We start from the raw sequence: 144,179 nt of genomic DNA, 5'->3' as shown, positions 1-144,179 counted from the left end.
TTCGGATCATACAGATTGTTCTCAGAAAGGAATTCAGAGACTTGGTTAAAGACCATGCATTCAAGTATTTTTGATAGAAAGTAAGATTCTGTAGTATTCAACCTGGGCTGGGTTGAGTGTAGGTTTTTTGAGCAGCGGGGTGATCCAAGCTTGCTTAAATGTGGTGGGGAACACACCCGTTGTAAGTGAGGAGTTGATGATATGTGTGTCTGCGGGGTTAAGTGCAGGAGAAATGATTTGTAGGAGGTTGGATGGTATTGGGTCGGACAGGTAGTAGGATGGGAGTCCAGCAGAAGCTTGGAGACATCCTCCCCGGTCAGGAGGGAGAATGAGGTGAGTGAGGCACTGTTAGCTGGCAGCAGCAGATAGAGTTGGTCAGGCTCACAGAACTGGTTGCTGATGGCAAAAGCCTTATCAGTAAAGTACGAGGCGAACATATCAGGAGTGAGCAGAGTGGGGGTCGGAGGCAGATTGAGGAGTGAGTTAAAAGCAAAAAACATTTTTCGAGCATCAGTGGCGCCACAGATCTTGTTCTGATAGTAAGTGGTCTTAGCTGTTTTTAAGCTGAAGGAGAATGACGCTAGGAGATGCTGGTAGTAACTGAGGTCAGTGGACTCCGCTTTTATGTCATTTTCTCTGTGCTGCTCTGAGCCCCGCCCTTTGCTCTCTGCTGACCTCAGTGAGCCATGGACGGGGGGGGGGGGGGGATTATGGGCAGATTTGGATGCTAGAGGGCAGGGATTAAGAGAGGAGGCTAGTGAGGAACAGAGTGTGTCTGTCTGTAGCCTCATTGACTGGGAGTGAAGAGAATTCATTATGAGAAGGCATGGAAGAGAGAGCTGGGTCGGTGTAAGGGACTGAACATTTCAGTGGAAGGAGACCCTTTGTGGAGGAACGTGAGGATGTTCCAGTAAGGGGGCTGTACATTGAATAAAGAAGTGGTCTGACAGATGTAGGGGGGGTGACCGTCAGATTTGCTGTGGAGCAGTTCTAAGTCAAGATCAGATCACGAGTATTGCCTGCTTTGTGTGTGGGAGCAGTGGGGACCTGACTGAGGTCAAAGGATGACAGAAGAGACAGGAAGTCAGTCACTCTGGTTTTTTCAGTAAGGATATCATGTTTCCTATGACAATCAGTGGTGTGTCATCGTCAGGAATGGCTGAGAGTAACATGTCTAGTTCGACTACAAAGTTCCCCAGTTGACACCCTGGTGGGCGGTATATGACAACCACAAATAGCTTAATAGTAGTAGCAGCCATGATTGCATGGTATTCAAAGGAGGAGTTGTTGCTTAGTGGAGAAATCTTAGTGAATTTCAGATGTGATTTTTTTCAATAATGGTGAATGATAGGGATGTCTTTGTTGCACATGGTGGGTGAGGCAGGCAAGGAGAGAGAATAGTAGAAAAGGTAAATTACCAGTCAGTGTCCTTGCTTGGTGGTCTTACACAGGTAGACTCACAGGTCTTTGGTCTTAACACAATGAGGGCTGACACACAAGGGCTGATACTTCCACTGACGCTACAGCACAGCTGTGTGTTTAAATACCAGCAAGTACCACAGCTGAACCTGCCCGTCAGATTTTCACAATAAAGGAAGCAATAAAGGGCGCGACCCGCGTCTGCTGACCCAGCTGTTGAAGTTCAAAGAGTGAAATTATCAAGTGCTCTGCACAAGAAAGCCTGATAATGACCTAAATTCGAATCAAAACTAAAAGCAAGTTTTAAATCAGTTACCAAACTGATCAGTTTGGTAACTAAATTTGGTAACTGATTTGGTAACTAAATCAGTTACCAAATGACTGCAATCTCCTATGTTCAAGATCAGAGCTGGTTCTGCTGGGTTTAGTTCAATCTCTCTTATATGCTGTTAGTGAAAATCCTGTCCACGTCTGAAAGGAAAGCAATAGAGGGCGCGACCCATGTAGGCTGACCCAGCTATTGAAGTTCAGAGAGTTTATTTACAGTTTCACACTACTACAAACAACTTAACCTCATGGAAACACTGTATCTTCAATAAATGGATGTACAAGTGCACGTTGACAAATCACTTTATGCTCCTTCCTCATTGAAGCTACCCATTGCTACTCACTTTATGCTCCTTCCTCATTGAAGCTACCCAGTGCTACTTCAGCCCAGTTAGTGTTTAACTATCTGGTGATGTGTGCCTCGCTACATGCTCAGGTGCCAGAATATACTGACTGCTCAAACGATCAAAATGATTATGTAGAAACAGGAGTATACATCCCAAAATTTCAAATTCATTTAGATAATAGAATTACAGATAAATTATCGGTTTATACAGCTGAGATGATGGCAGTGATTGTTGGTCTTCAGTGGGTGGAAGAAGTGAGGCCAGACAGGGTGGTATTGTGTACTGACTCTGCAGCAGTACTTTTAAGTTTACAGACTATGACGTTAATCAGAGAAGATCTTGTGTTTGACATTTTTCAATGTTTATTTAGAATTCAAAGACTGCGAATAGATGCAGAATTTTGTTGGATACCTGCTCGTGTGGGAGTAAAGAGCAATGAATTTGCAGACAGGATGGCTTAAAGATCACTAAGAATGAGGCATATCACTGACATACCATTTGGAAAAGGGTAAGGTAAAGCACTAACAAAAAATACCAGAACTTTGGCAGAAAAAGTGGGATGAGGATAAGGGCAGAACATACTATAGAATACAAAAGACAGCACAGAGTGTTAATGGGAGATATAGACGAGAGAAGGCAGTTTTATCTAGGTTAGTTTGATCACACTGGTTTAAATAAGACTGTATTTCTATTGGGAAAATTAAATTCACAAGTGCGCACACTGTAATATGACTGAAAATCTGGAACACAAAATAATGCACGGTGACAAATATAATGAAGAAAGGGTAAGGTTGCAACAAAGGGTGAGACAGGCCAGATGAGGATGGCATTTGGAAGAGATATTAGGGTGTGAGAAACACAGAGAGGGGTAATAGATTTCATAATAAATACCGGAATATTTAAGAGAATATAGCTTTTTTTTTTTTAGACTATTGTAAACTAGATCCTGTTCTAATCCAGCCATTGAGGATGCACAAGCCAGTGCATTCTTAGTGCCGGTCCTAAGCACGGATAAATGGGGGGGTTGTATCAGGAAGGACATCCGGTGTAAAACCGTTGCCAAATCAAATATGCGGATCATAAATCAGATTTCCATACCGGATCGGTTGAAGCCCAGGTTACCAGTGACTGCCACCGGTACTGTTGGCCAGCAGAATGCCAATGGAAACTATGCTACTGTTGGGCAAAGGAAAAGGCATGTTCAGAGGCAGCAGGAGAGGAGGAACGGTAAGAGTGTGGCGGTGAGAATCAGAACTTTGAATGTTGTCACTATGACTGGTAAAGGAAGAGAGCTGGCTGATATGATAGAGAGAATGAAGGTAGATATACTGTGTGCAAGAGACCAGTTGGAAGGGGTGGAAGGCCAGGAGCATCGGAGGTGGGTTCCAACTCTTCTACCATTGTGCACATTGGAGGAGAAATGGGGTAGGGATAATTCTGTAGGAAGAGTATTTAAAGATTGTGTTAGAGGTGAAGAGAGTGTCACACAGACTGATGAGTATGAAGCTGGAAATCGAAGGTGTATTGATGAATGTTATCATACCCTGAAAGTTGGGTGTGAGATGGAAGAGAAAGAAGAATTCTGGAGTGAGCTGGATGAAGCGGTGGAGAATGTACCTAAGGAGGGGAAAGTGGTGATTGGAACAGACTTCAATGGGCATGTTGGTGAAGAGAACAAAGGTGTTGAGGAGGTGATGGGCAGGTATGGTGTCAAAGAGAGGAATGTGGAAGGACAGAAGAGGAAGAACACAGGGGGACATATAAGAGTAGAATAAAGTGTACACCAATGGACTATATCTTATGTAGGAGATGTGATCTGACAGGAATTGGAGACTGCAAGGTGATGACAGGGGAGAATGTAGCTAGGTAGCATCGTATGGTGGTCTGTAGGTTGACTTTGGAGACCAAGAAGAGGAAGAGAGTGAAGGCAGAGCCAAGAATCAAATGGTGGAAGTTGTAGAAGGAAAACTATTGTGTGGAGTTCAGGGAGGACTTACGACAGGCACTGGGTGGTAGTGAAGAGTTGCCAGATGGCTGGGCAACCACTGCAGAAATAGTGAGGGAGACAGCTAACAAGGTATTTGGTGTGTCATCTGGAAAGAGGAGGAGACTTGGTGGTTGAATGAGGAAGTACAGCAAAGTATATAGAGAAAGAGGTAGGCAAAGAAGAAGTGGGATAGTCAGAGAGATGAAGAAAGTACAAACCCCAATTCCAATGAAGTTGGGAGGTTGTGTAAAACGTGAATAAAAACAGAATATATTGATGTGCAAATCCTTTTCAACCTATATTCAATTGAATACACTACAAAGACAAGATATTTAATGTTCAAACTGATAAAATTTATTGTTTTTTGCAAATATTCACTCATTTTGAATTTGATGCCTGCAACACGTAAAGGCGTATGGTGGGTTGTATGAGAGGTTAGACACTAAGGAAGGAGAAAAGGACTTGTACCGATTGGCTAGACAGAGGGACCGAGCTGGGAAGGATGTGCAGAGGGTTAAGGTGATCAAAGATAGAGATGGAAATACGCTGACAAGCGAGGAGAGTGTGTTTAGAAGGTGGAAACAGTACTTTGAGGGGCTGATGAATGACGAAAATGAGAGAGAGAGAAGGTTGGATGATGTGAGGATATTGAATCAGGAAGTGCAGTGGATTAGCAAGGAGGAAGTGAGGGCAGCTAGGAAGCAGATGAAGAGTGGAAAGGCGGTTGGTCCAGATGACATATACCTGTGGAGGCATGGAGGTGTTTAGGAGAGATGGCAGTGGAGTTTTTAACCTAGATTGTTTAACATAATCTTGGAAAGTGAGAGGATGCCTGAGTGGAGAGGAAGCATACTGGTACCAATTTTCAAGAACAAGGGTGATGTGCAGAACTGTAGCAACTACAGAGGTATAAAGTTGATCAGCCACAGCATGAAGATATGGGGAAGAGTAGTTGAAGCTAGGTTAAGAGAGGGGACAATTAGTGAGCAGCAGTATGGTTTCATGCTACAAAAGAGCACTAAAGATGTGATGTTTGCTTTGAGAATGTTGATGGAGAAGTATTGAGAAAGTCAGAAGGAGTTACATTGTGTCTTAATAGTTGTGATAATTGTTAGTTGATTAATCTTTGTAATATTCATCAGATTAGTGAATTGTCAGAGATGATTATCACAACCACTACTGTTATTGGAAGCAATTAAACAAACTACTACTACGTCTTTATGCATGCTCAATAATCTAAGTAAAAAAAACAAAGAACGTTGAATCAGTTCATCTGGACACAACATTTATTAACAAAAACGTTTCATCACTCATCTAAGTGACCTTTTCAGTCTAAACTGACTGCAGGTATCCCAACCCTTATAAACAGGCCCTGGTTAAGTGTGGTTATCCTAAAGTCTGTCAAAGCCAGGAGGATGCCAAAACAGTGCACCAGCAAATCACAGAGAGGAGAAGGACAACATCTGCCTAAGCGTAAACCAGTGGTGATTCCATATGTGACGGGAGTGTCGGAAAAGTTGAGACATGCATTTTCCAAACACTGCATCTCAGTTGCTTTCAAACCCCATAACACGCTGTGCCAGAAATTGGTGCACCGCAAGGATCAGGTCCCCTGGCACAAACAGAGCAGTGTACACTGTTAACATCTCAGGCCATGACTCCACAGTCTACACCTATCTACAAGCCAGTGGCCACTCTTTCAAGGATGAGGATGTGCACATCCTTGATGGGGAGGAATGCTGGTTTGAACGGGGAGTCAAAGAGGCCATCTATGTGAATAGGGAATGACCATCCCTGAACCGGGGGGGGGGGGGGCTAAGAGTACATCTGTTGCCATCTTACACTGCTGTGATTGAAAACATTCCCAAATTCTCTGTGAATAGTACACATGGCAATTGAAACTAGTTATTGGTCACGACCTATTTGCATGTGAAACTGATTGTTGGTTTCAGTTGTTATGCAACTCTATTGTTTACAAGGGTGGGGATACCTGCAGTCAGTTTAGTCTGAGGAGGGCACTTAGGTGAGTGATGAAACATTTCTGTCAATAAATGTTGTGTCCAGATGAACTGATTCAACTTTCTTTGAAACTACTACTACTTTCAACTGCTCCCATTAGGGGTCGCCACAGGGGATCACCTGTTTCCATCTCTTTCTGTCCTCTGCATCTTCCTCTCTCACACCAGCCACCTGCATAACCTCCCTCACCGCATCCATAAACCTCCTCTTTGGCCTTTCTCTTTTCCTCTTCTCTGGCAGCTCCATAATCAGCATCCTTCTCCCAATATACCCAGCATCTCTCCTCCACACATGTCCAAGCTATCTCAATCTTGCCTCTCTTGCTTTATCTCCAAACCGTCGAACCTGAGCGGTCCCTCTAATATACTAGTTCCCAATCCTGTCCTCCTTCATCACTCCCAATGAAAATCTTAGCATCTTCCACTCTGCCACCTCCAGCTCTGCCTCCTGTCTTTTCGTCAGTGCCACTGTCTCCAAAGTATACAACATAGCTGGTCTCACAACTATCTTGTAAACGTTCCCTTTAACTCTTGCGGAAAACTTAAACAAAAAAGACTGCAATTTGCCAGTTGTAGTCTTTCATATTTTTTTTTCCTGTATTAGCTAGCTGGCAAATATTTTGGTATCCTACATAGAATGAAAACTTAATAAGAAATCAGAAATAAAAACAAACACACAGATTGAAAACAAACATTAAATTGATTACAACAGCTTGAATTATAAGAATCGATCAATCAACTATGTATGCACTTTAGCAGTAAGGTGAAATGTTTAGAATTTTTATAATGCTCATTGTCTGTAAATGGCTATAATCCAATGTGCCTACCTTAAGACGTCAGCATATTTTGAAAACAGCATGTTGACCTCTCTATTTGCATCTGGTAGCAGAAAGCGAAGGAAAAAGTGGAATAAATTCTCAGAATGCAAATTTAATTAGAATGACATGAAATTCCATTTAAAAAGTATTTAGATGTAATCAGACACAAATGCCACACATAATTGTGTGAGAAGACAGAATTTAACTCATGTCAGCTAGGGATAACATGGCAGTACACAGAGGAAGCATCTGATTTCAAAGTTTATGACTGAAAGGTCAGTTGAATGTCACCCATTTGATCTAGACAGTAGTTAAGAATACCATGGGTTTTTGTCATGAGCTTAGATACTAGTGCATGATTAGAATTATTTCCCAATGAAAATTCAATGAAGAAAAAAAAAAGAAAATTGCCCATGACCAGACCAAGGGCCTGTCTCACAAAACAAGTTTGACATAGTCAAGTTATCTTTGCCTTAGAGATTAAAAAAAAAAAATCCAACACCGACAGTCACGTATCACTGATCTCTCAAAAGTGGTTATCAACCTGCTCTATCAACTCGGGTTTTTTTTGTTTTTTTTTTAACCAGACTGTGTGTCTGTTCATGTAAAAGGAGTGTTGTCATTAACAATACTGGGCAAAATCAGCTATTTCCTAGCAGTGAATTTCTCTTAAAATCACATTCTGAAAACAAAAAGATAACTTGAACATTCTGACACCAAAAAGTAATGCTGTTGATTAGACACAAGAGAGGACTGACACAGGAAAATCAGATAATTTCAAATACATATGTATAAAGGTATATCAGTACACATCATTAAAGATATAGCAATGGCATGCATGGTTGCAACAAGTCACACAAACGATATAGGAAGCTTGCAAAAGAAGGATGTTGCCTTAGTATAAGAATCTTTATCTTTAAAAATCTGCCAGGAAAAGCAAGGGGACTTGCTAAACTTCCTTTCCTTTAATCAGGCCTTTCTCATTATCTGTGCATATATTTTTTCAAAAATGTTCAGTAGAAAACTTACATGGAGTACAATTCAAGTACGGCAGTGTATTTTCATGTGAATGTTATGAAAATCAAGCTAAAAGTAAAATAACTGCTGGTACACAGGATAAATAAAACATTTTATAAAACTTTTTAAAATAAAAAAAACAATTGAACCCAGCCCAATCACAGCCATTTTTGGATTTCCCAGTGAGGGCGTAGACATCACTATACCCCAAGCTAACTCTATAGCATTTGTCTGACTTCAAGCCCGGAGACTTATTCTTTGCAATTGGAAGCCTGATAAGCCCTCATCATTCACAATTTGGATCAAAGAAGTGCTTATTTTTAAATCCATTAGAAAAACTCAGATACAACAGAAGTAAGTCCTGTCAGAAATTTATGGATGTCTGGTCTCCCTTTATAGAATTCACTCTTGCTCTATCTTTTTTAGAAATACCAGAATAGATCTCTGTCTCCCCAGTTGCAGCAACTATCCTTTTATTCTAAGTATTAGCAATAAGAATGGGTGATGCTTTAATAATTCGGGATAATTTAGCTGGAATAAGTGCCTTATCCATGTGTTATTGTCGATGAGCCTGTCCGCCTATACTCAAATACAGTTGCAATCAAAATTATTCAACCCCCAATGCATATTAGGTTTATTGGCAAAATGTACATTTTTTCAGCTGTTTGCAATAAGCAAATTACACAATAACAGTTTAAATAGTTCAATAAAACTAATATTACAAGGGTTTTATCCAAATTCAATACAAAATGTTACTTTTAATGACTACTGCAGTCTCAAAATTATTCAACCCCCTGAATAGAATCCCTCATAAGAGCACACATTTGCAAATCAGGTGTTGTCTCAAGCACACCTGATGCAACCAATCAAGGGCTTCATTAGTTGTATCAAGTGTGCTTGAGATAGAACACACCAAATACCTGGACTGGCTAGGGGTTTGTTGACGGTGACGTTTGATTGCATGTTAGAAATATAGCTAAGTCAAGAGAATTGTCCAAAAAGTTAAGAGAAGAGATCACTGCCTTGCACAAACAAGGAAAAGGATACAAAAAGATGGCAAAGGCACTGACTGTTCCTAGAGATACAGTTGGAAGCATAGTTCGCAAGTTCAAAGTTAAAGGAACAGTGGCTACACTACCTGGACGTGGCAGAAAGAGGAAGCTATCAACGGCTGCCACCAGATTCCTGAGAAGGCAGGTGGTCAAAAACACTTGAGTGACTGCAAAAGACCTGCAGCAAGACTTGGTGGCAGCAGGCACTGAGGTTGCAGTTTGCACAGTAAGGCGCATACTCAACGCTGAAGGGCTCCATGCCTGAACTCCAAAACGTACACCACTACTGACCCAAAAGCACAAGAAAAGCCGGCTCCAATATTCTCAAAACCATATAAATAAGCCAAAGAGGTTTTGGGATTCTGTTCTGCGGAGCAATGAAACAAAACTGGAACTTTTCAGGCCTATGGATCAGTGGTATTTCTGAAGGAGGAAGAATGAAGCATACGCTGATAAGAACACCCTGCCTACAGTGAAGCATGGCAGTGGCTCGGTGATGCTCTGGGGCTGCTTTGCTTCCTCTGGCACTGGAAACCTGCAGCGTGTGGAGGGCAAGATGGAATCAATCAAGTATCAGGAAATCCTAGGAGAAAACATCATGCTGTCTGTGAGGAAGCTGAAGCTTGGGCGTCATTGGACTTTCCAACAGGACAATGATCTCAAGCATACCTCAAAGTCCACCAAGACGTGGTTTCCTGGAAGATTCTAGAGTGGCCGTCACAGTCGCCTGACTTGAACCCCATAGAAAATTTCTGGTGGTATTTGAAAAAGCTGGTTGAAGCACGCAAACACAAGAATATTAGTGAACTGGATGCAATTGCCCATGAGGAATGGGCTAAGATTCCTCAGGAGCACTGCCAGAAGCTGGTGTCTGGCTGTGCATCACATTTGCAGCAGGTCATAACAGCAAAAGGGTGCTCTACTAAGTACTAAAGAGGCTTGTCATGAAGGGGTTGAATAACTTTGAGACTGCAGTAGTCATTAAAAGTGGTATTTTGTGTTGCATTTGGAGAAACAACTTGTAATATTAGTTGTGTCGAGCTATTTAAATTGTTCTTGTTGGATTTGTTTATTGCAAACAGCTGACAGTTTGTAAATTTTGCCAATAAACCTAATCTGCAGTGGGGGTTGAATAATTTTGATTGCAACTGTATGTGTATTGAGATGTGTGGTTATGTACATCTCTTTATTTGTGTATAAGTAAGTACATATACTGTATATATCTCTGTGTCTGTATATGTGTGCATGTTTATGTGCATATATGTACTTAGCGCTAGGTGTCTGACTATTAAGTGGTTCCAACTGTAACACACAAAGCCCCTTTGTTTTCATACATGTTTAGTTGATGATTTTGTTTGTTTCTCTTTTCTTTTTTCTCTGACTTGCTTGTTTTTTTCTGTTGTTTTGATTTGTTTTGTTTTTTTGTGTCCAGGGGAGGGGGGGGGCGTTTTGATTTTTGTGTGTGTATTTTTGAGGAAAAAAAAAACAACCTATAAAGTCAAAAAAAAGAAAAGAGATAAGGACACAAATGTCAAAAATAAATTATAATCTATGAACAAATTGGGGGTACAGAGCAACAATATTCTTTTACAAATGAGAGTATTTAACAAAGACATTCAATGGTTTAATAGCTTTCAAATTGATCAAATTTCTAAATCCTTTCTTAAAACCATGAATGAGGTAGAGTTCTTCATTAATCCCAGATTTAGAATCAGAATAAGTTTTACTAGCCAAAATAAGTCTGTATACTTCGTTACAAAAAAACGTAATGCTCGCATGAAACACATGGACAAAATATGACTATATGAAGAAAACAAAAGATTGGTGGTCACATTATCTTTTTTTCAAAGGTAGATTTAGCCTGTGGCTTAGAGTACCACATCATGCTTACCTGCAACTGCAGCCTCAAGTAAACCTGTCGAATCCAGAGTTCCTGAATTGGTCGAAGTATTTTTTTTCCTTTTTGGTGGAGCTTTGTCTTGAGGTGTATGTTCCATCTATTGCAATAGGAAAAAGAGTGCTGAAAAGAGAGCTACACAAGATCAGACTGACATGACCTGAATTAAGTGTCCAGACTTTTCAAAAACTGCAACCAGTCATTAATGGAAATTGGAAGAAAATTGGTGGCTAATTTAGTTGATTATAATTAAGGGGATTGGGGGGTAATTAGGTGATTGTATTCATTGAGTTTGTGGTAAGATGACAATTGAGTTGGTTAGAGTTTGGCCACAAAGACATTATGTATTGGGAGAACCAACCATGTATATTAAGGAACCTGACTGCTTCTGTGTGTTTTCTTGTATAGATTTTCATATATACTATGTATACAATATTTTGCCGACATATAGGCAGAGGTAAATAAACTGAGAGTCTTACCACGAATCTAACAGAAACAATTTTTTGCTTTTGTTATAAGCATGTAAATTCCAGCTACCTTCACAGTAAAGAGGATTCACAAACAGCAACCTGAAATTTTATGATCATGTCACACTCCAGTGAGTCTCACCTCATGGGGATTTTTTGGTTTTGGGCCTTTGTTCTTGCTGACTCTATTGCTTCCCATTGATGGAACTGCATTTACATCAGTTGGAAAAACATTCATGGTTTGGTTGTTACTGCAAATGTAAAAACACATCTTAGATTAGCAACTTTAATTAAATAGCTAATTATAAAGGTTTTCTTCCCCTCAATTCAAGTACCCAGTGAAAGCCCTTGGATTTAATTTGGTCTATCATTTTTATTTATTCATTTATTTAATTTTGGGTATGCAGTAGTATTTTGGTATATTCTGTCTATGAAAGTGAGTGAGAAATAGTCTGCAAAAATTATTTGATGAGTTTTAGTATACATGAATAAGATTAGCTACCTAAGGTAATAACCTAAAGTAACAAAAAAATAAATCTGAAATTCAGACTGTATTGACATTTAAATCAATGCCATGCTAGTGTAAATACTTCAAGGTTCCAGCAGAGAACTCTGCCATTTGGGCAGGATGTCAAACAACAACAAAACAGCCGGGCCTGTTTTCTTGTTTGTTTGACACCCTCACCCACAAAATATTAAACTTGCACTGCAAACGACACAACATTCAGTGCACACTATATCTGATGAAGGTGTGTGAAAATGACAGATGTCTGCTAATATTTATTTATCTTTCTATTTCCTTAACCATCTATCTACACTACCGTTCAAAAGTTTGGGATCACCCAAACAATTTCGTGTTTTCCATGAAAAGTCACACTTATTCACCACCATATGTTGTGAAATGAATAGAAAATAGAGTCAAGACATTGACAAGGTTAGAAATAATGATTTGTATTTGAAATAAGATTTTTTTTACATCAAACTTTGCTTTCGTCAAAGAATCCTCCATTTGCAGCAATTACAGCATTGCAGACCTTTGGCATTCTAGCTGTTAATTTGTTGAGGTAATCTGGAGAAATTGCACCCCACGCTTCCAGAAGCAGCTCCCACAAGTTGGATTGGTTGGATGGGCACTTCTTTGAGCAGATTGAGTTTCTGGAGCACCACATTTGTGGGGTCAATTAAACGCTCGAAATGGCCAGAAAAAGAGAACTTTCATCTGAAACTCGACAGTCTATTCTTGTTCTTAGAAATGAAGGCTATTCCATGCGAGAAATTGCTAAGAAATTGAAGATTTCCTACACCGGTGTGTACTACTCCCTTCAGAGGACAGCACAAACAGGCTCTAACAGGTACTATTTAATGAAGATGCCAGTTGGGGACCTGTGAGGCGTCTGTTTCTCAAACTAGAGACTCTAATGTACTTATCTTCTTGCTCAGTTGTGCAACGCGGCCTCCCACTTCTTTTTCTACTCTGGTTAGAGCCTGTTTGTGCTGTCCTCTGAAGGGAGTAGTACACACCGGTGTAGGAAATCTTCAATTTCTTAGCAATTTCTCGCATGGAATAGCCTTCATTTCTAAGAACAAGAATAGACTGTCGAGTTTCAGATGAAAGTTCTCTTTTTCTGGCCATTTTGAGCGTTTAATTGACCCCACAAATGTGATGCTCCAGAAACTCAATCTGCTCAAAGAAGTGCCCATCCAACCAATCCAACTTGTGGGAGCTGCTTCTTGAAGCGTGGGGTGCAATTTCTCCAGATTACCTCAACAAATTAACAGCTAGAATGCCAAAGGTCTGCAATGCTGTAATTGCTGCAAATGGAGGATTCTTTGACGAAAGCAAAGTTTGATGTAAAAAAAATCTTATTTCAAATACAAATCATTATTTCTAACCTTGTCAATGTCTTGACTCTATTTTCTATTCATTTCACAACATATGGTGGTGAATAAGTGTGACTTTTCATGGAAAACATAAAATTGTTTGGGTGATCCCAAACTTTTGAACGGTAGTGTATCTATATGAATGTTTTGCTTGGCTCAACTTGATTTTGTTGCACACATCACAGAACAGAGGTCGGGATGCAAGTAGAATTACATAGAACATACATAGACTGTCTAGAAGTTTTAGTTTAATAATTGTCTCAAAATCTTACTTTACAAAACACTACCCCAAAGATCTGAAACCAAACAAGCTCCAATCATAAGAACGCCTCCTCTTAATCACAAAAACTGTTTTATCAATTTGTTGCTTAAAAGATTATACAAATGTGGGTCCGCGGTGGCGTAGCGGTCTAAGCATCGGCTTGGTGTCGATGCAGTTGCCCACTGGGGACTGGGGTTCGCGCCCCGGTCTCGTCAGATCCGACTATGGCCGGACTCGATGAAGCAGCAATCATTGGCAACGCTGTCTTCGGGAGGGGGGCGGAGTCGGCTTGTGTTCGTCATGTGAATGCGTCTCTGTGTGTGTCGGAAAAACAGTGGTTCGGCTTGGATTCGCCTTGTCACGAAAGTGGGGAGGCGCTTTCCTTCGAGACTGCCGGCCGGAGAGATGCAGTTGGCGAACGCATGCAATACGAGGGTGGGTGTTTGAATTAAAAAAAATAGGGATCAATTGGCCACTAAATTGGGAGAAAAAAGGGAAAAATCAGAAATAAATTTATATATATAAAAAAAAAAAAAAGATTATACAAATGTAAGTGTCAAAATTACATTTAACATTTTCATAGTATTCCAATGTAATATATTACAGGTCCAAAATGACCCTGCTTCTCAACCCTCACTTTAAGGAGTAAAGGTTGGGAAGAAAAACCTACTCAAATGTTTCTAGTCTACACTAAATAAAAACAATTTCACTTTATCTTTCTCCATTATTTATTGCCAGTTTTTTTCTGATTATAAATGTTTTGTTTCAAAACAGAAAGAGTTGAGCTGTTCCTCCAAGAGTGAGTGTGACCTGAAGGTCTCCATATACCTCAAATGAACTAGTTTGTATAACATGCCATCAAACCAGGCTGAACAGCAGTCATTCATACCATGCATGGGATGGCTAAGGCTCAAGGTGGGGTGAGGGCCTACTCGTCATACAGAGCAGTGGGATTATAAACCAGAAGTACTCATAGATACAAGAGATCAGTTGGTGGTGGCAATGAACAATCTCTTTGTTTGCCAATGGCATTTCTTTGTTTTCCAAAAAAAGAAGAAGCGGCTGTGTTTACTTTCATACAAACACAGCTGCAGCTGAATATATGCTAACTGCCACCATGGGCCTGTTTCGAAAAGCAGGTTTAACAAACTCTTGAGTTTAAACCTGAACTCTAGGTTGACTAACTCAGCTATCAAACTCAAGAGTTTTCGGTTTCAGAACAGCTGATCTGAGTTGCTTCAATTAACTCTGTATGTTCACGTGTGTGATGACTATAAAAAAAAACAGTCATCAACGAAGCTCTGATACTATGATTAACCATTGCAACTGGCAAGAAAAAAGGTCGTCCTACTTCACTCCACTTGAGTTAGAAATATTAATGAATGCTATGCAGAATATGAGTATATATTTAAGAAAAAAGCAATACAGGAGCAGCAGGAAAAGAACATGAGCTGGTAGGGCAGAAAATTGATGACCGAGTCAATGCGTGAGTATTAATTGAAAAAAGCAAAAGTTTTATCTACAGTGTTCCATTTATTCAACATACATACATACATACATACATACATACATACATACGTGTGTGTGTATACTGATCAGCCAAAACATTAAAACCACCTGCCCAATAATGTGTAGGTCCCCCTCATGCGGCTAAAAAAAGCTCTGACCCATCAAGGGGTGGACTCCACCAAACCTCTGAAGGTGTCCTCTGGTATCTGGCACCAAGAAGTTAGCAGCAGATCTTTTAAATCCTGTAAGTTGCAAGGTGGGGCTGCCATTGATTGGACTTGTTTTTCCAGCGCATCCCACAGATACTCGATCGGCTTGAGATATCAGGAATTTGGAAACTCCTTGTCATGTTCCTCAAACCATTCCTGTACAATTTTTGCAGCGTGGCAGGGCACACTATTCTGCTGAAAGACGCCACTGTCATCAACATCACACTGCCTCTGCCAGCTTGACTTCTTCCCATAGTGCATCTTGGTGCCACTAGATAAATGATGCATAGACACCTGGCCGTCCACATGATGTAAAAGAAAACGTGATTCATCAGACCAGGCCACCTTCCATGGTCCAGTTGATGTTAACATGCCCATTGTAGGCACTTTTGGTGGTGGACAGAGTTCATCATGGGCACTCTGACCAGTCTGCAGCTACGCAGCCCCATACGCAGCAAGCCGCAATGCACTGTGTGTTCTGACAGCTGTCTATCATAGCCAACATTAACATTTTCAGCAATTTGAGTTACAGTAGTTATTCTGTGGGATCATACCAGACGGGCTAGCTTTCGCTCCCCACGCAAATCAGTGAGCCTTGGGATGCCCATGACCCTGTCGCTGGTTCAGCGGCTGTCCTTCCTTGGACCACTTTTGGTAGGTACTGACAACTGCATACTGGGAAAACCCCAAAAGACCTGCCATTTTGGAGATGTCTAGCCATCACAGTTTGGCCGTTGTAAAAGTCACTCAGATCTTTACACTTACTCATTTTTCCTGCTTCCAACACATCAACTTCAAGAACTGATTGTTCATATACACACACACACACACACACACACACACACACACAAACACACACATATATACACTACCGTTCAAAAGTTTGGGATCACCCAAACAATTTTGTGTTTTCCATGAAAAGTCACACTTATTCACCACCATATGTTGTGAAATGAATAGAAAATAGAGTCAAGACATTGACAAGGTTAGAAATAATGATTTGTATTTGAAATAAGATTTTTTTTACATCAAACTTTGCTTTCGTCAAAGAATCCTCCATTTGCAGCAATTACAGCATTGCAGACCTTTGGCATTCTAGCTGTTAATTTGTTGAGGTAATCTGGAGAAATTGCACCCCACGCTTCCAGAAGCAGCTCCCACAAGTTGGATTGGTTGGATGGGCACTTCTTGCGTACCATACGGTCAAGCTGCTCCCACAACAGCTCAATGGGGTTCAGATCTGGTGACTGCGCTGGCCACTCCATTACCGATAGAATACCAGCTGCCTGCTTCTGCTCTAAATAGTTCTTGCACAATTTGGAGGTGTGTTTAGGGTCATTGTCCTGTTGTAGGATGAAATTGGCTCCAATCAAGCGCTGTCCACCGGGTATGGCATGGCGTTGCAAAATGGAGTGATAGCCTTCCTTATTCAGAATCCCTTTTACCCTGTACAAATCTCCCACCTTACCAGCACCAAAGCAACCCCAGACCATCACATTACCTCCACCATGCTTAACAGATGGCGTCAGGCATTCTTCCAGCATCTTTTCATTTGTTCTGCGTCTCACAAACGTTCTCCTTTGTGATCCAAACACCTCAAACTTGGATTCATCCGTCCCCAACACTTTTTTCCAGTCTTCCTCTGTCCAATGTCTGTGTTCTTTTGCCCATCTTAATCTTTTTCTTTTATTGGTCAGTCTCAGATATGGCTTTTTCTTTGCCACTCTGCTCTGAAGCCCAGAATCCCGCAGCCGCCTCTTCACTGTAGATGTTGACACTGGTGTTTTGCGGGTACTATTTAATGAAGATGCCAGTTGGGGACCTGTGAGGCGTCTGTTTCTCAAACTAGAGACTCTAATGTACTTATCTTCTTGCTCAGTTGTGCAACGCGGCCTCCCACTTCTTTTTCTACTCTGGTTAGAGCCTGTTTGTGCTGTCCTCTGAAGGGAGTAGTACACACCGGTGTAGGAAATCTTCAATTTCTTAGCAATTTCTCGCATGGAATAGCCTTCATTTCTAAGAACAAGAATAGACTGTCGAGTTTCAGATGAAAGTTCTCTTTTTCTGGCCATTTTGAGCGTTTAATTGACCCCACAAATGTGATGCTCCAGAAACTCAATCTGCTCAAAGGAAGGTCAGTTTTGTAGCTTCTGTAACGAGCTAAACTGTTTTCAGATGTGTGAACATGATTGCACAAGGGTTTTCTAATCATCAATTAGCCTTCTGAGCCAATGAGCAAACACATTGTACCATTAGAACACTGGAGTGATAGTTGCTTGAAATGGGCCTCTATACACCTATGTAGATATTGCACCAAAAACCAGACATTTGCAGCTAGAATAGTCATTTACCACATTAGCAATGTATAGAGTGTATTTCTTTAAAGTTAAGACTAGTTTAAAGTTATCTTCATTGAAAAGTACAGTGCTTTTCCTTCAAAAATATGGACATTTCAATGTGATCCCAAACTTTTGAACGGTAGTGTATATATATATATATATATATATATATATATATATATATATATATGTAGCAGGGTTTTTTTCCAGAAACCGTCAATGGTGTTGATAAAAGTGCTCAAAAAATGAGGAGCATAATATATATATATATATGTTAGCCAGTTGACAGAGGAATAGAGGTGCAGAAAGGTGTGATGAAAGACAGGCCCTGGTTGAAGAATTACAGCAAACTGTCCCTATGTGAGACCCTGGAAACTGCCAAACAAAGACTCACAGCTCTGGGCACCAGGCAGAAGAGATACACTAGAGAAGCAGAAGCCAAAGAGCAAATGGCCTGTTCCTCAAAGAACCATCCAAAGTGTACTCCCAGCTGCAGCGTAACAAGCGAAAAACATAAGACCCACCCAGAACAGAGACTGAGCTCTACTAGAAGTATATATGGGAAAAGGAGGCATCACACAACACCAATGCACAGTGGCATGAGTTTTGATGTGTTCTTTTTTTCTCCTATTGTTCATAGTAGAGTTTGTATTGTGCAGCACAACTTGCACTGAATTTGAACTATACAGTACAGTGGGAATTGAATTTGAAATGTATAATAACGGAATTTACTTAAGAGTAGGTGAGAAGGGGTAGGAAAAAATAAGTGTTTCCTCCTACTACTTTTCGAACATGTAACAATCTGATGCATACAGAGATTTGTTCACTGAGTTTGGTGTGTGGATTTGTTGTCTTAAGTGACTGGCAATGGCTTATCAGTATGTTATATCCTGCTTGTTTACATGTTCGAAATCATTAATTCAGTGTTATTCGTTGGATTACATTAAACGTGTTATTTTGATATTAAGAAATATTGTGTGTACCAGAAACAACTCAAGATTGCGGGAGAACTAATTGAAAGCCCCCAAATTACCTAGTTTACAACGAAGGGTATTTCAGTTTTGACCACTGTCATTCATTTTCAAATGACCACGCTGTGGAAGTCGACGTTTGTCTGCTGGACTTTTCCAGAGACAGATCTTCACGAACATGGCGGCTAATGCGGTTTTTCTCTGGAGCTGCCGGAGTTTTGGGAGTCGTCAGCTTCGGCTTGGTTCGCCCAGACAAAAGCAGTTAGGATCACCAATGTGGAACTTTGGAGAAAACAGAGAGGGACGACTTCTCTCTTAGTTCACCACCATGTGTGTTTTTTATTTCCTTATACACACAACCCCGCCCAACCACATGCGCTGCGTCACCATGGCCACACCCTGAACCCTTAAAATTAGCACATCAATTTCATACAAACCAACACGGCCGGGATGTTTTAAAAAAAATCTCAGCATTGTTCTTTAAAATCAATAAATAATACCCTAAAGATCTGAAACCTAACAGCAAGTCCTAATAGAAGTTAGTTTGCCGGGGATTTGAGAAGTGGTTGTCCCCAGCGCCAAGACAACCGGTGGCTACAAGCACTTACTCGACGCCACATGTTAACAAACATTAGCATCGAAAGTAGTACTCCTCGTTAGCCAACGTATGCGGATTTTTCCCAGCAGCTGAAGAGCTTCAGTTCACCAAAGCTTTTGTTTGGTAGGCATTTGTTTTTGTTTTTTAAGCATGGCATCATATGAGGCCGCATGGTCTCAGGAGATAAAACAAGGGAACGTGATGCTAACGTTAGCTAACGCCCGCCGCTGAGCAGATCCTTCTCGAAATAATCAGTTATCCTCGCGTTTACAGCCAATTTGTTTAAAAAAAGAACGTATGCGTTAAAGTGATTAATGATACTCTTAAATTAATTAGACGGAAGTGAATCTGTCAGCCAGTTTTGTTACATTTTCACTGTTAGCTTACACGGCTCAAGTGTACTTACCCGGTCTATGTTAGTAACGGTCCAAAAATTAAGGGAGTCTCGTGCACGCGCTCTTCAGCTGTCACTCATGGGCGTATCTTCCAAGACCGTGTCGGGTTCAATTCACTTCAGTTGGTGATTCGACTTGATACTGATTGATTGATTGATTGATTGATTGATTGATTGATTGATTGATTGATTGATTGATAGTCACAGATGCGATTGCAAATCAGACAGGAAAAAATGCACTTCCATCGAATCGAAGTTACAGAAATCAACAAACATCCATTATTGTGTCTGCGTGCAGGTGTTACGACAGACGTCTCGCAGCTCGCATTGCATAATTTTTAACACCGCATGGATATGGATTTTGTAGATGGTTGAATTCAGCATAAATAATGTTTATCTGACCAGAATAAGCATTTGAATCTCTCACAGTCTTAAGAGGTGACATCTCGATCTTCCCCACGGCAGCAGGATGTGCACACTGAGTCGGCCTGTATCAACGACCAGGCTATGTATACCCACTAAGTCTGTATACCAGGGATGGCTTTCGCAATTCATCATCAGTGAAACGTACTATTCCGTTTAGGAGCAAATATAATTCAGTCATAATCATATTTATTGCCAAGTAGTTCAAGAACATACAAGGAATTTGACTTGGTATGCTGGTGCAAGAGGGAGATTTAACACCAGGTTAAGGTAAAAGTTAAAATAAAAAGTAGTAATAAAGATAGGTGCAATAACAGGGCAACACTGGGAATATGGCAAGTACTCTTTATTTACAAAAAGTGGAATGAGAATTTTAGATAAGTTATTTACAGAATGAGAAGTTATTTGCAGAATAAGAGTTGTTTACAGGGTAGTGCAGGCTTTATGCAGTCCATGTACAGAGGGCACAGTAAGGCAGATAGATATACTATATTGCACTCTGTGCATGTGAGTGTGTGTGGTTGCATGTCGTGTCGTGGTGTGGAGAGAGGATCAAAGAGGGTGGGAGTGGGTGAGTACATCTGCAGGTGTCTGTGGGCTTTTTGGAAAGGCCTACTGATGTGGGGAAGAAGCTGTTCTTGTGGTGTGAAGTTCTGGTTTTTATAGATCTTAGCCTCTTGCCAGAGGAAAGTGTTTTGATGAGAGCATGGCCTGGGTGGGACCATGGTCTTTCCTGCTCACCTCAGTGTCCTTGAGGCATACAGGTCCTGGAGGGACAGCAGGTTGCAGCCAATCACCCTCTCAGCAAAGCAAATGATACGCTGCCCTTTTCCTTGGCAGTAGCAGCAGCGTGCCAGATAGTGATGGAGGATGTGAGGGTGGACTCAGTGATGGCAGTGTAAAAGTGCACCATCATTGGCTTTGGCAGGTTGAACTTCTTCAACTGCTGCAGGAAGTGCAACCTCTGCTGTGCCTTCTTGGTGAGGGAGCTCAGCTTCCACTTGAGGTCTTGAGTGATGATGGTGCCCAGGAAGCGGAAAGATTCCACAATGTTGACTGGGGAGCCACATAGCGTGATGGGGGCGACTTTACATTGGGATAGTGTAGATTTTGCAGAGTTGTGCATATTTGCAGAGTTTTGTATGCAAAACTCTGTATACAGGGATTCAATCATCATTCATTCATTCAGTCCTTCAGTCAGTCATTCATTAAATCGGGTGTTTTTGAGGGAAGTCTTGATTAGTTATTGGACCCCACACTTCAGTGCCATATAGGGTTATTGGTTAAGTTACACAGTTTAAAATTTTGAGCCAGGGTTAGGTTTCCATCTAGTCACACACACACACATACACACACACACACACACACACACACACACACACACACACACACACACACACACACACACACACACACACACACACACAACCACATGCAGTGAGTGACACCTTCCTTCTGCAGGATTTCGCTTGGCCTTGACTTGAGACATAACCTTTAATTAACCCTACATGTAGATATATATAAAAAGGAAAAGAGTACATCGACCACCCAAAACTTTAAAACCACCTGAGGTCACAGCCATCAGGGAATACCGTTGCCATGAATCAGAATCAGATACTTTATTCATCCCCGAGGGGAAATTGGGTCCTATTACAGACACGCATGCTCTAGTAAAGAAAAACTAACAAGATACAAGATAACAAGAAAATAGAAATATGAAAAATAGAAACAAGTAGAAATGGAAGATAAAATAAGAAATAGAAATAAAAATAAAATATATAAACATATGTGCACCATGCTCCAGCATATGACACCCTATCTATACTGTATTACTGCAGCATGAAACAAACAGCACAAACAAACACCCGACAGGGTAAAATAATTCGAAGGGCCAGTCTAATGACTATTGACTCAGAGTATCAGATACTCTGAGGGAGGAGTTGTAAAGTTTGATGGCCACAGGCAGGAATGACCTCCTGTGGCGCTCTGCAGTGCATTTCGGCAGAATGAGTCTATCACTAAAAGTACTCCTGTACTTGACCAGCACATCATGGAGTGGGTGGGAGACATCGTCCATGATGGTACATAACTTCAACAGCATCCTCCTCTCAGAAACCGCTGCCAGAGAGTCCAGCTCCACCCCCACAACATCACTGGCCTTGCGGATCAGTTTATTGAGCCTGTTTGCATCCGCTACCCTCAACCTGCTGCCCCAACACACAACGGCAAACAGGAGAGCACTGGCCACCACAGACTCGTACCACATCCTAAACATTGTCTGGCAGATGTTGAAGGACCTTAGCCTCCTCAAAAAGTACAGACGGCTCTGTCCCTTCATGTAGCAGGCATCAGTGTTCTTAGCCCAGTCCAGCTTATTGTCTATATACACCTCCAGGTACTTGTAGTATTCCAGTGTCCACACTGACCCCCTGGACGGAAACAGGGGTCACTTGTGTCATGTTCCTCCTCAGATCAACAACCAGCTCCTTTGTCTTAGTCATGTTGAGCTGCAGATTGTTCCGCTCACACCATGTGGCAAATTCTGAGTCTCATCACCAGCCAGTCAGACTAGCTTGGTCTAGTCAGAAAGGCACAAACTGAAGAAGCCTATTGGATGAGAGGCGAAACGTCTTCACGGATATATACCAAGTCCAGTTGCACTTGATTCAACTCCTTTGGATAACCATGACCTGGATGAATGAGAACATTCACAGACACCATGTGACAAAGTTTCCCACCACAGCCCTGTACTCAGCCTCCTCATCCTTGCTGATGCATCCGACTATAGCAGAGTCATCAGAAAACTTCTGAAGATGGCAGGACTCCGTATGGTAGTTGAAGTCCGTGGTGTAGAAGGTGAAAAGGAAGGGAGACAGGACTGTCCCCTGCCGAGCCCCAGTGTTGCTGACCACTGTCTGACACACAGTGTTGCAAGTGCACATACTGTGGTTTACCAGTAAGGTAGTCAACAATCCCAGACACAAGTAAATGTGTTGCTTTTCTCAAGGATGCAACGCCCTACAAACATAAACCACTTCAAAAAGATCAAGCAACGCTTTAGGCATTAAAATGTTGCCGCTGAATAAAATGTTGTCCTACATACTTTAAATCCTTTGCTTTAAAAATGTATTTATTCAAGCGTCACGCTCCAAAAGGCATAAAGGAAGTAGAATTGATGCACTTTAAAATGTTTTGATTTTGCAGCTTCATTCCATTCACAATTCCATTCTATTGCTGATTAGAAATATCCCATGTAGGACTTTCCTAATATGTCACAATAAATTTGAATAAGTCATCAAGGTCACATTTTATAAACACCTTTGAGCTACTTGTCACTGCAAGTGCCAAGGCAGTGTGGCTCCTGCTGGTAGTCACTTGTAGGCTGTGTTGCAGAAAGTGGTATGGTAAGAAATGACTGTAACCAACAGTAAAAAAAAAAAAAATTTGACAGTACATTTTTAAAATGACCACTTAAATTCACGCTCTGGATGAGGATTGTGGCTTTGTCCCCCATTAATTGCATTGAATCACATGTGCATTGTAGGCGCTTTCGGCAATGGACAGGGGTCATCACGGGCACTCTGACCAGTCTTGAGCTACATTTGAGCTTTTCTGTGGGATCGGACCAGACGGGCTAGCATTTGCTCCCCACGCGCATCAATGAGTCTTGAGCACCCATGACCCTGTTGATAGATCACTGGTTGTCCTTCCTTGGACCACTTTTGGTAGGTACTGACCACTGCATACCGGGAACACCCCACAAGACCCGTCGTTGTGGAGATGCTCTGACCCAGTCATCTAGCCATCACAATTTGTCCCTTGTCAAAGTTGCTCAGAGCCTTACGCTTGCCCATTTTTCCTGCCTCCAACACATCAACTTGAAGAACTGTTCGTTTGATGCCTAATATATATCCCACCTCTTGACAGGTGCCATTGTAATAAGATAATGTTATTCACCTGTCGATGGCGGCACGGTGACCCAGTGGTTAGCACTGTTACCTCACAGCAAGAAGGTCCTGGGTTCGAACCCCAGGCCATCCCAGGTCCTTTCTGTGTGGAGTTTGCATGTTGTCCCCATGTCTGCGTGGGTTTCCTCCAGGGACTCCAGTTTCCTCCCACTATCAAAAAGACATGTATGTTAGGGTTAACACTCCTGTCTGTGCCTCTGACCAAGACAATAGGAAGAAATAATTGGAGTTGGTCCCCAGGTGCTGCACGGCGGCTGCTCACTGCTCCTAGCTACACAGCTAGGATGGGTTAAATGCAGAGAATGGATTTCATTATATGTATGTACAAATGACAAAGTGTATTCTAGTCAGTGGTTTTAACGTTTTGGCTGATCAGTATATATCATGGGCTCCAAAGGGGAAAAAAATTGCGTTGAGTTGAGCAAGTGTGTTATATGAGATACTTTGTAACTCTAATATGAAAGACATAGACTGCAGTTCTTCAAGCTATGGCCCCATTTAAGTGACCAATCCCTGAAATGCAAATGCAATGGGAAGTTCAGTGGCTGCAGTCCACAGAAAAGCCCCTATTCATTTACAAATTTAGACCGATTTGTAACAAATGATTAAATACACAAACCTTATCAGAACATCTATATTTAAATATAGGGATTTATATAGTGGGATTCAGAATAAGGGTTGACAAACAACAACAACAACAACAACAAAACCCAAGACCTCACTTCTGCCTTTAGCAGCACACATGCATTAAACATTTATAAAGGGAGATTTATTCAGTTAAGAGCAACATCAAATTTGCAAGTGAAAGGTCAAACAAACTGTTTTTAACTGAACTGCTGTGCTGATCGCTTGCATGTAGGCACACTGAACACGTGACTTGATGTGGATTTAGTGATGCTCTAAGATGAACTTCCCTTGATTTGTGTTTCCCTTGTAAATCAAGCCAGCTGATGAAGTTATCTTCCAGTGATGCTCATCGATCACAGCTAAATGAGTCCCTGTATAATTGAGAGACAGGGACTCAGATTTGAAATGAAGCAGCGAGACTGCTCTTTCTTTACAAATTGGACAAACTTGGGCTGCAGCAGATTTGAGGGGAAAAGGGAACCCTTTTATTTACCTTTCAGGGATAAAAGAAAATGATTGCTTGACAGAGAACTAAAAATAGAAATATTGTGGATCCACTGTAGCATGTATTGTAGGTCTAAATTACAACTGAAATGAAGATGCCAAAGAGGAAGATTTAGGAATTAGGAACCAGGAACACTTTTATTTGTCATTTCACTTCATGCACTTGCGTACGTGAAATGAAACGAAATGTCGTTTCCCTCAGCCCACAGCAGTACAACACAAAGACAAAAACAGTTTAAACTGTATGCAGAAAATATATCCCACCCCTTTACACGTTTAGTTCCCGTTACACCTTCACATTTTCCATCCATCCATCCATCCATTATCCAAACCACTTATCCTGTTCTCAGGGTCACTGGAGCCTATCCCAGCAGTCACTGGGCGGCAGGCGGGGAGACACCCTGGACAGGCCGCCAGGCCATCCATCACACAGGGCCAAGACACACACACACACACACACACACACACACACACACACACACACACACACACACACACACACACGCACGCACACACACACGCACACACACACACACACAATTTAGTATGGCTGATTCACCTGACCTACATGTCTTTGGACTGTGGGAGGAGACCGGAGTCCCCGGAGGAAACCCACGCAGACACGAGGAGAATATGCAAACGCCACACAGAGGACGACCCGGGACGACCCACTAACGTTGGGACTACCCCTGGGCTCGAACCCAGGACCTTCTTGCTGTGAGGCGACCACTGCGCCACCGTGCCGTCACCTTCAAATTTTGATGCACAGAAATATACCCCCCCACACACACACACACACAGAGCAATGTGTAGTCGCGGTGCAGAAGTTCCCTGTCGTACCAGATAGCACCAGCGACAGAGATGTTTGCAGCCATGTTTCGGACTGCATTCACAGCCGGCATCACTGTGCAGTGATATGCGTGGTGCCAGAGGCATTGCGAGTGATATTAAAGACAGTTTGAAACATTGACGTATATCTCGTAATTCAGTTTGAATCACGTTTCAAACCACGTGATTATTTCTTTTTCTTTCTTTCTTTGCTCTGCAGATTTGATTAAAGCAATCTGAGTCCAGTCTGGATATGCCATGATTCAAATCTGAGCTGCCCGTCCGTCTGACGACCCAAGCGCCCCACCTACGGCACTCCCAGTATCCACGCGGGGGCGCGCTTCCGTGTTACCTAATCCGATCCGAAACATACACAAACATGGCGACAAAACAGACGGGCAAGATGCTGTCCTCTCTTCAGTGTACAATATATTTTTTGTTCATCTGCGGTGCCTGGGTGAGTTCGTCGACCCTCGGTTTTCACCAAGACCACCGGAATATGCTTCCCCAAATGAGGGGCTTTTTCACCATAAGCGCGAACAAGGATTTAACGGGCAGAGAAGAGCTGCGGCGAGCCTTGCGTAGTGCCGCGGAAGACGGGGTGGACTCTGGCGCCTATCAGCATCGAAATCGCCGAAGTACTGCCGAGTCGGCCATGCCAAAGGTGTACGGACAGGTAATCGATCCTGTAACGTAGCTCAGCGTTATTGTCCCCGATCTAATTCTGTTCGTCGCGTGTCATCTGAGTGTCGTTAACCTGACAAGGTTGGCTCTCGCGGATAAGAGTCTCGTGCTTTCCTCTCATCAGTATCACCTCATGCTGAAGGTGAGGAACAAATGGTTTCGCGTGACACGTTATCTCACTTCTCTCGCATGACATTTGCATTGCATCGCTGCTCGATTGAAGCAGGATAACACATCCTCTTCCATCAAACCAGTCCGCCGGATTCTCATCTTGCCTCAAGCAAAGACTTACAAACGTTTGTAGGATTCGCTTCAATGACGTCATTATCCAGGTTTTGTAAACAAAATATTGCTGGACCAGTACAACAGCTTTTGTATCCCCCCCCGCCCCCGCCCCAATTGTACGCTCACTTGACCTTTGTTGTAAGCACGTCGCAGGAGCACACGGAAAAATGTAAATTAACAGCGTGTTTGTGAACAATGGTCATTGCTCTTGCGTATTTTCAGTTTATTTAAACATGAACCACTTCTGTGTCCCTGTCCAAAAATAATGAAACAGTCTTCGAGGAGGGGCAGTTAGGCTCCTGCGCCAGCTACAGTAATGTTGCTTATTGACGTTGTGAAATGCTCATTTGTGCAGACTCGCATTGCTTCTCACCCAACAGTCTGGTAGTCGCCCAACAGTGACATTTGCTGCTGCTTATTTACCTCACAAGTGGATGGATGGTTTAGGCACTCAAAATCTCTTGAAGGCAAAGAGTAAGCAAGCGCAATGAATCAACTCGTAACAAAGATCAGTGAAACATACCGTCCAGAAAGAAGCACCAAATTCACAAGTTGAGAATGAAATTATGGTTGGATGCTATGATTATGAAACTCGCCTAGAGCCAGATGTGGACGTGAAACCTGTGGGAAGTATGTCTGATGCTTTTCACAGTGAATTGAGGGATAAAAAAAGCAGTCCTCTGATGTCTAGATCGGAAATGTAAAATGATCATGTGGCTTAATGTAGCATCAATCATGGCACCAACACTTAAAAGAAAAGTGGTTATATGTTCTCCAGTGCCACCCTTAAAAAAACCTTGGGTGCACTAGTTGTACTGTAAAGCATTTTGGATAACAAATAAATAAATATATATTTAATATATATGTATATATTTAATACATATTAAAAGAGAAATGATGAAAGTGCATTAGTGGCCGAGAAGGGGGTGAACAGTGACAATTTGGGGAATCAGGCATGAGACAACAAAACAGATTAAAGAAAATCAGGTTTCTGTAAGAGGAATGCTTAGGAAAGGAGGGCTGACCAACAGCCAGTGTTTAACCATAACATTATTACAATAACATAGCAGACCATTGTAAAGATGCCCAGAAGCTAGATTTACTGCAAAGTCTTACAACAGCCACAAATGCAGATAGATAGAGCAGGTAGGTTGAATCACTTAAAAACAGGCTTCAGTATCATGTTACCTAGTTGTGACATACTAAATCAATCACAGTTAATGTTCTTACATACATGCTTTGTCTAGTCCTGGTATTTTACAAGGCTACAGGGTGCCCAGATCCAGCGACAGTGTGCTATAAATCCACTTGTTGTCTGCCTGTTTGAAGTGGCTGGCTGGTATGGGTATGACAGGAACGATTAAGAGAATTTCCTGACCAAATATTGTAATTACGGGTTGTGACTTTTGCCGGGTGCAATATAGTTTTCCTCCTAAAGGTCAAACATGTAAGTCAACTGACCTACCCTATTTTTTATAGACAACAAAAAACCAGCATGTGGCTTGATGAGACAAATTATTCCATGCTAGAATGAACGTTGACTGAGCTGTGAATTCAAATAACAATATAATAGAACGCAAAAATATTGTGATTGTGTGCATGTTTTGGTGAATGCATGCTATGTTTTTAAGCAGCTGTGAAGGCCAGCTGATGGGCATTTCTAAATCAGCTGGAGCAGAAACGGTGTTTGCACCCAACTCCCACACACTGCTCTGACAAAACACCAGCCTCCTGACATATTAGCTCAACCTGTTTTTCTACTGAACACACACAAACACCCTCAGAAAACAGAGCACACATCTTCCACCGGTAGCCTCACAAGCCAATGCTGATATTTGTAGCCTTGTCACTGTTCAGCACTCTCAGACCTTCACACTCGTAAGAGGCTGTAGTTAGTGAGATAAACTGGATCATTTCTGCTTTTATGTACCATTTCACTCCTTCTTGAAAACTTATTGTCTGGTTGAGAATCTATGAAGCTATTACCATGATGCATCTAGCAGGGTTCTTAGCAGTGGGAGGCCAATTTAGCCCTCCTGTCATTAAGCTTAGAAAAGACCTTGAGTATAAAAGTCATCTTCTATTCAGTACTGCCATCCCACACAGTATGGCAACAAGCATTTTACATTGTAGAAATTCAAGCACTTGGGTTCTATCAGCTTTTGAATTAGACTGCACAGCCTGCATCTGAATTGAGTGCAATAATAAAAACAGCAGTCTCTCTTAAGGGCAGTGGTTCTGCCTTCAGTGCTCTTAGTTTGGTATTTGGCATGTGTGGCTACGTCAGTCTGGTTTGACGATGTCTTTATTCATTACAACCACCCCAAAACTTGGTCTTTATCACATTCAGTCTGTATTTCTACACAGTAACGGCTGGCCTGAAATAAAATCAAAACGAAGAGCTCGACTATTACAGAGCAAAGACAGATGCTCGATTGTGCCGTCTCCTTCTTGCCAAAAATTTGTTGGCCAGGAACAGTACAGGCAAAATTGCAGATGCAAATTTGATAGTGCTCCATGCCTGTGTTTCATTGCCTTGTGAGAAGAGAGTGTCCTGTCTAGATACCAGTCCTGCAGTGATGATGTCATTATCATCATCATGGCAAGACTGGCATTCCCCTCCCCCCATTGTTGAATAATGGAGGACTCTGTGTTTGGGAGTTCTTGATACTCTCAGAGGCTGAGTGCGGCTCCCCCTTGTTACCATTTACAAAGGAAAGTAACAATAAGATCGAAGAAAAGACAAGAATGTCACATGTGGCGTTACTGCATGTTTTAGCTTCTCCCACAAAACCCATACTCTATTAACTGGTTTGATAGATGTTCATCATATTGGGATAGGAATCGATCAGTGATGGGAGTTCTGTTATCATCACCTAACCTTCATCTAACCTTCAGTATGGATGATGGAAATTAACACCAACCTGTCATAAGCCTGCATTTTCCTTGAGAGAGATTTCTCAGCCATGAAGTTAAGCTGTAATCCAGCCATAGGCATCTGTGTGCCATAGAGGCCAAAGAGTATGCAGACTTTCCTTCCAGCCAATGACTACACCAAGTATTTTCGTTGGTTATGCCGAATGCAGAACAGATTTTACACAGAGATTGGGCGCTTGCTGCATACACCAGATAATGAGCGGTTGCAGAGTATAGAGGCACGTCTCTAGTATGTCTTAACAACCCGAAATGGCTAAATATGTACTTTCATTTTGATAACTCAATGACAAAACGGTTTTCATTTGGAAAGTGATATTTCATAGGAGATTGTACATTTATCATCTCTTTGATTAAAGTTAATTTACAGTATTGCTTGTATAGATAATAAGCAACCAATAACCACAAGAAGACACAAATAGGGACGCCACAGTACCTGTATCAGATATCAGGACGATACTAGGTTAAAATGGAGTATTGGCATTAAAGATATAACCGAAGACTAAAATCTGAGACCAAAAGTCATGAATAACACGTCATAAATAAAAGCAAAATGACTTGATTTACTTTGTTTTCGGCATCAGCCAGTACTTAAAGATTCATGCGCAGAATCAGTCTCGGCAGTGAAAAGGTGATATCGATGTATCCCAAGACACAAATACAGGCTGTTAGGCAGTACAGCATAACGCCTGAGCCAACAAGTTTCTAATATATAAAGTGCATTTCCCTAATCTATTTTTGTGAAAGCCTCACATGGCTGGTAGATAAAATGGACTTCAACACTGAAACTATACGTCACACGTATTCTGTGTGGAATTGCAACTGGCATAAACATGAATTTATTAATGTGGGTGATAGTGTGTAACCTGGCCTTAGTGTGTCCTCTTTAGTTATAGGTGCACTAGTCGGTGAAATCCCCTGGTGTAGTGATTGGCTGGAAACCTGCATCCTTTTCAGACTCCATGGCACATGGTTGCCTTATCTCTGCTGTAAATTGTGGTGTTGGATTAACAGAAATGTCTGATGTTTATTGTATCAGCATGCTGAGCTAATCTTCAGCTGACATGCAACTGACCTGCATGCACATTGGCCTGATTTGGCCCAATGTCATTATCATGCTTCTGCTAAGATTGTTTTTTTGTGAATACAAGGCTAATGTTGAGCACTCTGCACAAAAATGACCTTGTGGAAGATGTTCAGCAATGCAACAGCAGGCTGTGCAGTATTTGCTGTAGATAATTTCTGATAAAAACCTTACACTGATATTGTTGACATTTAGGCTACTTTTTTTGTTGGTCATAAATAATGCATATTGATAAAGACAGTATAACTAATCATGAACATCCTACTGTTAGCTTCCTTTCTAGTAGCCAAATAAATTTATTCCATCTAGGTCAAAGGCTTTTTATATGAATTGATGTGCTAATAAAGGTGTGTTGCCAATTTCTAACTTCCAAGCAACACATGCCAATTAAAGAAAAAAAACCTCACCTACCTACATGGGTTGAGACAGCTCAGCACAAGTGGTTAACACATGGCTCCAACATAATACATGAGGTCATGAAAATGGTCAATGCAGGAAAGAACAGTCTTAAGTAAGGGTATCAAGGGGAAGTGCAAGGACAGCAGCCCAGTCTCTGGTCCAATGCTGCTGTGACCACATTTGCATTTCTTCGCTAAAGTATCATCACCGCATCATAAAAACTCAAGATAAACAGCAGGGTAGACTAAGTCCTCAAGATAAAAACTCTCTTGCTTCAATTTAAGTGGATCCAATTTGACTTTAATTTGAAACTTAAAATTCTTCACCATTTGTACACTTGCTTATGGACTTTTCCCCCCCATTTAATTTCCATTTGTTCAGAAAAATGTGTAACCATATCACAAGAACCAGTGTGGCTTGTGTTATATGGTCTGACAGGCAAAAGGTTATTTATTATTCCTGATGCAGCCTGGGCTTACCTGCCCTTCTATTGTAAATGCTATAAGAATACAGTGGTAGTTAGACCAGATAGTGTTGTAGTGAGTGACGGATTTGCTTTTCACATCTGTGTACAGTTAAATGTGTCAGTACAAATTTCCTTTTTGTGCAACGTTCATTGTGTTATACTGATTATGATATTGCTGTATTTTGTATTTATCTAGAAGATCATTTCAATTCTGCTCGCCTGAAAACTCAGGGGGAGATTTTCGGCCAAAATGCCTTGGCTAAGGGTAGTGTAGCGGTCTATTCCGTTGCCTACCAACATGGGGATCGCTGGTTCAAATCCCTGTTACCTCTGGTTTGGTCGGGCATCCCTACAGGCACAATTGGCCGTGTGTGCGGGTGGGGAGCCGGGATGTGTGTATGTGTCCTGGTCGCTGCACTAGCGCCTCCTCTGGTCGGTCGGGGCACCTGTTCAGGGGGGAGGGGGGACTGGGGGGAATAGTGTGATCCTCCCACATGCTACGTCCCCCTGGCGAAACTCCTCCCTGTCAGGTGAAAAGAAGCGGCTGGCACCTCCACATGTATCGGAGGAAGCAGCTGGTAGTCTGCAGCCCTCCCCAGATCGGCAGAGGGGGTGGAGCAGCGACCGGAACAGCTCGGAAAGTGGGGTAATTGGCCAAGTACAATTGGGGAGAAAAAGGGGGAAAATGCCTTGGTTAAATCACTGCTGGGTGTATGGAGGCGTCACAGTACCACACTCACACATGGCTAATCTGCTGTCCATGCAATCCTTGGATCTGAGCTTCTTTGACAAGTAGTTTTCATATATTTTAGCAGGATCTTACGCTCCAGATATCAGCTGAGCCCATTGCAGAGGGAGTTGAAACCATTCAGTTGCAGATTTATGGGGTTTTCACATTAGGTACGGTTACATTAGATACCATGCCTGAGTACGATTGTCCCCACGTTGCCAGTCAGCTTTCACATTAGTAATGTTGCTCTGTACCTGAGCACACTTGTATATCTACACATGAGATCGACGCGTGCTGCGCGCATACGCAGATTTCGAAGGAGGCATGCGGCATTGAGAAATACCTTTTTGGCATAGCAGTCTACTTCTATGTTTTGGTATGGTTGTTTTCACACCTGATGCGAGCCGTACCCGAGTACACGTGAACCGTACTCGAGACCACCTTTTCAAGTGGACCAGGCAGGGCAAGGTTCATTGATCTGTGCCCAGGTACAGTACGCAGTGTTCACACTAGTCGAACAAACTGGACTTTGGGGTCAAGTGTACTCGGGACAAGGCCAGCGTCCCTTTTGTGAAAGCACCTGTTCCGCTCTATCGGCCTTCAAGGCTCTGGTAGAATGGAGTCTTGTCTCAAAGAATAATCAAGAGGAAAAAGTCGGCTGCTGGTGCTCTGCTTTTTGACTTGGTGGTTTTGGTTTACTTAATAGTCTCAGGTCTGTCAGATATTATCAATGGCTTGCAAAAAAACTTGTTTGTTGAGAAGGAATGCATTGTGTGTGTTTTCATGTGTGTTTTTGTGTGTGTGTGTCTGTGTGTCTGCGAGAGAGAGAGAGAGAGAGAGAGAAAAAGAAACTAAAAATCCTCAGCAATGGCATGGTGAGACGAATTCATTTTGTTGTCTGTGATCAGCTAGGATCCAGTCCCTGGTGATCACAAAGCTGTCTCTGTGAAAGAGGAAATGCAGCAGATCAGGAGTACCTTTCTGTCATGTGTAAAACAATCTCTGGGCCATTTTCCGTGTTGCAGTGTGGTCTGTGAAAGAACAAAAAAAGGACCCAAGAAAAAAAAGGACGCACACTTAAAGCTAGACGCGAGGCAGAGACGGAAATTTAACTTTAATCCACACCCTCAAGTAGGATCTATCTTTCAATGCATCTCTGTTAAGGAATTCATTTTGAGAGATTTTTTTTTTTTTTTGCTTGAAAAATCAGCTCACAATTCCCCAGTGCTAATGCACAGTACCTTTTAACTTTGAGTCAAAATGCAGATTCAAAATGAGAAACAAAGGATTGTGCCAGTTACCTAGCACAATTGAGAGTTAACTGAAAACAATGAATATAGGGCAGGAGGAATCATGAAAAGTTCACTTTGAGTTTGAGGGAAAGTATGAGGCAACATGCCAAACAATAAAAGCTTCCTCCATTGCAGCTTTAGATTAGATCAGTTTGGCAGCTGTTTATAAGATAACATTGTCAAAGTTTGCATGTCATCGTTCATATTCGCATGGGGTAAGAAGATGACAGGGAGCCATGTTGGCTTGAGTTTATACGAATGCCTCCGATTTCCAAAGACATGACCTGCATTTAGTGGTGCTGCCTTCATCCTGAGTCATTATCATTGATCAATGATGAGCTCGCTGTTGAACTGGTCTGAAGGACTGGCTCTGCATTAAGTCTAATGCGGCAATTTGCTGCAACCTGGCAAATTGTTTTTATCTTAATGGTCTTCATCAGTCTCCAAATTATGGCTGTCAGTCAGTGAAGCAGGTTGCTGCCATTCGGCCCATACACTCTATGACCAATGAGCCCTAAAAAACAGACCGATTTACTGCTGCAACACCTCAGGGCCCATACACAGGCTTGATTTTCACTCGGATGGCAGAGAAAGGAAGAGGGGAGGGGGATGGTGGTGGTAGAAGAACAGAAATCTGTTGACTAAAGGCAGAGCTGTGTATGAGTGTGGCTTGCTCTGTGGCTTGGGCTCATAAAGGAAAAGATAATAATAATATGACACCTTTATTTATTGAGCACTTACCAAGATTTTATAAGGGGCTTGGTTATCATAATTAATGTCTGTCTTTCTAAGATAAACATGAAAGCAATAAAGAAATACGTTAAAGATACAGTCCAGTGAAAATGTTTTCCTGTGTCGTATTTTTTGACAAAAGGTTTGTTTTAATAAAGTTACCCATGATGTCAGAAATGCTGTTGTGAAAATATAACTAAAGCACCTCGAGTAACTATCCTTCTGGTTGTCACCGTAATTAAACTGCTTCAGAAAACCAGTTTGCTTCTGGTGATGACTTGCACCATTTAATCCCCGGATTTGATTGGACAGTCATTGAATTGTCATGTGTCTTTATTACTCCTACCACTTGTACTGCATGATAATCTGCACATACTACTCATGTTGTTCAAGAAACAGTTACACTGTTCATTATTGGCTGCTATACCCATTCACATACATATGGAAAGACAGACACAAAGAGATTTGAAGTGTCTATTCAGGCTGTCTTTAAGGGGTCAGGGAGAAAAGACCACACACGTGGGAACTCTAGTAACACGCAGTGGTGAAATTAAACAGGATAGAGGGACCAGAGTGGGAGAACTCAAGACTCCTCTGGAACACTCAAAAGTCCAAAGACGGGACAATGGACAGGCTAACCTCCCTAAGAGAGATTCAGTTTTCTCTCCCAATTGTCAGATTTGGAGGACAGTTTTGAAGTATAATGCTCAAATTTGTGAAGCTAGTCAGTCTTAACTATTCGAGTGTGATTTAGCAACCTTGACCATTCCATGCATTTTGATCAAATCTAGTTTAAGGGCTGCTGCATACTTCCAACGAAGCACTGTTCGGAAGGTTGGGTAATATTGGAAAGCCCCTTTCAGACAGTCGGATTTGGTAGGATGGTGTTATAGATTTTTTGCAACTGCGAAACTGGCATTCTGAAGGCCAAGCCTACTTTCTGCAGTGATTGGCCAGGTGTGCTTAGGTGTGGCAATAAGAAAGGTTTCAAGTTATCTGCACATTCTGTCTGTTAATTCTTCACACAACAACTGGTGCTATCTAAAAGTTGGGGAGTTTCCTACTTTTATTGCCGTGTTTGTTTTCATACATCATTGAGATGCCAGGGAGTCCTAGTGGAACTCACCTTTTAGAATAGAATAGAATAGAATAGAATACAACTTTATCGTCCAGCTGAGGCCAGAAAGTCACATTTGGTCTCACCAAATACAATAAAAACATCACCTTACATCAATACAGCAAATCTCATCATCACACACAATTGCACGACAATTAATACAGCATACACAGTGTACAGCACACATTCAGTACAGAAGAGTGCAGATTAATGCAGTTTGTTGGTCAAATGTATTGCACTAGGAACAAAAGATCCCTTATAGATCTTTTTGTTTGTTTTTTCTTTGATTGACTTCTGGTTCCAGTTACCAGCTGTGGTTTGTTTGTTCGAGGTTCTGCCTACTTTTTAAATTTTAACCATTTTTTAACGACTCCATGAGACCTTGGGTTATTTTAATTGATTTTAGGGTTTGCCTATTTTATGGATTTTTACCCCATCATTGATTACATCAATTGAAAACCACACAGATGGCTGATGCTGCGCGCCATTGCCGGCCTCGGATTCAGTTTCGTACAGAACCTGAGATTTATGGGACTAAAGATGGCAGAATTATTGGGGAGGATGAGCTACTCAGTTTCCTGGCTGTAAAAATGAAGACACTGACGCAGGAGGAGATCACGCTGTTGGTTGAGAAAACTTTTGACTCGGAGTGCATAGAGACCTCAAGGAAGGTGCCGTTTCACCTTTGCCATCCTACGCAGTGGCTCATTTCCCATAAAAGGCCTAAGAAAGATGCCAGTACCATGAAGTCTTGCCTTAATGTATTGAATGAGTGTGGAGAGAAGATTCCCAGATTTGTCTCTCATTACTTGGATGCTCTGCCGCCAGTGACATTCTCCAACATGGATGTCTCGAGCTTGCTTGGGAGAATGGAGCAGCTGTACGTGAAGGTCAGCTCTATGAAGCATGCAGTGCAGATACAGGCTAATGTGAGCAAAACTCTTCGGTCTATCACTGAGAAGATCGATCGCCAAGTGTGTGCATTGGAGCGCTCCGCTGATCTGACTGGGGGCAATGGTCCAGATACGTTGGTGGCAGTGGTTGGGGCCACTGTCATGGGCACAATGGATGGAGCCGTGAGCCTGGTCAGCATGGTGTCTGGGGCTGCACCGGTGGAAGCCTCAGGCCTGGGAGTCGAGCTCTCTGCTCTGGAAGTGGAGAAGGCTGAGATAGCAGAGGGTCCTGCTGGATTAACATCTTTGCCAGGCTCCTCAATGTGGAGTCAATTTGTGAAATGTCACACAGCGAAAGTTGCTATTCACTCAAGATCGCACTGTTAACCCCGGGCAGAAAAAGAAATCTGATAATGTTATTGGTACTAGAGCTGGGAGTAATATCAAAGTTGTAAAAATGAAGCTGGTGAGTGTTTTTGCCACCAAGTTCACACCTGACCTAGATGCTGACACTCTATCTGGGTATCTTAAAGATAAACTTGGCTGTGATGTTATCTGTCAAAAGATTGACTTTGTGCACAGTAGATTCAGCTCATTTAAAATATCTGCTGAATGCAATGAGGTTGGCAAAATGTACAATCCGGAGCTCTAGCCTGAAGGGGCGCTTGTCCGACACTATTATGAGCCACACAGGAGTGGAGTTGTCGGGTCAAACACTACTTTTGCTGTGGGGGCGGGCGGGGGGGGGTATGCCTGCTGGTGATATGGTCACTCATTAGTCTTGCTAAATGACTGTTCGGGTTTTGTCATACAACTGTCGTGGCCTGCGTCTGGGCCAGAGCACAGGGGAGAACTCTCGCCGCATAGTTGTTGAAAACCTTTTGGAGAACTGTGACATACTATGTATGCAAGAGACATTTTTAACAAAGCACGACTTGGAAAAACTAAACTCCTTCGATGATAACTTTCATGGGGCTGGGGAGTCTACAGCTGACCTTGGCATGGGAATAGTCAGAGGCAGGATACCAGGGGGTGTGACTATTCTATGGAATAAGAAGCTCTAGTATTTGGACAGAATCCTAACCTTCCCTCTGTATTAGTTGATAAGCTACCTGCTCTAGAGGGTACTACTGTAAGTACTAGGGTAGGAGAACACATATCAGCTTTACATGCTTCTAGGAAAGCATTCACGAAAGCTGGATGTTCCGATAGGAGAAGGAGGGCACTCTGTAAGCAACTCAAACCCACAGATGACAAATATGAGACAGGTGACAAGGTATATTACAAACGGGCAGGCTGTACAGAATGGAAGGGATCAGGGGTAGTTATTGGTGAGGATGGAGTTTTTGTATTTGTTAGACATGGTGGAATTCTTGTTAGAGTGCATCACTCTAGGCTTTGTAAGGTGAACACACAGGATCAGGACAAGCAAACTGTATAAGATGATGCTAACAGAGAGACAGGAAGTGTGAAAAGCATTGTAAACAATGCAGCAGATAGCTCCAACAGTGAACAAAATACAGACAATGAACAGTGACAAGGAAGTAAATACAGGAGAAGCGGTGCATCCACCAGTTACACAAACTGAAACAGAGCACAATGTTTGGGTAACCCTGTCTCTTCTGCAGGTGTAAAGTTAAGAACAGGACAGACTGTAACATTTATGAACAGAGATGATTGTGTTCTACATAGAGACAAGAGTTTTAGGCAGAGCAGGGAAAGCTACAGGAAAAAATTAGTATAACTTGCAACATCTTGAGCCTGATGGCAGTGATGGACAAAAGGAGTCAGTTGACATGTCACATGTTGATAGTCTTAATATTGAAGCAGAAGATGGATGCTGATGTACTTATAACCAAAGACATTTCATTTGACACAGCTAAACAGGAAGAAATAAAGAATTGGCACAATTATGATGTTTTTTGAGGAAGTTGAAGATGCAGGTCAAAAGTGTGTTTCCATCAGATGGGTCTAGTCTTAAAGAAACTCCCGAGGGTATTGTTCCCAATGCATGGCTTGTACCCAGAGGTTTTGAAGAGCTTAATATCCAAGAGTTGCAGAAAGACTCCCCAACCTGTGCTTCTGAATCTCGTAGACTGTTGTTAACAATAATCTGTCAAAATCAGTGGCAAATCCATTCTATGGACATCAAATTTGCATTCTTGCAGGGCATGGAATTGTCCAGGGATATTTATTTTTGGCCCGTCCTGAGGCAGGAAGTGAAAGTGTTCTCTGGAAACTAAAGAAATGTGTATATGGTCTTGCTGATGCATCACTGTATTGGTATAACAAAGTGAAATAAATCATGTTGAGCACAGTTGATAAAGTGTCGCAAGTGGATCCAGCAGTCTTTTATTGGTTAGATGAGCAGTTTAAGGTTACTGAAGTACTTGCATGTCATGTAGATGATTTTCTTTGAGCAGGCTCACAAAACTTTTCAACAGATGTAATTCCTCAACTGAAGTGTGCGTTCCATGTTGGACACAAGGAGCATGGACATTTCTGCTATATAGGAATTGATTTTGTCACTGTTGATGGTGTAGTTCAGGTACATCAGCACAGTTACATTGAAAATCTACAACCTCTTCACATGCAAGCAGCACATGCTATACAGAGGAATGCCCCCCTTAATGAAAGTGAAAAAGAGCAGCTAAGGTCAAAAATAGGTCAGATCCTATGGGTTGCCAAGCAGACCAGACCTGATGTTATGTTTGATTCTTGTTGTTTGGCATCCAATATAAAAAAATCTATGGTGCAGTCAATTCATGAATCTAATAAAGTCATCCGTAAGCTCAAGTCTGAAAAGGTGATCCTCAGGTTTCAACATCTGGGAAACAACGATGCTCTGAACTTGATTGTTTTCAGTGATGCTTCTCTTGGAAACCTTCTTGAAGGAGGAACACGGGGGAATTTTGATTGCTCTTATGGTAGAAAGAGGGAAGTTTTCTCCCCTCTGTTGGCAATCCAAGAGAATTAGACGTGTGGTGCGGAGCACTCTTGCAGGGGAAACTCTTGCTATGTCAGATGGAATAGACAATGCCATTTTTCTAGCCACTCTCTTTTCTGAGCTCACCACTGGGAATGCTGGACTGAATGCTCATTCGTTGGGCTGTGTGACTGACAACCACTCTCTGATCGATGCCCGTAAATCAACAATACAGGTCACAGAGAAAAGATTCCGGCTGGAAATAAGCAGCATTAAGGAGTTCATACAAAGCAAGAAAATCAAGAAGGTGCTCTGGTAAGACACAAAAGCTCAACTCACTGACTGTCTAACAAAAAGGGGAGCATCGGCTCTGGTGCTTTTGAAAGCACTCAGTGAAGGACTGTGGAATCTTTGCCAAAGACTTTGCATGGAATGTTGAAAGCACTGAAAACTTTGTTAGCATTTTAAATATATTAAGCGTTTCCCAAACTCATTTTAAAATGTTAAAATGTAATTTTTTTTTTACTTAAACATAAAAAAGTGTAGGGAGATTGTTAACACGTATTTTGTATTGCCCCTCTACTCTGTTCATCATGGTAAAATGGGGTCCCCTTTGACCCTGGGGATGCATGCGCGAAGTTGGGTTGATGAAACGGCGTTCACAGGGTGTTTGTTGCAGTGAACTGAATAAAAGTCTGTAAACTAAATAAACATCGTGTTTATTAGTAATAACATTTAGTGTCATAAATGATGGAAAAAGCTTTCCTATGTACAGCTGTATTGTAAAGGTCATCCAGTGACTTTTGTTGGCTGCCTTTCCTGCTGTTTTGACGATCCTGGCCAGCTTGTTTTTGTTTGTTAGTGTCAAATGTCCATACCAGACAGAAGTATTAAACACAAGAATATCCTCCCATCAGGCTGACATACACTTTTTCCAAAATGTTATGACTGACACCAAACCCCTTCTACTACTACTACTTTCGGCTGCTCCCGTTAGGGGTCGCCACAGCGGATCATCCCTTTCCATTTCTTCCTGTCTTCTGCGTCTTCCTCTGTCACACCAGCCACCTGCATGTCTTCCCTCACTACATCCATAAACCTCCTCTTTGGCCTTCCTCTTCTCCTCTTCCCTGGCAGCTCCATATTCAGCATCCTTCTCCCAATATACTCAGCATCTCTCCTCCACACATGTCCAAGCCATCTCAATCTTGCCTCTCTTGCTTTGTCTCCAAACCGTCCAACCTGAGCGGTCCCTCTAATATAATCGTTCCTAATCCTGTCCTTCTTCGTTACTCCCAGTGAAAATCTTAGCATCTTCAACTCTGCCACCTCCAGCTCCGCCTCCTGTCTTTTCGTCAGTGCCACTGTCTCCAAACCATATAACATAGCTGGTCTCACAACCATCTTGTAAACTTTCCCTTTAACTCTTGCTGATACCCTTCTGTCGCAAATCACTCCTGACACTCTTCTCCACCCACTCCAACCTGCCTGCACTCTCTTTTTCACCTCTCTACTGCACTCCCCGTTACTTTGGACAGTTGACCCCAAGTATTTAAACTCAAATGCCTTTGTCACCTCCACTCCTTGCATCCTGACCATTCCACTGTCCTCTCTCTCATTCATGCATAGGTATTCCGTCTTGCTCCTACTGACTTTCATTCCTCTTCTCTCCAGTGCATACCTCCACCTCTCCAGGCTCTCCTCAACCTGCACCCTACTCTCGCTACAGATCACAATGTCATCCGCGAACATCATCGTCCATGGAGACTCCTGCCTGATCTTGTCCGTCAACCTGTCCATCACCATTGCAAACAAGAAAGGGCTAAGAGCCGATCCTTGATGTAATCCCACCTCCACCTTGAACCCATCTGTCATTCCAACCGCACACCTCACCATTGTCACACTTCCCTCATACGTATCCTGCACCACTCCTACATACTTCTCTGCAACTCCTGACTTCCTCATACAATACCACACCTCCTCTCTCGGCACTCTGTCATAAGCTTTCTCTAAATCTACAAAGACACAATGCAACTCTTTCTGGCCTTCTCTATACTTCTCAATCAACATTCTCAAATTAAACATCGCATCTGTGGTGCTCTTTCGTGGCATGAAACCATACTGCTGCTCGCTGATCGTCACCTCTCCTCTTAACCTAGCTTCTATTACTCTTTCCCAAATCTTCATGCTGTGGCTGATCAACTTTATACCTCTGTAGTTGTTACAGTTCTGCACATCGCCCTTGTTCTTGAAAATCGGTACCAGTATGCTTCTTCTCCACTCCTCAGGCATCCTCTCACTTTCCAGGATTGTGTTAAACAATCTAGTTAAAAACTCCACTGCCATCTCTCTTAAACATCTCCATGCCTCCACAGGTATGTCATCAGGACCAACTGCCTTTCCACTCTTCATCCTCTTCATAGCTGCCCTCACTTCCTCTTTGCTAATCCGCTGAACTTCCTGATTCACTATCCCTACATCATCCAACCTTCTCTCTCTCTCATTTTCTTCATTCATCAGCCCCTCAAAGTATTCCTTCCACCTTCTTAGCACACTCTCCTCGCTTGTCAGCACATTTCCATCTCTATCCTTGATCGCCCTAACTTGCTGCACATCCTTTGCAGCTTGGTCCCTCTGTCTAGCCAATCGGTACAAGTCCTTTTCTCCTTCCTTAGTGTCTAATCTGTCATACAACTCACCATACGCCTTTTCCTTTTCCTTTGCCACCTCTCTCTTTGCTTTACGCTGCATCTCCTTGTACTCCTGTCTACTTTCTTCATCTCTCTTACTATCCCACTTCTTCTTTGCCAACCTTTTCCTCTGTATAATTTGCTGTACTTCCTCATTCCACCACCAAGTCTCCTTGTCTTCCTTCCTCTGTCCTGATGACACACCAAGTACCTTCCTAGCTGTCTCCCTCACTATTTCTGCAGTGGTTTTCCAGCCATCTGGCAACTCTTCACTACCACCCAGTGCCTGTCTTAACTCCTGCCTGAACTCCACACAACAGTCTTCCTTCTTCAACTTCCACCATTTGATCTTCGGCTGTGTCTTCACTCGCTTCCTCTTCTTGGTCTCTAAAGTCATCCTACAGACCACCATCCGATGCTGCCTAGCTACGTTCTCCCCTGTCACCACCTTGCAGTCTCCAATCCCTTTTAGATGGCGCCTTCTACATAAGATATAGTCCACCTGTGTGCACTTTCCTCCACTCTTGTACGTCACCCTGTGTTCCTCCCTCTTCTTGAAATATGTATTCACCACAGCCATTTCCATCCTTTTCGCAAAATCCACCACCATCTGTCCTTCCACATTTCTCTTCTTGACTCCATACCTTCCCATCACCTCCTCATCACCTCTGTTCCCTTCACCAACATGTCCATTGAAGTCGGCTCCAATCACCACTCTCTCCTCCTTGGGTACCCTCTCCACCATGTCGTCCAACTCATTCCAGAATTCTTCTTTTTCATCCATCTCACACCCAACTTGCGGGGCATATGCGCTGATAACATTCAGCAATAAACCTTCAATTTCCAGCTTCATACTCATCACTCTGTCTGACACTCTCTTCACCTCCAGCACGCTCTTGACATACTCTTCCTTCAGAATTACCCCTACCCCTTTACTCCTCCCATTCACACCATGGTAGAAGAGTTTGAAGCCACCTCCGATACTCCTGGCCTTACTCCCCTTCCACCTGGTCTCTTGCACACACAGTATGCCTACCTTTCTTCTTTCCATCATGTCAGCCAGCTCTCTCCCTTTACCAGTCATAGTGCCAACATTCAAAGTTCCAACTCTCACCTCCACATGCCTACCCTTCCTCCTCTCTAGCTGCCTCTGGACATGCTTTCCCCCTCTCCTTCTCCTTCGCCCAACAGTAGCATAGTTTCCACCGCCACCCTGCTGGTTATCAGTACCGGTGGCGGTCGTTGTTAACCCGGGCCTCGACCGATCCGGTATGTAAGTCTTATTTATGATCCGCATATTTGATTTGTCAAAGATTTTACGCCGGATGCCCTTCCTGACGCAACCCTCCCCATTTGTCCGGGCTTGGGACCGGCACTAAGGATGCACTGGCTTGTGCATCCTCAGCGGCTGGGTTACCAAACCCCTTCAATTTCCTCAATAAAACCAGTCTCTGACTGGCTTTCTTACATATAGAATCAACATTGTCTATGAAACTCAATTTGTCATCGATTTGTGTTCCTAGATACTTAAAACAGTTGACAATTTCCCCAGATTGGTCACAAAGTGTAAGCAATTGGGGTGGTTCTGCATGATTTAAAATAAGTTCCTTCATTTTCCAGCATTGATTAGCAGGAAACTGGATTTAAACCAGTGTTCCAGCTCGGAAACCTGGGCAAAGTAATAAGAGACAACATTATTCTTTTAAAAAAAGACCAACTAAAGCCATGTCATCAGCATATTTGAATAGCTTAAAATTGGAGTTTAGCAGTGTCATCTTGTTGGTGTACACAGAAAATAATAACAGTGATAAAACACAATCCTGAGGTGCTCCTGTGTTTGGAACAACCTCATCAGAAAGTGCTCCTTTTACAAAGACTCTTGGTGGGCGGTCAGTTAAAGAGTGCTTGACCCAGTAATGCACAAGGCCCTCATTCACCCCTAAGTCCAGAAACCATTGCATGAGTACATGTACTTTCATCATATTAAAAGCCAAGCCAACGTATATATATATATATATATGTGTGTGTGTGTGTGTGTGTGTGTGTGTGTGTGTGTGTGTATGTATATGTATATATATATATATATATATATATATATATATATACACTCACCGGCCACTTTATTAGGCACACCTGTCCAACTGCTCGTTAACGCAAATTTCTAATCAGCCAATCACATGGCAGCAACTCAATGCATTTAGGCATGTAGACATGGTCAAGACGATCTGCTGCAGTTCAAACCGAGCATCAGAATGGGGAAGAAAGGTGATTTAAGTGACTTTGAACGTGGCACGGTTGTTGGTGCCAGACGGGCTGGTCTGAGTATTTCAGAAACTGCTGATCTACTGGGATTTTCACGCACAACCATCTCTAGGGTTTACAGAAAATGGTCCGAAAAAGAGAAAATATCCAGTGAGCGGCAGTTCTGTGGGCGAAAATGCCTTGTTGATGCCAGAGGTCAGAGGAGAATGGCCAGACTGGTTCGAGCTGATAGAAAGGCAACAGTAACTCAAATAACCACTCATTACAACCGAGGTATGCAGAAGAGCATCTCTGAACGCACAACACGTCGAACCTTGAGGCAGATGGGCTACAGCAGCAGAAGACCACACCGGGTGCCACTCCTGTCAGCTAAGAACAGGAAACTGAGGCTACAATTCGCACAGGCTCACCAAAATTGGACAATAGAAGATTGGAAAAACGTTGCCTGGTCTGATGAGTCTCGATTTCTGCTGCGACATTCGGATGGTAGGGTCAGAATTTGGCGTCAACAACATGTTAGGATGGATCCATCCTGCCTTGTATCAACGGTTCAGGCTGGTGGTGGTGGTGTAATGGTGTGGGGGATATTTTCTTGGCACACTTTGGGCCCCTTAGTACCAATTGAGCATCGTGTCAACGCCACAGCCTACCCGAGTATTGTTGCTGACCATGTCCATCCCTTTATGACCACAGTGTTCCCATCTTCTGATGGCTACTTCCAGCAGGATAACGCGCCATGTCATAAAGCTCGAATCATCTCAGACTGGTTTCTTGAACATGACAATGAGTTCACTGTACTCAAATGGCCTCCACAGTCACCAGATCTCAATCCAATAGAGCACCTTTGGGATGTGGTGGACCGGGAGATTCGCATCATGGATGTGCAGCCGACAAATCTGCAGCAACTGCGTGATGCTATCATGTCAATATGGACCAAACTCTCTGAGGAATGTTTCCAGTACCTTGTTGAATCTATGCCACGAAGGATTAAGGCAGTTCTGAAGGCAAAAGGGGGTCCAACCCGGTACTAGCAAGGTGTACCTAATAAAGTGGCCAGTGAATGGCGAAAGTCATTCAGGGCTTTGTACCCCAGCTTTTTAGGTACTGGTCTGATGATGGACGCTTTCCATGAGTTTGGAAAGTGTCTGTCATCAGAACTGGAATAGTTTTTACACTTATACAGTAAAAACTGGAATAGCCTTGTTAAAACAACCCTTAGCTGGATGGAACACACCTTCAGAACATGTAAACCAGTTCTGGGTGCTTTGTGGGGCTTAATCCGCGAAAGGCAAATGCCAACTTCCTGCTCTGACAGCTGAACTGTGGGGTTTTGGGGTACATTGGCACAGATGGCGTTGCTCTTATCTTTGAAATCCATGGTGTCAAATCTTCCATAAAACCGGTTAAGATCATTCACAAAGGAAGGACTATCCAGGAACCATAATCTTGTCTTTTGGGCATCATACCCATCATTGTATTAATAGTCTAGTCAGTTAAGGCAAAATGGCTGCAAAAAGTCATTCACATTTGAGCCTATGTTTTTCTGTTAATTTAGAGTCCAATAAAGAAAAAAATGCAAGGAGCCCAAAATTTTAGGTGGGGGAAGTCTCTGAAATGGCCACGCCCACTTTTTAGGCCTGGAAATCAGTATCTCGGCTCCTGAATGTCGCAGAGAGCTGATCATGGGCTCAAAAGAAGCAGAAGCACCACATTTATATAAGCATTATGAACAAACATATACCCCAAAACCTTTACTTTTTCAGATATTTTAAGAAAACTAATTTTTACTGGTCACGTTTCACGTATCAGCTCCTGAAGGTTGTAAAAAGCTATATTTGACATGAATCTCATTCGCTGCCTATGTTATAAAGCATGAAGCACAATACACACACGAATCATGAGTTTAGAAAATATCTTAGTTGTCTTCAGCTCCATGTCATGAGAATAGCAGTATCATACACAAGATATCTTAACCCAGGCCAGGTTGCAGTGGGTGGATCCGATCAGCCCCTTTATGCCATCAAGAAGATGATACAGTGGGCCATGGGGGAAGAGTTTTCTCATTCATACTTCGCGTTCATGGGTGGGCTGCACCTTGAGAAGGTTTCTCTTGTCTGTGTTGGGCAGTTGATAAAAGGAACTGGCCTTGATACCATCTTAACCTCAGCTAATCTGAATATCACAGGTCTGACAACTGCTGTCTGCGATGTGAATTCCATAAAGAAGGCTAGATACTGTATTCAACTCCTGGCTGTGGTGCTGGCCAAGAAGAGAGATGAAGCATTTCAGGCAAAACGTCTAGAGGACAACAGTTTGACTTGGAGTAACTGGGTGGCCAATGAAAACAGCCCCATGTTTCACTACTGGAACAATGTTGTTGACACAATCAAGAAGGTTCTTATCTTCATAAGATCCTTTCGAGAGGCAAACTTCATCATGATGATCAGTGCACTTGAGCAGCTCATTCCTCTTTTCTTTGCACTTGATCATACACACTATGCCAGATGGGCATCAGTGTTTCTTCAGGATCTCAAAGAGCTCAAATGGAGACACCCATACTTGTTCAAGGAATTTCTTTCAGGCTCTTTCACAGTAAACACCAGAGACAACCCATTCTCAAAGATTGCATGTGATCAAAAGCAGGAACATAACATAAAGGTCATCAAGTCTGACACTGGATATGTCGATATCATCAATCGGGAAGATCAAGAGTTCTTCAGGAAACTCGAACTTGCGCTACCCGAAATCCAGCGCTACCTAGATGAGGTCGAAGGTCAAGATCCATCACACGGGCACAAAGAAATGCTGGATTCCTTCAAGGAAACATTTTCAAGCCACACACTCAAGGTGTACCAGGGTATCCTTACCAACCCGTTCGATGAAGCTCAGTTCATGAGGTTGAACTCATCCATTCCCTTCCCAGATGTCATAAGTAAAGACTCCAGTTTTGTCTTTACAGTCGGCAAAACTCAGCATGACCAGTTTGTGCAGGAGCGAATTGTATTAAGTAAGAAGGATGTCAATGCAACCATCTCACGAAATGCCCTGAAACTCCCAAGTTCATGTGCAAAAGTCCAACTCGCTAGCCCTGCAATCAAGCCACCCAAAGGAACCTTTGCAAAGCTGAAGGAGGCCTGCAGATCAAGAGAAGAAGAGACAAGGAAGTTATTTGGTGGTGAATTCACAGGTGAAACTAATTGATATAAAGTCAGTTATTCAAATATTTTAGATGTTACTTAAGTCTTACCAGATTTTTAATACAGTGATATTCATTGATTCAATTTCACATTCAAGTTAATTGATTTGACAGTAAGCCCAAGAGTTACACTTAGCTTAACTATTCATTTCAATTTCAGGTTTACCCGACGCCTTGTCAACAAAGGATGGAGATATTTATCATAGCCAAAAGTCTCAAATTCTTAAGGACATCGGTGTACAAGTTCAATCTACATCCTCAGAAGGACTTGTGATAGATTCGTCTGTGCAAGTACGAATCATGGCAAAGTCTCTCACCAAAGGCATGACATTCCAAGACTTTGTAATCAAAGTGTTGAACAGCATTGCCAGGATCGGTCATGAGAAGAAAGCCAATCGTATTGACATTGTGGCTGACCTCTACCAGAATATGAGTATCAAGACTGCGACTAGGAAGAACCGGGGATCAGCAGGTAGTTCACAGATGGCTTTCAGTGAGAACGACACCATGCCAGAATCTAAGCAATTCTTTGAAGCTTTTCTGTCTAATGTAGACAACAAAGTAGCCCTGAATCTAATGTTCGCCAGGATTGCTAAGGCACAAGCGTGGAACTGGGACAAGGAGTTCAGCACCACCTATGGCAGAAAGGTGCTTGCAAACTTCGGCGAAAGCTTCGAGATCCAGCTTTATGACAGCATAGATATGCTTGAGGAGGCTGACAACCGCATCGTTTGCCATGTGATGCACATGCTAAACAAGGGGATCAAGTCAGTTACAGTTAGAACAGTCGACTCCGATGTGGTAGTCATCCTACTAGGGTTCACTACACAGTTCCTATCAGTATGTAATGACTTGCAACTTATAGTTGACTTTGCAGTTCCTGGCAAACGCCAATTCTACTCAATCACAGAAGCACACAAGAAGCTTGGTGGAGATGTGGCCGATGCCATGCCTGTGTTCCATTCTTTTAGTGGCTGTGATTCTGTGAGCGCCTTCTTTGGCCACTCAAAGACTGCTCAATACAAAGCCTGGATAAACCACAGTAAGTCCACAGAACTCACTGCTGCTTTGAGAGGACTAAGTTGCTGCCCTAGTATCGAGACAGTTAAGGAAAGCATGGAAGTTATTGAGCCCTGGGTAATGAGCTGGTACAACAAGACTGGACTGTACAACTGTGTCAGTATAGATGAGCTCAGATTCCAGCTGTTCAAGCACTCAGTTAATGATGAGCTGAGAGACCTACCCCCAAGTCAGGATGCGCTTCTACAGCATCTGTTGAGAGCTACATTCCAGGCAGGATGGCTGTGGGGAAACAGCCTGCTACAACTCCCTTGTCCCCCTGTCATTGAATGGGGAAGGAGAGGAACTCTTCGTCAAGTGGAGCACAGTTTCCACAAGAGATACATTGTCTCAAGTAACAGGGGTGTGTAGTTGCAGATCTAATAAGTGTACCTCATGTTCTTGTGCTGGCAGAGGGATGAAATGTCTCATTTATTGCAAGTGCCTCAGCAAGTGTTTGAATCCAGTCTGATGGGATGTGTGAGGTTAAAATAAAGATTTTTTTGGACCTCACATGGTTTGCTTTGTTTCTTTGGTGGTTACTGGGTTCCTCCTCTTATAACAAAGAGTCAACTTGAATACTAGCACTCCATGAGTAGATGTAACACTTTTACTCAAAATAGCCTTCTTGCACAGATTTGGCTAAAGTTGATTGCATGCTGCTGATCAATTCAATGGAAAAAAGAACATGTTCATGAATAGCTCAAAACGTGAAGGTTTTAGGGCATACAGTATATTTGTTCAGAGCACTAATATAAATAGTTATTTCCACATCTTTTGAGCCCAATATCAACTCGGGGCAACCTCCGAGAGCTGAGCCTGAGATATAGTGCCAGGGCTAAAAAGTGGGCGTGGCCATGTATGTGACCAGTGAAAATTAGTTTTTTGTAAATACCTGAAAAAGTAAAGGTTTTGGGGTATATGTTTGTTCATAATGCTTATATAAATGTGGTGCTTCTGCTTCTTTTGAGCCCATGATCAGCTCTCTGCGACATTCAGGAGCCGAGATACTGATTTCCAGGCCTAAAAAGTGGGCGTGGCCATTTCAGAGACTTCCCCCACCTAAAATTTTGGGCTCCTTGCATTTTTTTCTTTATTGGACCCTAAATTAACAGAAAAACATTGGCTCAAATGTGAATGACTTTTTGCAGCCTTGACCCCATATTTGCCCTTAACTGACCAGACTATAAGCCCCTCCCATGCTTGTCTGGGGTCCCCTTTACAAAATTGATTCCCTACCCTATTCTTAAAATCCATTTTGGCTCGCTGTATGTTGGCCCTGAGCTCCTTTCTTTTGTCTTTGACACTGTCAGTATCACCCCTGAGAAATGCCACCCTTTTGTCATTAAGGCAGCTTTTCAAGCCTTTTGACAGCTTGTTATTAGGAAATACTTTGACTTCCTTGGTGTTGATTACAGATTCCTCACAGAACTGTATATATGAAGTGATACAGTCTGTCAGTTCATGGGGGTCTCTGCATGAGTTAAAGAACACGTTCCAGTTTGTGGTTTCAAAATAACTCCTTAGCTTATCCTCACTTTTCTCTGTCCCAGACTTGGATTGTTTTTACAATGGGGTTTTTCCTCTTCATGCGTTGTCTGTACTTTGGCAGTAAGTGGATGACATTATGGTTTGATTTACCAATGGGAGGTCTGCATATTGCCTTATATGCATCCTCAATATTACCATAACACAAGTCAAGAATGCATGATGAACAAGCTAGACAGTCAATATATTGCTGTAAAGTTGGGAGATGTACTGCCAAAGAGAGTGTATTAAAGTCCACCAGAATAAACACTGGTTGATCAGCAGATCATGCAAGCAAGCTGTTCAAAATGTCTGATACGCGATCCGCTGCTTGCTTCCTTATTATAGGGACCCGAAACATGCACCAAAATAATGGTAAGCTGCCCAAATTCACGGTGTAAATAAAAGGGTCTAAATGATACCACCAGGAGCTCATGGTCACTTGTGCATACCTGTTCAGAGTGAAATGTGTTGTTCACTTTTTGTCAGCCAAAATGCAAAGCCCACTGCCAATGGTTTTTCGTGATTTTAACTTATCTCTCTCTGATCTGATTGTACTATATATATCCATCAGTGTCCACATTACAGTCCTGGTTTAACCATGTATTGGTAAAGCAGATAAGATTACTGCATCTAAAATCCTCCTCATGTTTGACGCAAAGTATTACCTCATCCAGCTTATTGTTAAGGGATCTCATGTCCGATAAAGTGATTACTGGGAGAGGGCGATGACTTCCCTGCCTCCTTAGCCAGTTTCTAATTCCTCCTCTGGAGCCTGGCTTCTTTACTCTTTGTTTCTTCCCTCTCCTTAGGAGGCAACTGGAGGATAAGATGATTGCAGTGTCCAAACTGTTTATATTATTCCTGAAGTAGGTAATAATGGGGGGACTGGGTAGTCCAAACTTTAACGTTGTCAGCATCGCTGACATTACCTCTAGGTATAGTTAATAAAGCTGCCAGAGCAACACAACCAGCGGAGAGGTTCATGGCGGTTGAGAATAAAGTAATATGACAATGGAAGAGACTATAAAACAAACAGTAAAGCACACTAAAAACACCAAAACTGTTAAACAAGAGCGGTGAGACACATGGTCAGCAGCAGAACCATACCCACGTAAGTGTTCTTGCTGCTGGATTGGATCGTTCCTATTGTTTCGTTCATGTACTTGCTCGTCTTGTCTCAGATTTACACATTTATTTATTTATCCCCAACCCCTTTTCCTCCCCAATTGTACCCGTCCAATTACCCCAATCTTCCGAGCTGTCCCGGTCGCTGCTCCACCCCCTCTGCCGATCCGGGGAGGGCTGCAGACTACCACGTCTCCTCCGATACATGTGAGTCGCCAGCCACTTCTTTTCACCTGACAGTGAGGGGTTTCACCAGGGGGACATAGCACGTGGGAGGATCACGCTATTCCCCCCCATTTCCCCCTCCACCCTGAACAGGCGCCCCGACCGACCACAGGAGGTGCTTGTGCAGCGACCAGCACACATACCCACATCCTGCTTCCCACCCGTAGACACGGCCAATTGTGTCTGTAGGGACACCTGACCAAGCCGAAGGTTAACATGGGGACTTAAACCGGCGATCCCCGTGTTGGTAGGCAAGGGCATAGACTGCCACTCCACCGGAACGCCCCAGATTTACACATTTATTACACAAGTATTGCAGGCTGTAGGTATAAAAAAGTGTACCTTTGAGAAACTGAAGAAAATGGGCCTGACCCAACATGTGGCTCTAATGAGCTGGAAATTCCAGAGTCAAAGTTTAACTTTTTGTATAATTATTTACATCGTTTGCCTCAAATCCACATAGTGAAGTCAAAAGGTATTGTGTCTTTGTGTCTGTTTGTTGATCAACCTGAGTCTGTGTAAAAGACACAGACAAGTTAGTAATCCCCGGTCATTTTCCTGATGTGAATATTTTTAACTTTTTTTTTTTTCACTCTAGGCCAACCTGAATGACTCCCATAATCAGATGGTGGTCCACTGGGCTGGTGAGAAGAGCAATGTCATCGTAGCTTTGGCCAGAGACAGTGTAGGAGCCACTGGGCCAAAAACCAGTTCTGTGAGTACAGCTTCATGCATACACACATCCTGCATAAGAGAGAAAGTAAGATACTCTTGACGTGGTCTCTTAGGAAATGATATGCTCTTGGAGAAAAGGAGTGATGTCCAAAAAGGATGCTTGAATCTAGAAGTATAACAATAAATCTTCAATAAATCTCAAACAATAAAATAACTATCTTAATTCACTATCAAGTGACAGTGTCTTTTGATGCAAATACTTAGTCCATCAGGCTTAATTAAACTCCTGTCCTTTTGACTCCTGTCCTCTTCAGGTCTATGTGTCCTATGATTATGGGACCAGTTTCACTTTGGTCTCAGACAAGTTCCAGCTGACAGGGGCCAAGGCCAAGGAGGGCAGCAAACAGGTCATCTCCCAATTCTACCACAGCCCTGCAGATAACAAGAGGGTATGTAAAGGGCTTTGACTCTACTGACATGTTCAAGTTTCAATTAATAAATGGATCAAAAATCTCTACCTGGTCCTTTGAGGTGTTGATATCTCTTTTTGTATCCTTAAGACCACCAGGGTGTTGTTTTTTTGTCTGTGTGTGTGTGTGTGTTGTAGTGTTTTAAAGTGATTGTGAGCATCCATAGTTTATAACTTGGCAACCAACCCCATGCTTACTTGTAACTGCATTTCCACCTGCCAGTAGGAACAACATCACCTGCAGTAAGTGGACAAGGGTGCATTCTCTTCTTGAACAGGCATGAGGTTGCATTTGGCTCAGATGGCCTCAGTATTTGATGAGAGAAGGCAGAGGAGAGGAAATGGATAAGGGGAACATGTCGCAGGCAAAGTGAGGGGACTGGCAAAATATAAATTAGGTATGTAGGGAGAAGAGCAATGAGCTGGACTGCAGCCAGGGCTTTGCACTATCCTACACCATGAATTTAATTATGAAGTGAACAAGCCCTCGCAGCTCCAATTTCGGAACCCAGAGCTAAATCGTCTGATGAGGATTTAGCTTTTAAAAATGCTCTCCTCACCCTTGCCTTTAAAGCTCTTGAGAGACACTTGGACTGTACCATTTCGTCAATATTTCATGCTGTTTAACACTATGTATATGGAACACGATGGAACCCCTCTGTGTACCCCAAGTTATTTTTTGTGGGTTTTGTTGCCCATAGTCCTCATGGGAAGCAATATAGTACTTTTAGTGCTGATGTTTCATTCAGAGAATCGGTTCCATTTGATTTGATTTGATTTTAAGATGTGAAGCAACTAAGAACTGGAAAGGAACACACTCTCTCACTCACTCACTCAGTCACTCAGTCACTCACCCACTCACTCACTCACTCACTCACTCACTCACTCACTCACTCACTCACTCACTCACTCACTCACTCACTCACTCACTCACTCACTCTCACTCACTCACATTTTATAGTCTATCCATCCATTATCTTGACCGCTTACCCTGCTCTCAGGGTCGCGGGGATGCTGGAACCTATTCCAGCAGTCATTGGGCGGCAGAGGGGGGGGGACACCCTGGACAGGCCGCCAGGCCATCACAGGGCTCTCATAATAATAATAATAATAATATATAATAAGAAATATAATAATGATAATAATGATAATAATAAGATATCAGATAAACAGGCTTTCTCTGATACCAAAACGATATTGTGTCATTTTTGTTTGTTTACTTTTGTTCCTCTTTTCTGCTTTGACAAAGTAGATCTAGCGTTTACCTCCATTTTGGCCCCGCCACGCCTTCATTCTTATTGGTTGCTGGAACTAGAAGCGAGACTGATGGGCTGTGAGCTTCAATAAAATTTTATTTATTTTATTGAATAAAGGTTCATGGTTCATGGTGCTTAGCTCTAAAAAGATGCATTGATTGAGATTGCTCAAGGGTGACTTTAGTTTAGTTTAGTTTAAATTTGTTTATCCTTCTCCGGGCTGTATACACTGTACATGTTTTGCTTACTTTTAGTCTATTTTTAGTTATTTTAGCTTAGTTTTAATTTTTCAGGCTGGACTGTAAATTCTGTAATTTCATTTTATGATTTTATATTATTTTGCTAATCTTTAGATTTGTTAGTTTCAACTTAATCTGTTATAGCCTAGTCTTTAGCTTACTGGCATTTCATTGCCAGTAAGCCTGCCACACTGTGTTGTACATTTGACAAATAAAACAACTTGAAGTGTGACCCTTCCACATAAAACGATCTGGAGCACATTTTTACATGGTTCCAGTGGACACACAACCCAACACTGAATGCAAATTCAACAAGTCCTTGCTTGCTTGGCTTCAGTGACAGTGTTTTTTATATCTTCTATACTTTGTGTCCTTGTTATTGTTTGATTTCATTAAAAAGGTTGCTTTTTAAAATGTACATTTTTATTTTGTGAAAAAATTGTTACCCTATGAGTATCATAAAAAAGAATGGTTGAAAGAAACTGGACTACGGTGAGCTCTTAAAAGAGGCAAATAGGAAAATTGAAATTTTTCTTTTATACTTACTTACATATTTTTTTCTGCAGAAAGAGACAGTACAAAATGCATGCCGATTAAAGTTATAAGTGATTTTAGAAAATATTTGTTCCATTTTCAGTCCAACTTTATTGTATCAGCATGTTTGCACTGTATTGTGCAATCTTTTACTCTCTTCTGCCTGCAACTATTGTTCCCAAAGAAATTCTGTCTTGCTCCCAGGCGGAGGCTCTGAGGGACGGATAGCTTGTTGGGAATACGGTGAAACAGAACATGAAAGGAGTAAAGAGGGATTAAAACTGTACCGTTGCATAGTTAGACATTCAAATTAGCCCTGGGAATTAAAAATATTTTGTTGGAACGTTGAATATTTAATGTTTTCTTTATGATGCTTAATCATTTAGTTTCAAAGCAGTTTTTACCTAACCTGTAATTTTTTGAATCTGCTTGATCATGAGAAGTCTTTTTAATGGATTTAAATTTAGTGAGTGTCTCGTATATTATTTTAAAGAAGGTTGTTCCTGGAGGCCATTGAACCACCTACTTTCTGTGTGCTCCCTCTTTTTTTTTGTTCATTAGTACTTATTCGCGGACATCACCAACAGTTACCTGTGGAACACCTTTGACTTCTGTAAGAGTGTCCAGGGCTTTCCCATTCCCTTCAAACCCACAGACCTGCTGCTACACAGTAAACGAGCTAACTTGGTTCTGGGCTATGACAGCTCCCACCCCAACAAACAGGTACCCCCACAGCATCTTTCTACAATCCGCTAAGGTTTATGTTGACAACGGTTTTAAAATAAATTTGATTGGGCATCCGGGTGGCATGGCGGTCTATTCCGTTGCCTACCAACACGGGGATCGCTGGTTCAAATCCCCGTGTTACCTCCAGCTTGGTTGGGCGTCCCTACAGACACAATTGGCCGTGTCTGCGGGTGGGAAGCCGGATGTCCTGGTCTCTGCACTAGCGCCTTCTCTGATTGGTCAGGGCGCCTGTTCGGGAGGAGGGGGAAATGGGGGGAATAGCGTGATCCTCCCACATGTTACATCCCCCTGGTGAAACGCCTCACTATCAGGTGAAAAGAAGTGGCTGGCGACTCACATGTATCAGAGGAGGCATGTGGTAGTCTGCAGCCCTCCCCGGATCGGCAGTGGCGGTTGGAGCAGTGACCGGGACAGCTCAGACAAATGGGGTAATTGGCTGGATACAATTGGGGAGGGAAAAAAAGGGGGGGGGATATCCGAAACATAAAAATAAATCTGATTTGTGGTGATGTTGTATATTTTACATGAAAAAGATTTGATTTATGTGATTATTTTGCTAACATTTAAGCTTAAATGAAATGGTAAGGAATTAGGGACTTACAAGCATTCTGAACTTCCTAATGTAAAATATGGCATGACTAGATCCATAAGAAATCTTGTGGAATCATGATATGGGAATAGACGATAAAAGAATGCACACATGAGGCAAATGATAAGGGCAAGGTTCTTATTTTTCCTCTATCTCTTAAACTGCTTTTATAAATTTCAGCGCTTGGCTTATGCATCAATTTCTAACATAAATCAGACTGTTAAGAGTTGGTTTTTTTTGGTCTCACTTCTGTAGGTTTTCTTGTTGGCAGCTCACATAAAATAACTTCAGCATTCTCTCAAGTGTTCTCTTCATCATGTGCCAAAGCCAAAATGTGTAAATGAGCATGACCTACATTTTTACAGTGCACCATCCCCCCTGCTTTCCTTCTCTTCCTCAATTCCCTTCCCATCCTCTCTTCTCTCCTGTCTTCATAGCTCTGGAAATCAGACGACTTTGGTGAGACATGGGAGTTGATCCAAGAACATGTGAAGGCCTACTTCTGGTAAGACAATGAGTTTCACAGTTCACCACAAGCATGTGCTGGAGGAGGGTACATTTGAGAAAAAAAATTTCTAAACCCCAGTCACATCCAAGTTCGGTCTTGGGGTCTGGGAAGGGCACCGTTTTTTCATTCACCAAATCACAGAAAATTACCCCTTGTTGCAGCTGAGGACTGAGTTTGTTTCCTGTTTACTTTCCTGTTTACTTTCTTTTCCTCAATTACCTTCTTTATATGTTAGCTTTTCTCTCTCTCTCTCTCTCTCTCTCTCTCTCTCTCTCTCTCTCTCTCTCTCTCTCTCTCTCTCTCTCTCTCTCTCTCTCTCTCTTTCTCACTCTGTTTTAAAACTGTTAACATGAGACCTTCAGTCATTCTTGTGCTCACTGCGTTTAAACTAGCCGAGATTTGTGGGATTAACTATTTATTGTGAAATAATTCATTTGCACTTTTCAAATTACATCTTGACTCCCTAAAATGATAACTTAATCATATTAGCATGGAGGATAAATACACAGACTGCAGGGTTATCTCTCAATAGAAGACATTAGATCTCATCAAGATAAGAGGAACTGCAACTAGGACAGGAGAGTGCTTGCACCAGCGCATCCTCAATGAGGTTGCAGCAAGAGGTGCAGGGGTGAAACTGGCTGCCATCAGATGGTCTGATGTCATCTAGTTGGTAAATGAATGCTTGATTAATAAATGAGTTCATCCATCTCCCCTCTGTCTCTGTACCTTTTTAAGTGGGTGCGAGACAGCAGCAGCTGTAGTTAGAAGACATAGGATGGCTTGATTCCCTGTTCTTCCCTCGTGTTTCTGCCACTGCTTTCATAAAGAAAGCAAGCACATGTTGTCGCAGCAAACAAACATTTAAGCCCGTGCTTTGCACGCTGACACACATGAACCCACAGCACACGCATGGTCACTATCTTTAAAAAGCTAAGGGCTTAAGCTTGTAATACTAAAAAAGTGCAGACTATCATGGGGATATTGCCCTTAGCTTTCATAAGTGACTTAAGGACTTTGCCGTTATTCATCTTTTCCCCCATTATTCATATTATTATGTAGTTATTCAACCGCCATTGTCACAAAATTTAAATTTTGAACTTTGTACGATGCTAGAAAATTTTGATATTCAATACCATTTTGATACTACAGCAAAAAACAAACCCACAACAAGAACTATAAAATTCCACAAAATATAAAAAAAATGACTGAACAAGTTCTACTGATTAAAATGGAAAAAGTATTTTTGTTGAACTATAAAGCCATTTCTTTTCTATATAACAGAACAATAGTTCAATCCAACTGAAAATTATATGGTGAAACGCTAACAGTTATGACAGCAAAAGTAAAATGCAGTGTATTGTGCCAATGCATGAGTCTCGTTCTAAGTCATTTTGACAAACCAACTTTGGTTCCTTTGCATGTGTTATGCAGAGCAGTCAACCCTGTACAGTCTTACCAGTAATGCAACCAACCCTGCAAATACTGAAATGTGAGTTTTTTTTTTCTGTGCTGAATGCTTGCGTATACAGCCTGAGAAAGCAGGTATGCTCATTTTTCTAAAGAAGAACTGTTTATTATTTAAAGAGTTTAATACCTGGTAGTCCAGCCAGGGTGTGACTGTGTCTTTATTTCTTCATCTTCATGTATGAAGACAGTTGTTGTAAATGTAAATATAAGAATGAGACATTCACATGAATGATCTGTTCTTAAAACAGAATGGCTCATAGAAAGTTTTTTTTAAATGCATTTTTCTTCCGTGAAAGAAGCATGTGACCTGTTTTGACCCCGCCTCTCAAAGAACCAGAATCGAGAATTGTTAAGAACCGCGGAATCAGAATCGGAATCAGAATGGTTAAAATCCAAAAATGCCCAACCCTACTTACCAGCCAGTCCAATTTCAGAGCAGTGAAAATCTTAATCAGCTGAATCAGGAATCAGGGACACTTTATTCGTCGTTTCATTTCATGCACTTGCACACATGAAATAAAACGGAATATCGTTTCCCCCAGCCCACAGCAGTGCAACACAAAGACAAAAAACACATATCCAAAAACTACAATAACTACAAGAACACACATATCCAAACTAAGACATACATATCCAAACGAACACATATACCCAAACTAACACATATCTAAACTAAACAAAAAATCACTGTCCAGAGAACGAATGCCAGCCAGGATGACTGTTAGAACTGCCGGTCTGCATTGACTAGCAGTTAGCTTAGCCTGCCCCTCTTCCGCATCCTGTCAGACTGCCCTCAGTGTTTCCTCTTCGGGCGCAGCTCCAGGCAGGGCCGTGGTCCTTGGGCCCATCGGACACAGCAGACCAAGCTCCCTCAGCCGATCCAATGCCAGCTCTCCCTGCCAGACACCTTTGACACACCTCCCCGCACTCCACACGATGACAAACAAAAACACCACAGTCAATGCCAGGCGAGTCTGCTGCCAGACCGCCCTTGGTGTTATCGGAACTGCCGGTCTGCATGGGCTAGCAGTTAAGACACTGGAAGCAGTGAAATTGCCTGCTGCTGTATGCTTTCTGTGGGTGTGTTGCCTTGCTGATAGACGTATCTGTTGTACATGTTTTATGCCCAATGAATAAGTGAAAATAGCCTATGTAAAATCAACAACTAACCAAAAAAAAAAAAGAAAAAGAAAAAAAAAAGACAGATATTCATGGCATGTGGATAAGACCGTTCTGTATATTTTCACACACCAGCAATGCCAACAATTTCTGGTATTTTTCATCAACCATGGTTTTTATGTTCGTATCTCTGTACATCAACAGAACTGAGTCATACAGTTCAGGGAAAAAACGACACAGTTAATCAGTTTCTCCTCCATGTTAGTAGAAAAAGGCATACTAATATTTGGAATGAGGAGAACGTTCACGGCTTTTGTTTCTCTGAAATCTGATTGGTCACCACTATGTGCATTTCGTGCATGTCGGGATCAGAGTTTCATCTTTTATTTTGATTTAAACTTTATGTGACCACACAGTCAGCTTACCTCGTGCTGCAAGTTATGTAAGTGGTTAGCCGCCTCTCATTCAACGTAAACTGAGATGGCGGTATTCCCGTGTGAACTCAGCTAGTCTGGTATCAAATGTGTGACACACTTGAGATTGATACCGTTGTAAAAATTCAGACTTGATACTTATCGAAAAATCGATATTTTGTGACAACCCTAATCTCCATATATCGGTGCTCAGTAATGTTCACTATAACACAGAAGCATTTCTGGCTACTCATTCTCTGCCTCTGGAGAGTACTGTAGAGAGAGATCAAATTTTATTTATTCTATCTGTTTGGTAGTGGTTAATTAAATATTTTGACAGACATTGCCTTTCTTTAACTTTGATGAAGACAGGGTTAGGCTCAAAATGTTTGTTTATTGCTTGAACCTCTTCAAATATTGTTGCTATTCAGCTGTGTGCTCCAGAAATCCTCCTTCATTCAATTTCTTTGTCCTTTCTATGTGAGGCACCAGGTTTTGGTTGGCTGATACAGGAGTTTTTTCTTCAGTTATATTACTGTGTTGAAGATGCCAACGGTTAGATTGTTACCGCTATATGCAGCATATTTTATTTTATTTTATTGTTTTATTAACTTAACAATTGTGCCTCTTAGCATAAAATGTGTTAAGTTTATCCATCAATTATCCGAACCGCTTATCCTGCTCTCAGGGTCACGGGGATGCGGGAGCCTATCCCAGCAGTCATGGGGCGGCAGGCGGGGAGATACCCTGGACAGGCTGCCAGGCCATCACACACACACACACACACACACACACACACACACACACACACACACACACACACACACACACATTCATACCTAGGGGCAATTTAGTAGGGCTGATTCACCTGACCTACATGTCTTTTGGACTGTGGGAGGAAATCAGAGCACCCGGAGGAAACGCACACAGACACGGAGAGAACATGCAAATTCCACACAGGACGACCCCCCCCCAATGTTGGACTACCCCGGGGCTCGAACCCAGATCCTTCTTGCTGTGAGGCAACCACCCTAACCACTTTGCCACTGTGCTGCCCGTGATAAGTTTATAATATCACATCAGTTATGATTAATGTGATTATATATTGTTATGTTAAATAATTATTTGATAGGGCTTGGGGCTTGGCGGCGGGGGGGGGGGGGTTAGACCACAGCACTCACAACGAGAAAATTTGCATTTTCTCTGCCAATACTGGGTGTATTTGAATTTGTTTTTGCTTCTATAAATTCAGGTAATATTCAAAGACAGTATAATAAAGCTGGATGTAGCATATGTGCCGTCCCTCATTGGTTTTTGAATAGACATTTTGAAACCTAAAGTTTGGCTTTGTGCACGCTACCATCTTGTCACTTGTTGGAGCCAGAAAATCCAAATTTTGGGCAATGTCATTGACCATGGGTGGAGTCATGGGGTGGGACCTCGGTGGCAGACAGGTTGACAGACCTGTCAGTCAAGGCAGAAATGGCCTCAACATGCCACTTTATTAATCTTTAATATCTTCTTAAAAGAAAAATAATTTTCAAAATAACCATCCTCAAATGCTGTGCCAGACTTGAACTTAACGACTGAGACCCCAGAGATTTGTAGAAAGAATTTATTGAATTTGTATTTGAAGGTAGAATATGGGATTTCTCCTGTGATGGCCTGGCGGCCTGTCCAGGGTGTCTCCCCGCCTGCCGCCCAATGACTGCTGGAATAGGCTCCAGCATCCCCACGACACTGAGAGCAGGATAAGCTGTTAAGAGAATGGATGGATGGATATGAGATTTCTCTCACTGTATTACACTGGACAAGATAATTTTTGGAGACAGCTACCTAGTGGCCATGGTGGAACGGACTGTGAAGGCAGTTCTGCATTGGCTTCAACTTCCAGTCCTGGTGGTTGCTGTTTGGTAACATTCAAGATCAGCATAACATCCACAATAGTGATGGTGAAGTTTCCCTATTGTATATGGGGCAAAGGAGGTTTTGATAGATTCGGTTGTAGAATACAAATACAGGCAAATACAAGAAAAATACAAAAAAAAAAATACAGGCAGGCGTCTCCATGGACTATGATGTTTGCGGATGACATTGTGATCTGTAGCGAGAGCAGGGTGCAGGTTGAGGAGAGCCTGGAAAGGTGGAGGTATGCACTGGAGAGAAGAGGAATGAAAGTTGGTAGGAGCAAGATGGAATACCTATGCATGAATGAGAGGGAGGACAGTGGAATGGTGAGGATGCAAGGAATAGAGATGATGATGGTGTATGAGTTTGAATACTTGTGATTTGCGACAGAAGGGTACCAGCAAGAGTTAAAGGGAAGGTTTACAAGATGGTTGTGAGACCAGCTATGTTATATGGTTTGGAGACAGTGGCACTGACGAAAAGACAGGAGGTGGAACTGGAGGTGGCAGAGTTGAAGATGCTAAGATTTTCACGGGAAGAGATGAAGAAGGACAGGATTAGGAACGATTATATTACAAGGACAGCTCAGATTGGACGGTTTGTAGACAAAACAAGAGAGGCAAGATTGAGATGGCTTGGACATGTATGGAGGAGAGATGCTGGGTATATTGGGAGAAGGATGCTGAATATGGAGCTGCCAGGGAAGGGGAAAAGAGGAAGGCCAAAGAGGAGGTTTATGGATGTGGTGAGGGAGGACATGCAGATGGCTGGTGTGACAGAGGAAGATGCAGAGGACAGGAAGAGATGGAAATGGATGATCCGCTGTGGCGACCTCTAACAGGAGCAACCGAAAGTAGTAGAGTACAGAGGTCGTAGAATACAAATATTGACATAAAATGATCATTAAGAGTCTAGGCAGGAACAGAAGATGTGAAAATGGCAATAAATGCACACAGATAGACAGGACCAGGTTAATTCTGACACAACTAGACCAGCCTGTGGTTGCATGCCCAGAAAATGACTGTTCCTTCATGTCACAATTGACCAGTTATTGTGTACAACTCTTATTTAGGCAATAGAAGATCTTGCAGCTTGCTGAGATGAAAGCGGCGAAGACATGACCACAGTTTTTTATCAATAGAAACATTTGCTGTGTCGGCCTCCTTGTTATTGCGTGATGTTCCTCTTTTACCCAGGTTAGAGTTCCTCTTGCACTCTTTGCTCTCATCTTCCTCTTTAAACTATCAGCATCTTCCTTTTGCTTTTAAACTATCCCACCAAACCTTAAACTGACAGAGTGCAGCCACATAACATATCTCGGTCAAATCTTGCTTGTTTATTTGTCCCACATTCAGTATTTTCCCAGTGCAATTGATCTGTTGACTGTGTATTGTGGCAAGTCATAAACAGTTTCTCCTATGGCCTCGGCACTGCAGCAACAACCTTGTAGGAGAAGTTGCAAACTATCAGAACAGTGTCAGAACAGGAAGGGATTGATCCTCTTTTATGGTTCTATGTAATCGTTGTCTAGTCATGTTTGCCGTGGTTTTAGTGAGAGATGTTACTTGAGGGGCATGTCACGCTGCTGCAAGATGTGTTTAACTGTGTTGTCAGATGCTTAAGGTGTAAAGCCAGCCCATCTAATAGGCTCTGCTTCCTGTCGTCCATCCCCTAATCCTTTGATATCATTGGTGAGGGAAATATTGAAAGACAAAATCACCACCACCCCAAGGCAAGACTATGTGGGTAAAGGATTTTTACAGTTGTCCCTTGCTTATAGAATCAGAGGTATAATTTATGCTGTCAATCAGTTGATCTTACAGAAAGAAGAAGAACGATGACAGGACGAAAAATTGGGAGCAGGATTTGGCTAATTGGAAAACACTGGGATAAGAAAATCCAAGGAATTAAGAGAGAAGAAAATAGTTGAATTGCCTTTGCAGGCCATTTCAGACTAGAACATAACACCACTGGTCATACAAACAACATTATCTGGGTGGCGTGGTGGTCTATTCTGTTGCCTACCAACACAGGGATCACCGGTTCAAATCCCTGTGTTACCTCCAGCTTGGTCGGGCGTTCCTACTGACACAATTGGCTGTGTTTGCAGGAGGGAAGCCAGATGTGGGTAGGTGTCCAGGTCGCTGCACTAGCACCCCCTCTGGTCGGTCGGGTCGCCTGTTCAGGAGGGAGGGGGAACTGAATAGTGTGATCCTCCCATGCACTACGTCCCCCTGGCGAAACTCCTCACTGTCAGGTGAAAAGATGTGGCAGGCAACCCCATGTGTATTGTAGGAAGCATGTGGTAGTCTGCAGCCCTCCCCAGATTGGCAAAGGGGTTGAAGCAGCAACCAGGATGGCTCGGAAGAGCGGGGTAATTGGCTGGGTACAATTGGGGAGAAAAAGGGGGGGGGGAAAACAACAACAACATTGTCCAGATAAACCAACAGACTTATAGAACAGGCAGAGGAGGAGAAACTGAGAAAAGAGGAGTTGTTGGATGTTTGGCAAATAAAGGGTTAAGATTGCACTCAAAGAGAGCGAGACAGAGAGAGAGAGAGAGAGAGAGGAAGGGACACAGAAAGAGTGACTGCTATGACCTCATCTGCCATGATTAGCTCACACTCTTATTACAGAAAGTGTCTGTTGATGAGCAGCAAGCTTCTGAAGAACATCACACCAGCAGGACTTTCCACAAACACTGCTCTCTCTGTTTGGGTCTGTTGGCTCAGAAGGAACCCGGAAACTATTTGTAACACGGATGATTTAACTCAGGGAACGTCATCCTGTTTTAGCAAAATCTTAAAGTCATAGTGTCTAACACCTTCAAAAGATTGTTGCTGTACACTTTAAAATAGTATTTTAACATCTTTAGGGAATGGATTGTGAAGCTTTGATAGTTTGTTTTTAGTGGGTATGGTGCTTACTTTTTACATTGAACTATTTTAGCATGTTTACTTCACAAAGAGTAAAACGAATGATTCTTATCATTTTGCCTCTGCTGCAGTATAAATGGAATCTGTTTCAGGTAGCGCCTTGCAACTGATTTGAATTTCTTTTTTTCTCCTTTCTTCTCCTTCCTTTCTCGTTCACATCAAATTAAGCTTTGGAAAACTTTACTGTCCATCGCATACGTGACAACAAATTGTCTTACACAAAGACACAAACTGAAGGAAAACACAAACTGAAAAAAGATGAGCTCAAACACATGTAGCGAACAGCAAAGGCAGAGTCAAACCAGGTGTACTAGAACGTAAAACTTATTCAATTTCTCTCTTTCCTAATCTCCCTTACTCTCTTTCTCTGCCTTCCTCTGTGAATTTCTCCCATTTTGACCCTTTAATTCCTTTCCCCTTTGATATCTCTCCCTCCTTGCATTCCATTGGTCTACTCCTTCTTTCTCATGCTCTCACTTTCTCCATCCCTCCTTTCAACCCCTCTATACCCCCCCCCCCCATCCTTATCCCAGGGGTGTGGAGCCCTATGATGCTCCCACTACTGTGCTGGTCCAGAGACATGAGCCTCAGGGGGACTCCACTGTGCTCAGCAGCACTGACTTCTTCCACAGCGAACAGAGCCGCCGAATCATCCTGGATCATGTTGACAGCTTTCAGCTCCGTGACAAGTACATGTTTGCCACCACGACGCGGGTAAGAGAGAGGGAAAAAGTTGCATTTGTCATTTACACTTTTACACTGTTTTGAATGATGTGTTTCTATGTTTTTCTGATGAAAGAGTTCTAGATGGCACACCTGAACAGCCACCTTGAATTTGGGTAGACGGTTTTTAAGGTGGCGGCCTGGATGGCTGCCATAATTTATTGCTCTCTAACTTCCGAGTTCAGTTTATTTATTTATTTATTATTTGGAGTGTCTGGTTATCCAAATACAATCACTTTCTCAAGAGAGCAACTCATTAGCTTTAGACATATGGTACCAACTAATCTGGGTCTGATTTGTTCCTCAAATGCTGACTTTTGAAAAACAATCCTGAAAATGTTGATCAGATGGCTGACTGTTCTGTCGCCTGGCAGTGAGATGCAGGGTGCTTTTTAAAGTGAGTGGAGCCCTGGTGTGTTTTGTCCTCGAGATGAGTGCATGTGCCTCTCCCAGAAGTATCTCTTGCAAATCTACACACTCTGAGGCCACAGCTATTGATTAGGACAAACAAAGGACTTCTCAGTCTTATCCATTTTATTGAAAAACCTGGCTGTGTGATTGACTCTCGCTGCGGCTGCAATGCTTTCAGCTTTACGGAGTGGACCAGGAAGCTGAGCTGCCGTGGAAATCAAGAGGACTGGGAATCAATTTCTGTATTAACACTGACATCTGTAATGATATCACAGTGCTTCGGAAATCATGTTTCCATGTCAGTGTTCATTAACTGTAAATCTTTATTCATCAGTGTGGAAAATGAGAAACCAGACTCCCAAATAATCCCTTTAAACAAAGCAAATTTGAAAATCAAAAACTCTCAGAAAAACGTTTAATGTTCCACCAGAAAAAAAGGAATTCTTCATCGCTGTTATCCTAAAATCAGTGAGACCCACTGCTCTCTTTCTTTACATACTCTGGCAGATTCAGACCACATTATAGTCCATCTCATTCCACCCTACAAGCAGAAATTAAAATCTTAACAGTTAGTTGCTATCACATTGAAAAGCAATACCAAAAAAAAAGTTCTCTAGAGAACCTGCAGGTCTGTTTTGACAAACGGCAATGTAGAGATAACAATAGACCCAAGTTCTCACAGGTTACCAGTAAGCCTCTCCTTCTTGAAAAATATTTGGTTGGAGTTGGCAACCGTACAAGACTTGGCCAGGATTTAGTGCTTTGTTGAAAAACCACAGGATGTTGGTATAAAGACAGTGCAAAAAAAGAAAACTTGAAGAAGATACTTTTTCACTGTACATGCATACAATGAAATTCGTTCTCTGCATTTAAACCATCCTCTATACACACACACTAGTGGGCAATCGTGTACACTGGGTGCAGTGGGCAGCTGCAGTGCAGCACCTGGGGATCAACGCCAGTTCTTCTTTCCATTGCCTTGCTCAGGGGCACAGACAGGAGTATTAACCTTAACATGCACGTCTTTTTGATGGTGGGAGGAAACCGGAGCACCCGGAGGAAACCCACGCAGACACGGGGAGAACATGTAAACTCCACACAGAAAGGACCTGGGATGGCCTGGGGTTCAAACCCAGGACCTTCTTGTTGTGAAGCAACAGTGCTAACCACGGGGCCACTGTGCTGCCAAAATGTTGAATGGAGCGTAACATTTGTTCGAACGGAACATAAAAGCCATTAAATTTTGTTATTTCATTTATTTTTATGCAACATAGCTAGGGTTTATAGCAATAAGCCAGTTCCCTAAATCATCATAATTTGCGAACCTTTGTGAAAAAAATTAAATTCATGCTTGCTTGTCACGAATGTAGCTATGTTGCTGTGTATTTGTTGCTGTTTGTCTCACAGGTTTTGTGTAGTAGAAGTCACAGTCAGGCAAACATAAGCAGATAGTAGAGCAGATGGTGGATATGATTTGGACCTCATTTTCCGTCCCTAGCTCACAAGTTGTGTCATAAATAGAGAACTAAACGATTTCAGAAATTTACTCACTTTTCTCTTCAGCCAAGATTTGTTTGATCAGAATCAGAATACTTTATTCATCCCCAAGGGGAAATTGGGTAAGGCAACAGTTGATATGGTTGTTGATGTCAGATGCCTTGCCATACTTGGTTAACCCATGCATCTAATCATTTACTAGAGCAGACTCTAAATGAGTAAATGTAATCATATTTGTAGTTCAATAACATTTGGGTCCGGTGAACTCGATGAGTCGAATGTGTCTAGTTTAGATGCTGTTTGCCCATTTAGTGGGTCTGTGTTGGTTGTCAGCACGCGTGGTAATAGAGATAAGTTTCTGTGTTGAAACTGAATGTGACTTGCTCTGCAATGCAAACAGCAAGCAGATGGTCTTCTGTTCAGTGCAGGACTGATGAGGTTAAAACAGTACAGTGGAGGTCTGACTCCCTAATGGCCAGTTTGGTCAAAACAAATGACTTAATGGTCAGATACAATCACTCATGTGGTCAAAAAGACACATGGATACCGTAAGTCTTAAATACTCAAGGGGACTGTTCAGTGACCAGCTGTCATCGTGGTGATAGTTCTCTTCCTTTTTTTAGTGACGATTAATACAAGAATTTGTGGTAACCAAAAACATGTCATTTGAACCAAGAATTTGAGAAAAAGAAGTATGTGATTAAAGCTACAATCCTGACAATCATCATTTGGTGATAGTGTTACCAGCACTGATGTTTGACTACACTAAATCCCGGAGATTCATTTGGAATGCAACCGGCGCCAGTTCTGTTGTGTCAGTACATTCCCAGTTGCAAAACAAATAAAGCATGATTAAATTTCAGTTTTAGCTTTTGATGCTGTATTAACTGTTGCTTGGAGTCTTCTGTAAGCTTGGTATGTCATATACGTATTTGCTTGTTGGACAACCTCTTCAAACTTGCTGCTATCTGCCTTATTTTTCTGCATTTGGCTGGTCTTGTGAAGACATAAAATGCCGTGTGCCATGTCAGTATTTCTTGGAAAATCCTACCTGATGATGACTATTAAGAATTTACCACTAAGTACAAAACCATTCATGATTTGGATGTTCAAGATTTAACTTTTTTCTTGCAGCTATCAGAAAGGACATTTGTGGGCACCCGGGTAGCCTAGCAGTCAAGTCAATTTTATTTGTATAGCCCAATATCACAAATTACAAATGTGCCTCAAGGGACTTTACAGCAACACAACATCCTGTCCTTTGGCCCTCGCATCAGATAAGGAACAACTCCCTATAAAAAAAACCCTTTAACAGGGAGAAAAAATAGGAAGAAACCTCAGGGAGAGCAACAGAGGAGGGCTCTCTCCCCCAAGATGGAATAGTGGTCTATTCCGTTGCCTACTAACATGGGGATCGGCGGTTCGAATCCCTGTGTTACCTCCAGCTTGGTCAGGCACCCCTACAGACACAATTGGCCGTGTCTAGGCTACGGGTGAGAAGTCAGATGTGGGTAAGTGTGCTGGTCGCTGCACTAGCGCCTCCTCTGGTTGGTCGGGACGACTGTTTTGGGGGGGGGGCAAACTGGGGGAATGGCGGGATCCTCCCATGTGCTACGTCCTCCTGGTGAAACTTCTCACTGTGAGGTGAAAAGAAGCGCCTGGCGACTCCACATGTATTGGAGGAGGCATGTGGTAGTCTGCAGCCCTCCCCGGATCGCAGAGGGGGTGGAGCAGCGACCGGGATGCCTCGGATGTGTGGGGTAATTGGCCGGGTACAATTGGGGAGAAAAAGGGAGAAACAAAAAGAAGACATTTGTTTGCACGTAAGTCTTCAGGATTGTACAATAGCATTCAGGAAATCCGTGTGTTGAATACACACTATTTGATCCTTAGTTAAACCTGATGTTTCCTCCTTGTGTTCTTTTTTTGCTATTTTATTTTTGGGCTCCACTGTTGGAAGGATGGGATTTGGGGATGGGGTCTGTTGATGAGCCTCGTGTCTGTCCGTCATTCAGGCGTGATATAAAACAAGCTGCTTACCATGACATCTGGTCCAGTCTCAACACGGGAAAGGCTGATGTGTAAGGTAGTGATTAAGGTTTACACTCGTATAGTTAATTTTAGGGTTGGGGATTTAGCTTGTATGTGAAGTCCAGAGCAGTTCATCAAGGAAGTGAAATGTGTGTATGTCTGTGTGTGTGGGGTGGGGTGGGGATGTGGGTGCTCTGTGAAGTTTTAGATAACCAATAAGCTTTGTAGTATCTTCCACCTGAGCTTGAGGAGGCATGAGGGATAACAGCTAGTTCAGTTTAATGATTGTTTATATTGTGTGGCTGTGTGTCTGTTTCAGTAGATGTTTATGGTTGTGTAGGATCTGATTAATATTTTTTGCCCTCTAGATGTTTCACAGTGAAATGGGGCAAAATGCCATACTGGAAAACGATGACAGTACAAACTGACCATCAGTTTTGTTTTTCAAAAAAACCATTGATCCGGTGGATTCATTCAACAACAGGGCAAGATCTCTCCAGCTTTAGAGATTAGCTTTGTTCGCTGTTCTAGTGAATTACCTGCAACCCCCTGTCCCTGATTCCCATCCGAAGAGAACTGAACAGAGTTGTTTGAGCTCAGTCAGAAACGCCTTTAACTACTTTTAGGCTTTACATGAATATGGCTTTGAATGAATATGAAAGAAAATGATGTAAGTTATCCCACCACAAAACAATGTCGGAAATATAACTCTGTGTTACCTAACAGCACAAAAGTACTTGTAGATGTAATATTTGCTCAGCTGAGAGACTGGTTCAGCCTAGTCTCCGTTTCTTTCTGCCCTCCTCTATCTTCTCTGTAATAGGATTAGAATAATGAATATTGCAACCGCTTTTGGCAGGGCCAAGCTGCTTAGGCTAATTAAAGCCAAAGAAATTGAGAGTTTTATCTAACAATAGCCGTTGGGAAGAATAGGGTGATAATAAGACTTTAAAGACCCAAGCCCTTGCTCTCATTGAGAAGACCAAGACAAGATAAGTGGCTTAAGAGATGTAATGGGAGTGTTGATAAGGACTTTCCTCTCTTTCGCTCTATTTATCTGTTTGACATAATTCTGTCCATTAAACATAAATGGTAAATTGACTACATTTTATGTAGCGCTTTTCTAGTCTACTGACCACTGAAAGCGCTTTTTTTCTCCTTTTTTTTTAACAATGTGTGCCTCACATTCACCCATTCACACACACACGTTCATACACTGATGAAGCCATTGACATTCACCCACAAGTGGCTCAGTATAAAGTTTTGTCTTAATGAGATACTTGTGGCCTCTCCTGCTGGCATACAATAGACTGAATGTCAATGTTTGTGCATGAACATAAATTCCATCCATCCATCCATTATCCAAACCACTTATCCTGCTCTCAGGGGTGCGGGGATGCTGGAATCCATCCCAGTAGTCATTGGGTGTGGCATTGGCAGTGGTTAGCATGGTTGCCTCACAACAAGAAGGTCCTGTGTTCGAGCCCCGGGGTAGTCCAACCTTGGGGGTCATCCTGGGTCGTCCTCTGTGTGGCGTTTGCATGTTCTCCCCGTGTCTGCGTGGGTTTCCTCTGGGTGCTCCAGTTTCCTCCCACAGTCTAAAGGCATGTAGGTCAGGTGAATCGGACGTACTAAATTGTCCCTAGGTATGAATGTGTGTGTGTGTGTGTGTGTGGGGGGGGGGGGGCTGTGATGGCCTGCCCGCCTGTCCAGGGTGTCTCCCTGCCTGCCACTCAATGAACATAAATTAAAATAAAATAAATAATAAAATAAAATAAAAAACATAGATTCTCTGCAGTGAAATTGGTGAATATGAAAAGGAAGGGAGATGGAAAAGGCTGCGGAAACATCTCAAATTTATCCAGTTAAAGAGTTGCTGCCTTTCTGGTAGCTTCTGCTGCTGCTGTTGTTTTTTATAGTGTGTGCTCGAGCTGGGTTGTAATACATTTTACTTAAATACATCAACAGGCAGAAGTAAGCTAAAGAGAGCTCAAGTGAATTTTGTTCCCTCTGGCAGCCACTGCTAAGACAAAGTGATGATCAGGTGGGTCGCCACTGTCAAAGAGAAGGGAGGAAATGAGCGGGTTGCAAAAACCACATTTCTGGCACACATTGCCAACCTTATCTGTTCTGGAAAATTACTACAGCCAGCCAGCCCCAAACCATTTCCATCAAGAACCAGGATTCTCACACATATACAACAGTAAATCAACAATACGTTCCACGTTTGATTTTGACCCTTGGGTAAAATCGTGGCATCCTTAGTGCTCAAAATGGTCACCTGTGGAATGGCAGGATCTTATTCATGGAATCATTACAAAAAGAGTTATTTTCCGTCTCAAAAAATGGCACTCAGAAAAATAACAAAAACCAAATCCTGCCTCATTTTTCTCAAAATTTGGACAGATTCTTAAAGTCTCTGGATCAGACACACCACCCCGCTTCCAGCATATATGCATGGTTTGCCACCCAAAGCCACCGCAGACCCAGAAAACCACAAAACATGTCTGTCTTGTGGTTTATTAGTAGATAGACTGCAGTGGCGTGTGTGGTAAAAGGCCCCGTCTTTTTTAGCAATTCTCTCCGAGATTAACGGTCACATGTCAGCTGCTGGCTTGAGAAAGAACACGAGGAGGGAGGAAAAAGGCTCACCACCGATCCTCCATTGGAAACTGCTGTTAAGGATCTTCTGAGAGAAAAACAGCCTTTTAAGGTAACAGTGATGCAGAATCAGGAATCAGGGTATTAATTACTCTTTGAAAATAATCACAGAAACCAATGAAACGAAGCATTTCAAAGATAAATGAATGCTCAACAGAACCAAAGGCCTTGTAAAAATCAACAAATAAGACTGTCATCTTTATAAAGTCACTGTAGTCAATTAAGTCTAATACCAGGCGAATATTATTACATATATATCTGCCCTTCGCAAAGCCAGATTGAGATGTGTCTATAATAGAATCAAGTTTGTTTTTTAATCTCTCAGCAAATATTGATGCTAGTAATTTTCCATCATTGTTAATGAAAGTGATGGGCCTCCAGTTATCTTAAAAACAAGGGATCCTTGTCTGGTTTCAGTATTATTGTGATCAAACCTTGTGTCATTGAGGTTGGAAGAGATCCTAAATCAATTGCTTCCCTAAAAACAAAAGAGAAGAAATTCTGTGAGATCATCCTGGAAAAACTTATAGAACTCACTAGTAAGCCCATCGTTTTCATGTGATGTGTTGTCCTTCAATTTATTGATACCCTTCTTTATTTCATTCATGGTTATTTCTTCGTCACACTTGCTCTTAAAAGCCTCATCAATAAGCGTAACATTTTCTCTAGCCGACTCCAGAAAGGCAGACATATCAGTGGTAGGGCAGGCATTACTTGTATATAAATTACTATAAAACTCAGAAACATATTTAGAAATATCCTTATAATTTGGATTTTCATGGCCGTCTATATTAAGTTTGTGAACAGAAGTAAATTTGCCATTTCTTTTCTCAAGGTTGTAAAAGTATTTTGTTTTCTTTTTACCCTCTTCTAACCATCTCCTCGATCATACAAAAGCCCCCCTGGCCTTTTCTTTGTATATTTCATCCAATTTCAACTGTAAATTAAGTAATCTTTTTTCATGTTCTTCGTCAATATCTTCACAACCTAAAATGTTAATTATTTCTATGATAATTTCCTCTTCCTTTAATCTTTTGTTCTAAGCAATGTCTTTACTCATTGTAATGGCAAACTGTCTCATATTGTATTTCATTAGCTCCCAATATTTCCCCTAAGATTTTTCTAGTTGTGCTTTACTCCAGTGACTAATAATGATGTCCTTGGCTTCCTTTTTAAATATATCGTCATTTAATAAATTGCAGTTGAATTTCCAATAGCCTTTATTGTATTTATTAGAACCAGGACAGCCCAAGTTAACAGATAGAAGAATGGCTTTATGATCAGTAAGAGCTGATGGTTCATTAGAGACTTTGTCCACTTGTCTATCAAGAATGTCTGAAATCAACCCTAAATCAATCCTTGATTGCTTGGATCTATCCTTATTACACCAGGTTTATTCCTTTTTGTTTGGGTACCTAGATCTCCATATCTTAGATCTCTATAACACCAAACCAGAACACATGTTACTGAACTCAGGGTTTGTAATGTTAGGTTTAGTAGGAGGGGGGAACCTATCTAACATTACATCAGACACTGAGTTGAAATCCCCTCCCGGGATAATTTTGATATCTTGGAAAAACATCCTTAATTCAATGTACCTCTTCCTACAATTCCTGAAATAAAGATATGTTATTCAGTTTATAGTTGAATGCATATACATTTCCCAACAAATACCTCTCACTGTTGATGGTTACTGTTAAAAGAGTCCATCTTCCAGAGTGGTGGGTGTTGCTGTTAATGACTTTGCCTTTGAAAGAACCTGTCAATACTGCAACCCCTGCAGAATGGTTGCTATCATAAGATAGCCAGATATAATTACCCCGTTGATCTTCCATAAACTAAAATCAGATAAACATGCATGTGTTTCTTGTAAAAAATAAAAGTCTGCATTGATCCGTTTGCAGTACAGAAAAATAGCTTTGCGTTTCAGTGCATCACGAATACCCCTGACATTAATCGAATATACAGATAAAGACATAAAATAAACACTTAACTTTATAGAGTTTAGTGCAAGTTATACGTAAGTTTTATGCAACTCAGGGTTTACCATCCCATTGTGTATTTAGCTGAATAGACTAACTTTGGTCACTAACTTACCAAAATATAACAAGACGTTACTCCTGAAAAAGGGGGATCAGCTATATTACTATTACCCCTGAAAAGGGAGATGAACAACATGACTTCAAAACAAGAAACTGGTGGAAATAGTAAAAATTAAAAAATCACCTCAAATGTTCTTACGTGGACTCAAGTCTATGTTCCCAGATTTGGTCAGAATACTCTTCCCGTTGATGATCACCTTCACGCCCGCAAAGAACGCCACCTTGCTGTCCTTCCGGGCAGCTTCCACCACTGGCCATAGGTTGCTGTGAGTGTCCACATCAGGGCTTTCTTAAATCTCAGCTTGTGGGTTTTCAAGTACTTACAGTTCTTCGCCCGTTTCCGTATAAGGTCCCGTGTGGTTCTGTTGGTGAACTGGATGATTGTCATTCTGGGTCCTTTGCTCTGCTCCTTGGATCCCAAACGATGAGCGATGTCGATGTTGTTTGATACTTCTGCGCTGAACTCGAGAATGACAGCGCCACAGATTTCTATGACCCACTGCTTGATATTGTCATCTGCCTATTCGGGAATTCCAGCGATGCGTAGATTCCATCTACGACAGTATCTCTGAGCCTCGTTCAGCTTTTATTCCAGTTCCTTTACTTTCTTGTTGTTCTCTGTGAAACTCACTTTCACTGCCTTAATGTCACTTTTTAGGTCGTTAACCTCTTTGAATGCAAAGTCAAGCGATCTTTTCAGAGACTCAAAGCTAACAGTATTATTTTTCACCATATCTTCTAGATTGTCTGACCTCTCATTAATCTTTGCAGTTACAATACTCACTATGTTGTTCTGTAGCTCGAGCAGCGTAGGTTCAGTTTTGGTTTTCTTCATTTCTGGACTTTTTAATGATGTGTCAGGAGCAGGTGAAGGAGCCAGTTATGGGCTTTTAGGCCGTGGGTATGAGTGGTCACTATCGATCGTGTTCATCTCGTCTTCAGAAAGTTCAGAAGCAAAAGCCAGTTGCTGTTTGGCAGATTTCTTTGGTCGGGAGGAATTCCGCTTGATAGCAGAGCCACTGCCGGACATTTCTTTAATTACGGTTAGCTAGCAAGCGAGTCAGTTAACAAGCAGAATTTAGCAGCAGACTAAACTTCGTTCTGAGGTAATTCGAGTAAACAAATAATGTTACTTAATGACGGTATGAATATTATGTTTGAACAATTTCTATGACCAAAGCTATACAAAAAACAAACTTTTGGGCATGGTAACCCCTAAATGTTGCTCAGATGCAATAAAACACAACTGCTCCGGTCGCCATCTTGTGCGCCCCCTCCCACACCAGTACTGGGTGAGGCCGCTGCGAACATGAATTCGCGCTGCCATCCTCCCACACCGGAAGCGGAATAAGTATAAGAGAGAAACTGTTTTTATTATAATAATGATAATAATGATAATAATAAATCACATATATATAGCGCTTTTGTAACAATCAAAGTCGCTTTACAACAAATGGGGTGAAACAAGACAACAGAAACATAGCACAAACATACAGGGGTGGATGGGAAGGGGGGCTATGAGTGGGAGAAGCGGCAGCCACACACGACGCCAGCAGTACTCTCCGACTTACACAGATACAAAAGTTTTATCCCTTTTATTCAATGAAGGTTGACAGGTTAACCTGTTTGCACAACAAAAGAAAAACCTGTTGATTACAACAACTAACAGAAATATCTTTTTATCTCTATCTTGCCGTCAATGTGTCTCCATGGACGTTTTTAGTGTGGAACACCTGTGATAATTTTTTTCCCAAATGAAACAACGAGTGTTGATGCATTTGTACTAAAGTCAAAGAAGGTTGAATCAGTTCATCTGGATACAACATTTATGGACAGATATGTTTCATCACTCATCTAAGTGACCTCTTCAGTCTAAACTGACTGCAGGTATCCCCATCCTTATAAACAATACAGTGGCATAATGACCGAAACCAACGATCGGTTTCATATATAAATATGGGTGCAACCATTAACTGGAGTTTCAATGGCCATATGTACTATTCACAGAGGATTTGGGAATGTTGGCAATCGTAGCATTGTAAGATGGCAATGCTTCTGTCAATAAACATTGTATCGAGGGCGTCTGGCTGGAATGGCGGCCTGTTCCATTTCCTACCAACACAAGGACCGCCGGTTCGAATCCCCATGTTACCTCCAGCTTGGTCGGGCATCCCTACAGACACAATTGGCCGTATCTGCGGGTGGGAAGCCGGATGTGGGTGTGTGTCCTGATCGCTGTACTAGCGCCTCCTCTGGTCAGTGGGAGCGCCTATTCGTGGGGGAGGGGGAACTGGGGGGAATAGCGTGATCCTCCCATGCGCTATGTCCCCCTGGCAAAACTCCTCACTGTCAGGTGAAAAGAAGCGGCTGGTGACTCAATATGTATTTTGAGGAGGCATGTGGTAGTCTACAGTCCTCCCTGGATCGGCAGAGGGGGTGGAGCAGTGACTGGGACGGCTTGGAAGAGTGGGGTAATTGGCCAGTACAATTGGGGAGAATAAACATTGTATCCAACTGATTCAACCTTCTTTGATTTTCTTACCTGGATTATTGAACATGCATCAAGACATTTGTACTCAAGCATTTTCTTTTCTATATCAGTATGTCCTTCTATTTCTGCCTTTGCTTGTCCGTCCAGTTCTTTCTTACTCTCTTAATTTTTCCATTTCTTTCAGTATTGTTGTTGGTTAGTTTCTGTGTCATACCAGTCACCCAGTCCCGAGGAGCACAGTAGATAAATCATTAGGCTCAATAGAAAAAGCTGGAAAAATGCTGCCAGAGACTAGGGATGCTCAGGCAATCAAGGACACACACACACACACACACACACACACACACACACACACACCCACACCAAAACCGGAACATGAAAGCTTCACTTACAGTATGATTTGTGGATATGGAGCTTTGTTCTTTGACTTCCCATCATTCATTCAAATGGCTTTCTTTTACTCCAATTTATAGCCTTCAAAAGTTGGCCTCCTGTTGGTTTTCCTCCCCTGGTAGCTTTTCTCCTCTCACCTCTCCATCTTTCTTTGTTCACTTCCCATGGTGGCCTATATCTTTCTCTGCGTCTCTCTTTAACTCCTCCATTAATCTTGCCCTGCTTCTGTTTCTCTGGCTTTTCTCTATTTTTCTCTCACCTTATCATTATCTGTCTCTTTCCATCTGTCTCCTGTCTTTCTCTCTCTCTCTCTCTCTCTCTCTCTCTCTCTCTCTCTCTCTCTCTCTCTCTCTCTCTCTCTCTCTCTCTCTCTCTCTCTCTCTTATTTGTCCTTGTTGTTCAGATATTCTAATACTATGTACTATGTTTGTTTGCACGCGTGTGTTTGTGTGTGTGTGTGTGTGTGTGTGTGTGTGTGTGTGAGAGAGAGAGATGCATGGCAGTCACTCTTCATGTCAGTACAAATGCTGCTAATAACTCTCAGTGGCTAATGGGCAGCTTGCACATTTTCGTATCAGTCAGAATCAGTCATTTTTATGATCAAACAAAGCACATGCCCAAGCATTAATCTTGTGGGCAGTGGTGCCTAGGTATTTTGACAAATAACATAACATCACAATATAAGTAGTACATGGAAAGCATGGTCTCCATGTAGGGAATATGGGCAGTGTAAGGTGGATTATACTGTTCTTGTTATTGTGCTGAGCCATGTTAAACTGACCAATATGACATCTTGTTGGAAGCCCACTCTTACGGCTGAAAGGAGTCAGTGAGCTCAAGTCTTACATTAGAAAGCATTATGCTGACACTTCAAGTGGTGAAAGGCGTAAACTTAGAGTGCAGTAATAAATAGCATGGTTGTAAATGACAACACGGCTATAGATTGCATAATAATGCAATGCTGCTAAGTTCTAGTTGTTGGTGTCAAGCAGTAGTGCAATACATCCTGTGTGTGTGTGTATACCAGGTTTTTCTAATGCATTAGGACAGACAAACCTGAAACAACCTACCATGTGAGGACATTTTATGGGTCCCCATGAGGAAAAGGGTCTATTTTAGGGCTAGGACTTGCTTTTAGGGTTAAAGTTAGAATTTGGATTAGGTTAAGGTCGGGGTACGGATTAAGGTTAGGCATATAGTTGTGATGGTTAAGGTTAGGGTTAAGGGCCAGGGGGCGTCCGGGTAGCATAGCAGTCTATTCCATTGCTTACCAACATGGGAATTGCCGGTTCGAATCCCTGTGTTACCTCTGGCTTGATCGGGCGTCCCTACGGACACAATTGGCCGTGTATGCGGGTGGGGAGCCGGATGTGGGTATGTGTCCCGGTCGCTGCACTAGTACCTCCTCTGGTCTGTCAGGGCGCCTGTTCAGGGGGGCTAGCGTAATCCTCCCACGTGCTACGTCCCCCTGGTGAAACTCCTCACTGTCAGGTGAAAAGAAGCAGATGGTGACTCCGCATATATATATTGGAGGTGGTATGTGGTAGTCTGCAGCCCCCTGCGGCTCGGTGGAGGGGGTGGAGCAGTGACTGAGACAGCTCAGAAGAGTAGGGTAATTAGCTGGTTACAATTGGGGAGAAAAAGGAGGGGGCAAAAAGGGTTAAGGGCTAGGGAATGAATGTAGTCAATGAGCAGTCCCCACAAGTATAGGGAGACATGGTGTGTGTGTGTGTGTGTGTGTGTGTGTGTGTGTGTGTGTGTGAGTACGCATGCATCTGTGTGTGGTTTGTGCTGATTTTAAATCCCTCAGCAAGGGGGGTCTTCGCTAATCCTGGATGATGCAATGAAGCTGATTAGCTGTCTTTGTGTTTGAACTGAGTCCAATAACATTACAGATCACTCTCACTGGCATCCCCACCCTTCAGCCATGATGTAAATTGTTCATATATTGGAGAGAAAATGTACTATAAAGGTGGGGAACTGACAGAACAGAGAGTAGCCGGAAGGCAGAGCAGATAACTTTATCATGAAGTAGGTTGATTTTGCTCTAGATAGAGGAGACGTCAGAGAGGGTTAAAGGGATTTTAGAGAAGATAGTGACAGATTGTTTTATTATTTTTGTTAGCTAAAACCCAGTGATCTGCACACATCGTAATAGTAGGACATAGTAGGTTAGATTGCAAGGACAGCAAACGGAGTGTAGTGTAACTAACTGTAGTAGAAAATGGATGGTAACTATTTCCCTTTTTCAAGTAATAATGATATCAGACACTGTAAGGAATGATATGCCCGTCAGACGTGGAGGTTAGTAATATGGTCAGGATGCATGTCCTACTCTACATAAGATATGGAAGGAAGACAGAGAATATTTTTTTGTGTAGTGCATTAATTTATTAATCAAATCATTAACAAATAGATACAGAGACAAGAGATTACCACAGGTTGTTGATACCCCATCAGGGACACCATTAGCACCACAGTCAACTGTTTTCATGGAATAAAGTTAAAATGAATAGCACAAAAAAACATATCTCATGAATAAACTAGTTTCCTGACAAATCCTTAATGCTTCCTGTGAGCTGCAAAACAGTCATTCTATGTAATTGCATGTGCTCTGCAGCCAGCAACACAGCAGGAAAAAAAAAGACTTCAGAAACCCCACCCGTGCAGACATGCAGAGAGGTTGGTGTGGAGTCCCACAGGCGTCACAGAGAAGAAAAAAGGTTGATTCTGTACCCCTGGTTTTGAAATCGATGCCCCATCGTTTCATAATCTGTGCTCTCGAGTTAACAGTCTGCTCAAATTGAGAATCTGTACCCCCCCATACAATAATCTATGCCTTCATTTTGCAGCCCAATTCCGTGAGCAAGATGCGTAAGACATTGACGTTTTGCTAGCCACAATACACTGGAACATGCTTATTTGGCAAGATAATCTGCCACTTCCCCTTCCCTTACTGTGAATAAGCAAACTGTTGCTCAAGGAATTGGACTGCAAAACCAAGGGCACGGGTTATTAAACTGCGTGTTACGTTCGAGGTGCGTAGCAACTGCATCCCAAAATAATTAAGATATAGCCCATAGAGACAGTGAACAGCCAGTCATAACCAAGTATGATGCAACAATAACCATACAAAACACTGACATGAAACATTAATTTCTATGATAGAGACTTAAATAAGTAGGCTGGCTAAATACTGCTTGCTTTTAGCTATCCTGATAGAAAATTTACAGGAATGACAGGAACTGATACAGGAAACATGTGACTGTTGCATGTTGGCTTTGATACAGGAAACATTACTGGCATAAATGGCAAATGACAACAAGAACTCAAAATTACATTTCATATACGCATTTAGCGGTGACTTTTAGAAGAGAGTCAGCAATCAGAAAATAAATTCTACTGTTACCAGGATGCATCGCAGATCACTACATAGTAATCACATCATGGCCAAGGATGCAAGTCATGTAAAGTGCATATGGTGTGAGACATGGGTAAATGTATTTCAGTATTGTGTCTCAGTAAGGGCACAATAGTAATAGTTGACACCAACAATAGTAACAAATGATCTCGCCTGAAGCCAGTTTAAGAGACGATTTAAAGATTGAGGAAGAACAGGAAGAGTGATGTTTTTCTGTCCTTTCTTAAGAAAGTAAGTGAGTAAGTAGCTCTGATGGAAACCAGGAGTTTGCTCCACCATTGTGGGGACAGATGAGAGAAAAGTCTGGACCTAGCTTGTCACTTTTGTTCTGGGCACAGATAGTAGCTTGCCAGAGAGAGGTAGAATGCAGAGGGCAAGTAGGAATGTGCATGTTAGGGCAACCGGGTAGCATAGTGGTCTGTTCTGTTGCCTACCGACACAGGGATCGGTGGTTCAAATCCCCATGTTACTTCCGGCTTGATCGGGCGTCCCTCCAGACACAGTTGGCCGTGTTTGCGGCAGGTAGGAAGCCGGATGTAGTATGTGTCCTGGTCGCTGCACTAGCGCCTCCTCTGGTCGGTCAGGGTACCTGTTCAGGGGGAGGGGGAACTGGGGGGGGAATAGCGTGATCCTCCCACGCACTGTGTCCCCCCTGGTGAAACTTCTCACTGTCAGGTGAAAAGAAGCGGCTGGCGACTCCACATGTATCGGAGGAGACATGTGGTAGTCTGCAGCCCTCCCTGGATCGGCAGAGGGGGTGGAGCAGCGACCGGGGCGGCTCGGAAGAATGGGATAATTGGCCAATTACAATTAGGGAGAAAAAGGGGAGAAAATCCCCAAAAAAGGAATGAACACGTTAAGATGGATTTGCAGGTAAGTCAGTATAGTTCCTTGAACTTGGAACAAAAAGGTTTGGTGTTCAAGGCAGCAAATTAGTGCAACGGGGCCCCGCAAATATACAAGAGACAGGCATTGCAAGGCATGGTATGACCTCATGAATGTAGTAGTCACATTTGGGTCTGACATTTGAATCTACAATGTAGGCCATTTCTCTGCAAAATAAGTTCCCTGTGTGGTTCTCTTTCTTTCTGTGTCTCTCTATCACTGTCTTGTTCTCTCTTTCTGTCTCTGATATCATTATTCCATTTGTCCTGTTTAGATTGATAGTCAGATTGGCAGATGCTCTCTCTCTCTCTCTCTCTCTCTCTCTCTCTCTCTCTCTCTCTCTCTCTCTCTCTCTCTCTCTCTCTCTCTCTCTCTCTCTCTCTCTCTCTCTCTCTCTCTCTCTCTCTCTCTCTCTCTCTCTCTCACACACACACACACACACACACACACTAGGAGCTGACATTGTTATGTAAAGGCAGTGGGAGGTTGCCTTAGTCTGATGGCACACCATTCACTGTACACACACACATACATGCATAGATACACACTATTGTGCCCGACAGGAAGCATTGTGAACTTAATAAATTCTGTCTGTGTCTAGATTTATAAATGTGGGATAATAAATCAGTGAAATCTCATTAGGATATTACATTCCACAAGATAACAGTCTCCTGCAACTGTACGGGGCAACTGCTGTCTGCAGCAATTCTCTACATGGGGTAACACTGTCCTTTATCCAATACATACAGCTCCTCAGGGGGTCCTAACATAATATATGTGAGGAAAAAATATTGTTTTTATTATTTTTTTTTTGATGAATATTCTTTTCATAATAAAAAAAAATAGCCCCTAGGGTTTGCGTAACTGGTAATCAAGTAAACTACCATGGAAAAGCTATATAGTAAGTGCCATTTCATGTCAGCATTTGCCATTCTGCACACCTGCATTTTACTTTTTTTAAAGGCATTTTTCTGTTTCTGGAATTGTTTACCAAAACGCTTGAGAATGTCCGCTCCACAATCCTATGTAGCACATGGTAATGTGTCAAAAATGAAAAGGGAATGAATAATAATATAGCAAGAAGCAGCAGCACGGTACGCAGTGGTTAGCGCAGTTGCCTCACAGATAGAAGGTCTTGGGTTCAAGCCCCAGGGTTGTCCAACCTTGGGGGGGTCATCCCGGGTTGTCCTCTGTGTGGAGTTTGCATGTTCTCCCTGTGTCTGCATGGGTTTCCTCCGGGTGCTCCGGTTTCCTCCCACAGTCCAAAGACATGTACTAGGTCAGGTGAATCAGCCATACTAAATTGTCCCTAGGTGTGAATGTGTGTGTGTGTGTGTGTGTGTGTGTGTGTGTGTGTGTGTGTGTGTGTGTGTGTGTGTGTGTGTGTGTGTGTGTGTGTGTGTGTGTGTGTGTGTGTGTGTGTGTGTGTGTGTGTGTGTGTATGTTGGCCCTGTGATGGCCTGGCGGCCTGTCCAGGGTGTCTCCCCGCCTGCCGCCCAGTGACTGCTGGGATAGGCTCCAGCATCCCCACGGCCCTGAGAGCAGGATAAGCGGTTTGGGTAATGGACGGAATTCAATTATTAATGTATCATTCAGTTATGAGTAAACAGGCTTTGCTTTCATTTGTTAGTTTTAACTTTGGCCTGCATGGAAACCACATTTTATGATATGTTGTTAGATGCACTGTCTCTTGAAATGTTGACTTGTTTTGAATGATGACAACTTAATTGAACTGCTCTATATCTGTCTATGCCCTTTCTCTCTTTCCAGAAACTATTTGGCAGCCACGAGCCCTCATCTGTTCAGCTCTGGGTCTCATACAACCGCCAGCCAATGAAAGCTGCCCAGTTTATGACCCGACATCCAATCACAGTGAGCCACCTTTGCATGGGCTAGAGTATAGATCCAGTAATTGAGTATTCTCCAGAGAGATTGCAAGGAAGATTGTGATCAAAACAGACCGCAGATCGATAGTCCGAGGATTAATCCTTATCTTCCTCTCTGTCCCTCTCTTCTCCTCCCCCCTATCTGTAGGAATACTACATCGCGGATGCTTCGGAGGACCAGGTGTTTGTATGTGTGAACCATGTGAACAATGTCACACACCTCTACATCTCAGACACACAGGGCTTATCTTTCTCTCTGTCCCTGGAGAATGTGCTGTATTATAGCCCTGAGGGCTCTGGCAGCAATACACTTATCAGGTAATACACACACACACACACACACACACACACACACACACACACACACACACACACACACACACACACACACACACACACACACACACACACACACACAGTCTTTATCTTACATTTAACAAGTGCCTGTTGGACTAGGAAAGAAACACCTGTTGTCACCAGCCAACTTTACCTCTATCACACCATCAGCAGGAAACCACTAAATGTTGTACGGGTATTTTATCACAGCAGTGTTGTCAAAAGTCCCCGTCTATGTCTCTCCGAAGTTGCTTAACACCAGAAGTTATACACCCTCTGGTTACGTGCGTAGTAGAAATGAATAATGCTGCATGCATTAAAGTTGCTGCAAGTAAAAAGAAAAAGTGGCAAGAGTTGTGTTACTGATCAGGGAAACCTGTTTGCCATGCTCTACTTGTTTGACTGATCACAAAATGCTCTACTACACCCGCTTAAAGGAGAAAAAAAAAGGCGCCCACTAAAAAAAGTTCAGGGTCCAGGCCTATGTAAACATAACAACCCTAGATGGCAAAGTGAGTGGTACTGCAGGGTTATGGATACTTAAGATAGTTGTGGAGACATTAGTACAATATGATATTCAGCAGCAATTTACCAGAAAGATACCACAAAATTTCCCTGTCTGGAAGAGACTTCATGTGACACGGTCAAGAAAACAATAGAACCATGCCCATGTCAACTTGTCATCATCTCCAGCTCCTCTGTTATTATTAGAAATAAACCTCAGCATATATCTATATACATATCTTTCTGAGTTCCTGAACCAGGAGGTAGGTTGTGTTGATGCAGTCACTCTGGTGTAACCCTATGGTTAATATACTGTATAGGACAGCGCCCTCCTGCTGAGCCCCCTGTATTAATTGGCTGTGAATCCCTGTGTATTTTTATTGTTTTTTTGTTTTTTTTGTTTGTTTGCTCATATGGTATTGGTTAGCACAGAAAACTCTTATTTGCACATTCAAATCAAATCAAATGTCTTTATTTCGAACATGCAAAATAAAAAAAGACCAAGCATGAATAATAAAAAAAAAACAACAAATGATAAAAATAAAACCAAAAGAATTCAACAGAAGTAATTCTCACTAGAGAATCCAACAAATATTATATGTTCAAAAAGGAGAAAGAGAAGTTATTACTTATAATGTCCTGCCCCCTCTCTAATGCTCAATTAATAAACCTAAATAATAAATTTAGTTTTTCACACATCAGACTATGTCATTCTCAATATCTATCTCACAACGACTCAAAAAAAAATAAACAAAAAACCAAAACAAAACAATAACAATGATTTCCAAAAACAGCAATAACAGCATCCACATTGTTATGAACTGTTGTTGAACATTGTTGAAACTGGACGGTATGTTAATCTAAAAGAAGAAAAGCAGATTTGTCTAGGGTGCTGTCTAAATGATATAAAGTTGCATTTTGTTTTCTGCTGTCCTTTTTATTGTGAACTGTTCGATGCTTTGTTTAGTCAGATAAAAATAGATATTGATTCTGTAAATATGGATGCTGCACAAAGACTGAGTTGGCTGTTCACATATGAAACAGTTATCTGCAGAAAGCCTGGGAGAAGAGGAAAAAAGGCTCTTTTATCGAGATAATCTGTAGATATGTAACAGTTCTTTATGTGATCAGCTCATTTGGGAATTTTTTGTTTCATTTTTATTTTGTTTGCTTTTTTCTTTTCCTTTTTTCAACATGCTTTGTATATGCAATACCGGAATATGTATGTAAGTTCTGTAAATAGTGGTGTCATGTAATCCCAAATGGGATGGGCCAAATGTTTGGCATGACACAGAAATAAACGTAAATATATAAATTAATAATGAATTATAGGATTCTTACAACATAGTAACAGCTAGCGATGATGCAGTACTTTAGTAATACTTATAATAATAAAGAAAAATACAGTCTTTACCAGTACGAGATAACTGACCCTTTAGTGTTAAATTTACCAATAATGCAATTAAATTTGGGGTAATGATGACCTGGATGGATAGTTACTGTTAGCTTCAAATAAATTGCTGGTAAATGTTAGTTACTCTTATTTCAGAAGTACAATTTACAAGTGACCACTATTTGCATGTTCTTCCAAAATTTTGCTTGACTTAATAAAAGTGCTTCCGCCTAACTGGGAATTTACCCTCTGCTATAGCCTGTATACAAAGCTCTTTGTCCTGGTAACAAAACAAGTTTTGTCTGTTTCTGTGTTCCAGGTACTTTGCCAATGAACCTTTTGCTGACCTGCACCGTGTGGAAGGGCTGCGTGGCGTCTTCATTGCCACACTCATTAATGGTTCAGTCAGTGAAGACAACATGCGCTCTGTCATCACTTTTGACAAAGGGGGCACCTGGGAGCTGCTTCAGCCCCCTGCTGCTGACAGCCTGGGAGGAACAATAGACTGCCAGGTAGACTGGTTCACGAACCACAGATGACCTTGTTTATTGACTGATTTAGCCGAATGTTGTAATAGATCAGATTAACTTTATTGCTCCCCTGACGTCCGGGTGGCGTAGCGGTGTATTCCGTTGCCTACCAACATGGTGATCACCGGTGCAAATCCCCGTGTGTCCCTACATCCCCGGAATCCCCGGGTGTCCCTACAGACACAATTGGCCGTGTCTCCGGGTGGGAAGCCGGATGTGGGTGTGTGTCCTGGTTGCTGCACTAGCGCTTCCTGGCTTGGCAGAGGGCATAGAGCAGCGACTGAGACATCTCGGAAGAGTGGGGTAATTGGCCAAGTACAATTCGGGGAAAGGGGGGGGTAAAAAAAAAAATTGATCCGCAGACATGAAAATTTAGGTGCTACAGCAGCAGAAATAATTAAAAGAAGAATAAAAGAAGAGATGCAAGAGAATTAAAACGAGCATACAACTAAAACTAAGAGTATCATAAAAGTGCAGGATTGGTCCACTGTTTGGAATCTGGACAAGCCACATTGAGTAAATTCTTTGTGCCAAGCACTTTCTGTTCAACAAATGACATGTCAAAGTCACCCAGCAGACTCATGAACAACATTAATGGCCAGTGTTAGTTGGGAACATTCAGACAAAACACCTGTCGCTGCTACCAGTTGTCGACGAACTCACCACAAAATAAGTGATAGCATTAAAACATGGAGAGTTTATAATGAGCTAATGCGGATACTTTTTAATATACCACATTCTTGATATTGCGGTATTTGAAAAAAAATTACAACGATATTCAAAAACTGACCAAACTCCATGTGGAGTTGTAACCCATAGAACATGGTTTCGTTTGGTGTCGCAGGGGATATGTTTTGTATAGTAAGTTAAGATGAGGAAATGATGATGATGCACAATGCTGCTCTTGTGAACACAATCTACTTCTAGAGTTACTCCTCAGAATACTCTGTATACGTTGTACTTACTACTCTCCTCTCTTCTCTAGCTCTCTAAAGGCTGCTCTCTCCACCTTGCCCAACGATGGAGCCAACTGTTAAACATCCAGCTGAGGAGAATGCCCATCTTGTCCAAGGAGTCTGCACCAGGACTCATCATGGCCACAGGTGGGCACAAATGGCAATAACAAAAATAGAAAAGAAAAGGGCATCCGGGTGGCGTGGCGGTCTATTCCGTTGCCTATCAACACGGGGATCGCCGGATCGAATCCCGGCGTTACCTCCGCTGTGGTCGGGCGTCCCTACAGACAAAATTGGCCGTGTCTGCGGGTGGGAAGCCAGATGTGGGTATGTGTCCTGGTCACTGCACTAGTATCTTTTCTGGTCTGTCGGGGCGCGTGTTCAGAGGGGGAGGTGGAACTGGAGGGAATAGCGTGATCCTCCCACGTGCTACCTTCCCCTGGCAAAACTCCTCACTGTCAGGTGAAAAGAAGCGGCTGGCGACTTCACATGTATCAGAGGAGGCATGTGGTAGTTTGCAGCCCTCCCCGGATCAGCAGAGGGGTTGGAGCAGCAACGGGGACGGCTCGAAAGAGTTGGGTAATTGGCCCGATACAGTTTGGGGGGGGGGACACCCCCAAAAAAATAGAACAGAAAAGAAAAACAAAATTCCAGAAATATGTGCTATAAGCACTATGGTTTCAGGATAGGAGTACCATCAATACTGAAATGACTAGTGTGCTTGGGCTGCCATCTGTAGGAGAACAGTCATTAGCAGAGTTGATGTCATGTGAGCTTAATCTTTTGATGCAACTTTCATATAACTCAATACATGACACACAAAACCGGGGCCCTCACAGGAAACTAATGTGGCCAGACAAAGCTACAAGTCTTCCTTTGCGGATGAGCTGCTTTCTGTTTACAAAAGCTAACTTCCTGTATTACCCATAGCACAAGTCATCAAAATGTTCTCCACAGACAAGTTGCCAAGTGTGTGCGTGCATGCCTGTGCGCGCGTGTGTGTGTGTCTGTGTGTGTTTGTGTGTGTGTGTGTGTGTGTGTGTGTGTGTGTGTGTTTTGCTACTCAAAAGTTAAGCAACCCAAAAATTAAACCACCAGACGTAGTAGAAAATCTTTTTTAAAATTGGAGGTCTTCACAGAAAAAAATACTTTATGTAATGATTTGGAGCTTGTCTATGTGTGCATGCTTATTAGCTTTTTTAAATTTTTTTTATCTTATTTGGTGTTTGGATAAAAGATCTGAAGTGGTGTTTCTCTGCATGATTTTTCCCAGTTGGTACAAACTATTGATTTGCTGATACTTTCTTGTGTCCAAGAGGAGGGTGCTTCTCCAGTGCCCAGCCAATCCCTCTTATTAAATTCTTTATAGCTAATGGGCACTGAGAGAGAGAGAGAGCGAGAGGGAGAGAGGGAGAGCGAGAGAGAGGCGGGGATTGTGTAAGCGAGCAGAGTTTGCTATGTTATTGCTTTCAAACAGATGTGCAAATTACTGCTTTATTGCCAAACCCACGTTCACAGGCACAAGCACGGGCTCTCTCTCTCTCTCTCTCTCTCTCTCTCTCTCTCTCTCTCTCTCTCTCTTTCTCTCTCGCTCTCTCTCTATCACATAGAGCAGCAGTTGTTTAAATCGACATCACGGCAGTGTGTTTTTCAGGATATTTGTAGCTGTCTTGTGAGTCTTGGTGCTTGTTCAGAGCTGTTGACAGTCATTAGATGTTTACTTAGAGTTAGGGCATAGTTGAGATTTGCTGCATCGCTTGGCCCATTAAAAGAGAGCTGTGCTCATATTACTCTCCCCTCTTGTAGTTATCATCCTTGAAAAGAGTTTTGAAAAACACGATCACTGATACTGGATGTATGTATGCATCCAACGGCATTATCGTCGAAGCCATGTACTCGCATTACTGGTTCAACTGATCACTCAGTAGCATTGTGGTTTCATCACTAATCTAAGTGACCTCTTCGGTCTCGACTGACTGCGGGTATTCCCACCCTTATAAACAATACAGTGGCGTAACAACTGAAACAACGATTGGTTTCATACACAAATTACCGTGACCAACGAGCTGACAACGTCCCCACTGACACAGCGGCCGGGGAAGAGGGGAAATCCCACATTAACCAGGCCCTGGATAAGTGTGGTTATCCTAACCGGGTGTTTGTCAAGCCAGGAAATAACCCAAACAGTACACCAGCCAATCGAAGAGAGGAGAAGGACAGCAGCTGCCTAAGCACAAACAGTGGTGATTCTGTATGTGGCGAGAGTGTCGCAAAAGCTATTTTCCGAACAACGCGTCTCAGTTGCTTTCAAACCCCAAAACACACTGCACCAGAAATTGGTCCACCCCGAGGATCAGGTCCCCCGGCACAAACAGAGCAATATAGTGTACGCTGTTAAGTGCCAGGAGGATTGCCGTGACATGTGTATCGGAGAAATCAAACAGATATTGGCCAAAAGAATGGCACCACACAGGAGAACTAACATGTCAGGCCAGGACTCCACAGTCTACACCCACCTACAGCCCAGTGGCCACTCTTTCAAGGATGAGGATGTGCACATCCTTGATAGGGAGGAATGCACATGGCCATTGTAACTCTAGTTAATGGTCACAGTAATTTGCATATGAAACCAATAGTTTTTGGTCGTAATGCCACTGTATTGTTTATAAGGGTGGTGATACCTGCAGTCAGTTGAAACTGAAGCGGTCACTTGGGTGATGAAATGTTTCTCTCTCAATAACGTTGTATCCAGATGAACTCATTCAACTTTTCTTTTTTTTTGGGGACCCCCCCCCCTTTTTCTCCCCAATCCCCAATTGTATCTGGCCAATTACCCCACCCTTCCGAACCATCCCGGATGCTCCTCCACCCCCTCTGCTGATCCGGGGAGGGAGGGCTGCAGACTACCACATGCCTCCTCCGATACATGTGGAATCGCCAGTTGCTGACAGTGAGGAGTTTCGCCAAGGGGACGATAGCGGTTGGGAGGATCACGCTATTCCCCCCAGTTCCCCCTCCCCCTTGAACAGGCACCCCGACCAACCAGAGGAGGCGCTAGTGCCGCGACCAGGACACATACCCACATCTGGCTTCCCACCCGCAGACACAGCCAATTGTGTCTGTAGGGGCATCCCTGATTCAACTTTCTATGATTGTGGCATTGTCCTTGAATTCTCGTGTGTGCTGCTAATTGGTGGGTGACTGGATGCTAAATGGAGGGATGTTTTAAAGAGGATACCATTTTTTTTGAGTTGGACCTATCCTAGAGCATTGCAATGTGCAGCAATGTGCCGCAACACAACTCCCATCATTATTAATGTTATTCAGAGCAGTGCAGCATCAGAAACAAAACTCCGGTACATACCCGGCGTGCAGTACATCATCTTCACCTCAACAGGAGATTAATATCACAGACCTGAGCTTTCTCCTCCCCTGCTCCCTGTCTCTTTTTCCACACCCCTGTTTTATTTAATGTGATCAACTTGAGTTCCGCATCTCCTCCATCGACACCTCCCCTTCTCTAATAGACACCTCCCCTTCTCTAATAGACACCTCCCCTTCTCTAATAGTAGTGGTAGAACTCTCTTTGCCCCAGTCTGTCTCTTTTTCTGCTTCTCTAACCTGATGATATAAAAACCTGGTGAAATGCAGCTCATGCAACTCAGGCTTCCTCTCATTAAGAGGCAGTACAGGAAGGAAGTGCCATTTGTTTAATAATATTTTTGTGTTAATGACCATGCTGGCTCATCCAGTGACCAAGCACCTCATGAGGAGGCAGGAAAAACAGAACGAGTGATGAAATGCAATTCAAATTGAATGAGTCCTATTGCAACGTTAATCACGCGTTTGGTCGTGTGTGTGTGTGTGTGTGTGTGTGTGTGTGTGTGTGTGTGTGTGTGTGTGTGTGTGTGTGTGTGTGTGTGTGTCTGTCTGTCCATGGCTAATCTCACATATTACTGGACCTACAGCCTAATAGTTTTTGTGCACAGTTAAGACTGTATGATGAAGAACCTCTCATGGTTGCAGTGATTCAAAACCTTTGAAAAACATTTGTTCTCACTACCGCCAGTCCCTCTCTTCACTCACTCTGTAGTTTGCTTGACCACTGCTGCACTCTCTCTCTCTCTCTCTCTCTCTCTCTCTCTCTCTCTCTCTCTCTCTCTCTCTCTCTCTCTCTCTCTCTCTCTCTCTCTCTCTCTCTCTGCACTGCATGCGGGAAGGTTGGGTGCGTCAGCGTGAGTGAGGGCGTTGAATGAGCTTGAGCGTGTTTTTTGGCTTAATTCACTTATTCTCTACTGCTTTCACTTTTCTTTTCTTTTCTTTTCTTCTCTACATGGTAATGTGAGGGAAGTTTAATTTTACTTTGTCGTTGGTGCTTGGGAAGTGACTGGAGTGGCTGGTGGGAGGTTGGCGGTGTGCAATATGGCGTCCCTCCCCGGCGAGGGCTCGCCTCCCCTGTCTATCAGACACGGGGTTAGAGTCGTGGTAGACCCGCGGTACACTGTGGAACAGGTTCTCCTGGCTGCAGGAGAACAGGTCGGTTATGAGAACATCACCTACGGCTCTCGGATGAATAAAGCCGTGGTGGCTTTTCTCCGAGAGGAGCGTTTAGTTCACCTGTTGGTGGAGAGGGGCCTGGTGCTAGACGATTTGTTTGTAGCCGTCCCGCCATTGTTTGTGCCGTCGACACGTGTTACCGTGTCAGGCGTACCTCCATTTATCCCGAACGAGCTCATTGAGAAAGAACTGGGTCGTTTCGGGAAGTTTGCTGGCGGGTTCAGAACAGTCCGTCTGGGTTGTGGCGACGCCAGACTGCAGCATGTTAACTCCCTGCGGAGACAGGCCTTCATGTATTTAAATGATCCCTCAGAACATCTACAAGTATCATTTAAGGTCAAATACGAACACGGCATCTACACTTTGTACGCGAGTTCTGGCAGCATGAAGTGTTTTGAGTGCGGCGATGTCGGCCACAAACGCTCATCCTGCCCGCACAGGGAGCCCACAGCGGGCAGCAGTACAGGCGAGCCACAGCCTAACGGCGCCGCAGAGGGCGGTAGCCCGCAAACAGCGCAGCAGGCGGCAGGAGACACCGTAACCGGTGATCCGCAACCTGGTACGGAAGGAAATGTAACAACTGAGCAGGACAGCAATACTGTAAATGATGGTAATTTGAGTGGTACTGAAGCACAGGATGCGGATGTATGCAGAGACGAAGGACAGACAGAACCAGCGGGAGACAGTCACCCAGCCGAGGCTGAGAGTCAGGTCTCTGCAACAGGTGAGTCACACTGTGAAAACGCTGGAAATGAAGATGAGGACATGTTAGAGGATGATAGCCTATCTCAGTTTGCTGATATTGTGTCGCAAGATGATCAGCAGTCATACTCATTGAAAGAGATTAATGATTTCCTTGACGAAACCTATGGCAGACAGTCTGTGGATGTAACAGATTTCTTCTCGGATGTGGACAGGTTTGTTAGTTCTGTTATGAAAATTAGAAAAACAGCTGGATATGAAGAGCTCAGTAAGCAGAAGAGGTTTCGTCTGAAGAAGATTCTGACGAAACTCAGGAAAGAAAAGCGAGGAAAGGTTTCTTTACATGTACAAAACTGAAATATATGTGATACACAAAAGGTGTTTTTTTTTCTCTCTTGGAATGTTTTCACTGTCTTATCCTTCCTTTTCTCTCTTCTTTTAATGGACGGTTTGCGAGTAGGGAGTCTAAATATTAATGGAGGACGGGATAGAGTTAAGCGAGGTGTGGTAGCTGAGCTGATTAGAGCTAAGAACATAGATGTGCTCTTCCTACAGGAAACACACAGCTCTGCAGACAACGAGATAGAGTGGGGAATGAGTTGGGCAGGCCAGGCTTTTTTGAGCCATGGTACCAACTTTAGTGCAGGTGTAGCTGTTCTCTTCTCGCAGCGCCTCCTTTTGACAAATGTTTTGACATGTGAAGTTGAGCAGGGCAGGATCCAGGTAGTTCAGGCAACAATCCAAGAAATACCTTTTGTGTTTATAAATGTGTATGCTTATAATACAGGCACTGATCGCTTGAGATTGTTTAGCAAACTGAGGGATAAACTCAAACAATTTAATAGTGGCTCAATCATAGTGGTGGGAGGAGACTGGAATTGCACTACACACCCTACAGTTGACAGAAACTCAGAAGAGCCCCATCCACCGTCAGCTTCTTTTCTGTCCACTGTGGTTGCAGAAAACGACCTTACGGATGTTTGGAGGACACTTAATCCAACAGTTAGGCAGTACACATGGGTAAAAGCTGCGGAGGGTAGTGTGAGGGCAGCCAGGTTGGACAGGATTTACCTCAATCAAACATACAGCAACAGGTTGATTAAGTCCACGATATCACCTGTGGGATTTTCAGATCACCATTTAGTAGTGGCAGATTTTTCTTTACAAGTTCAATTTCGACACTGTTCCCACTGGCACTTCGATGTGCGGCTAACGCAGGATAAAGCCTTCTTTCAGTTCTTCTCTGACTTCTGGAGTCATTGGAGGCTGAGGAAGAGGGATTTTGAGAGCTTAGCTCGATGGTGGGAGGTAGGAAAAACACAAATTAGGATTTTCTGTCAGCAATACAAACACCACACTCTCGGTGTGGAGAAACTTTGTCTTGATGAATTAGAGAGAGAAATTAGGATATTAGAAAGCGAAGTAATTATTGGACATGATGGTGACAGCAGCACTTTGGAAAGTAGGAGGAAGGCTTTAGGTAGGTTCCTACATGAGAGAGCAAAGGGCGCTTTAATCAGGACCCGACTTGCCACCATCAAAGACATAGATGCTCCAACTTCTTTTTTCTTTAACCTCGAGAAGAAAATTAGAAAGAACAATGTGATGATGCACCTCAAACTTCCCAGTGGGGCAACAACAACTGATCCATCAGAGATGAGGAAGTTGGCCATAGACTTCTACAGCAGCCTGTTCAGTGCGGAGACCTGTGACTCTGGCTGTGTGGGGAGATACTGGAGGGACTGCCTCAGCTGGGTGAAACACAGGTGACTTCGCTGGAGTCCCCCGTCTCCTTTGATGAGATGTCTGCGGCGGTTCAGCAGCTCAGCTGTGGCAAAGCCTCTGGAGTTGATGGACTTCCTTCAGAGTTCTACAAGACGTTTTGGACTCACATTGGACGAGACTTACACGATGTTTTTAAAGAATGTTTGAACTCTGGAACTCTACCTTTGAGTTGTAGACGGGCTGTCCTGACACTGCTACCAAAAAAGGGAGATCTTGGCCTACTAAAAAACTGGAGGCCAGTTTCATTATTGTGTACTGACTATAAGATCATTGCAAAATGCTTTTCAAATAGACTCAAACAGTGTATGGACACGGTTGTACATTACAGCCAGACGTACTGTGTTCCTGACCGTACAATTAAGGATAATCTTTTTTTGATACGTGACATTATTGCCATATCTAAGCTCCAGGAGCTGGATGTTGGCCTGCTTTCCTTAGATCAAGAGAAGGCTTTTGACAGGATAGATCATTGCTATCTGTTCAAAACACTTAAAGGTTTTGGTTTTGGGGATAAATTTGTTAACTGGATCAAGTTGTTGTATTCCGGAGCCAGTGTTCTGTTGAAGGTAGGAGGTGGACTCAGCCGACCTGTCTCTGTTAGGAGAGGTATCAGACAGGGTTGTCCCTTATCTGGGAGGCTGTACTCCCTGGCCATGAACCACTTTTATTTCAGCTCAGGCAGGGGCTCCCAGGGCTAACCTTTTCAGGGAAGATCACCACTGCAGTTAGCTTATCAGCATACGCTGATGATGTCACGGTTTTCATAACAACCCAAAACGATGTACAATTTCTCAAACAGAAATTGGCCTTATACGAACAAGCTTCCTCTGCAAAGGTTAATTGGTCAAAATCCGAAGGCCTCTTGCTGGGGGAGTGGAACAATAGAGAAAAGCCGACATTACCAGCGGGGCTGCAGTGGAATACAGACGGGATAAAATGCCTAGGTGTCTTTCTAGGCAGTGACCGCTTCCTGAGCAAAAACTGGGAGGGTTTAACCGAGAAGGTCAGTGCCCGATTGTCTAGGTGGACTTGGATCCAGCCTCAGTTGTCCTATAGGGGGAGGGTCTTGATTGTTAACAACTTGATTGCCTCGATGTTCTGGCACCGGTTTACAGTTTTAGAACCTCCGGACACGCTCATACGGGAAGTACAGAAGACGCTAGTGGACTTCTTCTGGGGAGGCTTTCACTGGACCAAGTCTGCTGTACTGTTCCTACCAGTGCTGGAAGGAGGCCAGGGCCTGATTGACCTCCGCAGTCGCATCATGGCCTTTCGCCTTCAAACTGTGCAGCGCCTTTTATACCATGACCAGCGACTTTGGAGTGAAACGGCGTCTGTGTTGCTTCGGAGGGTCATGAACCTGAACTATGACAATCACCTGTTCTTTCTGGACCTGGCTGGCATGGATTTCACGACAACACCCTTCTATCAATCTGTTCTCCGCGCTTGGAGAACGGTCTTGCGCACCAACAGGGACTACTCCCAGCTCTATGGCAGTGCCGGGGAGGAACCACTGTTCCATAACCCACTGATACATTGCAGGATGCTCAGCTCCGCAAGTGTACAGAGATCCCTCATAAGAGCTGGACTTACGAAATTAGCATGTCTCAGATCAGGAGGACAGTGGAAGACGGCGGGCATTTTGAGCCAAGAGACTGGCTTTAAATCTCTTCGTTTGATGGAGAGATTGTTGGGGGAAGTGATCAGTGCACTTCCTGGCTTCTTCAGGGAGGTACTAGGAGCGGAGTGTGGGGAGGATCAGCCAGCTATGCTGCCTGTCTTTCCATCTTTGTCAGTCCGTGCGGCAGTGGAGGAGCAGGAAGAAGTGAAGGGGGCCATTCTGTCCATCAAAACGTCCGGAACTACATGACCTCTCAAGCACGTCACAGAAGGCCTTGTACGCAGTCACTGTAAAGGTTCTCAACAGAACATCACTAGCCGGTGTGCAGGAGTCGAGGTGGTTGAGTTTGTTGGCACCAGGCTCATCCCCCAGGGGCAGCTGGAGGTCCTTGTACAAACCCCCCATTGAGAAACGCACTGCGGATCTACAGTGGAGGGTGGTACACGGGGCTGTGGCTACGAACAGACATGTGGCACACTTTGATCCTAGGGTAGGGAGTCAATGCTCTTTCTGCAATGATGAGGAAACCCTACAGCACTTATGGCTTAGATGTCCCAGGTTGGGCCCTCTTTTCTCTGTACTGCAGCGGTGGCTCAGAGGTTTAGGAGAGGTTCTTGCGGACAGCCTGTTTGTCTTTGGTCCGAGGTACATGGCAGCACAGTGCAGACGTATCACCTTGGTTAATTTTTGATAGGACAGGCGAAAATGAGCATTTGGCTTAGCAGAAGGAACAAGATGAAAGGCACAGGGTCCACAGACGCCATGCTCATGTTCAGGGGTCTAGTGGCTGCTCGGCTGAAAATAGAGTTCATGTTCTTCAACCTTAGTTCAAACCTAGAAGGATTTATTTCTATGTGGGGACATGGGGATGTGCTGTGCACAGTGGAAGACCAAGTGCTTATTCTTAATCTTTGAAAAAAGGGGAAATAGGGGGAAGGTGTATCCTTTGTTTTTACTGTGTATGGCGATTGTTGTGTTTTTCCACTATGTATATGAGTTTTTGTGTTGATGTTATCTTGATGTGACTGAAGAATTGAAACATTAAAGGCTTGGTTAAAGGTCAAGGTCTCTCTCTCTCTCTCTCTCTCTCTCTCTCTCTCTCTCCCTCTCTCCCTCTTTCTCTCTCTCTCTCTATTAGGTAGATTTTTAAACATGAATGCTCCATATTAACAACTTTCTTTTCTCCCTATGTCCCATTCAGTTGACTTGGGCACTGCACTGCACAAAAGCCTTATAATGGCAGGAAAACACAGTTTTTCTCTGTGTGTGTGTGTGTGTGTGTGTGTGTCCGCTGCTAATCTCACATACTGCTGAACCTGTCAGCCTAATCATTTTTTTGCACATTTATTACTGTATGATCAAGGACCTCTCATGGTTGCGGTGATTCAGAACCTTTCTTATACCGCAGCTGAGTGCTAACTCCTCAGCTGGTTTGTTGCCAAGTCTGAGCACCGGAGAAGAGGAGATACGCCTGGCGGAGATCTGCACTCTACTGAGTGCACGCCTCTGGTTTTATCTAAAATGGATAATTGTGCATTTCGAATTTGCTAGCATGCTTAAGATAAGGGAACAGAGTTTTATACACTACATAATACCTTGGAAATTAGTGCCCAGCACCCGCCTAGAGTAGAGAGGTTCAAGTTAAAGTTTCAAATCCATTCAAAGCACATTCATAACAGTTACCCATCTGCAGTGCTTGTTTAGGCAGGGTTTCTCCTGAAGGTTTTAGGTGGTGTTGGTAACTGGTAGCTGGGCTATGTACAGTAATGTTAAAGTCTGTATGCTTACACAACAGTCTTCACCTGTAAAAATATAGCTTTTTAGGGGGTGTCTGGGTAGTGTGGCGGTCTATTCCATTGCCTGCCAACACGGGGATCGCCGGTTGGAATCCCTGTGTTACTTCCAGCTTGGTCGGGCGTCCCGACAGACACAATTGGCCGTGTCTACGGGCGAGAAGCCAGATGTGGATATGTGTCCTGGTCGCTGCACTAGCGCCTCCTCTGGTCGGTCGGGGTGCTTGTTCGGGGGGGAGGGGGAACTGGGGTGAATAGCGTGATCCTCCCACGCGCTACGGCCCCCTGGCGAAACTCCTCACTGTCAGGTGAAAAGAAGCAGCTGGTGACTCCACATGTATCGGCGGAGGCATGTGGTAGTTAGTAGCCCTCCCCACATCAGCAGAGGGGGTGGAGAAGAGTGGGGTAATTGGCCAAGTACAATCGGGGAGAAAAGGGGGGAACCCCCCCCATCCAAAAAAAAAAACAATAATAGATTTTTGGAGCGAATCTTAAACTATAATGCAGAAAAGGTTATTTTTAGAATTCACACTGAAATGTTAATCCAAATGATTCATTTAATTTGTATTTATTCCAAGTGTTTTTTTTTTGTTTGTTTGTTTTTGGGTTTTTTTTCAATAAATAAGCTCTGCCAGTGGGATGAGATAAATTCACTTGATGTAATGAAATGGTTCCAAGTATTTTCTGAATCAAGTCAACAAAATCTCACAAGTGAACTGAACTCTCCTACTTCGATTTGTCTTTTCGCTCCAAAAAAGCATCGTGACATCTTTCTGTCTTCAATACAGGATCAGTAGGCAGGAACCTGGCCAACAAGCCTAACGTCTATGTATCCAGCAGCGCAGGGGCCAGATGGAGAGAGGTCAGTACAACATGTGATACAGATGACAAATCACCGAACACCAATGTAAAACGTGTTTCACAATTTCACACTGCTGTGTATATACATGGATAATGACTTTATTTTTTGTTGAGCTGTAGAGTTTAATTATACATATGAAATGAAAGGATATTCCATGTAGCTGATAAACCTCTAGCTTGATCTGAATGTTAAATTGCTAGATTTAACCATGCTTCTGCTTGTCCAGGCACTGGCAGGCCCTCATTTCTACACATGGGGTGACCACGGGGGTATCCTGATGGCGATCGCACAAGGAGACTCCACCAGCCACCTCAAGTAAGTCTTAGCAACAATATGTCATTGTGTATATAAATATATATATATATAAATATATATATGCTACATGTGAAGAACATTTCAGCAGAAAAGGAGCACAAGTACTCAGAAAGCCTTCCATAGATAAACAAAGGCTAAAAAGCAATCTACAGAGGAATATGCTCATGATAATATTGCAGAAGAGCCAAGGATATAACTATGCTCATCAGTTTATGGTTTTATCTGTCAATGTCAGGTTCAGCACCAATGAAGGGGAGACATGGACAGACTTTAAGTTCTCGGACAGAGAGGTGTATGTCTACCAGCTGCTTACTGAGCCAGGCGAAAAGAGCACTATCTTCACCATCTTTGGCTCCTATGCAGACCAGAGACATAGCTGGCTCATCCTGCAAGTCAACACCTCTGATGTACTGGGTGGGTACCGGAGATTAGGGATGAGCAGGGTTTAATTTGTGCTAGGTCCGGAAAGATCCAGATCTGCTACCTCCCATGCTGGAACCAGCACTGAATCTGAATGATCCAGCACATCTTCCATGTATTGAAAAATGTATGACACTCTGATTTAAAAACATGTAAATGGTCTACACAGAACACTAGCGACATTTTGAATCGTAAAAAGTAGCTGAGACACAGTTGTGGCTGCCAGCCGATTTCAGAGAGGAGGCAAGCAGGCAACACATGCACATGGCATGCAATATGCATACACACCACACATGCACACAGTGTAGAATATCACATCTCAGGGGGCGTCCGGGTAGCATAGCGGTCTATTCTGTTGCTTACCAACACGGGGATTGTCGGTTCGGATCCCCGTGTTACCTCTGGCATGGTCGGGCGTCCCTACAGACACAATTGGCCGTGTCTACGGGTGGGAAGCCAGATGTGGGTATGTGTCCCGGTCGCTGAACTAGCGCCTCCTATGTTTGGTCGGGGCGTCTGTTTAGGGGGGTGAGGGAGAACCAAAGGGAATAGCGTAATCCTCCCATGCGTTACGTTCCCCAGGCGAAACTCCTCACTGTCAGGTGAAAAGAAATGGCTGGTGACTCCACATGTATCAGAGGAGACATGTGGTAGTCTGCAGCCCTCCCCTGCTCGGCAGAGGGGGTGGAGCAGTGACTGGGACGGCTCGGAAGAGCGGGGTAATTGGCCAGATGTAATTTGGGAGAAAAAGGGGGGGGGAAATCCCCCCCCCAAAAAAAGAAAATTTATATCACATCTCACATGTTCATCTATCATGGGGGGAGGGGAATCCTTGCAACAGCAAGGTTTATTTTCCTGTGTTGCGGTAACGTTTCATCTCACCACATCATATTTCTGTTATCTGTTGTCTTGACGTGTGTCTGTTCATGTGGGGACTCTTTTCCAGGCGTACCCTGTTCGGATGCCGACTACAAGCGCTGGTCACCATCAGATGAGCGTGGTAACGACTGTCTGTTAGGCAGAGAAATGGTTTTTAAGAGGCGCACACCGCATGCCACATGTTTTAATGGAGAAGACTTTGATCGGCCCGTCACAGTGTCCAACTGCTCTTGCACACGCCAGGACTATGAATGGTAACAGACACACACACAGACTCAACCTCTGCCAAACACCAAGTGGATGCAAATATGAATACAAATCATGTTGCCACTGGTTTTAATTTATTGATTACATTTTTGTTTTTGATGTGTCTGTCAAACATATTGTCTTTTCACCGCTGCCGAATATTTGAAGCCCAAGAAGGTATTCAGGACAGCCCTATTTTTCACTTGGTGTCTGGGTTCCCACACATCCTGGAAAACCTGGAAATGTATTGACTGGTGAATGGAAAAGACCTGGAAAATTATAAAATTGAAATGTCATGCAAATATTATTGAGGTCATGCGAAATGTTCAAGTTTGGTTATGAAGTCGTATACCTGCTGAGATGGCATATTTTCAGTGTAATTTTTTTTTATTTTGCTGAGATTGCATGTTTTTAGCTGCTGAGATTGCATAACGGTGCTTAAAGTTTTGGGGGATAGTATATTTAATGACCAGCGAAAAGTTACACTGTACCCTTAGAAGCTGTTGAGACTTCCACTTACAGTTGATTCTAGTAATATATAACATTTCATGAGCAACAGTTGTAATGTATAGCTAAGCAAAAACCATGGAAAATGTCCTGACGAGCACATACAGCAACAAAGGAAAGTCCCATTTGAGAAGATTTTTGTGTCTGTATGCACTGCACATTCTCAGTGTTGCTACTAGACTGCTAATCACCACCTAATTACGACTCTGTTAAAAAAAAGCTGCATATCGGGACCTGCCCTCTATTAGGAGGAGTAGCTAACAGACACCTTTTCCTCTCCATTTATTCCCTCTACTCTTACCTCCTCCTCCCACTTCCAGCGACTATGGCTTCAAGCTGAGCGAGGACTTGTCTCTTCAAGTGTGTGTGCCTGACCCTGAATTCTCAGGCAACCTCTATGCCCCACCAGTGCCTTGTCCAGTAGGTACCACCTACCGACGCAGCAAAGGGTAAGCTACTAATACTATACCTAAGGGTGTGGAATTAAAGCCAGGAATGTAGCTAACCAACATCATGTCAATGTATGCAAAGCAAGTCTTTTGACCATTGCATATCTTCCTATTAGGGCTGTACGATATGGCCAAAATCTCATATCACGATACAGGTCATTCATATCACAATAACGATACGTATCACGACATAGCAAATTTTCTGTAAATTCAATGAATAAATAGTTTATAGGGCAGCACGGTGGCGCAGTGGTTAGCGCGGTCACCTCACAGCAAGAAGGTCCTGGATTTGAGCCCCGGGTTGTCCAACCTTGGTGGGTCATCCCGGGTCGTCCTCTGTGTGGAGTTTGCATGTTCTCCCCGTGTCTGCGTTGGTTTCCTCCAGGGGCTGCGGTTTCCTCCCACAGTCCAAAGACATGACAGTCAGGTGAATTGGCCGTACTAAATTGTCCCTAGGTATGAATGTTTGTGTGTATGTGTGTGTGTCTCGGCCCTGTGATGGCCTGGCGGCCTGTCCAGAGTGTCTCCCCGCCTGCCGCCCAATGACTGTTGGAATAGGCTCCAGCATCCCCGCGACCCTGAGAACAGGATAAGCGGTTCAGCTAATGGATGGATGGATGGAAATAGTTTATATAAAATGACCACATGGAAAGGCATATTTCTTGTTACATTTTGAATTATATACTCAACAAATAAAAGGTACTTACTCATATTTGATTATTGTTCTCCTTTTATTTAGAAACTTTGTGCAAATTGACATGATTCTTGCGTAGGTGATAAAAGGGGTTAGTGGTGTTTTAGTCTGTTGTGGGGCATATTTTGTGGCATATTTTGCCAAGTACGGTTTTCTGGTCCGTGTCAGACTTTTCATACCCAAACCATGTTCATACGATAGAAGTCGCCCTTCTTTTAGGTACAAGCTCCTCGTTTTGTCCCGGCTGGTGGGACGTAACGCAGAAGGACTTCTGTTCGGAATTACCCCGTTCTGCGTTACGTTTGCTGTCCTCCATGTTTGTTTGTATTGCCTTCATGCAAATTTCCTGCCTGCGTCCGTGCTGTGCAAAGAGCGGAAAGGGACATCCAAATGATGCAAACTATTGCCGTTAAGAGAGTGATTTGCGACACAATGAAATAAACGATAGAGCTCAATATGAAGCACTAGATGTTTTCTATCATCACACGATATATATTGTGATATCACACAGCCCTACTTCCTATATTCATTTGCTGCAGTGGTGTCATGTTTAATCATCTTACCTACTCCCCTCACTCTTACCTCAAACTGGTATCAACAAGCAAGTCCAGTCTTTGTTCATTTTTTGGAATTTGTACTGTGAGAACAGTGCTGTTTGTGATTATTGGTGGACTTGTGTGATTAAATTGCCACTTTCTTTATCACTCATGTAGCTATAGGAAGGTTTCTGGGGACAGCTGTAGTGGAGGAGACGTTGAGGCAAGGTTGGATGGAGAAATGCTTCCATGTCCTGTTGGAGGTAATTGTCTATATAAGATTTCACACTGTAAGGCAGAATCCTTTACACACCCAACATCTCAGTGAGCTTGAGGAATCCAGGGAGGTTGACACGTTCAGGGCTCCAGACTAATTTTTTACATTGGTTGCACTGCTGCCACCTAATTTTTTCCTTTAGGTGCACCCAAAAATTTTCACCACGCCTTTTGGTGCCACAGTAATACATTTTAAGCGTTACTTTTTTTTTTACAGTTCCCATACACATTGGTAATTTCTTAACACATTATAGAAATGATTGTAAACAGCAGCCTTTTTCTTGATCAAAAAATAATCAATAGTTCTCTTCATTTTGAGTTACCGGTATGTTTTAAGGTTGTGATGTCACTCAAGGAGGAGTACAGGGCGTGGTCTCACACATACATACATTACAATTACAATTTACAATTTCATTTAGCAGATGCTTTTATCCAAGCGATGTACATCTGAGAGTTAATACAACACAAGCAAGGCTCTGGTCAGGAGACCTTATTTAATATTACTTTATTTTTTATTATTTTGTTTTATTTATTTGTTATTTTATTATTTATTTTATTATTTTTATAATTTATTATTATTATTATTTATTATTATTACACATGCCTTATTTTTTCCTCACCTGCATTCCACGAAGACCCTCCCTACTCTGCCTCTGATTGGCTAGTATTCGTTGCCTTCGTTGGTTAGATTGGTTAGGTTTAGGCATGAAGAGTGAGATGGTTAGGGTGAGAATATCAGGGTCAGAGCCTGGGAGTTAACCATTTCCTATTGTCTGCCTTACTCTTTAGAACTATAACAATAGTCTTATTTTAAATTGGTTTCCAATTTATCAATTAGGAGTAAAAATTTCATGAAATAACAGAAAAAAAATATTGAAGTTCACACCAATCCGAAAACGTCTGCCACTTGATTGTTCCAGTTTGTATTTTTTAAGATCGATTTATCTCCATACAGTTTACATTGCTAACAAGTATGTCTCCTGTGTTTATAGAGAGTAATGAGTTCATCCTGTATGCGGTAAGGAACTCCATTCACCGCTATGACCTGGCTACTGGCACCGACCAAGCCCTACCTCTGGCTGGCCTTAGGGAAGCGGTGGCCCTGGACTTTGACTATGATAGAAATTGTCTGTATTGGGCAGATATATCATTGGACACCATACAGGTTTGTGCACTTCACTGGGTATCACTCTGAGGTACTACTACTACTTTCGGCTGTTCCCGTTAGGGGTCGCCACAATGGATCATCCGTTTCCATCTCTTCCTGTCCTCTGCATCTTCCTCTGTCACACCAACCACCTGCATGTCCTCTCTCACCACATCCATAAACCTCCTCTTTGGCCTTCCTCTTTTCCTCTTCCCTGGCAGCTCCATATTCAAAATCAGAATCAGAATATTCAGTGTCTTTCTCCCAATATACTCAGCATCTCTCCTCCACAGATGTCCAAACCATCTCAATCTTGTCTCTCTCGCTTTGTCTCCAAACCACCCAACCTGAGCTGTCCCTCTAATATACTCATTCCTAATCCTGTCCTTCTTCATCACTCCCAATGAAAATCTTAGCATCTTCAACTCTGCCACCTCCAGCTCCGCCTCCTGTCTTTTCGTCAGTGCCACTGTCTCTAGACCATATAACATAGCTGGTCTCACAACCATTTTGTAACCCTTCCCTTTAACTTTTGTTGGTACCCTTCTGTCGTAAATCCCTCCTGATACTCTTTACCCACTCCACCCTGCCTGCACTCTCTTTTTCACCTCTCTCCTGCACTCCCCATTACTTTGTACAGTTGACACCAAGTATTCAAACTCATACGCCTTCGCCACCTCTACTCCTTACATCCTCACCATTCCACTGTCCTCCCTCTCATTCACGGATATGTATTCCGTCTTGCTCCAACTGACTTTCATTCCTCTTCTCTCCAGTGCATACCTCCACCTCTCCAGGCTCTCCTTCACCTGCAACCTACTCTCACTACAAGTCACAATGTCATCAGCAAACGTCATAGTCCACGGAGATGCCTTCCTGATCTTGTTCATCAACCTGTCCATCACCATTGCAAACAAGAAAGGGCTCAGAGCCGATCCTTGATGTAATATCGCCTCCACCTTGAACCATCTGTCTTTCTAACTGCACACCTCACCACTGTCACACTTCCCTCCTACATATCCTGCACCACTTCTACATACTTCCCCGCAACCCCCGACTTCCTCATACAATACCACACCTCCTCTCTCGGCACCCTGTTGTGTGCTTTCTCTAAATCTACAAAGACACCATGTAACTCCTTCTGGCCTTCTCTAGACTTCTCAATCAACATTCTCAAAGCAAACATCACATCTGTGGTGCTCTTTCGTGGCATGAAACCATACTGCTGCTCGCTGATCATCACCTCTCCTCTTAACCTAGCTTCTATTACTCTTTCCCAAATCTTCATGCTGTGGCTGATCAACTTTAGACCTCTGTAGTTGCTACAGTTCTGCACATCGCCCTTATTCTTGAAAATCGGTACCAGTATACTTCTTCTCCACTCCTCAGGCATCCTCTCACTTTCCAAGATTGTGTTAAACAGTCTCGTTAAAAACTCCACTGCCATCTCTCCTAAACATCTCCATGCCTCCACAGGTACGTCATCTGGACCAACTGCCTTTCCACTCTTCATCCTCTTCACAGCTGCCCTCACTTCCTCCTTGCTAATCCACTGCACTTCCTGATTCACTATACCCACATCATCCAACCTTCTCGCTCTCATTTTCTTCATTCATCAGCCCCTCAGAGTACTCCTTCTACCTTCTCAGCACACTCTCCTCGCTTGTCAGCACATTTCCATCTCTATCCTCGATCACCCTAACTTGCTGCACATCCTTCCCTTCTCAGTCCCTCTGTTTAGCCAATCGATACAAGTCCTTTTCTCCTTCCTTAGTGTCCAACCTCTCATACAATTCACCATACACCTTTTCCTTTGCCTTTGCTACCTCACTCTTCGTTTTACGCTACATCTCCTTGTACTTCTGTCTACTTTCTTCATCCCTCTCCCTACCCCACTTCTTCTTTGCTAACCTCTTACTCTGTATACTTTGCTGTACTTCCTCGTTCCCCCACCAAGTCTCCTTGACTTCCTTCCTCTGTCATGATGACACACCAAGTACCTTTCTGGCTGTCTCCCTCACAATTTCTGCAGTGCTTGCCCAGCCATCTGGTAACTCTTAACTACCACCCAGTGCCTGTTTTAACTCCTACCTGAACTCCGCACAACAGTCTTCCTTCTTCACCTTCCACCATTTGATCCTTGGCTCTGCCTTCACTCTCTTCCTCTTCTTGGTCTCCAAAGTCATCCTACATACCACCATCCAATGCTGCCTAGCTACATTCTCCCCTTTCACCACCTTGTAGTCTCCAATCCCTTTTAGATTGCGCCTTCTACATAAGATATAATCCACCTGTGTTCACTTTCCTCCACTCTTATACGTCACCCTGTGTTCCTCCCTCTTCTTAAAATATGTATTCACCATAGCCATTTCCATCTGTTTCGCAAAATCCACCACCATCTGTCCTTTCACATTTCTCTCCTTGACACTATACCTGCCCATCACCTCCTCATCACCTCTGTTTCCTTCACCAACATGCCCATTGAAGTCCGCTCCAATCACCACTCTCTCATCCTTGGGTACACTCTCCACCATGTCCTCCAACTCACTCCAGAGTTCTTCTTTCTCTTCCATCTCACACCCAACTTGCGGGGCATATGCGCTGATACACCTTCGATTTCCAGCTTCATACTCATCACTCTGTCCCACACTCTCTTCACCTCCAGCACACTCTTCATACTCTTCCTTCAGAATTACCCCTAACCCATTTCTCCTCCCATTCTCACCATGGGAGAAGAGTTTGAACCCACCTCTGATGTTCCTGGCCTTACTCCCCTTCCACCTGGTCTTTTGCACACACAGTATACCTACCTTTCTTCTTTCCATCAGATTAGCCAACTTTCTCCCTTTACCAGTCATAGTGCCAACGTTCAAGGTTCCGACTCTCGCCTCCACACTCCTACGCTTCCTCCTCTCCCGCTGCCTCTGGACATGCCTTCCTCCTCTCCTTCTCCTTCCCCTAACAGTAGCATAGTTTCCACCGACACCCTGCTGTCCAACAGTACCAGTGGCGGTCGTTGGTAACCCGGGCCTCAACCGATCCAGTGTGGAAATCTGACTTATGATCTGCATATTTGATTTGGCAAAGATTATACGCTGGACGCCCTTCCTGACGCAACCCTCCCTATTTATCCAGGCTTGAGATCGGCACTAAGAATGCACTGCCTTGTGCATCCTCAGTGGCTGGGCTGGGTATCACTCTGAGATAAATAGGGTTATATCATTTATTAAAGTGAGGCAAGGCATGTGAGCCACTAAGCGTGAGGTGCTTTGAACAAGGCAGGATCCCCCAAGTATACTTGTGGACATTTGCAAGGAGTACAAGATTGTAAAATACTGGAATAGTAAAACTGTATTTATAACTGGTAGTTTCCAGAATGGGGTTGGCGACAATAGATAATGTGTTTCTGAACACTTGCACTCTTAGATAAAGGTTACAGATATAAATCCATTGTTGACTTTTGATTGACACACTGTGTGACACTCTGGTGAGATGATATAAGTTCTGTTTGAATGAATTTCTTCATTCTCCCCACCAACCACCTCCCTCTCTCCCTCAGCGCCTTTGTCTGAATGGCAGTACAGGACAGGAGATAGTAGTGAGGAAAGATCTGCAGAATGTGGAGGCCCTCACCTTTGACCCCATCAGCAGACTCCTTTATTGGGTTGATGCTGGAGCACAGAAGATTGAGGTAAACCACATAGCTACTTGCATGTGTGCATGTAGTATATGCAAAGGCTGTTTATGGTGCTTTGATTCATGTGCAAATGTATTCAAAGAATATGACTAATATGTGTTTTCAGGTTTCCAACCCTGATGGGGACCTACGCCACACTCTCCTCAACTCCTCTGTCCTGGAACATCCCCGAGCCTTAGTTCTGCTTCCTGGAGAGAGGTAACACATGTACACACACACACACACGCACGCACGCACGCACGCACACACACACACACACACACACACACACACACAGAAACAGAGTACCTTTTGACCATTTTATCAATATACTTTTTATTTTCCTCTTTTGTAAATGTACTGTTTTAGTAAAGTTTGCACCCTTTACAATCTCCTATTTTCATGCTTTTCTCTCTCTCGCCTCATCCCCTTCTACTTCCTATCATAACCCCTGACCTCCTGCAGCCTGATGTTTTGGACTGACTGGGGTGATCGAGCAGCCGGTGTGTACCGCAGCTACATGGATGGATCCAACGTCTCATGCATTGTGTCTGACGGTGTGCGCTGGCCCAACGGCATCACAGCTGATGACCAGTGGCTGTACTGGACCGAGGCTTACAGTGACCGCATCGAGAGGGCCGACTTCATTGGGAGCAAAAGGAGTGTACTTATGGAGGGGCTGCCCCACCCTTACGCCATTGCCGTCTTCAAGGTGGGACTAACCCTGATCCTAACCCCAACCTGGACTTGGCCAGAGAATGATGTTAACCATATCTCCACCTTTCTTAAATGAGTGTAGTAAGGCTTTGCAGTGAGGGAGCTGGTATCCCACCTTGATCTGCACAAAAATATGTATGGGGACTATATTTAATCACAAAAAAAAAACAGTTGGTCTTCAGATTTGAATGATTGTCTTCATATCACAAATCTTATTTGCTATAAAATTATAATACTATAAATGTAGTGCATAAACCCGCAATAAGAATCACAAAATTTCTCAAAATTTTGTATTCAGAATGACCTGTACTGGGATGACTGGTCCAGAATGGGTATCTTCAAAGCGTCAAAGGCGGGCTCCCAGAACAATGAGCTCATTGTTGGTAGACTGACTGGAGTCATGGACCTCAAGATCTTCTACAAGGGGAAGACCAGAGGTGAGGGATGGAAAAGAGGGACTCCAGTAGAAATAGGGCTCTAACCCTGAAAAGTTTAAAGCATAGCAGGAATGATAGAGGAACGGTACAGTAGATCTTTTCCTGAATTTTACAAACTTTTGGTCTAGAACATGTATTGAACTATCTGTCTTTTCTCTCATTCTACAGGTCATAATGCCTGTGCTGACCAGCCTTGCAGCCTGCTGTGTCTCCCGCAGCCAGGTCACCGTCACACCTGTGTGTGCCCAGATGGTGCCCCCACCATATCCATGCCCAATGGAGAGCTCCAGTGTCAATGTCCCACTGGCTACCAGCTTCAGAACAAAACTTGTGTTAAGACTGGTGAGACACACACACACACACACACACACACACGCTTCTCTTTTCATGGTTGATTTTGACTGGATGATCCCTTTATTCTTACAATTAGAGCACAGCTGTTTGCCTAACCAGTACCGCTGCTCCAATGGACGCTGCATCAGCAGCATCTGGAAGTGTGACAGCGACAACGACTGTGGGGACATGAGCGATGAACAAGAGTGTCGTAAGAACTTGTTCTAATCATTTGACTCCTGTGGTCAAATAAGTGCAAAAAGATGGCGAAATTTGCATTTTTTTTGTTAACAACATTTTTTATTTGTTTGTTTGGTGTGTCTTGGCCACTCACAGCCACTACGTCGTGCGACCCATCCATCCAGTTTCGTTGTGTGGCTTCTGGTTCCTGCATCCCACTGGCCTTTAAATGTGACCACGAGGATGACTGTGGTGACAACAGTGACGAGGAACACTGTGGTAAAAAATTGGCTTGGCTGTCATTTTCCTTTGTTTTGTTCGCTCTGTCTGCTAACACCCTCGAATGAATACATGGAACGCTAACTAGCTTGTGCGCTCAGAACAATTGTGGAAGTGTGATGCCCCGGATCTGTGCTTGATATGACTAATTCTAACCAACAGTTATTCACTTCAGTAAATTGGACTAGATTTCTATCTATCATTGCTGACTGTGTTATTGATACATCTCCCCAGAATCTCACCAATGTGGCCTCGGGGAGTTTACGTGTGCACGGGGTGTGTGTATCCGGGAAGCATGGCGCTGCGATGGAGACAATGACTGCAGAGACTGGTCGGATGAGGCAAACTGCACAGGTGTGGTTCAGGAGATACTGTGTAGTGAAATGAATGACTCCCATTTCATAGCGGAAAGCAAATAAACTTGTGTAAATAAAACACCAAGACCTAATCCAACAGGCTTTGTGACAGTGTGTTTCACATACAGATGCATCACATTATATATTTAACTATAAATCTACAAAGACATACATTTGCTGGTGAGAAATTGAGCTCATAATTTTATCACCTGCCTTTATTCAGAAGGGCTAAGTTTAATTGTGGTATAACTAGAGCAAATAAATAGATACTAAAACAGAACAGTTTGCTTGAATAAGCACCTGCTGCCATGTCTGTGAGGGTTAGACGTACACCTCAATTATAGGCTGATTCAATTCATATCTTGCTATGCAATCCCCGATCCAATACATCTTGATGCAATTTAAGCAGCCAGAACATTATGATTCAGTTCAGCCCTTTCTCGACAGGATATATAATGTGGTGCGATATGTGATTCAATGCAGTGTTATGTATTTTAATTCTACTGATTTTCTATTTTAATTCTACTAATGATATATAATTGTGACCGATTGAAAGAAGAAGAAACCCTAATATACCTCTTCTCAGTCCAGCAGTGGGAGAAGGAGGGAAGGATTGTGTTAACATCCTATTTGCAATCCCATTTGCTGGTAGTCTCATCTGCGTGAAAATCAGTGCAATTCTTGTAAAAGTCAAAGGAAACTCAGACTTGTGATCTATAAGTATGCATCGTGGGTTGGAGAGCGGAACACAGAAAGTTGGTTTTGTTTGGGTGGTGGGGGACAGACAGTGAGAAATAGACAATTCTACTTAGCGAGATTACTTTGAGAAAACACAAGAGCAACACAATCAAAATGTGCAGCACTGGCTAAAAATGAAATGCTAAAAATGGAAGATATGCGTGCTATGTCAGCTTCACTGATTAATGATAAACAGAAGCCTGCATCAACTTTGCATCAATTCCATCCTAACTTTTGCCTGATACATCCTGTCTGAGTCAATGTAGCTGTATCTAAAACATTAAGCCCGGCACATCGGTGAATCAGGGTGGCACAGTGGTGCAGTGGTTAGCACGGTCGCCTCACAGTAAGGTCCTGGGTTCAAACCCCGGGGTTGTCCAACCTGGGGGGGGGGTCATCCCAGGTCGACCTCTATGTGGAGTTTGCATGTTCTCTCCATGTCTGTGTGGGTTTCCTCTGGGTGATCCGGTTTCCTCCCACAGGCCAAAGACATGTAGGTCAGGTGAATCGACCATACTAGATTGTCCCTAGGTGTGAATGTGTGTGTGTGTGTGTGTGTGGGCCCTGTGATGGCCTGGCAGCCTGTCCAGGGCATCTCCCCACCTGCCGCCCAATGACTGCTGGGATAGGCTCCAACATCCCATGGCCTCAATTGGAATAAGCAGCTTGGATAATGAATGGATGGATGGACATCGGTGAATCATCACAGCCCGTCGGCAATATACAACCACAATTATTTAGAATTGTTCATACTTATGCTTATTATTTTATACATAGTGTCCAATTCATTCTTCCTAAAGGTGTTATAGTAATGCTCACTCATTTTTCACAACATTTTTCTGTAAAGCACCTCATTTGTTCGGCGTCATCTACTCTAATGTCTGTTCCCAGTGGATCATCATAAATGTGAGGCCAATAGTTTCCAGTGTCATACGGGCCACTGTATCCCCCAGCGCTGGATGTGTGATGGTGATGATGACTGCCAGGATGGCTCTGATGAAAACCCTGCACAATGTGGTGAGTCCACACACACCCACACACACACAGCTGAATGTATTTGTTTATTTTGTCATTGAATGACACAAGGTGGGGCTCAGGTATCAGTAATGAAAAAGATGTGGTGAGGTATTTGTCAAAGTAACTGAAATTATCTGATGTCACTGTAAACATTGTGCCATTCTTGCCCAGAGGGTGATCGTTGTATTGGGTTCCACTGCCCCAATGGTACCTGCCTACCTGCCTCCGCTCACTGTAATGGCATCCAGGACTGTCCAGGAGGTGCGGATGAGAAGAATTGTGGTGAGCGATGCAATAGCAACATCTGGAAAAAAGCGAATAATTGATTGATAGTCACAATACTTGTAAAAACAAAAAGTAGGAGTGTTGAGGCGGTACAGCGAGCTAATAGGCTATACATATCCCGATGTAGAAGTCCGTGGCTTGAGTCCCGATGTTGCTTCCAGCTCGGCTTGGAGTTGCTGGAAGCACAAGCCCTCCTGGGTGGGAGTGGGTAGCCATTAGGGCATGTGTGTCACTATTGCAACTAGTGACTCCTACAGGTGGTGGGTCACCTGTACAACTTTGGGGTGGATCTGTTTTTAAAACGGAGTGTTTACTTATTGAGACAAAGACCAAATTTAAGAGATCTTGTAGTAATAGTTGATACTCATTGTTGATGAAGATAATTCAATTCAAGTTATTGTGTTTGCAATAATTGAGATAGTTTTTTTTAAGCATTTTGCACATTTTATTGACCTTGGAAGAAAAGCAAGTATGCGATAGGATAAGATTAGCTCACTGATAACAGCTAGAAGAGGGTTGCAACAGTTTTAATTGGTAACAATTGCAGGCTAATGGTCACAACCTGAGGTATTTAACCTCTGGAAATTTTATTGTACTGCTAGACAGGACTATCTAACCACTTGTGTGGCTGTTTCTCTCTCCTCAAGATCCCCTGTGCACACGCTACATGGAATTTGTGTGTAAGAACCGTGTCCAGTGTCTCTTTCAGTCCCTTGTGTGTGATGGAACCAAACACTGTGAGGATGGATCTGATGAAGACCCTGCGTATGCTGGCTGTGGTGAGGAACACACACTTATATACACATGCATCCATCCACGCATGCACACACACAGGATTGTTTTTTTCCAAGTACACATCTTCATGATATAATTTACCAAACTCACAATATATTTATCGTATCTATTTATTTATTACCTGGATTCATTCACAGTGGTGCAGTAGTTAGCGCAGTCGCCTCACAGCAAGAAGGTCCTGGGTTCTTGGGGGTTGCATGTTCTCCCCGTGTCTGCGTTGGTTTCCTCCGGGTGCTCAGGTTTCCTCCCACAGTCCAAAGACATGTAGTTCAGGTGAATCGGCCATACTAAATTGTCCCTAGGTGTGAATGTGTTAGCCCTGTGATGGACTGGCGGCCTGTCCAGGGTGTCTCCCCGCCTGCCGCCCAATGTCTGCTGGGATAGGCTCCAGCATACCGTGACCCTGAGTTGGATAAGCGGATGGATAATGGATGGGATGGATGGATTCCTTGGCAAAAAAAAAAGAAGCTAAAACAAAATGGCAATGTTTATATGAATCTCAATTAGGCATTTTTATCTTCTTCGTTTGATTCATTTTTATACTAATCTTCCTCTGCCATCTCTTGTAGCCACACCATCAGAGTTTGGCAAAGTGTGTGACGCATACTCCTTCCAGTGTGCCAACGGAATCTGTGTTAGTCTGGAGTGGAAGTGCGATGGTATGGACGACTGTGGGGACTACTCTGATGAAGCAAACTGTGGTGAGGAAGAGCAGCTGAACAGATATTGAACCTGCATACAGGGATACTCAATTGACGTTAGTTTATGTTATTAGACAGTGTAGTGGGAATATGTGTTCACACTCTGTTTGTCTTTATCTCTATGGTTTCCAGCCTCTCCAACAGAGGTCCCAGGCTGTTCTAGGTATATCCAGTATGAGTGTCAGAACGGGCGATGCATTCCCACATGGTGGAAGTGTGATGGAGAAAATGACTGTGGCGACTGGTCGGACGAGGCCCAGTGTACAGGTACACCAACTTTTAATGCAAACACAAACACAGAGTACCTCCGTTTTACCAGTTTTGTCAGAGTATCTCCCCCTCACCGACTGCCTGCCTACCATTTTACATCTTTCAGTTTTTTCTTCTGCAGATGGTCTTTCTTTGTTTCTGTCAGGTATTTTAATACGCAGGAACACAGAAAGCCATACACTAATGAGCGAAAACATTATGGCCACTCACAGGTGAACCAAATAATGTTGATCATCTCCAAACAAGGGCACATATCAAGGTCTGGGTAGATTAGATGGTAAGCGAACAATCAGTTCTCATAGTCAACGTGTTTGATGCAGGAGAAATGGGCAGGAGTAAAGACCTGAGCAACTTTGACAAAGGCCAAATTGTTATGGCCAGACGCCTGGATCGGAGCATCTCTGAAATGGCAAGGCTTGTGGGGTGCTCCTGGTCAGCAGTGGTGAGTACCTACCGACAGTGGTCCAAGGAGGGACAAAACACAAACTGGCGACAGAGTGTTGGGCGCCCAAGGCTCATTGATGCACAAGGGCAATGAAGGCTATCCTGTCTGGTCCGAACCGACAGAAGGACTACTGTGGTACGAGTCACAGAAAATTTTAATTGTGGTTACGGGATGAATGTGTCACAACACACAGTGCATCACACCCTGCTGTGTATGGGGCTTTGTAGCCGCAGACTAGTCAGAGTGCCTATGTTTACCCCTGCCCACCTTCGAAACCGCCTACAATGGGCACGCAAGCTTCAGAACTGGAACGTGGAGCAGTGGAAGAAGGTCACCTCGTCCAACGAGTCCTGTTTTCCTTTAGATCACTCGGATCGCCATGTACATGTGTGCCATTTACCTGGGGAAGTGATGGCACCAGGATGCACTGAGGGAAGACGACAAGCCAGTGGAGAGAGCGTGATGCTCTAGTCAATGTTCTGCTGGGAAACCCTGGGTCCGACCATTCCTGTGAACGTCAGTTTGACACATACCACCTACCTAAACATCATTGCAGACCAGCTACACCTCTTCATGGCAATGGCATTCCCTGATGGCAATGGCCTCTTCAGCAGGATAAGGCACCCTGCTACACAGCACACATTGTTCAGAAATGGTTTGAGGAACATGATGAAGTGTTCAAGGTGTTGCCCTGGGCTCCAAATTCTCTAGCATCTCTGGGATGTGCTGGACTGACAAGTCCAATCCATGGCAGCTCCACCTCACAACTTACAGAACTTGAAGGATCTACTGCTAATGTTTTGGTGCTAGATACCACAGGACACCTTCAGGGGTCATGTACCGTCCATGCCACGGCGGGTCGGCACTGTTTTGGCAACACACGGAGGACCAATAGCATATTTGGCAGGTGGTCATAATGTTTTGGCTCATCCGTGTGTTATTCTTCATTCATATGTCAAGGCTTTGTCTTTCTGCCATTCTCAACTGCTTTTGCTGAAAAGCAGGAGTCCCACCATGAAGAAAAACATACAGTTAGCACATCATGTTGCACCAACTCTCTGAAGTAGGGCTGGGCGATTTTGGCAAAATCAAATAAAAGTCATTTTGGAGATGACTGCTGGTGCTTTCATGAGATATTTACAGACAATAACATTTTGAGAAATGATCATTCATAATGTGGCCATGATGACCAAGCAGCTGGAAGCAGTCATTTTTCATTTCACCCAACAAAGTCAGTCTAATAAGGTCAGAAAATTGTATTACTTAACTGTAATGCTGCCTTTAAGACCAGGACCAGGGAACAACAGCATTTGAGCTGAATAATGATATTACGGTAACCATAATCTTAGACGATATCTCATACCATTTCAAAATGTCAGTATTATATTGATATATTACCCAGCTCTAATCTGAACCTGTTTCCTGTCTTTTCTAAGGGGGAGTTACCCCTCATACAGTTGCCCCCGGGCCCTCCACTTGCACCCCAAACCGCTTCCATTGTGGGTCTGGAGCCTGCATCATCAACACCTGGGTGTGTGATGGCTACGCTGACTGTCCTGACGGCAGTGATGAGCTGGGATGTCCCACTGGTAGGACTTCTGCCAGCTGTTTGGTTGATCTGCTCTCACAGCAAATGTCATGATGATCTAATCTGCTTTAGTTTTCATGTTTGATCACTTTTTTGTGTGTGATCATTTATGCAATATAATTGACAAAGATAGTTATTTAAATAGTACATTTTCTGGCATTCATGGGTAATAATTATGTTATGGCTAGAGAATGTCAACATTTCGTTCATTCATTCTTACAAACATATTTATATATACTTTTGTTTACTTATTTTCAATAATGTATTGATGCATGCTGAATAATCCAGGTAAGAAAATCAAAGAAGGTTGAATCAGTTCATCTGAACATGTTTATTGACAGATACATTCCATCACTCATCTAAGTGACCTCTTCAGTCTAAACTGACTGCAGGTATCCCCACCCCTTATAAACAATACAGTGGCATAACAACCGAAACCAACGACCAGTTTCATATGCAAATATGGGTTTGACCATTAACTAGAGTTCAGTGGCCATGTGTACTATTCACAGAGGATTTGGGAATGGTTGCAATCACAGCATTGTAAGATGGCGACAGATTTACTCTTAACCCCCCCCCACCACCACCACCTCTGTTCAGGGATGGTTGCTCCCTCTTCACATAGATGGCCTCTTTGACTCCCCATTCAAACCAGCGTTCCTCCCTATCAAGGATGTTCACATCCTCATCCTTGAAAGAGTGGCCACAGGCCTGTAGATGGGTGTAGACTGCAGAGTCCTGGCCTGATGCGGTAGGGCCCTGACACACCAGGACGGCAGTCGGCCAATGTCGGGCTGTCGGTGAGTGTCTGTGACCCTAGTTTTAGTGGGGTCCTGCACCGTCGGCACTAGTCGGACCCCTGTCAGCAGCTTTTCGGCTGATTCAGCATGTTGAATCGGCAGAGCCCGTCGGTGAGAGAGATCACTCTGATTGGATGTTCAGCTTAGCGAATCAGTGCAGAACGTACATGCTAGTTGGCCATCGGCTGTAGTCTTTGCGATGTGTTCAACTGCTACTTTTTGGCCCAGATGGCAGGCAACATGAGGTGACGCAACAGTCGGCCTTCGTCGCCGCTAGTCGGTTTGGTGTGTCTGGGCCTTTAGCTCTTCTGTGTTGTGCCATCCTCTTGGCCAGCGTCTGTTTGGTTTGCCTGATGTACAAGTCACGGCAATCCTCCTGGCACTTAACAGCGTACACTATATTGCTCTGTTTGTGCCGGTGGACCAACTTCTGGCGCAGTGTGTTTTGGAAGCAACAGGGGTGCGGTGTTTGGAAAATACACATCTCAGCTTTTCTGACACTCCCGCCACATAAGGAATCACCACGGGCTTACGCTTAGGCAGCTGTTGTCCTTCTCCTCTCTTCGATTGGCTGGTGCATATTTGCATATGAAACTGGTCGTTGGTTTGAGTCATTGTGCCACTGTATTGTTTATAAGGGTGGGGGCACCTGCAGTCAGTTGAGACTGAAGAGGTCTCTTAGATGAGGGATGAAACGTTTCTCTCAATAAACGTTGTGTCCAGATGAACTGATTCAACCTTCTTTTATTTTCAATAATATGTACTTTGCTTTTCTACTACAACAGCCGGTGGGACAGTGACGCTGTCTCCAGCACCCACCCATGCTCTGGCTCCACCTCCCTCCCCTGGCCGTTGCGGTAAGGGTCAGTTCCTGTGTCACCGACCGCCCCACTGCATCCCTGACTGGCAGCACTGTGACGGTCATCCCAATTGTCGAGACGGCTCTGATGAGGCTCATTGCCGTGAGTTGCTTCCTCTCACTCTCTTGCATGTGCTTTTTTTTTTAATTTCCTTTTAAAAAATCTCTGACCACGGTAGAGTGGGGGTTGCAGCAGGATGTGGCTGACATTGGATGCTGAAAGTACTTTTTTCACTTCTGGTTTTATTCTATTTATCTTCGTCATGATTTCTGTATTTCTCAAAAATGTACACCTCTGTATTGCGATGTTCATTTCCACTCTGTTGTGTGATTATTCATTTATGTATTTTGCTTTTGCATTACTGAGGTCAAAACATAAGGTCTAATGTGGCGTTTGCGTGCAGTGGACTGTACGGCCTCGAAGCCTCCAAAAAGACCATTGTATAGTTTCAGTAATACATCGGCATCTCCCCAAATAATAATGACAAAAAAATTCTGTCTCTCTCTATCCATCCTCCATCCTCATCCCCCTCCTTTAATGCGGACCATCTGCCATGGACATGCAGCCACACGTGGACCGTTGTCTTGCGAGAAAGGGTCACGCTGTGCAGACGGTGAAGCATGTGTCCTAGACAGTGAGAGGTGTGATGGCTTCCTGGACTGCTCTGACCACAGTGATGAAGACAACTGCACCTGTAGGTCTTAACATTCTTCGCCACACCAACCTTACGTAAACCTTACATTAGGTCAGAGGTTGCAGGAGGACAGATGTTAAATGAATTTGGGCTCAAGTCTCCATATGTGAAGTCTTGCTGGTTTGAAAATAGGTCAATATTGCCATCTGGTGGTTGTAAATGTGGCTTTCAGGTTGTGTGGCACAAAAAACTAATTTATTATTTCTACATGCACGTTTAGATTAGGTATTTTCTTTCTCTCTTTCCCTTACCATTAACTACCTGTGATCCAGCTGGTACTAGTTTAACTAAGTAACAGTAACCTTTTAATGTGCATGACATGAACAATATTCTAACATGCAAAACATTCTGCATCACTCACAGTACATTTATACCAGTCTGTTATTGTGTATTATTTTTGTTTGTTTGCTCTTTTTTTTTACTGTAACAGGGGACATATCTATGTAATTGTATTTTTCTTCTCCTTTTTTAGAAAATTTTTTTTTCTTCACATCACAAATACAGAGCCCTGCAAAACAATTTCCATTGTCAGAGTAACGATGATTACACAGTTATTGTTGTTTTTCTTCCAACTGCCATTCTGAGGTACAATGTAAAAAAAAGGGAAAAAGTTGACAGCAATAAAACTAAGGCCAATATTATAACTCGAGAGTGCTAACATTTTTTCTTAAGTTAATTAACTTCTCAGGACCTCTCTCTCTCTCTTAGTGGACTCCCTGGCTTATAAGATTCAGAACCTCCAGTGGATGGCAGACTTCTATGGCGCCATCACCCTAACCTGGACCCGACCTAAGAACCTCCCTCTGGACTCCTGTTATTTCCTCATTTACTACAGGTGAGTTCTTTCTCTCAAAATGATCTATGCATCTGTTGGATGTGTTTTATAAAATTACTGCAAGGTACATGGCTGCATGAGAGTTGCTGGGCCTTTGTAGTTTAGTTTGACATTTCTTTTGGCCAATTGCCTGAAATTAATCAGATAATCTGGAACACACTCTTTACTTCACACATACATATTTGCTGATACTCTGGACTTGATGTAAAAATATCTGTGCCATGCTGCAGTCCAAAATGGTTAGTCGCGCAGAAGCTCAAATCAGACAGTCAACTCCATGACCTGACTGTCAGATATGTTAGCCCCACAGTAGATACCATGCTGGCTATAAGGCTATGTCATCATGAATCTCTTGACCCATATCACAGACAACATTTTCCATTAAATCACTGAAACTAGATGTTAAAGTAGTCCATGTTTACTCTACAAAAAGTGAGCCCAAGTGCCTTGTTTAAAGTCGCTGCCTCTGTAGTGAGGATGAGAATCACAGCCAGAGCATCTTCTCTTGTCTTCACTATGGTTTAATTTGACATCCTGTATGAGCCTGTGGGTTTTCTTTAATTTTCAACAAATGTGGGCACACCTGTTTTTGTATGACATTTTGTCAGGCTTGTGGGTAGCCAGCAGTGGACAACCATGGACACGCATAGCAACAAGAGCAGCTACATATTGACAGTGCTGAAACCAGACACTACCTACCAGGTGAAGGTGCTCACTCAGTGCCTCAGCAAGCTGCACAAGACCAATGAGATGATCACTATCAGGACACCAGAGGGATGTAAGTGGAACACACCATCACAGGTGTAGCACAACCAGAGCATCTTTAAATTTGTGACTATCTTGACTTTATTTTTCATTTGTTATTTTCTCCCCTCTTTTGGACATACGCTATCATTGATTCTATTTTTTATGCTTGTAGAAAAATACTGATTTCTGTGTGTGTGTGTGTTTTTGTGTGTGTGGTCATGGTCATGGTGCAGTGCCAGACCCACCCAGGAATTTGCAGATCTCCTGTGACAGCGGGGAGGAGGGAACAGTGGAGGTTTCCTGGAGCCCCCCTGACAAAGCCCACGGTCTCATTAGAGAGTACATTGTGAGTTCACCTATTCTGCAATGAACAAACCATCTCAGTGAAACATATAATGAAACATCGATTTCCAAAGAGGCACTGTGGTCCCGTTTTCTCAAGTCAGACTTGCTAGACATTCTTGCAGTTATTTTTCAGGATTATGGATTAGACCTTTACTCTGTAGCCAAGAGCTCCCCAACCACTCTCATTGCATTCAAGTAATGTCTGTGATTCCTTTGTCTTTAATGTGTGTGTGTGTGTGTACACACACGCATGTGCCAGGTGGAGTATAGTGAGCAAGGAAGTGTCGAATGGACCTCCCAGAGATGCACAGCAACCATGACTGCAGTGAAGGAGCTGCAGCCCAGTGCTCTGTACAAGTTTAGGGTAGGACACGCACACACACAGTCAGCTATCTGATCAGTGCTATGGTATGTATATGAACAGCTATACATATTTGACATTGTGGTAACTTCTTATAAATGTAAACTACGCATTTTCAATGCTTGCTTTGCTTCAAGAGGTTTGAATATTGACTTTAGTGGCGCTGTGATGACAATTTTTCAGGTGGCAGCGGTTACCAGTCGGGGCGTGGGTAACTGGACTGAGATAAAATCAATAACTCCTAAAAAAGGTAAGTCGTTTTCGCTCAAACCCGTTTGAAAAACGATACAATCGCCCCACCTGCTGGCCATAATTGTGCACACCAGGTTTATTTCACTGCACGTTTTTATGAATTTGCTCTTATAATTTGTCCGTTTCTCTCTCTTTATCTGGTCTAGCTTTACCCCCTCCATCTGTCATTGCTGACAGCGTCACCAAGGACTCCATGAGCCTGTCGTTCAGCTTCAACTCCCAGTACGAGGTCAGAGACCGTCTTCTAACAGCGCTGCCCAAATTTGTCGACTCTTAAGCTCCCACAATATGTAGCTCACGGTTCTGCTCTGCTTCTGCCATGTTTGCCAGGTAAAACAGTACATAGTGGTTCTGTCCTGGCTGTTTGATGCCCATTTCAAGGAGAGCAGGAACTTCACCGTCAACGAAAGGATACTGAAAGGTAATATTCCCTGAAAAACATGAAGTTTGGGGGTATATGTGTGTGTGTGTCATTGTGGCTGTGTATTTTTGTCTTTGTTAAAGTATGTACAGTGATGTCAGAAAGTATTCCCCTCGAACTTTTCCACATTTTGTTCCTGTTACACCTCTACATTTGAATGCATTTTTTTCTTCCTTCAAGAACAAAATAGGTTCAACACATCTAAGTGGTAGAAATGTTTTTATTCAAGAATTGTTTTTTGTTGGAATTTTCCCACTTTTTCTCCCCAATTGTACTTGGCCAATTACCCCACTCTTCCGAGCCATCCCGGTCGCTGATCTGCCCTGAGCCGGGGAGGGCTGCAGACTACCACATGCCTCCTCTGATACACGTGGAGTCACCAGCCGCTTCTTTTCACCTGACAGTGAGGAGTTTCGCCAGGGGGATGTAGTGTGTGGGAGGATCACGCTATTCCCCCCAGTTCCCCCTCCGCCCTGAACAGGCGCCCCGACTGACCAGAGGAGGCACTAGTGCAGCGACCAGCACACATGCCCACATCTGGCTTCCCAAACCACACACACGGCCAATTGTGTCTGTAGGGACGCCCGACCAAGCCGGAGGTAACACAGGGATTTGAACCAGCGATCCCTGTGTTGGTAGGCAACAGAATAGACTGCTATGCTACCCGGACACCCACGCCTCCACATTTGAATATACTGAAATGCTTTTTTTCTTCCTTCAATCTTCCTTCAATAACATAATAAGGTCAATATATTTATGGAGTAGAAATATTTTTATTCAAGAATATTTTTCATACAAAAATTAAAGGCTACTATTTCACATGCATCCTCACAGAGTCAATACCTAACTAATACGCAGTAATAATAATAATCAGCACTTTGTAAATAGTTTTTTTTTTCCTGAGTTTGCCTTGATCTTCATGACAGCAGGACTGATTTGATCTACTGTTTACAAGTCGGTGATATTGGTTATGCAGTTGAACGCAGGTGGATTTGAAATGAACTTATTTGGTCCTTGATAATGCATTTAGTGGGATTTCTCAAGACAGTTGAATACACCTTGCTCAGTTTACGCTGTTAGTACAGAAGGGGGGATTACTTACCAATTTTCAGGTTTATCTGAATAAATGTAAACACCTCACTTCATTTTGACACAATAGAGTATTAAAAAGAGTAGGAAAAAGTTTGGGCAGCACAGTGGCCCAGTAGTTAGTACTGTCGCCTCACAGCAAGAAGGTCCTGGGTTCGAAGTCATCCCAGGTCATCCTCTGTGTGGAGTTTGCATGTTCTCCTCGTGTCTGCGGCGGGTTTCCTCCGGTTTCCCCCACCATCAAAAAGACATGTATGTTAGGGTTAATACTCCCGTCTGTGCCCCTGACCGAGGCATGGCAAGACAAACTGGAGTTGGTCCCCGGGTGCTGCACGGCGGCTGCCCACTGCTCCTAGCTGCACAACTAGGATGGGTTAAATGCAGAGAAGAATTTTCCCACAGGGATCAATAAAGTATATCAAAATCATTTTTTTTAAAAGTCTTATTTAAATATATCTAAATTTCACTTTGTAACACAGCAAAATAAGAAATAATCAACGGGGGTGAATATTTTCTGAAGCCACTTTATACAGTACGTACCCATTACAGATGTTCTACATGTGCCTATCCTTCCAGCTTCTAACCTGACTTCTGGAACGGTCTATGAGGTGGCAGTATGGGCTCATACAAGCGTAGGAGACAGCCCCACAGCCCTTTCTCGCCAGCAGACCACAGGCACCCAGCCAGACCACCCTGTCCTCAAAGCCCGTGCCATCAACCAGACTGCTGTAGACTGCAGCTGGACAACCACTGGGCCTCCTGCACAGGTACACGACACACCAGATGGGCAAGGATTTACATCTACACTGGTAAAGATCGGCTTTTGCTTTTTCAGCCATTCCTGTGCCACATGAAATTAGGTAAAGTTTCGACATATAACAGGTAATGTAGGTGGCTTAAGAAAAACTTGTGGAAAGCCTTTTCTTTTTAATGTGTCTTGATGTGGGTGTGTTTGCAGGGGTATGGCATATATTATGCGACCTCATTCTTGGACCTGTACCGCAACCCTTGCAGTGTCAACACCAGCAGTCTCAGCATGACAGTCATAGTGAACAGTGATGAGCAGTACCTCTTCTTGGTCAGTCCTCTCTTCCTTCCATTTGCTTCCTCCTATCCTTTTAGAGACTACCACCTTCTAGAAAATCTAATCAAGTCTTAAAACAAACCAAAGAAAAAGCACCGGGTTGTTCCCTGACTCCTGAAGCCTTCCGTTTACAGTCACACGATGAATTGGCCCTAAGCCAGGTAAATAAAGAAGGTCAAAACATATATCAGAGCCTAATCTCAGTGTGGTTATGTCATCAGGTGCGCGCCATCTCTCCCTATCTGGGTCCTCCTTCTGACTATACTGTGGTTAAGATGATCCCCAATGAGAGGCTGCCGCCCAGGAACCTGCACCGCGTGCACGTAGAGAAGAACCAGGCTGTGTTGAAATGGCAGCCCCCATATGATGCTCCTACCTCCCCTCTGGTACACTGCTATCTAGTCACCATGTTGTGATATCTGTCGATAAATAAAACATAGTTCACAAGAATGTCAATTTTGAAACATGTGGCATGAATAACATGTTTAATTTGTTGGCATATCTGTGTGTGTGTCTGCCTGATTGTGTGTCCCTAGACATATGTGATCCATGTGCGGGACGTTATACGTAAGACGGAGCGTGACTACAAGCTGACCACCAAGAACAACACAGTGGAGTACCTGCTAAAAGGCCTGGAGGCCGGAGGACGGTACAGCATCTCTGTCCGCCTGCGCAACATGAGCAAGGAAGCCAGCTTCACACTCAGCACAGGTATCAGGCACAAGATCGAAGACAAACAAGCATGCCCAGACTTAAATTCTCAGAAGCTGCAAGTTCCCGCAGGCATGCTCACACAGAGCAACTCTTCACTGGCCCACTGCACTCTTAGATAACTGCTAATTAGGCTTCCCTCTGAAGAATTATAAACGTGCCTAAAGAAATGGTCTTCTTGTCTTTCTGTGCCAGTTCCCCTGCCTGCACCTGAGGCTCTGAAGATTTTGACAGAAAAAGACCATGTGTTCCTCTTCTGGAAGAGCCTTGCTGTCAGAGAGAAAGGCTTTGATGAAAGCAGGGTGAGGCACAAGCGACTAACCTCCAATCGCTAAAATGATGTACTGACAAGTTGTGGAAGCGTCTTTGCTTTTTGGATCCTGACAGCAATATCTCAAAAATAATCTTCTGCTGTGTCCAGAGGCTGCACCATTTTTATGATATTGTATATTTTGCGCTCCATGCGCTCATACAATATAAACTAGTTGTGCGCTGATGTTTTGATCTTTCCAGGGCTATGAGGTGCATGTGCACGACAGTGTGACCAACCGGTCGTCCTACCTTGGCAACACCACAGAGACCTATTTCCGCATCAGCAGCCTGTTGGCAGGCCATAATTACACGTTCTCTGTCCAGGCTCGCTGCTTGCTAAGTGGCCAGCTGTGTGGGGAGCCTGCCCTGCTGCTCTATGACCAGCTGGGAACAGGTACTGGGCCATACATACAGACCAAGAACTGTAGGACATTATTCCAATGCACTCATGTGATAGTGAATACATTTAGAAGGGTTAGCTGAGGGCGTCTGGGTAGCGTAGCGGTCTTATTCCATTGCCTACCAACATGGGGATCGCCGGTTTGAATCCCAGTGTTACCTCCGGCTTGGTCGGGCGTCCCTACAGACACAATTGGCCGTGTCTGCGGATGGGAAGCCGGATGTGGGTATGTGTCCTGGTCGCTGCACTAGCGCCTCCTCTGGTCAGTCGGGGCGCCTGTTCGGGGGGGGGGGACTGGGGGGAATAGCGTGATCCTCCCACGGGCTGCGTCCCCCTGGCGAAACTCCTCACTGTCAGGTGAAAAGAAGCGGCTGGCGACTCCACATGTATCGGAGGAGACGTGGTAGTCTGCAGCCCTCCCCGGATCAGCAGAGGGGGTGGAGCAGCAACCAGGACAGCTCGGAACAGTGGGGTAATTGGCCAGATACAGTTGGGGGGAGGGGGAAAATAATTTAAAAAAAGAAGGGTTAGCTAAATTGTTTCATATGATATGACCTCTAGAGGACAATGCTGCTCTAGTGTTCTACATTGAACCCAGGTAAGGTTTTTAGATTACACAAAGGGGCTTAATACTGCTCAAATGTCTCAGCAGTATCATTGCAGTAGAGCTGAAGACAGTAAAAGAGGAGTAACCTCGGATGACATGCTCAAGTATGAGAGGCTGATAAAGTGACAGTGTACACCCTCACAATACCTTTATATAATTGCCTATATTACTTTCTTTTTATAGCAAACATTTAGAATAGATAAGGAAGAGGTGGGAAACCTGCTTAACTTCATTAGTTCAGCAATTCCTACCATCAGATCTTACTGATCTTGGTCCTGGTCTGCTTATTCTTCCCCCGCCATCACATCTAGGTTCCATTGATGCGTCACGCAGTGAGAGCCAGTCAGGGGACATGGCAGCAGTGGTTGTCCCTGTCCTCTTCCTGCTACTGCTTGGTATGTGTGGGGGCGTGGTGGCCCTCTACCTCCGGCACAGACGCCTGCAGAACAACTTCACAGCCTTTGCCAACTCCCACTACAACTCCCGCCTGGGCTCTGCCATTTTCTCTTCTGGGGATGAGCTTGGTGAGACATTTTCCCAGATTTTAAGCGCCGTGTCTTCTTGTTTTCCTTTCACTGATGTTTTGTCTGTTGGATGGATCTATCCTCTAAACCGTCACGAGAATTGGTCATTGTGACGTGTTTTATGAAACTAGAGACAGAAACACAGCTGGAGAGTAAAATGTATTTTTTAAGTAATTTACATACATCAGACTTTAAAACCTGTTACCAGAGAGGTGCACAAACCCAGTGTATAATTTTTTCAACACCAAATTAAAAACAAGTCAGATGCTTGGTTCAGCATTCACCTGTCACAGCAGCCCACATAAATGCGGAGTTTTATTTATTATCGGGACATCATTTCTTCGTTCTGCTGCTGTAAGCAACAGTCAGAACAGACACTATGTCCAGGTTACCGGTCTTGGTAATTATCGTGCAGGGTCGTCTCCCTGCAACCTCTAAGAGACACCTATATAGGGAAGCCATTGAGTGGATGTTTGTGCATTGTGTTATTCAGTGCAGTCTACCTCCTGACAAATGCTGAATACGCAGACCAAATTGCACATATGTGATGTGCTGTTGTTCATGAAGACACCGCTGGTGGGAATCCCTATTAGCTTTATAACCGGGACATCTGTCTGTGAAATATCAGTGTCAAATGTAGATTAAGGTGTTGTTTCAGGAGGCATCTAATACTCGATAGATTGTGCATCCCTTGATCACATACTAGACCGGTTTAATGACTTCTCTTACCTTGCTGTTGGGTGCATTACCATCATGGTATTCTTTGTCTCTTCCATCTAGGAAATAGGTTGTGGGACAAATTACGTTTGTTGCTGGTGAATAGAATTTAACTCAAACTCGGATGCATGATAAGAATGATTTTGAGTCTGCATTTACACTAGTGTAACAGTGTATAACCACGGATATGTAGACTCGCCAGCCCTTGGCTAACGGGTCCGACCATTTAGTTGACTGGTTAGCGCAATCGCCCATGGTGTGGGGAACCCAGGTTCGATTCCTGCCTGCCCCCTGAATTCCCACTACATTTGGTGGCAGCGGTGGGATGCATATGCGCTCAGAGGCGTGAGGGGGAGCTGGTATGCAGAAGCACAGGGACGCACTTCCCAAAGGAGGGGGGTAGTGTAACAGTGTATGACAACAGATGTGTAGACTTGCTAGCCCTTGGCTAATGGGTCGGACCCTTTAGTTGACTGGTAAGCGCGGTCGTCTGTGGTGCGGGGAACCCAGCTTTGAGGCACCAAATGTAGTGGGAATTTAGGGAGCAGGTGGGAATTGAACCTGGGTTCCCCGCACCACGGGCAGCTACGCTAACCAGTCAACTAAAGGGTCCAACCTGTTAGCCAAGGGCTAGCAAATCTACACATCCGTAGTCGTACACAGTTACACTAGCATGTGGCCACCAAACCTGCACTAATTTAGGACTAGGTGTTGTTTCGTTTTCTTTTCGCCACATCTGTGTACAGTCTGATTAAACTTGATCAGAATGAGTCAACAGACTTTTCTAAATGTCTTTCTTCTCCCCTCTCAAGGTGACGATGACGAAGATGCGCCCATGATCAGCGGCTTCTCAGATGATGTTCCCATGGTGATCGCGTAGCAACACCTGCCTCCATCCCCTCGCACCACCCCCCACACCCATCCCATCCCTGCTCCCTGCTACTAATGCCGCAGATAGTACGGTGAAGAAAGAAAGAGAAGGTGGTTCCTTGGCCATTATCTGAATACCATAAAAAGGAAGCCAGGTGGTCACAAAGAAGAGGGGGGGGGGGGGAGAATCGAGAGAGATATTTTTCAGATGTACGATGCACTTTTTTTGGATGCGCAATAAGTTATTTTTTTATAATGTTATATATATATATCTATATATATATTACATATAATATATGGGGTTGAAAAGGACTGGGAGGACCAGGTGGACACTGAAGCAAACTGTGAAGGATGTGAGTTTTGTTGAGCGTGCCAGGGAATAAGAGACCCTATTTGTAATACAAACTCACTGTCCATAGGAGTGGTTCATTGCTTAAAGCCAAAATAAGAATCCAGACTGATAACATAAAATGCGATAAAAGGAAAAAAAACACCCATGTACACATACACATACCTAAATACACACTTACACACTTAAAAAGTACACACTCATAGAGATGCACTGAACACAGTATGTACATTTGAAAATAATGGGCCAACTAATGTTGCATATATATATATATATATATATATATATATGTGCTTGTGTGCGTGTGTGTGTGTAGTACATACTGCACCATACTATAATGGTATAAGTAACATTGGTGTATAGTGTATTTGGAAGAGTTCAGCCATGTAACATTGTTTATGGTGCCAGTAATGGCATCTGAATTTGTCATTGTCGTTCAATAGATCTCTACATTGGAAACAGTTGATTAGTTGCAAACAAGCTGATAAACAAATTGACAAAGCCATCAATGTTCACAGTAAGTAATTACTGATTAGGAATTGGATTGATCAGTGCCATCGTTGATATTTTTTAGTTTAATTTTTTTCTTTTTTTCTTTTTTTACCACCAGCACAAAAATGTTTGTAGGTGTAGGCGCTTTCAAACTGACTAAGCAAATCCCTGGTATCCCTTTTACCGCATTGCTGAGAATGCCTGAAGTGTATGTAAATATTGGATTTTATTTTGTCCTCTACTTTTAATGCTGCACCAAATCATTCTGTTGTAAAGTGATTTTTTTTTTAATCATTCAGGTCCACAGGTGACTTTTGTCCCCAGCGTTCTGCCATAATTCAAGTTCTTGAGGAAGTGTGTCTGAGGTTCTCAGGGAACTGTGTGGGACAGGACACTAGTGCAGTAGCACCACCACCATTGCTTAGACCACACTCTCAATGTACTGTTGGATAAGGTATACAACCTCTTCTGATGTGCTGGATCAGCTTTGGGTGTAAAATGGCTTGCAGGCTCACTGTGAGTAGTTGAAATTATTGGAGTTTTGGTGTGGAAACAGAACCTTTTATCAGCTCCTAGCGAGGCGAGATCCTTACTACGCCTATTAAAGCTACAAGTTGATAGGAAGAAGAGAGTAATAATGTGTGACGGTTTTATTTCTCACAGTGTTTAAAGCAGCTGCCTGTTGCACACTGGTAAATGTGAAAACCTGCATTTTTGGAAAGATAAGTCTTTTTTTCTGCTCCCCCATCACTCCATTTATGTAGTTCGTCGACTGAGATGTTCTGTCTTGTCTTACAGTGTAGCCATTTGAATCCACGAGTTGTCTGATTTTCACTGACTTTTTTTTTTCATTTTTAAAGATTTATTCATGAATGTATTTTATATCTGTGGTTTGAAACATTGCTTGAGACGTTCTGAACATTGGTCATGATACTGGTACTATCGTCCCCTTAATTTGTCCCTTTTAGTGCATGCTCACAGAGTCCATCATGCGACGCTAACTTTGCAAAGCAGCCTTTCCATCTTGGACAGTCTGTTGCACACAGCCGTCTTTAATGTGGGTGGACCGGCTTCTGAAGGCAGATCTAAGCTGATACCACCTTCAAAGCCCCGTTTTTCTAACCGAGAGCGACAGAAGGAACCAGTTCCATTCTGTCAGGAAGTACTTAAGGTCTTGTATCCAGGAGCGCAGTTCTTTCATCATCACAGCTCTTGTCCACTTTTCCCTTAGCTCATTAATGTTTTTCTTGTGCTGACATTTTGGGTTTTCTCAAGCCTCTCTCTGCCCCAGCTTTTGTTTCGCGTCTCATTCTTGAGGTTCTTCTAACGCAAGTCTTCATCCTGTTCATCCGGCAGTTTCCCTGTAAAGCGTTTTGTTAACCCTCCTTGTTCTGTTTTCCAAGGCCTTAAAACTGTGCTGCAGAGACAGCCAGTGGCATTGATGCAGATGCACGCTGCAAACTTCCGTCCTGATCTTTTCTTTGGTTTTCTTTTGCCACATATTGCCTTATTAGAACACATTGGGTTTGTATGTACTGTATGTATGTATGATATATAACACGAGTGCACACACGCATGCGTACGCATAGTCACACACACACACACACTCGACCCATACACAGAAGACACTGTAGAGGAAGATGAAGGTACAATGAGGAATATTAATAGGCTGGAGTAGTTGCTAGGTTGTTGAGTTACTACCATTTTATGCTTTAGCTGTTACAACAGGCACATACAGTATTTAGGACAAGCTCTCCGCCTCCTTTCGGTCAAGTTTCACCCATGTACAAAGCGTTAATATTGGTTCTTGTGACTGTTTTAAAACCCCAGTTGTCCAAATGTCAACTTTCCTTATTTTGTTGTAAAATTTGATGCTTCAGAATATTCTTTTGCACATTAATAATAATGATGTTGAACACGGCCATATTTTAAGATGTTGATATCTTGCTTGCTTATGTTGGAGGTTGCAAGGACAGGAGATGTTCGGAGATACAGTGTGAGGTGTTTTGAAAACCACTTATACTGAAATAAACTTGCTGAAAATATGCTGTCCTGTCTTGCTTTCACAGTTCTTCATAGGTTGGTGTGCGTATTGTAGCTGTTAGTCAGCAAGATTCCCTCTGCAGTCAAACATGGACTGGCCTCAGCAGTGGTACCGAGGTTGTCGGTGCAATTTAGTGATCCGCGTTGTAACTCTTATAATGACAACTGGGTGCAAAAAAACACTTGGATGGGGGGGGGGGGGACAACTACATTGCTATTTCCCTTTTAATGCTTCTGTCATTTCAGTATTCAGACATTTGTTTGCTCCGTAGATTAACACCCTTGGATCAGTTTAGGCCTAAATGTAATTAATGCGACTGCCTGGGTTGAAGGGACTGAAGAATGGATAGACTTTGTATACTTAGTTGGGGAGTCAGTGCAGGAATAGTCCTCTGTCATAGGGATCAGTTGAGGCCCTCTCATCTGACTGTAGAAACTACACTTAAATTATAGAATTACTCATACTACCACTACTACTTTCGGCTGCTCCCGTTAGGGGTCGCCACAGCAGACCATCTGTTTCCATCTCATCCTGTCCTCTGCATATTCCTCTGTCACACCAGCCATCTGCATGTCCTCTCTCACCACATCCATAAACCTCCTCTTTGGTCTTCCTCTTTTCCTCTTCCCTGGCAGCTCCATATTCACCATCCTTCTCCCAATATAGCCAGCATCTCTGCTCCGCACATGTCTAAGCCATTCCAATCTTGCCTTGTCTCCAAAGCGTCCAACCTGAGCTGTCTCTCTAATATAAACATCCCTAATCCTGTCCTTCTTCGTCACTCCCAATGAAAATCTTAGCATCTTCAACTCTGCCACCTCCAGCTCCGCCTCCTGTCTTTTCGTCAGTACCACTGTCTCCAAACCATACAACATAGCTGGTCTCACAACCAATCTTGTAAACCTTCCCTTTAACTCTTGCTGGTACCCTTCTGTCACAAATCACTCATGACACTCTTCTCCACCCTGCCTGCACTCTCTTCTTCACCTCTCTTCTGCACTCCCCGTTACTTTGGACAGTTGACCCCAAGTATTTAAAGTCATCCCCCTTCATCACAGAATAGAATTGATTATACAGCACTTAGAACTGATCAGGATCTGGATTCATCAGACAAATTAGAGGAGGACAGACCACTCCAATTTAGGGTCTGATCTTAAAGCTTCGGTGAAAGACAGATGGGTGTCATTCAGGAGAGCAGAGCTTGGGTCATATCCATGTGTGAAGATGATTCTGAGGAGCCAACCGACAATGTTTTCTATCCTATATGCATCTGCAAAGCATGTATGTAAGTCTGCCTGCTGTTCACAAAAAGGCCTTCTTTTGTCCTTAAAACTCAATGTTGCTGTATATTTTGATTTGGGACATGAGGAAAAAGGCTGAAAAAAATGACATAGTAAACTTAACAGGTCATGGAACAACGTGTCATGTATACAAAGTTAGAATTTCTTTTTTCTAGTATAATACATATAACAAAGGATCTGCTCTCCTGTATGTTTTTGGGTCGGAGAGTATTTCCAAGACACATTTCTGATGTTTCCTGCAGAAGTCTATGGCAGACTGCTCAAAGTCTTGCTATTTAAAGAATATATAGATAGCTGTATATAGATAGCTGCATATCCCCTGTACAGGTTCTACTTGAATATGTTGTACCACAGGATAGAAGGCAATTCTGTGTCAGAATAGTTCAGTTACATTTAATACTTTTTTTGTTTTTTGTTGCTACGGCACTTTGTTTTGATAAATGTCACTGATTACTTATAGACATGATTAAAAATGCAGTTTTAGCAAACTGTTTTAAACTGCTAGCTCCCACACAGTTGGCAGCACCATTTCCATTAGGCAACATAGAACCCAAATATGAGACAAATATATTTAAATATGGAAAAAAGTATCTACATGGCCAAATCAACGCTCGCCTACGCATTTCTAATGAAAGTATCTCTCCCAAAAACGCCACATGTTTGGAAACAAAAAAGGGCAAGACTACCAATATTCAACACTAGGTGTTGTTGACAGAGTGTTATCCAGCCAGGTAGCCGGCAATGAAGTGAGAAAACAGTCTCTGAGGAAAAATGATTAGCAAACTTAAAAGTTTTCCTTTGAATTATTATACGTAACACTTAGCACCATGATATAGTGTAAAACCAACTTTATTCCTAGGAGACCTATATATTTTCTCTTGCCCAAAAAGGGCTTTTTTTTACATTATTCTTACATAGGCTTCTGCTGAGTGGTGGAAGTGGACTGTGACCCAGTGGAACTTGGAACGCTGATTTCTGTTGGCCATGTAGAATTCAGAATCCTTTTCTGTTCAGATTTTACAATTTAGAAACCAACAAAGCATGGACACTCTCAACATGTCCTCATCATACTTGACAGACTCGTGTCTTTATGCATGCTCAATAATCCAGGTAGGGAAATCCCAGAAAGTTGAACCAGTGCATCCGGACACAGTGTTTATTGAGAGAGAAATGTTTCGTCACTCATCTCAGTGACCTCTTCAGTCTCAACTGACTGCAGGTATCCCCACCCTTATAAACAATACAGCGGCATTGGTTCGGTCATTATGTCACCGTATTGTTTATAAGGGTGGGGATATCTGCAGTCAATTTAGACTGAAGAGGTCACTGAGATGAGTGACGAAACGTTTCTCTCAATAAACGCGTCCAGATGAACCGATTCAACTTTCTGGGATTGATAGATTTCTGTTCGTCCCTGTTGACTGAAGTCTTTCCATCCATTTTAAAGTTCATTGTTCACGTCCTCCAAGGCTCTAGCTCAGCTTGCAGGGAATAGGATTCGTCTATACATTTCTGCATTTCTCACAGCACTTGGTCACCCAAAGGTCAGCTATGCTCATTATTCTTTGAAACTGTGCAGACTTGGTATCAGGCACACGAATTAGCAACTGACTTACCTTGTTTGCATAACACATGTTAAAGGTCAGTCGCATACTCTCCCCTATATGATTACCGTGGTTAAGTTTCTACTAATAATAGGCTGTACAAATGGAGCTGCCTATCCTCCTCATTTATGAATTTTTGATTGAAGACAGGTCATATTTATGGGTCCCCCCCCCCCCTTCAGAACGATAGGTGTTTCCAGTTCATTAAAAACTCCCCTCTTTCAACTCATGGAACAACAATCGTCTGAACATGCAATTATTCTCTTAAAGGCCTTCAAATAATTCTTAATCTTAATGAAGAAATGAAAAAAGCCACTTTATTTTTGTCATTGCACAGTTGTTCAGATACAGTGAAAATTGTTCTCTGCATTTAACCCATCCTATTATATAGGAGCAGTGGGCAGCTGCAGCACCCGGGGACCAACTCCAGTTCTTCTTTCCATTGCCTTGCTCAGGGGCACAGACAGGAGTATTAATCCTAATATGCATGTCTTTTTGATGGTGGGAGGACACCGGAGCATCCGGAGGAAACCCACACAGACACGGGGAGAACATGCAAACTCCACACAGAAAGGACCTGGGACGGCCTGGGGTTCAAACCCAGGACCTTCTTGCTGAGGCAACAGTACTAGCCACCGTGCCACTCAGTGCTTCCCCTTGTTTGCATGGTTTCTAAAGCACATGCGAATGACATGTGGCCTTACACTGGAGTATAAAAGAGTGAACCAAAAGAGTCCCCGAATATCCTGACTCTGCATTGTAGTTGTCAAAAGGTAGTTAACAAAAATCTCTCCACTTACTGCTAGTAAAACTGATTTGCTAATGCTAGCATGCTAATAGATAGGCATTGGTGATTGTGACTGGGTGACATCTAATAAGTTGCAGAGGCCAACTGGGTCAGCGGTCAGCAAGTGTTTCCAGACAGAACCTGGTCTATCTGTGCCTCGAACTATAGAAAACAATTATACTGGATATTTTAATATTCTGACTGGATAGAATTTTTTTTGTTGGACTTGTTTTTATTGGTCCATTTTCTTTTAATCATTTTCCATATGCACCTACATGTATAATGCTCACTGAAACTCATCTGTAAAAATATTAGGATAAAAAGGTAAAATATTTTTATTGGAAAATCAGAGACAGAGGTCAGCGGTTATCTGAAAAACTGGAAAACTTTTGTTTTATTTGTTCATCTTAACTCGAAAGCATTCCCTTCATTTTACAGTGGATGCAGAACAAAAAACAATGTGTTGACAAATTTTTCAAAGTAGCTCATTTGCGAGTGGCTCACCCGGAAAAAAAAGCAACATCTGACTGGCTGCTATGAAATGGCTTTGGTCTGCTGTGAGAACTTGCAGTGTTACTGTTGTTATGAAGAGTATAATCAACCTCCAGTCTGCTCTGCTCTCCATGTCAAGCCAGCTTACGAAGTCCTGTTGGTTGTCAACTAGCAGGACCAGAGGCACTCACGGACAGACAGAGCACTGGGAGATACTGTGTGTGTGTGTGTGTTATTCAGAGTTAAGAGTTCAAAAGTGGCTCTAACCTAGTTTAAAACGTTGTTCTTTTCAATCGTTCAATCAAAATGCATGGAGCTGTTGCACTTTGATGGACCATTTAGAGCCACTAGGGGGTCTGTGTGTTTAACCACTCGAGGAGAGAACACTGGAAATGTCCTCTGTCTTGAAACTAAATGACAGGCAGAACTCTATCCCTGATGTTCATACACTTTTAGCTGCATAAATTTGATTCTTAAGGGATCAGGCCCACAGGGAGTGTTGGGGTTAGAGTTACCTTACTTATTGTTAATTCTCCATCTATCTATATCTGTCTGTATCTATCTATCTATCTTGTCTGTCTCTATCTATCTAGCTATCTACCTATCCATCTATCTACATATTTTGTCTGTCTGTGTCTATCTATCTATCTACATGATAAAGAGGTGAAACTTGGGAAGAGTATATTGAAGAAACATTGCAACATAATGATGGTTGTGACAGAACACCTTTTTATGTTATGTGATCATCTAAATCTATTAAGAAATATAAAACAATGTCCATACAATTCCAACAAAGACAGACCTTACTGGTATCTAGACTTTTTTATATCGCAAAAAAAAAAAAAAAAGTTCATGATGGCATTAAATTGAAAGAAATAACATTGTGGATCTGAACTCTGGGCTCACTACTTGCATCTTTACAGCTATAGTGATGCTGCATGAAGATCAGCTTTGCTCTACTGTATATATGCATGGATTATTTTTTTATTAATGCATACAACAGTAATCTTAGAGTGGTTTACAACAAATGGAGTTCATGCTAAATTAATTTAATTTCCTTTTTAATGTAGCCTGCAATGCTCTAACCAAAGAGCACTGCAGGCACCATTGCTCTGTATGTGTTTCAGCACGCAGACGTCTTGTTCCCTGGTGGCTCTCTGATGCTGTACTGTCATGCCTGTCATGTCCTGTGTACTCCCCGACCTTACCTCCATCCATTGCTACCCCCCCCCCATCTCTCCAGGGGAGGCAGTTGTTCTGTGAGGCTGTGAACATGGAAGCGAATCAGAGCTTTTGCCACTGGGCTCCTTATCAACTGACCGGGGGGATACACAGTGAGATCTAGTGTGCTGGCAGATTGCTAGGCGGAAACAGCTGCAAAACAGGACACCTCTGAAGGGACCAGGGTGTAGGTAATGAATAAGGAGAAAGATTGTGTGTTGAAGCCAGTGTGTGTGTGTGTGTGTGTGTGTGTGTGTGTGCATGCGAGCATGCATGTATATGTAAGTCAAGTGAGGAGCGGGCTGGGGCCAGGGGATACGGGGGACACAAAAGCAGCTGACTGGATTCACGCAAAGATCACCATGTAAATCTTAAAATGATAAGAATGACAATCAACGCATGGTTTGTTGTCCCGTTTTGTAAACACTCATACCATTTTGCAGACACCGTTCTCGTCACCTGAACTGAACCTTCGGCATAAGTATTTGATGAAACTGAAATCCAAATGTTTTTCGACTCCTCCTGCCCCTCTGATGGGCCTCAGGTTGCTGAGGAACAAGGATCCGCTCTGGCTGGGCACATTCCCAGCAACAGCACTGAGCCAACCGAGCTCTCTGGTTTTCCCTCCTCAGAAACAGCCACCAGGGGGCAGGGCTGGCACTCTAGCAATTATTAACAGATGAATTTCATTCACGGTCTTCCAGATCCATGTCTGTCCACTACTCACTTCAGCTCGCGCTCGCCCTTTCGCTTGTTGTTGATGAGGTTGCTTGTGGATATTCAAAGTTGATACCAAACAAGCAAAATAAATTAAACATGCACTTCCCAGGCGCTGCTGCACGGCGGCTGCCCACTGCCCCTAGCTACACAGCTAGGATGGGTTAAATGCAGAGAAAGAATTGCCCCACGGGGATTAATAAAGTATCTCAAATTAACTCAACTATGGATCACTGGTGTATTTACAGAGAGGAACTGATTTTATTGCTTCAGTTTTCCTAGCTTGTAAAAGGCAAGATAAAAATATCAGTGCTGTGATTATTTGCATGTCTGCTGATACACTGTCAGTTAGCAGTGCCGCATAGAGAGGCATCAGCTTGTAAAATGAGGTGATCATGTCGCAATATCGTCATGGAGTAAGTCAGCAGGGAAACCACATCACTGGAGCATGTAGACTCTGTCATGTTCAGCGCTCGAGTCTCCCTGTATGCACACATATGGATCCGGACACATCCATGCTTATACGGGCATGTGTGCGCACAAACACATAGGCCTACGCATGAACACACACACACACACACACACACCTTTGTTCAGCGTTCACATCATCTCATCGGGGCACTAGGAGTGTCGGTTTGAGGTCAAAGGCCGTGTGGTCTCGAACACAGCCCCCAGTCAAAGGTCAAAAATAGGGTCAGAGTGCAGGTCTCTCTCCCACATACACACATACGCACAACTGCCCCCCTTATCACTCTCCATAGGTCAAACGGTGGTGGAGAGATTCCTGGTGGTTTCTAATTGGTCGAGTCAACGTTTCAACAGGGTGGAGATGACCAGTGCACCATGAGGAGCAGGTGGAAGAGGGGGATCAGGGCCAAGTCAAGCTGACAGCTCCACAAAACTCAAGACTATGTGTTTTAACATCACACTCTTCTTGAGGGAAAAAAGTAATTGTGAGCCACCTTGGTTTGAAAACCCCCACCAGGACGTTTTTATAGTTAATTTTCATGGCTGACCTCCTTTTCATCTATAAGGGGCAATGCATAACAGTTATGGACAACTGGTGCAATGGACCTCTTGTTTCCAGTCAATCGTATCAATTTCATGCGTATGTGTGCGATAGTGGGACCCTACTTAACTTTTGATTTTGATGCATTCAGTGACAGGATAAGCCTCTTGTCTTCTATCTGTTAAAAGCCGGTCGGTGAACTTTTCGTCGCGCCCTTCTTCTATGTCATCTACTCTATCCTATCCCGAACACGATCTGCATGGATTTTACAATGACCTTAAGAAACGTCACAGAGGTGTCAAAACGATAGTTTCACGGCAGATTAAAGATGGCCATCTGATGGAGTACTTAGGCAAAAGAGCAGGTTGTACAAACCACATCTTATCATAATGATTACTTGAGCATGAAATTAAAACATTTGTTCACCTAAGTGGTATTACACAATACAGTACAGATTGGCACTAAAGAGAAATTAGATGGACCAGTGCTATGCGCTGGGTTCAAACACACAAGCCCTTTCCCAGATATACAGATAAGAAAGGAGAACAGAGAAAGGCTGAAAGAAACATTTATTTCTCTCTTCTTCCACTCCCTTGGGGATCTTGGCACTCGCCATCTTGCCTTTTAGAAAAAAAATGTGCGGCCTTCAAAAGTTACTGAAGTGTGATTGGTGTGGGCCATTACCTGGGCATGCACCTGCAGATTAAATATTAATAGAAGGGGGGGTTATTTGAGTCATCCACTTCTTCATCTTTATTTCTACATTTTGTGAGGAGGAAATTTCTTCACTCATTAAGAAATGGAATGAAATAACAAAATACAGGTTATATAAATAAGCTCAAAGAACTTCACCAGTAGTGATTAAGCCCCCCCCACCCACCCACCCTTTTTCTCCTCAACTGTACTTGGCCAATTATCCCACTCTTCCAAGCCATTCCGGTTGCTGCTCCACCCCATCTGCCAGTCTGGGGAGGGCTGCAGACTACCACGTCTCCCTTGATACATGTGGAGTCGCCAGCTGCTTCTTTTCACCTGACAGTGAGGAGTTTCACCAGGGGGACGTAGCACATGGGAGGATCACCCTATTACCCCCAGTCTCCCCCCCCCCACAAACAGGCGCTCTGACCAACCAGAGGAGGTGCCAGTGCAGCGACCAGGACACATACCCACATCCGGCTTCCCACCCACAGACACGGCTAATCATGCCTGTAGGGATGCCCGACCAAGCCGGAGGTAACACGGGGATTCGAACTGGCGAGCCCTGTGTTAGTAGGCAACGGACTAGACCACCACGCCACCCGGCTTTTATTAAAGATTAAAAAGCAGCAGAATAACTCCTTGCTGGACATTTGAGGTCAAAGGGCAGTGATCTATCCCCCCCCAGAAAAAAAAATATTGCCACAGTCTTAGCTGATTCTCAAAACACTTTACGAGGAGTTTGGGGGTCCAATCTCAAACATGTTTGTATTTTTACCCAAGAAAACCATAAAGACAGATATCCCCCTCTGACACATAATTACTGCATCTGACAAACTATATTACTGGGCTAGAGCCTGGTAGTACGTTCATCTGCACAGAACTAATTATACGAGGCAAAGGGCTATTGAACACAGGTGCAGGTTTGTGCAGAGGTTGCTGCATGTTTATTGTGTTAAAGACAACCTGCTATCAGGAAGGCCTATCTGTAAATAATGGGCGGCTACCTGTTGTCTTTTCCCTAGGAAATGTGGGGTACCTCTCTTGCTTTGTGATAATATAGCACTATCATTTGGCTGTCTGAGACAATGAGAGCTGTTTTGACCTTTAGTAGACGCCACAGGCAAATGAGCACAGGCATCTATCTCGCTACCATATAGCTACCAGTAAGCCACACACTTAGCAGGGTTTCATCCTTATCTGCTTAGTTAGGGCTTGTCTCTACATGCACACGTGTGTAAAAAAAAGAGCATCCATGTGCACACACACATACAGACGCATGCACGCACACACACATACACATGCATGCAGGCACATGCACACACACACCTCCACTCTTCCCCCTTTTTAATAGATACACACACATATCAATTTCAGTCCTGACCTTTCCAATAAATGCAGCTTTCAGGCCATTTTATCCACAAACACAGCCCCCATAATAATTGTGTCTGGACGGCTATCACCGTTACAGTGTGATGATGCTGTTATTGGATGAGCATGCAGGTCTTTCTGGCCAATAGCAAAGATTAGTGCTATTTCTCTCCTAGCAACAACGCTGACTGGTTGTATTGTTGCTACTAAACTAAGTGCTGCCAAAGACAAAATTGTTGTTATTAAGACGGAGAACACGATAACATGAGAAAATTTTCAATATTTTCTCTCGTGCTTCGTTTGTGATACTTGCTGTGGCGTTCGCAATCTTTGTTTTTTTTCTTTCGGTCAGCCATGCAGGGATATCGTGTTAGGTAAAAGTTAACTGATCTGCTCTGCAGGACATTGCTCTCTGATATTGCGCTGCGTTTCACTGCACTATACCTATTTATCTTGAACATTTCATGTATCGCACAGTGCATATCATAAACCTTATTGATTCTTCCCATCAAGGCTCGTTCACTTGGTGAGTCTGAAAACTTTCACAAATGATGTACTCGGTTCGAAAAAGAAGGATGAGCTCTAGGCTTTATTGAACCGGAATAAGATTGATAGTCTCTCCGACAGATGTCCCGTATTAAAAGCAACAATGTCAAACATAAGGTGTATAGTTGTGGGAGCCAAGTTACGTTTATATGTTTAGTTCTATAAATAAGCGCTGTCTGTATTGGGTTAATAGCTTATGTAAATTGAGATAAATAAGGTATTTCATTAAATAAGTCAATTAATGATAGTTGTTAAGTCAGCTAATAATCATTTGATTTAATTCATGTTGATGTAAGCGTGATATTTTGTAAAAGGCAACGCGATGTTTACTTTCTGTTAGAGCGGTGATTTAGGTTACTGTCGCTTTAAGAGATCTGGGCCTTGCGGGTTTACGAAGGGAACTCGAGAGAGGACATTTTGTTTTGTGGAGTCGAAGCCAAGCGGCGACCGAGCCACACGTGTTTCTTATCGTAGCACAGTTGCTGATTAAGGAGAACTTAACCTTGAATATTCATGTAAGAAGATACTCCAAACTGGGGAATTAAATACTTGTCTTATCCTTTCTTACATCGGGGTCCTGTGGAAGTTTCATCCTTTTCAAGTTAAAGTACACAAGTTCAGTCCAGGCAATCGCTGAGCTTCAACCCCCATAATAGTCAAGATACAACCTTGGCGCAAGAGCCAAAATGCAGTCAGAAAACACAAAACGGATAGATAACCAACAGATAAATGTAATCTTGTTCCAGTTTGAAAGTGCACAGGAAGCGGCAGGACAGCAGACCGGCAGCATCCTGCGCCAAGCCCAAAAGAGATGCTGGCTCCGACAGGCCACATGCGACTCTTACGTCTGCTTCAACATCCCTAACTTCTTTTTAAAACAACGCAACAGACGACCTGCTCTTTCAACTTCACATTGTTTTGTTCATAAAAAATGATAATTTTTGATCAAGTTTCCAAGCCATAAAAGATATGAATAATAGATAAGTAGCTGACCCAGAATGACCCCAGAGGTGAAAGTGTCAAACTGTTGGTGTCGTGAAACAGGATATGCCCATTAGCTTTAACACACACACACACACACGAGGGCGTCCGGGTAGTGTAGCGGTCTATTCGGTTGCCTACCAACACGGGGATCCGGATGTGGGTGTGTGTCCTGGTCGCTGCACTAGCGCCTTCCTCTGGTTGATCAGGGCGCCTGTTCAGGGGGAAGGGGGAACTGGGGGGAATAGCATAATCACCCCACGCGCTACGGCCCCCTGGCGAAACTCCTCACTGTCAGGTGAAAACAAGCGGCTGGCGACTCCACATGCATGGGAGGAAGCATGTGGTAGTCTGCAGCACCTCCCTGGATCGGCAGAGGGGGTGGAGCAGCGACCGGCGCGGCTCGGAAGAGGTACGTACAATTGCAATTGGCCAAGTACAATTTGGGAGAAAACACACACACACACACACACACACACACACACACACACACACACACACACACACACACACACACACACACACACACAAAGTGGAAGCCTTACAGCCAGCAATGATCCACAGTGGGCCATGGTACAGGGAAAAAAAAACAAACAAACAAACAAACTTTCTTGTCCTTGCACAAATGCTAATGTGAAAGTGTCACTGTCCCACAGACACAAAAATTACTAATTCCCATGATGATAATGTTATATGACCAATCATTTGGCCTTGTAATTGCTTGCCGTTTCTGCCCATTGTTTTCCTAGTTCGAGACCATCACAAGCTCCACTGACACGGTGGACCGAAGTTACTAAAATGGCTTTGAGGTTCGAGAGCACTTTAATAAGGTTTGTAATAACCAAACAAAACGTAGCATCAGCACAGAGATGCATAGTTGCATGCTTGTCATTGTGGCCCATAAAATTAATATATAGTTTAAACAATATTGTCATTAAGAAAGAACTGGGTTGCTTAAGAGCTCAGGGACACACACTGCATTCATGCTAAGTTGAAGTAAAATGTGGATATTTACATTGACATGGATTTCCAAAACTTGGGTAATAGTATATCATGTTATCATTCGATATATGCCGGACGAAGCTCTCCTCTGCAGGGTAATTAGTCGCCATCTCTCCTTTCTGTCTGAATGTCTGACATTACAGTATGAGCCCCATTGAAACGACTCTTGGGCAACTTTGTTATGTTTGATGAGACGTCAGTGAACCTCTCTCTCTCTCTCTCTCTCTCTCTCTCTCTCTCTCTCTCTCCTCTCTCTCCTCTCTCTCTCTCTCTCTCTCTCTCTCTCTCTCTCTCTCTCTCTCTCTCTCTCTCTCTCTCTCTCTCTCTCTCTCTCTCTCTCTCTCTCTCTCTCTCCTCTCTCTCTCTCTCTCTCTCTCTCTCTCTCTCTCTCTCTCTCTCTCTCTCTCTCTCTCTCCTTTCAATTTCTCTCCTTAATTGGTAGATTAAAAGTGTGTATGGAGGGAATGTTATGTATGCAGCCACTGAAGAGAGAGAAATCAAAAAGCAAGCAAGGGAAAGGATCTTGAATGATGCAAGTTTGACTCAGACATTTAAGACACGGCACTTTGGCAGTGCATTTCATCTTGTGAAATGACATGTGAAATAAAAAAAAAAGGAAAAAAGGCTATTTTAGAAATGAACATGAATTTCAAAATAAACCGCATGACATTTGTCTGCCACATGCTCTACTTTGCAGGAGAGTTAGGTCTGTAATCCTGAAGTCTTGGCTGAATCAACCTGGTCTGAAACTCCTGACACATCCGGCCTAATGGCGTTCCAATGAGGATGCCCAGATGCACAACCTTTTATCACTGGTAAATATTTATTGGAGACTCTTGGCAGATGGAGGCACCATTCTCACATCTTCAACACCCAGCAATTGAGGAGAAAATTGGTTGCTCAAATAACACAGATTTACTTCTCTTCGATTCCTTAACGCTGAGTCAGACTATCAGACCATAAGTAATGTGCCTAGCCGGGCAGTTTAGACTAAATGACTGGTATTGAGCAAAGTCTTGCCTTACATCAAGAAAGGTGTGCACACTCAATGATAGGGCATAGATGGGGAGTTACGTATGTGAGGACAAGTGAGCTCACTCTTTCACTTTCTAAATATCAGATTTAGCGATTGAACTGTTCCCTAGGTGAAGTTGGAATGGAAAATGTTTAAATAACTGATTAATGAAATTATGCAGGTGAGTTAATACTCAGAAAGTACAGCTTCTGTAATAGTGAGTTGTTTGGCGTGCTGTTATTTACAGTTACGTGTAGTTATTCAATATGTTTTTGTAGAATATGGTGAAATAAACTAACCCAGCACGGCGGCCCCGCCTAGCGTTGACTGTGTTTTAGTGTCGTCGTGTGGAGTGCAGGGAGGTGTGTCGAAGGTGTCTGGCTGGGGGAGCCTGGTCTGCTGCATCCGGTGGGCCCAGGGACCAAGGCCCTGCTGGAGCTGCCCCCAAGGAGGAAACACCGAGGGCGGTCTGACAGAACGCGGAAGCGGGGCAGGCTAAGCTAACCGCTAGCCCATGCAGACCGGCAGTTCTGACAGTCATCCTGGCTGGCGTTCGTTCTCTGGACAGTGGCATTTTTGGATTGTGTTGCACTGAGTGGACTGTGTTGTTAACTGTTTGTGTTTTTTTGTTTGTTTTTTGCTTTGTTCTCTGTTTGTGTATGTTTTTTTTTATGGTGTCGTTTTTGGGAAATTTGGGAATTGTGTTTTTGTCTTTTGTGTCGCACTGCTGTGGGAAACAGAATTTTGTTTCTTTTGTGTACGCAAGTACATGAAAGAAATGACAATAAATTGTTCCTCATTCCTGATCCTCATTCCTGGGCCAGTGGTTAGCACTGTTGCCTCGCAGCAAGAAGGTCCTGGGTTCAAATCCCAGGCCTCCCCAGGTCCTTGCTGTGTGGAGTTTGCATGTTCTCCCCGTGTCTGCATGGGTTTCCTCCCACCATCCAAGACATGCATGTTAAGGTTAAAACTCCTGTCTGTGCCCCTGACCAAGGCATGGCTTAAAAGAACTAGGGTTGGTACAATCTAAATTTATCTAACTTTTTTACAATTTATGTATTGATGGTTTATCTAAGTTAATTTGATTTTTTCCATTTAATCAAAGAAAAAAATATTTAATTAGATAAACATGTTTTCAGCTTATTAAGTTATAAGAGAATAGAAAATACCTACAGTAATCCATCTGTTTTCTTTATTTACTCAGTGCTTTTTGGGGTTTGCCTATCTCAGTATACTTTTGGGTTTGAAATGTACGACGATGTGGAATTCATTCATTCATCATCAGCCGCTTCTCCGGGGTCGGGTCGCAGTGGCAGCGAGCTAAGTAGGGCACTCCAGATGTCCCTCTCCCCAGCAACCCTCCAGCTCCTCCTGGGGGATCCCAAGGTGTTCCCAGGCCAGATTGGACATGTAGTCCCTCCAGCGAGTTCTGGGTCTACCCCAGGGTCTCCTCCCAGTTGGCCGTGCCCGGTAAACCTCCAAAGGAAGGCGCCCAGGAGGCATCCTAATCAGATGCCCGAACCACATCATCTGTGGCTGTAGACGATGTGGTTTTACATTCAACAATGTGGAATGTAAAAAAAACAAACAAATTAATCGCACTCTTCCGCCCACCGGTGCCCAGTGACTGCGGATTTGTGAGGTTAGTTCCTGATTACTTTTCTCTTGCTAATGTTGTTGTTAATATCCGTGTGAAATACCTACAAGGTGAACAAACAAAAAAATCATATTAAAAAAAAACAA

General features: G+C 43.2%; 1 protein-coding gene across 1 annotated transcript; it reads left to right on the top strand.

Annotated features, from left to right (window-relative positions):
• Positions 1-26,241: 26,241 nt before the first annotated feature.
• Positions 26,242-126,927, top strand: sorl1 (sortilin-related receptor, L(DLR class) A repeats containing). The gene is made up of 48 exons (XM_056283232.1): positions 26,242-26,538; positions 52,090-52,206; positions 52,481-52,615; positions 55,226-55,387; positions 56,438-56,505; positions 64,888-65,068; positions 82,740-82,841; positions 83,004-83,173; positions 85,408-85,600; positions 86,604-86,721; positions 97,821-97,894; positions 98,121-98,209; positions 98,445-98,623; positions 99,576-99,762; positions 100,582-100,710; positions 102,118-102,203; positions 103,209-103,381; positions 106,923-107,054; positions 107,167-107,258; positions 107,505-107,751; positions 108,055-108,193; positions 108,362-108,535; positions 108,624-108,737; positions 108,863-108,985; positions 109,220-109,339; positions 110,971-111,096; positions 111,268-111,378; positions 112,029-112,160; positions 112,746-112,877; positions 113,010-113,144; positions 115,029-115,181; positions 116,766-116,942; positions 117,406-117,534; positions 118,243-118,369; positions 118,978-119,147; positions 119,350-119,462; positions 119,721-119,825; positions 120,006-120,072; positions 120,221-120,303; positions 120,405-120,495; positions 122,161-122,351; positions 122,543-122,662; positions 122,890-123,054; positions 123,205-123,379; positions 123,575-123,681; positions 123,893-124,085; positions 125,010-125,222; positions 126,752-126,927. Exons 1-48 carry the CDS (start codon positions 26,242-26,244, stop codon positions 126,817-126,819), a joined length of 6,684 nt encoding a protein of 2,227 aa, XP_056139207.1. The 3' UTR covers positions 126,820-126,927.
• Positions 126,928-144,179: the final 17,252 nt, after the last annotated feature.

Source organism: Lampris incognitus, chromosome 7 (assembly GCF_029633865.1).
Source record: "Lampris incognitus isolate fLamInc1 chromosome 7, fLamInc1.hap2, whole genome shotgun sequence".
NCBI lineage: Eukaryota > Metazoa > Chordata > Actinopteri > Lampriformes > Lampridae > Lampris > Lampris incognitus.
Note: the sequence above shows the minus strand (reverse complement) of the source record. Positions and strands in the feature narration are given on the sequence as shown.

Coding starts and splice junctions, on each gene's coding strand:
- sorl1 (XM_056283232.1), top strand. CDS start 26,242: ATGGCGACAAAACAGACGGGCAAGATGCTGTCCTCTCTTCAGTGTACA. Junction 97,895..98,120: donor CAGGGGCCAGATGGAGAGAG/GTCAGTACAACA, acceptor CTGCTTGTCCAG/GCACTGGCAGGCCCTCATTT. Junction 99,763..100,581: donor ACACGCCAGGACTATGAATG/GTAACAGACACA, acceptor TCCCACTTCCAG/CGACTATGGCTTCAAGCTGA.